At 41.7% G+C, this 101,117-nt stretch overlaps 3 protein-coding genes and 2 pseudogenes across 12 annotated transcripts; 2 read left to right on the forward strand and 3 right to left on the reverse strand.

Moving 5' to 3' along the window:
* Positions 1-21,093: 21,093 nt before the first annotated feature.
* LOC111979202 (armadillo repeat-containing protein 1) lies at positions 21,094-31,329 on the reverse strand. 3 transcript variants are annotated; one of them, XM_070448896.1, is made up of 8 exons: positions 31,265-31,325; positions 27,868-27,945; positions 27,111-27,310; positions 26,515-26,606; positions 23,390-23,576; positions 22,544-22,660; positions 21,977-22,051; positions 21,094-21,701 (listed from the first exon to the last, which is right to left on the reverse strand). In XM_070448896.1, the coding sequence occupies exons 3-8, from the start codon at positions 27,270-27,272 to the stop codon at positions 21,510-21,512; spliced, it is 825 nt and encodes a 274-aa protein (XP_070304997.1). In that variant the 5' UTR covers positions 27,273-27,310; positions 27,868-27,945; positions 31,265-31,325; the 3' UTR covers positions 21,094-21,509. The 3 variants fall into 3 exon arrangements, with proteins under 3 accessions (XP_070304997.1, XP_070304996.1, XP_023865344.1); XM_070448895.1 differs by lacking the exon at positions 31,265-31,325 and adding an exon at positions 30,915-30,998; XM_024009576.2 differs by lacking the exon at positions 27,868-27,945 and having other exon boundaries at positions 30,915-31,329.
* A 3,697-nt stretch (positions 31,330-35,026) lies between these two features.
* On the reverse strand, positions 35,027-68,047 carry LOC111979276 (high affinity 3',5'-cyclic-AMP phosphodiesterase 7A). 8 transcript variants are annotated; one of them, XM_024009701.1, is made up of 13 exons: positions 67,078-68,047; positions 46,541-46,601; positions 44,079-44,165; positions 42,545-42,699; positions 42,374-42,437; positions 41,956-42,051; positions 41,695-41,795; positions 40,358-40,489; positions 39,982-40,073; positions 37,751-37,895; positions 37,383-37,479; positions 37,173-37,253; positions 35,027-36,869 (listed from the first exon to the last, which is right to left on the reverse strand). In XM_024009701.1, exons 1-13 carry the CDS (start codon positions 67,213-67,215, stop codon positions 36,643-36,645), a joined length of 1,476 nt encoding a protein of 491 aa, XP_023865469.1. In that variant the 5' UTR covers positions 67,216-68,047; the 3' UTR covers positions 35,027-36,642. The 8 variants fall into 8 exon arrangements, with proteins under 8 accessions (XP_023865469.1, XP_023865468.1, XP_023865467.1 ...); XM_024009700.1 differs by having other exon boundaries at positions 44,079-44,168; XM_024009699.1 differs by having other exon boundaries at positions 46,532-46,601.
* Positions 68,048-75,456: 7,409 nt separating this feature from the next.
* LOC111979734 (dnaJ homolog subfamily C member 5-like) lies at positions 75,457-81,496 on the forward strand (annotated as a pseudogene).
* Positions 81,497-82,250: 754 nt separating this feature from the next.
* Positions 82,251-88,921, forward strand: LOC111979780 (E3 ubiquitin-protein ligase TRIM63-like; annotated as a pseudogene).
* Positions 88,922-89,005: 84 nt separating this feature from the next.
* Positions 89,006-89,728, reverse strand: LOC111979779 (corticoliberin-like). The gene has a single exon (XM_024010485.2). It carries the CDS (start codon positions 89,630-89,632, stop codon positions 89,120-89,122), a length of 513 nt encoding a protein of 170 aa, XP_023866253.1. The 5' UTR covers positions 89,633-89,728; the 3' UTR covers positions 89,006-89,119.
* Positions 89,729-101,117: the final 11,389 nt, after the last annotated feature.

A 101,117-nucleotide genomic window follows, 5' to 3' on the forward strand; every position in this document is an offset into this window, starting at 1 on the left:
ATTTTAATAGCTTGTTTAGGTTAAATTGAAAGACTAAGTCATTCAAAAATAATAGAGAGGCGATTTCGATGTAATACGTTATGTTGCCTAAATGATCTGATGGAATAATGTATTGAGACTGGAGTCGTATTTAAATGACTGAATCATAGAAGAGACAGTTACCTAAACCTGATGAATTCTGAATAATAGAGAGATACGATAAAGTTGTGTCCATCGAATGTTTTCATTCTTATGGATTGACTGACATACGTTATAAATTTAGCGAAGTACGTGGTACTTTTACATTTTGGAGTAGAGAAAGTTGGAAGGTTTGGTTTTGCTCTTGCGATAGACTTAAAGCGGAGCTCGGTTTGAGTAGGGGGTATGTTTACGTAGAATACACAATAACGTTACTCAAATTGATTTGACAGTTGTTCGGATACAGACTCCCACTCTTTTCTGTACTTCTGGCAGTACAATTTTGATTGAGAGATGTTGATTGATGTTGTAAGTTCTGTTCAAGATCAAACATTCGTGACCAACTATATTCCTTGGGTTTGGGTTGTCGAACCCGTACTACTGCTGCTGCAGTCAGCCAACAATGATTTGCAATTCGCTGAAATGCTGCTGCCTGGGCACCGGCTGAGCGCCTGCTGCTGACGTCGCTCACAATGCACTTTTGCAGCCAGGCAATGATGTTGTGACTGAGAGTGGGACAGAGAAAATTGTTTGTGTCATTCAGAGGGAAAAATGCGTGCATTATAGCTTTGAGTCACTTTTCAAAAGTTGCTAAAAGTTCCAAATACATTTTCAAAAAGTAGCTACATTTGTCAGGGTAGTCTGAAAGGATGCTAAATCTAGCAACAACATTGCTAGGTGGGCATCACTGGTTGGTGAGGCTCACTGGGCTATATTTGGCTGTAAGAGAGGGAGATCTGAATAGTTGAATCGTAAAAGTTTTGTGATAGTTCCCGGTTATTGATTTTTGGTTTGATTGTTTAGGTAACACCAGTGAATTTGAACAGGAAGTTAACGTATTCTAAACATTATAATCTGTTTCCATTACGTGGAACCATGTCCGGTCGGTAAAGGGGATTGCAGGTTAGTTAATTTTATTTTAAAGGGACAGTACACGTTAATCACAGTTGTGGGTATCTAATGGCAGGATATTCCTATTAAGAATTTTGGGAGACTGTCTGCAAACGGACTGAATGGGTTTCACATATGACCATTGAGGAAATTTAAAACTAATGATTGGAAGGAGTACAATGGAATGATTATTCGGTTTTGTTTGTAGTCAACGGTTGGAGTCCGGGTAGTCTGACAAAGTGGTTTTTCTGGGAAAAGGAATGCCTCGTTGTCTTTCTTTGGAAATGTTTTCCCGGGCTGTTATCTTGAAGGGAGCGAGTGAGACAGAGGCATGTTTCTACCAAAATTGCAAAGGCCGGGATATTTTTGTTTTTAGCCTTTGGGTTTGAGGAGATTTCCATTTTCCTAGAGACACGATATCTTAAAGGGGTACACACATGTGGAATATGAMAAGTTTTATTTTCTGAGTTTTAATTAAACACGTGAATTCTTTTGATAAGGGAATGTACTGGGAACCTGGGATACAACATGTAAGAAATTGTTTGATGGTTTTTCTTCAACTTGTCTAATATAGTATGGAAAACAACTGTAAAGGGGTGGTATGACTCTTGACCTCTATCATGGCTTTCCCTTGTGATCTGATCAGCCTCATGGGAGGGCCATTTGGATAATGAATTTGAGGTCATTTGTGATACTGATTTTAAGGTAAATTGAGTAATTGATCATTATGAATTAGTTTATAGTTCTTTGACATAGTTGTAATTTGAACCAATGAGAAGAAAGAAATGGCATAGCCTTGGATTAATGGTAGATTTATGTTAAGTATTTAGATTCTAATCCATACCAACAGGACAGGGATATATGACATCTGTGGTGATTCAGAATTATAGAGAACATCGAATAACCTTAATCAACATATGTAATTACTTTGGAGATGGCCACCATAGATAGGTCATTTTTCCAAAATCTATGAGTTCAGACAGTGAGACACTTAGTCAAGATTTGGCAACAACCCATATTTGATACAGCCTGTTATGAGAAAGTGCGACAGACAGATAGGAGAAAGGGCAGACGGAGGAGCCCTCCCCGCACTGCTGAGGCCTTGAAGGTTTGGGAGCAGAGAGGAGAAGGTGGGGAATGGGGGCCAGGAAATCAGCAAGATAGGAGTGACACAGACTGGGTCACGGTTACTGAGGGGAGACAAAAGGGGGAATGAAAATTTAGTTGGTTTCAGGAACTAAGGTGTTGTCGTGACTTTGGCTATGCCGGATTAAGTGTTATGACATGCTATTCTATAAAATACTTTCTCCGTAATTAATATTACCTGATTGAGCTAATCATGTAAATGTAATTAACTAGAGAGGCGGGGCACCACGAAAGAATATTTATAGAGCTGTTATCTTCCGAATAAACTCTTAAAGACCTAATAATATTTTACATCAATAGCAGTCAATATTAATCGTCACCTTATTTCAGTCTCATCTGAAAGTTGTAAATTCTTGGTTATCTTCACGAACCCTGGCTAACAAGTTGAATCAGCAATACAAAATTGGGTTTAATTATTTATTTACTAAATACCTAACTAAATCACACATACACAGAATAAATCATACCTTGATTACAAATTACGTCATAAAGGAAAACGTCCCTAGCGGGCGGAACAGATATGACAGCTTGTTACACAAAAGAAAAGGGGCTGAGTTTGAGTGAAAGAGCGGGAAGACTGAGGAACAAAGGGCGAAGCTGTGCTATCGTAAATACAATATCTTATGCATTCTAAATTACCGCCCATTTGGAAAAGGAAAATGCAATAAATATTTACTCTGAGCTGCGCTTCGGTAGGTTGGTGGTAGATGGAAGGCCGTGTTGCCCAACCGAGTCCTTTGAAGAATGTCTCTGCTGGTAAATTGGATACGTTGTAGTAACGTCGTTGTGTAGTAGACGGGATACTCTGTCGGTCCTTCCTAACTTCTACTTGGTACTCATCCCGGATCCGGGAGCACCCTCATCAGTAAAAAAGCTGACTAGCATAGCCTAGCATAGCGCCACAAGTAAATACTAGCATCTAAATATCATGAAATCACAAGTCCAAGACACCAGATGAAAGATACACATCTTGTGAATCCAGCCATCATTTCCGATTTTTAAAATGTTTTACAGGGAAAACACAATATGTATTTCTATTAGCTAACCACGATAGCAAAAGACCCAACCGCATATTTTCACAATTTTTTTACTGCATAGGTAGCTATCACAAATTCGACCAAATAAAGATATAAATAGTCACTAACCAAGAAACAACTTCATCAGATGACAGTCTTATAACAGCTAGTGCAGCACGCTACAGGATGATTTTGTGCTGGTCAAGGGCAGTCAAGTTTGGGGTGAACCAAGGGCTCTGTCTGTTCTTAGTTCTAAATTGTTTGAATGGGGCATGCTTATTTAAGATGGTGAGGAAAGCACTTTTAAAGATCAATCAAGGATCCTCTACTGATGGGATGAGGTCAATATCCTTCCAGGGCCAGGTCGATTAGAAAGGCCTGCTCGCTGAAGTGTTTTAGGGAGCGTTTGACAGTGATGAGGGGTGGGCGTTTGAACGCGGACCCATTAAGGACGCAGGCAATAAGGCAGTGATTGCTGAGATCCTGTTTGAAGACAGCAGAGGTGTATTTAGAGGGTAAGTTGGTCAGGATGATATCTAAGAGGGTGCCCATGGTTACAGATTTAGGGTTGTACCTGGTAGTTTCCTTGATAATTTGTGTGAGATTGAGGGCATCTAGTTTAGATTGTAGGACGGCCAGAGTGTTAAGTATATCCCAGTTTAGATCACCTAACAGTACGAACTCTGAAGATAGATAGGGGGAAATCAATTCACATATGGTGTCCAGGGCACACCTGGGGGCTGATGGTGGTCTATAACAAGCGGCAACGGTGAGAGACTTGTTTCTCGAAAGGTGGATTTTTAAAAGTAGAAGCTCGAATTGTTTGGGCACAGACCTAGATAGTATGACAGAACTCTGCAGGCCCTCTCTGCAGTAGATTGCAATTCCGCCCCCCTTGGCAGTTCTATCTTGTTGGAAAATGTTGTAGTTGGGGATGGGAAATTTCAGGATTTTTGGTGGCCTTCCAAAGCCAGGATTCAGACACGGCTAGGACATCAGGGTTGGTGGAGTGTGCTAAAGCAGTGAATAAATTAAACTTAGGGAGGAGGCTTCTAATGTTAACATGCATGAAACCAAGGCTTTTACGGTTACAGAAGTCAACAAATGAGAGCGCCTTGGATGGGGAGTGGTGCTGGGGGCTGTAGGGGGTTAACCTCTACATCACCAGAGGAACAGAGGAGGAGAAGGATAAGGCTAAAGGTATAAGAATGGTTGTCTATTTCGTTCGGAACAGAGAGTAAAAGGAGCAGATTTCTGGCCGAGGAAGAATACATTCAGGGCATAATGTACAGTTGAAGTCGGAAGTTAACATACATTTAGGTTGGAGTCATTAAAACTCGTTTTTCAACCACTCCACAAATTTCTTGTTAACAAACTATAGTTTTGGCAAGTCGTTAGGACATCTACTTTGTGCATGACACAAGGATTTTTTTATTGTTTACAGACAGATTATTTCACTTATAATTCACTGTATAACAATTCCAGTGGGTCAGAAGTTTTACATACACTATGTTGACTGTGCCTTTAAACAGCTTGGAAAATTCCAGAAAAATGATGTCATAGCTTTAGAAGCTTCTGATATGCTAATTGACATCATTTGAGTCAATTGGTGGTGTACCTGTGGATGTATTTCAAGGCCTACTTTCAAACTCAGTGCCTTTTTGCTTGACATCATGGGAAAATCAAAAGAAATCAGCCAAGACCTCAGAAAAAAAATTGGAGACCTCCACAAGTCTGGTTCATCCTTGGGAGCAATTTCCAAACGCCTGAAGGTACCACGTTCATCTGTACAAACAATAGAGTGCAAGTATAAACACCATGGACCACGCAGCCGTCATACCGCTCAGGAAGGAGACGCGTTCTGTCTCCTTGAGATGAACGTATTGTGGTGCGAAAAGTGCAAATCAATCCCAGAAAAACAGCAAAGGACCTTGTGAAGATGCTGGAGGAAAACAGGTACAAAAGTATCTATATCACAGTAAAACGAGTCCTATATCGACATAACCTGAAAGGCCGCTAAGCAAGGAAGAAGCCACTGCTCCAAAACTGCCATAAAAAGCCAGACTACGGTTTGCAACTGCACATGAGGACAAAGATTGTACTTTTTGGAGAAATGTCCTCTGGTCTGATGAAACAAAATAAGAACTGTTTGGCCATAATGACCATCGTTATGTTTGGAGGAAAAAGGGGGAGGCTTGCAAGCCGAAGAACACCATCCCAACCGTGAAGCACGGGGGTGGCAGCATCATGTTGTGCGGGTGCTTTGCTGCAGGAGGAATTGGTGCACCTCACAAAATAGATGGCTCAATGAGGTAGGAAAATTATGTGGATTTATTGAAGCAACATCTCAAGACATAGTTAAAGCTTGGTATCAAATGGGTCTTGCAAATGAACAATGACCCCAAGCATACTTACAAAGTTGTGGCAAATTGGCTTAAAGGACAACAAAGTCAAGGTATTGGAGTGGCCATCACAAAGCCCTGACCTCAATCCTTTAGAACATTTGTGGGCGGAACTGAAAAAGGCGTGTGCGAGCAAAAGAGGCATACAAACCTGCACTCAGTTACACCAGTTCTGTCAGGAGGAATGGGCCAAAATTCACCCAACTTATTGTGGGAAGCTTGTGGAAGGCTACCTGAAATGTTTGACCATAGTTAAACAATTTAAGGCAATGCTACCAAATACTAATTGAGTGTTTGTAAACTTTTGACCCACTGGGAATGTGACGAAATAAATAAAAGCTGAAATACATAATTCTCTCTACTATTATTCTGACATTTCACATTCTTAAAATAAAGTGGTGATCCTAACTGACCTAAGACAGGGAATGTTTACTAGGATTAAATGTCAGGAATTGTGAAAAACAGAGTTTAAATGTATTTGGCTAAGGTGTATGTAACTTCCGACTTCAACTGTATATTCAAACGTATGGTAGGATGTGAGTACAGTGGAGGTAAACCTAGGCATTGAGTGACGATGAGAGAGGCTTTGTCTCTAGAGGCACCAATTAAGCCAGGTGAGGTCACCGCATGTGTGGGGGGTGGAACAAAAGGGCTATCTAAGGCATATTGGGCAGGGATGGGGGATCTACAGTGAAATAAGACAATATTCACTAACCAAAACAGCAATAGACAAGGCATATTGACATTAACGAGAAGCATGTGTAGCCGAGTGATCATAGGGTCCAATGAGTAGCAATAGATGAGTCAGGGAGACATGGCGACACGGCAATTCAGACAGCTAGCAGGCCGGGGCTAGCAGATGGGCCTCCGGCGACGTCGCAACGGAAGAGCCTGTTGAAACCACTTCGGATGATTACGTTGGCAGACCAGTCGTATTGGATCGGTGGGGCTCCGTGTCGGCAGCAAAGGGTTCAGGCCAGTTGGCAAAAGAGGTATTGTAGCCCAAGACTTGGCTGGTGGACCTCTTCGGCTAGCCGGGAGATGGGCCTAGGTCGAGACTAGCTCAAGGCTAACTGGTGCTTGCTTCGGGACAGAGACTTTAGCCAGGAGTAGCAACTCGGATTGCAGCTAGCTAGCTGCAATGATCCGGTGTAAAGGTTCAGAGCTTGCGGTAGGAATCCGGAGATGTGGTAGAGAAAAAGCAGTCCGATATGCTCTGGGTTGATATCGCGAAGAACACTCAACATGTACTGCACTGAAATAATGACTGGTGATTGGTTGAAAGAAATTGAGAAAGGCCTCCCGAGTGGAGCAGCGGTCTAAGGCACTGCATCTTTTCCAACAGTCTTGAAGGAGTTCCCACATATGCGGAGCACTTGTTGGCTGCTTTTCCTTCACTCTGTGGTCCAACTCATCCCAAACCATCTCAAATGGGTTGAGGTCGGGTGATTGTGGAGGCCAGGTCATCTGATGCACCACTCCATCACTCTCCTTCTTGGTCAAATAGTCCTTACAGAGCCTGGAGGTGTGTTGGGTCATTATCCTGTTGAAAAACAAATGATAGTCCCACTAAGCGCAAACCAGATGGGATGGCGTATCGCTGCAGAATGCTGCCGTAGCCTTGCTGGTTAATTGTGCCTTGAATTCTAAATAAATCACAGACAGTGTCACCAGCAAAGCACCCCCCACAACATCACAACTCCTCCTCCATGCTTCATGGTGGGAACTACACATACAGAGATCATCCGTTCACCTACTCTGCATCTTACAAAGACACTGTGGTTGGAACCAAAAATCTGAAATTTGCACTCATCAGACAAAAGGACAGATTTCCACCAGTCTAATGTCCATTGTTCGTGTTTCTTGGCCCAAGTAAGTCTCTTCTTATTGGTGTCCTTTAGTAGTGCTTTCTTTGCATCAATTTGACTATGGAGGCCTGATTCACAGTCTCTTCTGAAGAGTTGATGTTGACATGTGTCTCTTACTTGAATTCTGTGAAGCATTTATTTGCCGCCCCCACTAGGCTACCTGCCGCTACCTGTCGTTTCGTTTTGCTTATTTGAGCTTTTCTTGCCATAATATGGACCCCTACCTTGTCACAACACAACTGATTGGCTCAAACGCATTAAGGAAATCAATTCCACAAATGTACTTTTAACAAGGCACACCTGTTTATTAAAATTCATTCCAGGTGATTACTTCATGAAACTGGTTGAGAGAATGCCAAGAGTCTGCAAAGCTGTCATCAAGGCAAAGGGTAGCTACTTTGAAGAATCTGAAATAAAAATATATTTTGATTTGTTTAACACTTTTTTGGTTACTACATAATTCCATGTGTTATTTCATAGTTTTTATATCTTCACTATTATTGTACAATGTAGAAAATAGTAAAATTAAAGAAAAACCCTTGAATGGGTAGCTGTGTCCAAACTTTTGACTGGTACTTTATATATACATATCAAACACTGTTCATGCTGTTAGTGAGATGGTGGTAAAATGAAAGTAAAAATGGTAGTTTCCAAAGATGACCATAGATTTCAGAACATGCACATCTTTTGTTTGGTACATTCTGTCCTTTTATCCCCCTATGTGTTGTTCACTGGCAGTGGCTTGAAAGACCTGTTCACCAGCCAAATTCACACTATCACAGTAAAAGTGTCGAGAATCACATGAGGCTCCGGGCATCTAATTTTCTACTTCAAAYGTATACCAACATTCAGAGGGGATACCATTGCTTATTTAGTATTACTTTGGGTACCTACCAATGTTTGGATATACAGTGCTTTTGGAAAGTATTCAGACTCCTTGACTTTTTCCACATTTTGTTACGTTACAGCCTTATTCTAAAACTGATTTTCTTTTTAATCCGCAGCAATCAACATGGAATAACCCATAATGACAAAGCGAAAAGGCCCTTCCCATGAACACAGAAGCTCCATCATTCTTAAATGGAAGAAGTTTGGAACCACCAAGACTCTTCCTAGAGCTGGCCGTCCGGCCAAACTGAGCAATCGGGGGAGAAGGGCCTTGATCAGGGAGGTGACCATGAACCCGATGGTCACTCTGACAGAGCTCCAGAGTTCCTCTGTGGAGATGGGAGAACCTTCCAGAAGGACAACCATTCCTGCAGCACTCCACCAACCAGGCCTTTATGGTAGAGTGACCAGATGGAAGCCACTCCTCAGTAAAAGGCACATGACTGCCAACTTGGAGTTTGCCAAAAGGCACCTAAAGACTCTCAGACTATGAGAAACAATATTCTCTGGTCTGACGAAACCAAGATCGAACTCTTTGGCCTGAATGCCAAGTCTCACTTCTGGAGGAAACCTGGCACCATCCCTACGGTGAAGCATGCTGGTGGCAGCATCGTGCTGTTGGGATGTTTTTCAGCGGCAGGGACTGGGAGACTAGTCAGGATCGAGGCAAAGATGGATGGAGCAATGTACAGAGATCCTTGATGAAAACCTACTCCAGAGCGCTCAGGACCTCAGACTGGGGCGAAGGTTCACCTTCCATCAGGACAACGACCCTTAGCACACAGCCAAGACACCGCAGGAGTGGCTTCAGGACAAGTCTCTGAATGTGTGTTCCCCCTGAGGCACGCTCTCTGGGTCACACTGTGTGGCTCTCACACTTTCTGTCACATGCCACTTGTTTCTCCTGGGAGGGATTGGGTGCATTTAGCAGAAAAAGACTAACGTGAAACAAAAGTTAATTCTGACATACAGTTTGTTTTCAAGCCACTCTCTTCCTGCAGCGCACTGACCAGTTTGACTATTATGTTCTTCACACGCAGTCCATACTTACACACTCTCTCACACAGACGTCTGAAACCCTTTAGGGATCTAGGGAATGTGTACAGTTCCCATTTAAGGTGCTGAAGGTGTTTGTCGAGGAATTCTCTACTACACTATGTCCCATAACCACCGACCTACACAGAATATTTAGAGTGCAAATTCATGTAGTGTAAATACATTGGTTATTATTTTTTATCCCCTTCTTTCTCAGAATTTCAATTACGATCTTGTCTCATCGCTGAAACTCCCCAACAGGCTCGGGGTCGCCATGACCCGCCAATACACATTCTTTAACACCAGCTCGTTTAACCCGGAAGCCAGCTGCACCAATGTGTCGGAGGGAACACCGTTCAACTGACGACACAAACCCTCCCCTAACACGGATGACGCTGGGTCAATTTTGAGCCGCCCTATGGGACTCCAGGTCACGGCCGGTTGTGACACAGCCTGGGATCAAACCCGGGTCTGTAGACCGCTACACCACTCAGGAGGCCATTATGTTGGTTATTCTATCCATCTCTCCATTTACTTTATTTTTTATTTTTTATTTAATATAATGGGAATCTTTCTTCTCCAGTAAACCTACTCATTATTTTATTAATTTATTCCCTGTCTCAACTTCGCATATAGTTAGGAAGGCGGAAATTCAGTGCTCAGAAGCCATGATTTTTTAAACAATTTAAAACAAGATACAGTGTCAAAGCATCTTAAACATGATACCTGATGCTGTAGATCAGGGATCATCCACTAGATTCAGCCGCGGGCCGAGTGGATGGTCAGGGGGGCCGGAATATAATTACAAATCATTTGTAGACCGCAASTAGCCRAAACAGATATAATATTTGACTGAAACATAATCATTTCAAACCTTGCTTACATTGTATACAATCACGAAATCTCTCTCTATTATACGTCGGAATACTTTGGAACAGATTCCCAAAATGAAAATCACTTGGAGCTGATTTGATGACATTTTTACAGTCTTTTATGCCCCCGGCCAGATTTGTCCCACGGCACGCCAGTTAGATTAATGTCTTGTTCACTGGTCTTTGCRTGCCATTCTGCAGCCTATAAGATARGATGTCKTWTGAATAATTCATTGAATTCAGAATATGAATGTGCATGAATGTAATCACTGTACACCTTTCTTTCTACTACACAACTGACCAATTAAAATACTAACATCTAAGGATGAGTTAATTCAAGTTAATCAAACATTGAATTTATTTTTAATTAGGTGAGTGGAGGACCCAGCCAGAACCCGGACTCGAACCCGGTCGAACATCTCTGGAGAGACCAGAAAATAGCTGTGCAGCGATACTCCACATCCAATCTGACAGTGCTTGAGAGGATCTGTAGAGAAGAATGGGAGAAACTCCCCAAATACAGGTGTGCCAAGCTTGTAGCGTCATTCCCAAGAAGACTCGAGGCTGTAATCGCTGCCAAAGGTGCTTCAACAAAGTACTGAGTAAAGGGTCTGAATACTTATGTATATGTGATATTTCAGTTTTTATTTTTAATAAAATAGCAAAACTTTCTAAAACCATGTTTTGCTTTGTCATTATGGGATATTGTGTGTAGATTGATCAGGGGAAAAAATTACWCCCTTTTAGAATAAGGCTGTAACCTAACAAAATGTGGAAAAAGTCAAGGGGTCTGAATACCTTCTAAAGGCACTGTACATAAACCAACCAATAAATGAATATGACCTCATCAACAGAATATCTGAAATCAAACATAATTTGCTCCTCAATCTTCGAGCATAATTGAAAGCTACATGAAGATTACAGTTTTATACCAGAAGTCAGATTATTCTGTTTAACCTACAGTCGATTTACCGGTGCGTCAATCTAAATTACATAACAAAAAAATCCCCATCAAAATACATCAGTTTAAACTAGAGATATCATGTTTTTTCCATTTGATGGGTCTCAATCCACCGCATCCGCCAGTGTCGCACTTCCCCAACAAATGTGTTAAATATGTGTAAAAAATATGTATATATAAACAATATATATATATATTTATATCCTAGATTTAGAACAGATACTTCAAAACCTTGTTTCTTTTTTAATGTGTCATCAATGCGTTTCTATGGGATTTAGTAGTAAAGGCCAAAATCAATATTTTATAAAAAAATACCTAAAGGTGTCCTAAAATTCAAAATCAAATAGCTAAATGATCCATAGTATGACCATCTTAAAACAATTCCATATGTCAGCTTAGCACCCTTATTCTCCCAATGTCTTAGACTCTAAAGAATTAAATAATTTCACTCAGTGCTATGTTGATCACACATTGCACCAACAATTCCTTCTACAAGAAAGAAAACCAAGTTGTCTTTTGATGGGGCCTGGTGCCCGTGATTCCAATCAGAGTTTAATGAAGGTGAATTTGGTCTTCTTGGTGGGGCCACGAGCAGCAGCCTAGCCATCTGTCAACGTGATTGCATGGCGGCCGGCATCTCTGGAGAGTCATGATGGTACAGATTGGGCTCTGGCCTCCAGTCGGACCACATGCACAGAGCCAGATGGTGGAAGGCACACCCACACACCCGCACACACACACGCACACACACACCAGCACACCCACGCGCACACACACACACACGCACGCACGCACGCACGCACGCACGCACGCACACACACACACACACACACACACACACACACACACCAGCACACGCACACCCACGCACACACACTTATTACGAGTCTTTATCTCAGTGCAGGAGTGTAACCATTAGGAGTGTACAACCATTCCCCTCAGGAGCCTCACTCCTCCGTACACCCAAGCTGTTCCTCCTCTTCCTACATACACAGACAGATAGGCCCCGTAGCTGGCATGGGTTATGCCAAGAAAGATGATTCACACATCGCTATAAACAACGTTGTTGTTTGGTTTGCATTTCTCTCAAGGCCTAGATGTTCTGAAAATTAATGTGCTGTATATTTAATGTGGTATTCAAACAATTGTAAATGATTGTGACATTTTGTATTATTTTCTGTCCTATCCTGGAATCATGTGTCTGGGAGGGAAAAATACCTAGATTTTCATATTTCAACATCCACCTTCTGCACACAGTTATTTAATGTTTCAAGTTTTATTGTCACATGCACAGGATACAGCATGTGTAAAACAGTACAGTGAAATAAAAACGTACAGTGAAATGCTTAACTTGCGAGCGGTTTTCCAACAATGCACAATAAAGGTAGTAATATAGATAAGAAATAAAACACGTGAAATGCAAGAAAATAAAAAAAGAATCAAGGTTAGTCAGTGCAGTGACATCACCATTATTACAATGTGCAGGGGTACTGCAGGGATTAAGGAAGGAACACACATGTAAATGGGTTAAAGTGGCTGGTAGCAGGATAAATACAAATAAACTCAGCAAAAAAGGAAACATCCTCTCTATTTTCAGCAAACTTAACATGTGTAAATATTTGTACACATAACAAGATTCAACAACTGAGACATAAACTGAACAAGTTCCACAGACATGTGACTAACAGAAATTGAATAATGTGTCCCTGAACAAAGGGAGGGTTAAAATTAAAAGTAACAGTCAGTATCTGGTGACCACCCAGCTGCATTAAGTACTGCAGTGCGTCCTCCTCATGGACTGCACCAGATTTGCCAGTTCTTGCTGTGAGATGTTACCCCACTCTTCCACCAAGGCACCTGCAAATTCCTGGGGGAATGGCCCTAGCCCTCACCCTCCAAAAACAACACCCAGACGTGCTCAATGGGATTGAGATCCGGGCTCTTCGCTGGCCATGGCAGAAAACTGACATTCCTGTCTTACAGGATATCACGCACAGAATGAGCAGTATGGCTGGTGGCATTGTCATGCTGGAGGGTCATGTCAGGATGAGCCTGCAGGAAGGGTACCACATGAGGGAGGAGGATGTCTTCCCTGTAACGCACAGCGTTGAGAGTGCCTGCAATGACAACAAGTTCAGTCCGATGATGCTGTGACACACCGCCCCAGACCATGACGGACCCTCCACCTCCAAATCGATCCCGCTCCAGAGTACAGGCCTTGCTCATTCCTTCGACGATAAACTCGAATCCGACCATCACCCCTGGTGAGACAAAACCACGACTCGTCAGTGAAGACCAGTCCTGTCTGGTCCAGCGACGGTGGGTTTGTGCCCATAGGCGATGTTGTTGCCGGTGATGTCTGGTGAGGACCTGCCTTACAACAGGCCTACAAGCCCTCAGTCCAGTCTCTCTCAGCCTATTGTGGACAGTCTGAGCACTGATGGAGGGATTGTGCGTTCCTGGTGTAACTCGGGCAATTGTTGTTGCCATCCTGTACCTGTCCCGCAGGTCTGATGTTCGGATGTACCGATCCTGTGCAGGCGTTGTTACACGTGGTCTGCCACTGCGGGGGCCATCAGCTGTCCGTCCTGTCTTCCTGTAGCTCTGTCTTAGMCATCTCACAGTATGGACATTGCAATTTATTGCCCTGGCCACACCTGCAGTCCTCATGCCTCCTTGCAGCAAGCCTAAGGCATGTTCACCCAGATGAGCAGGGACCCTGGGCATCTTTCTTTTTGTGTTTTTAAGAGTCAGTAGAAAGGCCTCTTTAGTGTCCTAAGTTTTCATAACTGTGACCTTCATTGCCTACCGTTCTTAAGCTGTTAGTGTCTTAATGACCGTCCCACAGGTGCATGTTCATTAATTGTTTATGGTTCATTGAACAAGCATGGGAAGCAGTGTTTAAACCCTTTATAATGAAGATCTGTGAAGTTATTTTGATTTTTATGAATCATCTTTGATAGACAGGGTACTGAAAAAGGGACGTTTCTTTTTTTGCTGAGTTGAGTAATAATAATCGTAATAAACATTAGAGCAACATCGAATGGTCATATGAATTACTATAATCAATCAATTATGGCGGCAGTGTATGTGGTACTTGCATGGTAATGAGTGAGTGAGTGTGTGTGATGTGTCAGTTGTGAGTGTGCGAGCATAGGTGCATTAGTGTGTGCGTATGTGGGTGCGAATACGTGAATGTGAAGAGTGTCAATGTAGGTGTGTGTGGCTATGGTATTAGAAACCTGAGGATGAGCAGGTAGTCAGTTGTGATAGTCTGTGAGAGAGAGGGAGGGCAGGGGTAGTTATCTATTCAACAATCTTACGGCCTGAGGAAAGAAGAGCTTTCAGAGCCTGTTGGTCCGCAACCCGATGCTCCGATACCGTCTGCTGGATGGGAGCAGAGAGAACAGTCCATGGCTCGGGTAGCTGTAGTCCTTGGCAGTGTTTCAGGCCTTACTCAGACAACACCTGGCATGAATGTCTTGGATGGCTGGGAGCTCGCCCCCAGTGATGCGCTGGGCCGTCCATACCACCTACTGAAGGGCCTTGCGATTGTTGCCGGTGGAGAAATTGCCATACTAGGCGGTTATACAACCAGTCACGATGCTTTCGATGGTACATTTGATTTTGTCAGCCAAACATATTAGTTATTGTTCTGCTATGTGAGTCATGTTGACATTGACCAAGGAAAGATACAGAAATCCTGGAAAAGTGTCAAAAAACCCTTTATTTACTCCTCTATTAGTCTGTCACGGCTGTCAGCAAACAGCTGGCCATCACTGACAAMAACTGCTTTCCAGTGGCTCACACCCAAAAATACATCTTGGCTTGGCTCAGGTCCTATGACAATTATGGCCAAATTGATGAGGTTGAGAGGTATAAAAATTCTGGCCTTCAACGAAATGGTCACAAGGGGTGGCTAGCTCTTGGAACAGCATTTAATTTAATTCAAGCAATACAATGTAATGCAACACTTTACAGACCATCTGCAGATACAGTATTTTGCATTCCATTCCACTCTGGGGATATTCAATCATCGGCTTGACTAAGGCTATTCTAAAAACACCAGTCTGTCGACCGCAAACCGCCTGGCTGATATACAGTATAAACCTTTTCAGCGGCTTTTTGAGGTCTGTAGACAGCTCATACTATTTCCACGGTCTATTGATGACCTGGGTCCTTTGGTTCATACACAGTAATGACTACTGTAAATAATCACGCACACTCCGCAGGGCCAGTATGGTAATCAATCAGGTGCATGTCTGTGTGTGTGTGTGCCTGTTCCATGCATGTTGCAGTGTTTTGACACCACACATAGAGAGCCTGGCTGGGTGTGGGAGGAGCACCATATGGGCTGGGACTTCATGGTCTGATCTGTTATCTCTGCTTCTTCTCCATAGGCTCCCTCCCTTGAATAGGAAACCGAGCATGAATGACCTTCAATGTGCCATGATCCTTTGTTTACAACACTAGCCTCCAACTGACAGAAACAACAAGAAATACCTGTATGTAAATGTAGATTAATCTGACCAACATGATAGAGGCCGGTGTTCAGTAAACAATCCCAACCAGTTCAACCCATTATGTTTTGATATATTTACTTGCTTTGATTCACCTCCAACACTACGTCACTCTTGAAGTTTAGGTGAGATGGTACAGGATCAAATGTTGATCGTATCATTCAGATCTTAATGATTATTATAAAGAATCAATTTCAGATGGAAACAGTGTTGGAAAAAGTACCCAACTGCCATACTTGAGTAAAAGTAAAGATACCATCATAGAAAATAACTCAAGTAAAAGTGAAAGTCGTCCAGTAAAATACTACTTGAGTAAAAGTCTAAAAGTATTTGATTTTAAATGTACTTAAGTATCAAAAGTAATGGTAATTTCAAAATATACTTAAGTATCACAAGTAAAAGTATAAATCATTTCAAATTACTTACATTAGGCAAACCAGACGGCACAATTTTTTCTTTTTTTTCTTTTACGGACATTCAAGGGCACACTCCAACACTCAGAAATAATTTACAAATGAAGCATTTGTGTTTAGTGAATCCGCCAGATCAGAGGCAGTAGGGATGACCAGGAAGGTTCTCTTGATAAGTGTGTGAATTGGACCATTTTCCTGTCCTGTTATAAATTCATAATGTAACAAGTACTTTTGGGTGTCAGGGAAAATGTATGGAGTAAAAAGTACGTAATTTTTCTTTAGGAATGTAGTGGAGTAAAAGTAAAAGTTGTCAAAAATAGAAATAGTAAAGTAAAGTACAGATACCCCCCCAAAAAACTTAAGTAGTAATTTCAAGTATTTTTACACCACTTGATGGAAAGATGTAATAATCTGAAAAACTGTTTATCACAACTCCTAAAAATAGAGAATCTAGAGAGCAGGAGATTCAATATTCAACACAGCTAATGAGCCATTCATTTTGCAAATAGGGATAATTACTTAATTACCTCAACTAATGATAATGACTTTAAGGATTCAGCATTTTGGTTAATTGATCTTGATTGATTGCACAACACCAAACAGGGAAAAGGGATAAACAAGGTAATTTGGATAAATGTTTGTCAGGCCTATTTAGCGTCTTTGATCTTATCTGTATAATAAATAGTGCTATATAAATTAAATTGATTATTATTCATGGGAATGCTAAAACATATATATTTCACATGTGAAGCTACTCCACCGCCCCTCTCATATTTTCATTGCGCTATATTATTTGGACATTCTGAGCTATGCGGTCCCCATACTCTAGTCTAGCCCCTCTTGAAGGACACAATTGCTGTGAAAGCAACTAATCATCTACAACCTCTAATGAAATATCATTAAAGCCATTATCATTTCGTAATCATGAGCTTGTTCCACCCACATCAAAAGCAGTCAGGCTCTGATAAGAGTTAATAAATAATGTATTACCAAGTGGTTCTCATTCAAAACAATGTTGCATGCCCTTACCTTAAGCCCTATTCTATTTAACAAAGCTACAATATATCGACCTCCTGTAGCCTCTATCATGTCACCTCCCTGTAAAAAAAAACCTGGCTGCGGTAGTTTGTGTGCTGCTAAGTAAATATGTCTCAGTAGGTCCTGGCACAGGTCTCTCTCATGCCCCTCTGATGACACTTCTTCCCCTCTCTGAATACAGAGTACTAAGAAGAAGCCTAATACACAACATTCATGCACACAACATGTATTGTATGGGAATAGCTATTGGCAGGGGGTAAATTATCTCATTTTACATAGCTCTGCCCATTTCTTTCTGCTCTTTATATTGTAATATTAGATAAGATKAATTAAAGTATTATGCATGTCTTTTCTTTAGCGCTTTTTCTATGAAAAGTATTAACATTACAAGATCGGAAAGTGTATGTGTAGCGGACATGAGTCAGGCTCGTGGTCGCATAATGAGGTACAGTAGCCCTGCCTGCGACTTCAAAATCATTGTCCCCCCGGTCCATAGGGAATTTCCTCTTGGTCTAAAGGTCAACACTTTGGTATCTTTAGTGAGAGGTCAGGGTTCAGACCCGCTGTGATATATGCCCACTCTACACTGAGTGTACAACACATTAAGAACACTTTCCATGAAATAGACTGACCAGGTGAAAGCTATGATCCCTTTTTAATGTCACTTGTTAAATCCACTTCAATCAATGTAGATGAAGGGGAGGAGACAGGTTAAAGAATGATGTTTAAGCCTTGAGAGAATTGAGACATAGATTGGGTATGTGTGCATTCAGAGGGTGAATGAGCAAGACAAAATATTGAAGTGCCTTTGAATGGGGTATGGTGGTAGGTACCAGGCGCATTGGTTTGAGTGTGTCAAGAACTGCAACGCTGCTGGGTTTTTCACACTAAACAGTTTTCCGTGTATGTCCCTGTGGAACTCTTTCGACACCTTGTGGGGGGGGGGGGGGGGGGGGGAGTTGGAACACGTTCCAACTAAATATTAGGTTCCTAATGTTTGGTATACTCAGTGTATATGATCAAGCATTTCTCAGTTCATATAAATCAAGCAACTTGGTGGATTGACAACTACACAATGATGATGCAATACTGACACCCTATGTCTACTGTATTGTACTGCAACATACCTCAATATTTTACTCTCATTTTATTCATTAAAGAAAACTGCTGACTAAGTCACTCTGGAATGCAAGCAATATTTGGTAGCGTAGAGTTTGACATTCAGACAGAGGTATGCTCCTGAATATAAGGGGGAAAAGTAGAGGCTTCCTTTTTTATTGTTCTTACAGTACGCATGGAGTGTGCTGCTGAATGCAGTTTGCCCATTGTTGCATTGTGAATAAAAGGCAGCGATGTTGATGATAGCGGGCAGATTCCCAAAGGGAATTCCATTGATACTTCTCTGCTGAGGTCACATGGGGCTTTGCTTCCTCTGCATTTTCATTGGGATTGTCCGTCAGTCACACAGTCTGCCATATGACAACGGCAGCACTGCTCTTTTCTGTCTGTATGTCTTGTGGCTGTCCTGTTTTCACCTCTACTTCAATAATATGCCAAACCTGTGGTAATACTAAACCTAGACTTGATGATGTATGGACATAGCTGCCTGGGAGTGCACGTTAACACATTTATCTTCCAGGCAGTTGAGCAGGTCACAAGAGCTGGGATTGCAGCAAAGATAAGTCTGTGGAAAGAACCGTAGCCTAAACCCATAAATGAGGCTCTTAGCATAATTCTCATCCTGTTCTCCTCTACAGGGCCCCACTGGTTTCAAATGTGGGAGGTTGGACATTTTCCAAGCCTATTGGGTCCAAAGTAATAGTGAGACGAGCATGCATTATGGGAAGGAGCTCAAAGACAAGGCCCTTTAGTAATGTCCCAGGGGAACAACATTCTGTTTCTCTTCACTTTTTGGGGAATTCAAACACAAGCAAATCATACAGAGGGAAGTCAAGCCAGTGGGAAACAAAGTGAAAGTCAGACACTTCTCAGTAATGTGTAAAAGACATCAGTTGTCAGTAAAAAGGGAAATTCATTCATTCATTGAAACCAAACCATGTTATATTGTGTACATTTTTAATTGTCATGTTGAACAAACTGTCATGTCCTCCATTCAAGGCAGTACCCTATCCCATCAGCATCCATAAAATGAACAATTGGACATTTCATATAATAACATTGTTTTTTAATATTCTTTTATATAACTTTTAGGAACATACAGCTCACTCACAATGGCCCATAACACTACAGACAAACTGACAGGCAGCAAACATCTCCGTGATGTGCATACATACACACAGAACATTCCTCTGTGATTGGCGTTCATACATTATCGGTGGCAAGAAACAACAAACATAAATAGGTTGTAAATATTTCATCTTTGGGGGTTAAGCGAGTGATTAGACCGTGGATTATATGATAGAAATTTCACCTGAGTCGAATAAAGCCGGCAAACAAAAAGGCTGACCTGATTAATGTTAGTTGATCTAATAAATGGTTTCTGGGGGAAAAAAGCAAGTCAATAACAAGACAAAGATAAACATATTTCTAGTGAATGACTTTGTTGGTAAACAATGCACATTGATTGAGTGTGAACAACTATACAGTATTTGCACATAGGATGCATTCTGCCCTGGCATGACGGTCACAATCTAGTCAGGTGTGATTGTACGAGGTGGGAGAGTCTATAGGACATGTTAATGCAAGCAACACATACAAGGAGAAGACAACAGTACATTTCTATACAATTATTTTCTCCATCCACAGACAGAAAATGACACTTTCAAGAAACACTTGGCAGAAACTGAACTTTTCCTTGAGGCAGTGGGTGAACTTTAAAAAAAGGATTGTCATCTGTACTATAGGTGGTCCAAACTGAAGACTTCTCATGTGGAGATTTACTTTGAACAGTAATAAGCTCAGCAAAAACATTTCCCATTCATACACTGTAAAATGCACTGATAACATAACCATTTCAGAGGCTGGGCAATGGCAAGTGATCCATTATATTGACCGAACAATCCAAAACATTCACTGTTCAACACTTACAGCTGACCCTGACAGAAAGCAGCACCCACATGAGCTCCTTTTAACCACAGGTTTAAGGACACTGCTGGCCAATCCATTTCCAATTAAAATCTAACAATGTGTATTTCCATCTACATATATTTAGAGAGTTAGGTTAGGTTTAGCCTAATCTCAGTATGCCCAGAACTAAAATCTGGCGTAATTTGGTCAAATGCTCAACCATTAATGTTTATGTAGTCAATCTCTCAAAGACAATGTTTAGCCTTGTATTCTTTTTAACTATGCGCTAAATCATTCAAGACATTGGGGAAAGGAATGTTGTTCCCAAAAAATGTCAGAGGCTGTACCTTAAAGAGGAACAATGCTCTTCCTTAGGAAATATATCCTAATATTGTTCTGTAATGAGTAATACTCAACATAAACCAAGCTAATAAAGCATGCCAGCACATTGTTCGAGAATACCACAGTGTTCAGACTGTGCAAAATATTCATGCTTTTACTGTAGATAAAACATATKTTCTCCAACCAGCCACACAGTCCTTTAAACATTGCTCATAATCCTCCACATATATTTCATGAATGATTTAAGTTGGCATTGGAATTTAAAGAGTACCCACACGAGTTGATACAGTGTCTGCATCAGTAACCTTTGGTATATTAAAGTAAGGAGCCTTACAGGCTTCAGAACTAAAGCAGACAGTCAGTCATGCAAGGGTATCCATGTAAACAGAATGAAACGAAAGGCACGATAACTGGACACATGCTGATTACTGCATATTCTACAATACCCATTGAGAAAAGAGGGGAGGAGGTCTGTTATTGTTCAAAGATCGGTCAAAAAGACCCATAATGATTTCAGATCCTTCAAATCATTCTAACTACAGGAACGTCATTTTGTGGCAACGTTTCTGATGGATCAAGTCCTATTAATGTTGCCACAATAAAGCTCCTCACAATAAGACATTTTGGTTTTCAAATACATGGCCCCATTTACATTTGCAGAAAGAATAGTCTAGCTCTCAATCAAAACCCAAAAGATAAGAAATAAGAATCCATTCCGGAAGCCGGTCCTCTCCCTCAATGGCTTGGTGATTCTGTATGGTGCCAGGTGGGAGTGTGTGTAAGATTGTGGGAGCGTGCATGTGTGTACTGCATACCGTTGGAATCATTTGTTGTTACACATTGCCTTTGGCAGTCCAGCTCTTTGGCAGCTGGGAGCCTGATTCTGTCTGAAGAGGTGTAAGTGGTCTGGGAGTCACCAGTAGAAAGAGCGGGACAGAAAGTTAGCAGCAGTGCCTAGCCAGCCTGCTCCGTCCTGCCCTGTGCCCACGCGGGTCACAGCCTTGTCTGGCTCCTGGGATGGGCTCTCCTCCTCTGGAAGATAGTCTGGAAGATCCACATTCTGCTCCACTGCTACAGAACCATCCTCTGGGAATGGGATGATTACCTATACAGCAAAAGGAAGAGCTCAATTCAATGTGCACTACAAGATAGATGATATTCCTGGCATAAAAGGTCAAGGACCATGGTATTTGAATTTAGATTCTGATTAGATACCAAACTTCTTTTCGTAAGCTTTGTCCTTGAGAAAAGATCATTCCTTAATATTTGTAAAGACCTTCTCTGGGAATCAAATTGACAGACTAGAAAATAACAGAGATTCAACCAAGGCTGTTAAGACAACAGAAACATAAAACTGGGAATTAATTCAGAAAGACAAACCTCATTTCCATCCTCTCCCCTGACCACCTGTTGAGCTTTCATTACTTCAGTTGATGCGATGGCAGAACCCAGAGCCTACAGAGGAACCAGATATTTGATTTAACAACGACACACATCATCCATGATTCCCTCCTCAGCGTGTGTTACAGGGCCGCAGGTTGTTTAACTCACCTTAAATCTCTTGTGGACATACGTTTAACATCTGTCCAAGGACTCTGGGATTTGATGAATAATGAGGAACAATTCTTCCAGTGTGCAGATTTTTCAAGGCTGGTTATTTGGATAAATCAAGATTTCTCAGGGTATGCACCTACACCTGGCATCTTTCAACTTTGGGAAGGAGAGGGGACTTTTGCCCCATACACTTGCCCGAGACTTGCAGAGAGAGTTGGGTTGAGCTACCAAAGAGGATCCATCCAGGTTCTGACACTCAGTGTTATATCTCCCCCCACCTAATCAAGCAGCTGCAAGATATTGGTTCTGGGTTGCCGAGATTAGACTCACCTCTGCCCTCCTCCATCTCCTCCCCAGAATATAATGTAATAGGACAGACAGAATGTGACTAACCTCTGCCTTCAGGTCTGAGCGGATTCTGATGATGCACCTCTTAACGGCCATCTGGAATGTGAAGCTGATGACACCTCGAATCTTCAACAGGGCCTCTTCACAAAGGCTCCTCCGGCTCTGGAGGAGATGAATGGGAATAACTGTATAAACTCAGCTTACATCAGGTAGTGGTACCAGAACTGTCACCTTATCTAATAACTATAGCATAATGTATTACAGAACCCATCATTCTTTGTGTAACATATCAGGTTTATCTTAGTAAAGAAGTTACTGGAGCTAGCATGGTGTGCCGTTGATAATGGGATATATTTTAATAAATGATTAGAATATTACACTCTGAAACCATATGATTGTATGAAATTGATTAGAATCATTAGATTATTTTAATCCTGGAGTGTAGTTCTTAGTCAGAATTAATGTTTTTTGGTGACAATATGTCTAGTATCTTGATAACAGACTGTCTGAGCCAGATTCGGTGCCGACCTTGGCTGGGGCACTGAGAACTTCCCAGGTCTCTCCCTATCTTGGGGGAGGGCGGGAAGAACCTATTCTCACGGACTCCCCTAATCTCTGTGAGCTGGGTAGATACCTAATGTTGTGTGTGGAAGTATGTGTGTCACTATAAAATGAAGGTCTTTGTACTGTGCACGCCAGAACGTTCCCGTGAATAAACCTTTTTGACTATTTTAGCTGGGCCTCCGTCTGTTTCATTCGACCAGGATCTTACAAATTCTGGTTTGCAGACTGAGTAATATAATTAAATTGGGTTATGTGCATTGAGAACATAATTCTCATAACAGCCGTCTCCTTATCAATATACTTATTGATCAGTATATGGGCACTCACTGAGTCATCCAGGCCATCTATGTGGAGGACCACTGTTTTGGCCTGCTTGTTGGTGGAGCCCAGGAAGAACTGGGACTTGCGTCTGCAGAAGGGCTCCTCTGGCTTGTCTGCATCCTCACTGTTAGAGGCCTGGAGGAGTTCATAGATTTCTGAGGCCAGCAGTTTGGTCTCTCCCGGGGTGGTTGTCCTAAGGGGGAAAGGGATGGAAGATTTTAGTCATCATCTCAAAATAGTGTTAACGTACTGGCTCTTAAAGGCCCAATGCAGCCGTTTTTATCTCAATATCAACTCATTTCTGTACCTTACTGTGAATGTTTTTATAAAAAAAAAAATAAAGACAAACATATTCAAAATAAATTGCTCTCTGCATAGAAGTGATTTAAGGAACAATTTTCCTAGGACTGTCTGGGAGTGGTCTGAGTGGGGAAAACTAAAAACATAGCTGTTATTGATATAAACATGTTATTCCTGTATTATACTTATGCTAAAATGTTTATTTTATTCTACTGAGCCATTTACTTTGTTGGTATTTTTATCTTTTTTTATTTCTTATTGTTTTTGCATTGTCAGAAGGAACCTGCAAGTTTTAAAATGTTTAAACCTTCAGACAATTGAGACATAGATTGTGCCTTTGAACACGGTATGGTAGTAGGTGCCAGGCGCACCAGTTTGAGTGTGTCAAGAATTGCAACGCTGCTGGGTTTTTCCATGCTCAACAGTTTCCTGTGTGTATCAAGAATGGTCCACCACCAAAAGGACATCCAGCCAACTTGACAACTGTGGGAAGCCTTGGAGTCAACATGGGCCAGCATCCCTGTGGAACGATTTCGACACCTTGTAGAGTCCATGCTCTGACGAATTGAGGCTGTTCTGAGGGCAAAAGGTGGTGCCACTCAATATTAGGAAGGTGTTCCTAATGTTTTGTACACTGAGTGAACATTACAGCAAGTTATGATAGTCAATTGAAACAATTGCAAACTTCAGCGAACTCATTTAACTTCTCTAGGGTAGGGGGCAGCATTTGGAATTTTGGATGAAATGCATGCCCAAATTAAACTGCCTGCTTCTCGGGCCCAGAAGATATGATATGCATATAACTGGTAGATTTGGATAGAAAACACTCTAAAGTTTCCAAAACTGTTAAAATWGTGTCTGAGTGTAACAGAACTGATTTGTCAGGTGAAAACCTGAGAACCTGAGAAAAATCCATTCAGGAAGTATTTTTTGTTGTTGGTTTTGTAGTTTTCTATTCAATGCCATTACAGTATCCATTGACTTAGGACTCAAATTGCAGTGTCTATGCCTTCCACTAGATGTCAACAGTCTTTAGAAATTGTTTCAGGCTTGTATTCTGAAAAATGAGGAAGTAAGAGCAGTCTGAATGAGTGGACCCTAAAGTGTCACAGAGCTTTTTCATGAGCGAGACGGAGAGAGTGCGTTTCTTGTTTACCTTTTAAATTGACGACGTTATTGTCCGGTTGAAATATGATCGATTATTTAGGCTAAAAACAACCTGAGGATTGAATATAAACATTGCTTGACATGTTTCTATGAACTTTACGGATACAATTTTGATTTTTTTTTCTTCCTGTTTTGACTGCGTTTGAGCCTGTGGATTACTGAAGAAAACGCGAACAACGGAGATTTTTGGATATAACGAGACTATCGAACAAAAGGAACATTTATTGAGTAAATGAATGTCTGCTGAGTGCAACCATATGAAGATCATCAAAGGTAAGGGATTAATTGTATCTCTATTTCTGACTTGTGTAACTGTTCTACTTGGCTGGTTACTGTTTGTAATGATTTGTCTAGTGGGCTATGTTCTCAAATAATCGTACGGTATGCTTTCGCCGTAAAGCATTTTTTAAATCTGACACCGTGGTTGGATTCACAAGAAGTTAATCTTTAAACCCATAAAGGCGGTTTATGGTCAAGAAATTAACATTCAATTCTCTGGCAACAGCTCTGTTGGACGTTTCTGCAATCAGCATGCCAATTGCACGCTCCCTCAACTTGAGACGGTTGTGTGACAAAACTGCACATTTTAGAGTGGCCTTTTATTATCCCCATCACAAGGTGCACCTGTGTAATGATCACGCTGTTTAATCAGCTTCTTGATATGCCACACCTCGCAGGTGGCTGGATTACCGGGCAGATGGCTGATGCCGTCGTGTAGGCGAGCGGTTTGCTGATGTTAWCATTGTGAACAGAGTGCCCCATGGTGGCAGTGGGGTTATGGTATGGGCAGGCATAAGCTATGGATAACGAACACAATTGCATTTTATCGATGGCAATTTGATCTGTAAACAATTCCTGAAAGCTGAAAATGTCCCAGTTCTTCCATACTCACCAGACATGTCACCCATTGAGCATGTTTGGGATGCTCTGGATTGATGTGTACGACAGCGGGTTCCAGTTCCCGGCCAATATCCAGCAATTTCTCACAGCCATTGAAGATTGGGACAACATTCCACAATCAACGACCTGATCAACTCTATGTGAAGGAGATGTCTCACACTGCATGAGGCAAATGGTGGTCACACCAGATACTAACTGGTTTTCTGATACACTCCCTTACCTTTTTTTTAAGGTATCTGTGACCAACAGATGCATATCTGTATTCCCAGTCATGTGAAATCCATAGATTAGGGCCTAATTTATTTATTTCAATTGACTGAGTTCCTTATATGATCTGTAACTGTGAAATTTTGCATGTTTCATTCATATTTTTGTTCAGCATATAAAACACAGACTGCACTGGGCCTTTAACTGTGAGACCCAAGCAAAATTGCAAATCCGTTTTTGCAACAAAAATACCTCTAGCTCTTGCTCAGAATGTTTGTTTCTCTATTTATTTTATGCATACTCACTATGAGAAGACAGAACACACACAAAATGCTACTTAGAGAAACATCTGGGTCTAAGGAGATGAACTACGTAATGTTTGACATGAGTTTAGGACCTGTTGCGCTTTGCAACTGTGCGTCTCATACGGAAAAAGAAGGGTTCCAAAGAAACATTTGCAAATAATAAAAAATATTTTCTATTTGATAATGATATCAGAGAAAACGAGTGAGACAAGACCATCATGATTTGGGCTTCCACAAGGGCCATATACTCACTTTTGCATGACATTCTGAAGACTTAATATCATCCCAAGCTCTCCTCTCATTTTCTCCTTGTTTTGATGGCATTCTGCAAGGTAGCGCACAGCCTGAAGGGGACACAATCACAATTTAGGAACATAAGAAATGCATTCATCCCACAGCAAAATTACATTTCCACATCCAAGGTTAAGGAGCATGGTATTTGAATTAAGATTAGAAACAGACAAGTCACTTCAGTAACCAGGTCATTGACCAGCTCGGCCCGACTGTCTGCAGTGCACTACTACTTTTTCAGGCACATTTTTTTCACGAGAAGTACTGCACCAAATAGTTTAGCTAGATGTAAAATTGCACGACTAAGACCTACCTGGCAAAAATGTCAAAGTTAATGATAGATTTCTTGATCTCATATTACTTCAGACTATTTTGAGGAAGTGTTACTTTGTTGTTGCAACGGTGGCTCAAGAGGGACAGTAATATTGCAGCTTTTCTCTTGTTATTCAAGCAAAAGTCTTTAGGGAGTATGCCTAGCCGAGATCTGCTAGTAGCAAACCAAACATATGTATGCAGACACTTTTAGAACGCAATGCAGCCGCTACTTGGGGCCTTACCAGGAGTGCTGAGTAGACAACCTGGGGGTTGGGGTGGTCCAGAAAAAGGATGAGTCCCGGTAAGCAACCTTGGTCCTGAACGATGGCTCTTCTGTTCATGGGATCTGCAGCAAGATCCCTCAGCTGGTTCACCACAGCCAAAGCGTCTGGCTCCCCACTCATGATGATGCCTCTTACAGACCCATACAAGACTGAATCGACTGAGGGAGAGGAGAAGAGATGGAGGGGCTGACATTAGGAAACATGTCATCTGCTGCTGTTAAATGTCTTAGCTAACTCAATAGTAAATTCAATACTCTAGCTACTGTAACCCTAGTATGGAGCTAGATAGCTACATTCCCCAGAACAACAGCGTATGACTTACTGCAATATAAATAATGTGTGTTTAGTAGACATACAGTGTCTTCAGAAAGTACTCTCACCCCTTGACTTTTTTCACATTTTGTTGTGTTACAGCCTGAATTTGAAATGGCTTAATTAACTTGAGATTTAGTGTCACTGATCTACACACAATACCCCATGTCACAGTGGAATTATGTTTTTAGAAATGTTTACAAATTAAAAGCTGACATTTCTTGAGTCAATAAGTATTCAACCCTTCTGTTATGGCAAGCCTAAATAAATTCAGGAGAAAAAATGTGCTTCACAAGTTACATAATATGTTTCATGGACCGACTCTGTATGCAATAACAGTGTTTAACATTATTAWTWTTWTTTWTTTTTTATAAACATTTCTGTACCTAAGACATACAATTACCTGTAAGCCGAGAAGTGAATTTCAAGCACAGATTCAACCAAAGAACAGGGAGATTTTCCAATGATTTGCAAAGGGCACCTATTGGTAGATGGGGGGAAAAAAGCAGACATTCCTTTGAGCATGGTGCAGTTATTAATTACACTTTGGATAGTGTATTAATACACCCAGTCACAAGAAACAAAAAAAATACTGCCGCCCTTCTTAACTCAGTTGATGGAGGAATGAAATCATTCAGGGATTTAAAACAGAGTTTAATGGATGTGATAGGAGATTACTGAGGATGGATCAACAACATTCCACAATACTAACATGAATGACAGAGTGAAAAGAATAAAGCCTGTACATAAAAAAATATTCCAAAACATGCATCCTGTTTGCAATAAGGCACTAAAATAAAACTGCTAATAATGTGACAAAGAAATGTACTTTTTGTTTGGAATACAAAAGCGGGGCAAATCTAGCACAACATATCACTGATTATATCACTAAAATATTTTCAAGCATGGTGGTGGCTGCATCATGTTGGGCATGCTTGTGTAACAGTATAACTTTAGACCGTCCCATCGCCCTGACACGAGCGCGAACCAGGAACCCTCTGCACAGTAACCAGGTCAACAACAGTCACCCACGAAGTGTCGTTACCCATCGCTCCACAAAAGCCGCGGCTATTGCAGAGCAAGGGGAAACCCTACTTCAAGTCTCAGAGCAAGTGACGTAACCGATTGAAACGCTATTAGCGCGTACCCGCTAACTAGCTAGCCATTTCACATCAGTTACACTCACCCCCCTTTCGACCTCCTCCTTTTCCGCAGCAACCAGTGATCCGGGTCAACAGCATCAATGTAACAGTATAACTTTAGACCGTCCCCTCGCCCCGACACGGGCGCGAACCAGGAACCCTCTGCACACATCAACAGTCACCCACGAAGCGTCGTTACCCATCGCTCCACAAAAGCCGCGACTATTGCAGAGCAAGGGGAAACCCTACTTCAAGTCTCAGAGCAAGTGACGTAACCGATTGAAACGCTATTAGCGCGTACCCGCTAACTAGCTAGCCATTTCACATGAGTTACACTTGTCATCAGCAAGGACTAGGGAGTTTTTTAGGATAAAAAGTGACGAACTTGGTTAAGTCTGCTTTCCAACAGAAACTGGGAGACAAATTCACCTTTCAGCAGGACAATTACCTAAAACAATGCCAAATATACACTGGAGTTCCTTACCAAGATGACATTGAATGTTCCTAAGTGGCCTAGTTACAGTTTTGACTTAAATCAGCTTGAAAACCTATGTCAAGACTTAAACATGGGTGTCTATCAATGATGAACAACCAACTTAACAGAGCTTGAAGAATTAAAAAAAAAGAATAATGAGCAAATATTGTACAATCCAGGTCGTGGTCCTAAAGACTTAACGTTACCCAGAAAGACAGTTGTAATCGCTGCCAAAGGTGATTCTAACTCAGGGGGTTGAATAAGATATTAGTGTTTTATTTTCCATTAATAAAAAAGAAAAAATTATCTGAATTTTTCTTCCACTTAGAGTATTTTGTGTAGATCATTGACAAAAAAAATGAAATCAAGTTTATTCCAACTTTGTAATAACAAAATCTGGAAAGAAATCAAGGGGTGTAAATAATTTCTGAAGGCACTATACCTATGTTAACTGTTACTGCCAGGATCAAAGTTAGACAAGAAGAGCTCTTGGTAGCTAGCTATCTACCTAGCCCTCGAAAACTAGGTGGCATTCTACATTCTCCCTACAGCTTTCAGCCATTAGTTCTCCTTCTTCGATGAGGTTTAACGGCTTCCAATAAATGTTGCATTACTGCCACCTACTAGACTGGAGTATAACTCCCTTATATTTTCTTTGCTTAATTTTTTCTCTCAAAAGAAAAAAAGAAAATACAACAAATACCCTACCATCTAACACTACACTCACAAAAAAATATATAAATACCATACTATGCTATTTAAATGTATTTAGTCCTACTTCAGGCCTACAGCCTGAAAGGATGGGACACCACCACTTAACACACCCTGTAACTCTTCTGATTTTAAGTCTCGCATACCCAAATACCTCTCTGCAGCTGCCACCACAACCTCTATTTTCTGCGACTTACGTTCCATCCCTGCTGTGCAGTTGATAACTATTACTATAAATGCCAAAATTCAAATCTTACTGAAATATATCACTTGTTGGTTTATCCCTCTGTACTGGTACAGATCTACTACTCACCACTCCTCTCAGGATCCCTCCACCTTGACCCATCGTCTACTTTCGCAGCATATGACAACTTCTGCACTACTCTAACCCTGGAAACCTCAACCTGCCTCTCGCACGGGTCTGCCATTAGTTTCGCCCCCGACTACCTTATGTGAATTACAATCCCGAAGTTGTTTTAACGTTTAGAAAACGTCAATAATCATTGCTTGGGTACAACATTCTAAACATATGGCCCTTATTTAAAAACAAAAACACTTACGTGGCAGTTTTGCACAGATCCATACAACTAGATGCCTCCACCTGATTAAACTTCCCATCCGCTACACTTGACGAGTTCATTAGCACCCTCTTATATAAACAAGCACTGTAACAGAGATATGGCCGTGTGTGAACACTAACTCATTTGAAAATAATTTCTCGCTGATATGAAAGACCGTTCCTAATAATAAATGTTAAGATTGAGCATCGGTGCTCCTAACAAAATTCCCCCCGTACAGAAGACGCCTTCGTCCAATGAGTCTTGTATAATGGAACTGTATGGTTAAGGGCTAGCTACGTGTTGAGGACAGGCGAGTGTATTTATAACATATTATTGTGGAAAATATAGCTAGCTAACGTTAGTACATTTAGTTACCTAGATACTGTTAACTATTGGCTGAGTGTAACTTAATTGTTACCAAGCTTGCAAGATTATTCACCATTGTTCTGCATGCAATTCCAACAGTATTTAGCGAAACAAGGGCTCAAATCATTGAACACAGCGAACATCTCTAGTTAGCATTGCCAGCTAGCTAACATTTTCTAGCAAAACACCCGCATACCTTCAAATAAATGGCTCTTCCGACCAGCACAATGTGCACACAGCGTCCGAGAAAGACAGCATGAAGCAAATCCGACGGGTGAAATAACACATGTAGCCAAAAGRTTATTTTTTTGTACATGTTATTCCATTACAAAAATCTGGTATTCGGCAAGTCACAAACAGGACCTTTTTTCCTTGGTGAGCAGGGTCGTCAGTAGTTAACGCAACCACACAGTCATAAACCGTGCCTATTCTTAAAATGTATCTTCTTAAAATCTGATTTTAGAGCTAACATTAACCACACTGTTAACTTTAAATGAAGACCAAAAAGTACATTTTTGTTTTCATATTTTGTTTAAAGATATATACATTTTTACGGTATTTTGCCTTTGTTGATGTGTTGTCGAAGCGGCCACTCTCCACTATAAACGTCTCTGATTGGCGGTTGGAAGCGACATGCCATTCAGCTGCATTGTTCTTGAAGTGAAAGAGCCGACGCCCTGTGCTTGATGTCAGATATTGGGCTTGTTGGAAGCGGATAGTGCAGCCGACTTCCGATGGACTAATCTGCGAATCACCTTCCATTATAAATAGCTACTCATTTTTATTTGTAGATCAGTCAGTCACATGATACATCTATATGCTCTCATTCAGTACTGTATGGTGCTGCCTGACAATAATGCATACAGTTACACGTTTTTTAATGTTGTGACTATTGTAATCGGCTCAAGGAAAACAAGTGGGCTCAGACAGCGATTTTTTGGGGGGGGGGTCCAAGGTTCCTTAAAGGATGTTCAAATCAAAGTTTATTTGTCACGTGCGCCGAATACAACAGGTGTACTAGACCTTACAGTGAAATGCTTACTTACAGGCACTAACCAACAGTGCAATTTTTAAGTAAAAAAAACAACAGTGAAAAGACTGATAAATAACAGTAGTGAGGCTATATACAGGCACCGGTTAGTCGGGCTAATTGAGGTAGTATGTACATGTAGGTATGGTTAAAGTGACTATGCATATGTGATAAACAGAGTAGCAGTYTCGTAAAAGAGGGGTTGGTGGGTGGCGGGACACAATGCAGATAGTCTGGGTAGCCAATGTGCGGGGGCACCGGGTAGTCGGGCTAATTAAGGTAGTATGTACATGAATGTATAGTTAAAGTGACTATGCAGATATGATCAAGAGAGAGTAGCAGCAGCGTAAAAGAGGGTTGGGGGGGACACACAATGCAAATAGTCCGGGTAGCCATTTGATTACCTGTTCAGGGGTCTTATGGCTTGGGGGTAAAAGCTGTTGTGAAGCCTTTTGGTCCTAGACTTGGCGCTCCGGTACCGCTTGCCATGCGGAAGTAGAGAGAACAGTCTATAACTGGGGTGGCTGGGGTCTTTGACACATTTTAGGGCCTTCCTCTGACGTAGCCCCAGTGATGTACTGGGCCGTACTGACCCTCTGTAGTGCCTTGCGGTCGGAGGCCGAGCAGTTGCCGTACCAGGCAGTGATGCAACCAGTCAGGATGCTCTCTGTTGCAGCTGTAGAACCTTTTGAGGATCTGAGCCAAATGCCAAATCTTTTTAGTTTCCTGAGGGGGAATAGGCTTTGTCGRGCCCTCTTCTCGACTGTCTTGGTGTGTTTGGACCATTCTAGTTTGTTGGTGATGTGGACACCAAGGTACTTGAAGCTCTCAACCTGCTCCACTACAGCCCTGTCGATGAGAATGGGGGGGTGCTCGGTCCTCCTTTTCCTGTAGTCCACAATCATCTCCTTAGTCTTGGTTACGTTGTGGGATAGGTTGTTATTTTGGTACCACCCGGCCAGGTCTCTGACCTCCTCCCTATASGCTGTCTTGTCGTTGTCGGTGATCAGCCCTACCACTGTTGTGTCGTCTACAAACTTGATGATGGTGTTGGAGTCGTGCCTGGACACGAGGTTGTGAGTGAACAGGGAGTACAGGATGGGACTGAGCACGCACCCCTGAGGGGCTCCAATGTTGAGGATCAGTGTGGCAGATGTGTTGCTACCTACCCTCACCACCTGGGGCGGCCCGTCAGGAAGTCCAGGATCCAGTTGCAGAGGGAGGTGTTTAGTCCCAGGATCCTTAGCTTAGTGATGTATGTTGTATCCTTAGCCCCTAGTCTTGAAATTAAATCAGGGAGGCATCACAGATTATCTTTATATTTTGCCTCAAAACGAATATGGCGTCAAAAGTCCTATATGGGTGCCATAACAACATTTGATGTCGGGTAAACGATCTGTAAGTAGGAATTGTGTACACAAGAGGCATTTTTACAGAATTGTGTACAAAACACTATACACTCTTGGTATATCTAGGACCAGGAATGGCACGGCCATGCCTCCCTTGTTTGAATAACCTAAGCCAACTGGTTTTTCAATGCGTGTTCATATTTTAATCTCATTCACACACTTACAGCATATCAACAATGGGCAATTGCACAAAATATAATAAGCCTGTCATGACACAAGTATCAATCAATCAATCAAATGTAATTTATAAAGCCCTTTTTACATCAGCCTATGTCACAAGTGCTGTACAGAAACCCAGCCTAAAACCCCAAACAGCAAGCAATGCTGATGTAGAAGTACGGTGGCTAGGAAAAACTCCCTAGAAATACAGGAACCTAGGAAGATACCTAGAGAGGAACCAGGCTCTGAGGGGTGGCCAGTCGTCTTCTGGCTGTGCCGGGTGGAGATTATAACAGAACATGGCCAAGATGTTCAAACGTTCATAGATGACCAGCAGGGTCATATAATAATAATCACAGTGGTTGTAGAGGGTGCAACAGGTCAGCACCTCAGGAGTAAATGTCAGTTGGCTTTTCAAAGCTGATCATTCAGAGTTAGAGATAGCAGGTGCGGTAGAGAGAGATTCCAAAACAGCAGGTCCGGGACAAGGTAGCACGTCCAGTGAACAGGTCAGGGTTCCATAGCCACAGGCAGAACCGTTGTAACTGGAGCAGCAGCATGACCAGGTGGACTGGGGGCAGAAAGGAGTCATCAGTACACAGTAGTGTAACCAAGTTACAGGAAAGCAACCGTAATACAACAGTCAGCTACTCTAGTAGTGTATATGTACAGCCCTATTTTAATCAACTAATACTAAGTGTGAAAGGCTGATTTAAAGTCTTTGAGGTGACCAGGACATGACCCACTGGGGAAAAACGGATAAAATCAATGTTGTTTCCAAAGAATTTCAACCCCCAATATTAAATGTGATGACGTTGAATCAACGTGGAAAACTGATTGGATTTTTTAAAAGTAATCAATGTATGGGAATTCCGTCTTTTTTTAACCTACATCCAATGACATGGTGACATATTTTGTTGATTTCACATTGAATTCACAACTTAACCAAATATAATCAAAACTAGATGTTGAACTGACATCTGTGCCCAGTGGGGAGTGTGTCCTATCAGGGTAGCCAGGGGTGGTTGTAGTTCTGGGGTTTGACCAGCTTGCACAGCTAACTGGTCATTCTGGGCAAGCTGCAGCAACAAGGGCAGTATCCTTCCTGTATGACTGGATGGGTATTGGGGCTGTGGGGTGATCAGTTTCCATTTCTATAGTTCGGTATAGGCAGTTAGTAGATGCAGCTTGCATGCCAATGAGACCCATTGACCAACTGGAATGTTATCACAGCCTTAATTATGCTGGGTATACTCCAGTTGTGGAATGGTTGGTTGTCTGTTTGTGAAGGAAATTCTATGAAATGGCTGTCACAAACATACTTGCTTTTAGATCGTTCTTAACTGACTTGCCTAGTTAAATAAAGGTCAAATAAAATTAAATAAAAATAGAGAAGTTAGATATGGGAAAAAGTCAGACAAAAACTAAAGTCCTTTTTGAGGATGGATATCTAGCCTACTAGATCTGTATTAATGGCAGACCTCTACAAAGTGATATGTCGATACAATAAAACCACAGATCAAAGGGAAACCTTTATCAGTATCTTTAATAAAAAAAATCTAAATCGACACTATCAAAACCCAATCATGCCTTTGCACTCTTATTTATCCCTCCTCTATGCAAAACCCCAGAGAGAATAGAACATTCTTTGTAGAACTGTAAAGAATGGCTGGGGCTTTAAACTGTACAGAGGAAAATAAATCAAACGCATAAGTGTGACAAGTTGTTTTATTAATGAAAATGTAACTGCAACTGGCATGTATCAAAATATCAATTTGTCAAAGCTTTTCACAAAATAGTTTGCCACAAAAGTTCCTACCCAAAAATGACTTACATCAAAATGGTAAACAGTTTTATCAAACAGTCTTGCAATAGTAACCAGAAAATACAAATTTTTGCCATAATATGAAAAGCACCGGTTTTCATTCGATATACTGAAAGTCCAACCAGAGACACAATCGTGTCTTGTGTACAGAATCAAAAAACAATACCAAAAATAAATTAAATATGGAATGTTATGTTATGACTGGATCACTGTCCAATCTACTAATGCCAAGTCATTTCCTTTTCACACCAGAGGCAAACAGTTGGACAATGCATTGAGAGAAGACGATCGACCTTATAAAAAAAAATATTTAAAAAATAACTGGTTTGGTCACTTAGTTTTGTGCATAGTTTAAAGGTATCTGTTGCCAGTCTTAATAGTTGTCTGTTTGCATTCTAGAAAGGGCTTCGACTCTCTAAAATAACATTGTAGATCATGGCATAGCCCTACCAGAGGCAGACCACCTAATATCAACTTTAATAAGTAGTCATGCTGTTTATACCCTCAACTCAGGTCATCTGTTACTAGTATGGAAGAGTGGTTATTCAAGTGTTGAAAGAATGTTAATGCCATAAAAATAGAATCTAGATTCTATGGTTAAGGCCACACGCATGCCCTGTTTCCCCATTACAAAACATTGTTATTAGGCTACGGTTAAATCCCCAACACTGTACACCATATCAGTAAAGAAATACATTGATTTCATACCACATCCAATGGCCTTTTTTCACACAAGTAGTCTCTGAGCTGACTGACTATTGGGTCATAAAACCCGTTATAGTTCACAGTGCAAGGAGCAACGAACGGACCATCACAGTCCTTTCAGGGCATTTGTGTTGTTCTGCAATCAGATGTTTGTTCAGTGTGTTGTCAACAGGACAAGTACTTCATGTGAGTGGTTATTCACATACAGTATGAGCTTTTTTTTTTACAGAACCAATGTTTAATATGTGAAATGCAGCACAAAAGACGCTTGTAAACAGTCTTCAGAGGCACCAGTGAAGTGGGCTCGTCACATTTCTTGTACGAGGAAGTATTACTATTAGTCTGAAATGCAGCAACACACAGAAGCTTGTCTCATTCATTCAACATGAACCTCTCTCTTTGAATACAAGGTTTCCCCACTTTAAAAACATTAACAAAATGTTTGCAAATGGCACTTTAATCAGAAGGGTCTTGTTGAAAACATTCCCTTCAGGTCTCTGTTAAAAGGGTGACGTGTCAAATTAGTGATGTCAGAGCAGAACTACAGTACAAAATTAAATAAAAATACATACAGCAGAAGCAACATGAGGTATATATGTATTGCTCTATGTTAAAGTAAAAGGTCCAAATTCAATAAATTAAGTTAAATTACATAAAAAACTAAAACAGTGGTTAACCTAGATGCGGAGCGTGTGGCTGAGTTGCAGGGAGTGCTGGGTAATGTCGTTTCTGTCGGATGCGGAGATTCATTTCACTCTTTCTCACCTCACCGTGGGCGCCAGTCATGCTTGGCATGTCATGACCCTTTGCTTCCCTGAGGTAATACTTTGGAGTTTGAGTCTTTGGTGGGAGGAGTCCTCTGTTCCTCTGAGGCCCTACTAGAGCTAACCTCCTGCTTGTCCCTCCCCTCCTTCCAGCCTTGCTTGTTCATGCTCAGGTGGCTCATCATGGTCTGGGACAGCCGTGTGTTGGAGAAGCGTGACCATTCCACAAACAGAGGCTCTACCACGTACGCCATAAAGCCTACAGGAGAAGACATCTCTCATTCAGAGCAAGTTCTGACAATAAATCACACAATGCTGCTAAGGTCAGAAGCAGAAAAACCCAACCACAAGCAAATGTATAAATATTAAGTAGGAGCACATTTGAAATCATTGTCAGTAGCCTTATCCGAGCCAGAATCGGCCAGAGGCCAGGAGGATGACTGTAGCATGAGGCAGCTTGATGTACAAGTACACCCCTGGACAGGTCACTAAATCATAGTAAAATATAAATTAATTATATACTTAATCATATGCAGACTTAGATTAAGAGGGGTGACCTTACCAATCTGTATATTGGCAACCGAGTTGGATTGCCTGTCACAGAGTGGGGTTACTTCAAGATGATGTTTCCTCTCAATGTCACCTGATGAAAAGAAGGATTGGTTAATACTTAGTATATAAACCGCACTGTCACGCTTGTGTGCACTCTTAATAAACACCTGGATTAAGATCAGAGAGGATTAGCCCAGTACAGAGTTTCGGGGTATAGTACCTTGGTGGAAGAACTCCTCTGTCACTTTCTCGCTCCACTGTTTGCTGAGTTTCCACGGTCGGCAGGGGTTGCAAATGTCCGCACACTTCAGAGCCATCTTACAAGGTCAATGAGGAAAACAGAGTGGAGACTCAGGAAAAGGACAACATATAACTCAGTTTGTCTCGGTCTCTCTCTTTCCTCTCCATCAGCCTCAACCACATGGATGATTCACTTACTGTTTCAAACTGCACATTTTGCAACACTTCAGTCCCTCAGAGATTCACATGATCTCTTAATGCCACAAATCACATCACAACAGTTCAAAAGGGTGATGGATAGTACAGTCATTTATGCTGCTTTTGTTTGGTGGGAAACACCTTGCTCACCTGAAGGATAAAGTGTCGATGTCCTCCGTTAGTGAGGCAGAGGTCTCCCTTGTCCAAGTGTGTCCTGAACTCTGAAAGATAGTCATTCTGCCTGCTGATGTCTGTAGCCAGAATCAGGGATCCAAGCCGCTCCTCCATGTTCAATCTAAATGACAACAACATCCAATCAATATTTATTAGTATATACAGTAATGAAACAGTTATTTTCATAAACAAACAAAAAGGCCTTTTTTACTGCAATGTTGCAATGGGTGATTACACAAGTCTGAAGATACATTTAAATGAGCTAAATCTGGGACCCCATAGTTAGTATTACACTACCGGTCAAAAGTTCCAGAACACCTACTGATTKAAGTGTTTTTCTTTATTTTTTAAACTATTTTCTACATTGTAGAATAATAGTGAAGACATCAAAACTATGAAATAACACATAGTAACCAAAAAAAGTTAAACAAATCAAAAGAGATACTTCAAATAGCCACCCTTTGCCTTGATGACAGCTTTGTACACTCTTGGTATTCTTCTCAACAAGCTTCATGAGGTAGTCACCTGGAATGCATTTCAATTAACAGGTGTGCCTTCTTAAAAGTTAATTTGTGGAATGTCTTTCCTTCTTAATGCGTTTGAGCCAATCAGTTGTGTTGTGACAAGGTAGGGGGTATACAGAAAGCCCTATTTGGTAAAAGACAAAGTCCATATTACAGTAAGAACAGCTCAAATAAGCAAAGAGAAACGACAGTCCATCATTACTTTCAGGTCAGTCAATACAGAACATTTCAAGGAATTTTAAAGTTTCTTCAAGTGCAGTCTCTAAAACCATCAAGCGCTTTGATGAAACTGGCTCTCATGAGGACCGCCACAGGAATGGAAGACCCAGAGTTACCTCTGCTGCAAAGGATAAGTTCATTAGTTACCAGACTCAGAAATTGCAGCACAAATAAATGCTTCACAGAGTTCAAGTAACAGACACATCAACATCAACTGTTCAAAGGAGACTGTGTGAATCAGGACTTCATGGTCAAATTGCTGCAAAGAAACCACTACTAAAAGGACACCAATAATAAGAAGAGACATGCTTGGGCCAAGAAACACAAGCAATGGACATTAGACCGGTGGAAATGTGTCCCTTGGTCTGGAGTCCAAATTGGAGATTTTTGGTTTCAACCGCTGTGTCTTTGTGAGACGTGGTATGGGTGAACGGATGATCTCCGCATGTGTGGTTCCCACTTTGAAGCATGGAGGAGGTGTGATGGTGCTTTTCTGGTGACACTGTCTGTGATTGATTTAGAATTCAAGGCACACTTAACCAGCATGACTACCACAGCATTCTGCAGCGATACGCCATCCCATCTGGATCGGGCTTAGTGGGACTATCATTTGTTTTTCAACAGGACAATGAACTAACATACCTCCAGGCTGTGTAAGGGCTATTTGAACAAGGAGAGTGATGTGTTATTGACTGTACGTTTGTTTATCCCATGTGTAACTCTGTGTTGCTTGTGTCGCACTGCTTTGCTCTATCTTGGCCAAGTCACAGTTGTAAATGAGTGCTGCATCAGATGACCTGGCCTTCAAAATGCCCCGACCTCAACCAAATTGAGATGAGTCGGACCGCAGAGTGAAGGAAAAGCAGACAACAAGTGCTCAGCATATATGTGGGAACTCCTTCAAGACTGTTGGAAAAGCATTCCAGGTGAAGCTGGTTGAGAGAATGCCAAGAGTGTGCAAAGCTGTCATCAAGGCAAAGGGTGGCTATTTGAAGAACCTCAAATATAAATACATTTTGATTTGTTTAACACTTTTTTGGTTACTACATGATTCCATGTGTTATTTCATAGTTTTGATGTCTTCACTATTATTCTACAAAGTAGGAAATAGTACAAATAAAGAAAAACCCATGAATGAGTAGGTGTTCTAAAACTTTTGCCAGTAGTGTACATAAACTAAATGTCTTAGTGGATGTAGATGTAGTTTTAAATAGACTAGATCTGATCACTGGCAGTAATCACATGCATCTCATATATCCAAATCAAGCACATTACATAGCGATCCTAATCCAATCAAACTTTTTTCACGGCACACATCAAAACACCAGATTTGAGGAAACTAAATTCAGAGGATGGCCTCTCATTCTCTGTATCCAGTAACAAAACAAAAATGTCTCTCTCTCTCCCCCTAAGGGGACAAATAAAGTTAGAATTTAATATAGCAGGTGCCCTGTCTGAACTGACCGGTCTTCAGTGGGGAGGTGGGACAGCAGGTCTGATTCGCGGAGCAGGCCCACCGCAGACTTCCAGTGGTGATTCTCCAAAACTGAGCTATTCTACAAAAGGGCAAACAGAACCCAAAAAATACTTGTATTACTCATTACAGAGGTCAATATATTGTACATGGGCTAGTTGATGTCTGATGCCAGCTATTAACATGTACTTCAAAGTCATTCAACATTTGATGGAAAACTACATCAGCATTTTATCCATCAGACTCTCAAATAATAACGAGTAGAGAGATTAGAGTAGTACTTTATTGACCCCAGTTTGGGAAATTGTTTAATCACCACAAGCATCAGCATTGAGCCCCTGTGTTATTTCCAGTATAGGGCCTTACCTTGTACAGTGCTGCTAGGTAATGGTCCGTTTTGATGAGGAAAGGCTGGTTGACACCTGGATGGTCCAGATCATGGGTGGCAGCCGCCAGCAGACCCAGCAGGAGATCACAGGAGGTCAGCGTCTCAGCGAGCTGCAAACACACAGAACCCTCCTCATCAGACTCCTCACGAAGAGTCAGTTGGAACAAACACACAGAACCTTCCTCATCAGACTCCTCACGAAGAGTCAGTTGGAACAAACACACAGAACCCTCATCAGACTCCTCACGAAGATCAGACTCCTCACGAAGAGTCACAGTTGGAACAAACACACAGAATCCTCCTCATCAGACTCCTCACGAAAGGTCACAGTTGGAACAAACACACAGAACCCTCCTCATCAGACTCCTCACGAAGAGTCACAGTTGAACAAAAAACACACAGAACCCTCCTCATCAGACTCCTCACGAAGAGTCACAGTTGGAACAAACACACAGAATCCTCATCAGACTCCTCACGAAGAGTCACAGTTGGAACAAACACACAGAATCCTCCTCATCAGACTCCTCACGAAAGAGTCACAGTTGGAACAAACACACAGAACCCTCCTCATCAGACTCCTCACGAAGAGTCACAGTTGGAACAAACACACAGAACTCCTATCAGACTCCTCACGAAGAGTCACAGTTGGAACAAACACACAGAACCCTCCTCATCAGACTCCTCACGAAGAGTCACAGTTGGAACAAAACACAGACCCTCCTCATCAGACTCCTCACGAAGAGTCACAGTTGGAACAACAACACAGAACCCTCCTCACAGATCACAGGGAGGGAACAAAACCCTCCCTCTCCACGAAGAGTCACAGTTGGAACAAACACACAGAACCTCCTCATCAGACTCCTCACGAAGAGTCACAGTTGGAACAAACACACAGAAACCCTCCTCACAACTCCTCACGAAGAGTCACAGTTGGAACAAACACACAGAACCCTCCTCATCAGACTTCTCACGAAGAGGTCACGAGTTGAACAAACACACAGAACCCTCCTCATCAGACTCCTCACGAAGAGTCACAGTTGGAACAAACACACAGAACCCTCCTCATCAGACTCCTCACGAAGAGTCAGTTGGAACAAACCTCTCCAGGTGTACTTGTAGAGTCATATTAGTTTACTGAAGGATACAAGCTCAAATGTCTTACCAGAATCTACACATCCTTCTACAAAAACAAACAAACAAAAACACATACAGGGTTTCGAGTATCGATATACTTTATGCCCTTATTCTTACAGAGTATATAATTCAGGTGTAGATGAGCAATTTGTTAGTGGTAAACCATATCATTTTTTCTCACCTTGGGCTCCTGCAGGTAACAATACATGGCCTGAGTCACATCTGCAGCGTGGACTGCATTGTGGTAGGGGTTCTGGCAGCGGTAGTCCTCTTGAATCATGACTAATAACAACACAAACACATTGGTTATTCAGTTCATTTGCAGATGGTTTCAACTACGCATCACCACTTCATTCAAGTAGACAATATTGGGTTTAAATAAATCCATGTCCCAATGCAATATGGTGCATTTAATCATTTCAAAATTTATTTATTTCCTTACCTAAAAATCTTCTAAGTTTAACCATGTCCAACTGGAAGAGCTCAATTAACCCATAAGTGTTGAATAAGTGAAAGGTCAGGTTGACGAGGCTGTTCCCTGTCAGAAAGCAGAACAGAAACAATGAATTAACAAATGCACAATAACACTAGTCTGTAATAACAGACAAGGAACACAGTCTTACTCTTCAATCTAAAGTTGAATTTCAACCACATATAATTAGTCTGACTAGCAAAACGCCATCCACAACAAAATCACATTTCATTCTCCAAATTTATACAAACTATTATGTTTCATGACTGAACATTCTCCAAATAGAGAATGGAGAGCAATGTGTCAAGGTGAGCCATAAAGCCAACATGTATTGCATCTGCTATTCTTAAACAGCAGAGGGCAACAATCACCTAGGAAAACACCGTACCGTTCGTAAGTCTGTCAAACAGGAAAATATCAAAGTTCCAGTTTCCAACCTTCTGCAGCATTAACTGAAACATATGAAATATTATACAGTTAGGCCTACTCAGTGATACTACAACACTAACATCTACAGAAAAGATGTACTGTTGCTAGAGAGATTGGCAGTGGCACTGACCTTGGCTTGACCTGTGAAGTCATCGTCAAGGATGTAGCCTAGAGGGTTGGAGGCTGGGATGCCGTGAAAGAACCGTGACGAGTGGAGGTACCTCTGAAAGCTCAGCAGCCTGCGGACATTCCTGGCAGACACAGGCCACGCAGCCTCAGGTCGGGCTATGGAAACATAAGTACAGAACCATTTACATTAGCTATGGTGAAATGCACCGACTCTCTTTTAAAGCTAAGCCAAGTTTATATAGCTAACAACTGAATCCATTTCAAGTAAGAGTAACATCATGCTTTGTTGCATTATCTTTCAAGAAGATTTCAGGAGATGTCCATATTTTCTTTCTTTTCCATAAAGTCTACTTTCAAGTTGCAGTTAGCTAGCTAGGTCACATGTTGTTAAAACAAACACCAGGATTTGTCTGTTGGCTTTTTGAGGTCTTGAACACTAAAAAGTTTTCAAACAAAATTCTATCACAGAATTCCATACTCTTCATCTGCTTGTAAAACAAAGGAATGTACACTCTCTGTATTAAAAGCATAGCACTGCATATCATTCAGGACAACGTAAAATACACACCAATACAATAAGTCAGTAACAAATCGGGCTAATACTGTTAGTTGGTTTATTGTACTAACATCAATATACAACAGATGCATGACAGAGTGTGAATAACCTATGTTTACTGTGAAACTTGATGAAAAGACGAAGGAAGACTACCAAGCCAATTCAAACAGTGTGTAGCCCTAAAATTCCATCTGCACGGACAGAGGACAAACAGAGGATTTGAGCCTGCCATACCGTGGCCACCCCCACCACTGTGACTAGTGCAAAGGGGTGTGAGTGTGCAGACATGCTGCTGACACAGCAGTCCATTCTCTAGCCAGCTGGCAGCCCACCAATCTCAGTCCTGCATTGTCAACGCTCACTCACCAACCATGGCAGACTAGCAAGCCTCAAAAAGCTTTTTGCAGCAAACTAGCATTCTAGAAATTGATTTGAAAGATCAAGGCACCTACAGACAGAGCCAGAACAAATTAATGTCTAATATCTAACAGGCGATGGTCCCCAACAATTCTAAAATGCAATATCGATTGCTGGAAAATGTTGCACAGTCAGCAAACACAATACATAAGATCACATCAATAGGACAGCCAGCTGGATGGCTTCCATTTATCAATTTGTTAGAGACACTTTGAACAATGGTATTTTTAGACCTTTTCAGACAATTCAATTTGACAAGTGACTAATATCAAAAATGCTTTCATTTCATTAATTCAAGCAGATGACAGTTTAAAAGTAGCAAGAATAACACTCAAGTTTCATATCCATTAGATGCACTACCTACATTTACATGAGTGATGTTTAGTGTTTACTTCATACAGTATCTGCCATTTAGTTCATACGTCTATGTATCAGACAAAGGGTTACTTCTATCATAAGAGCAACAAATCATGGATTGCAAAAAGGTTCAGCTTCTTTATTGATAGAAGATATTTCAAGGGATGGTGGCACATTGAAATGGGAGTTTTTGGTTCTTACTTACAGTGCAAAGTTCGGAAATCGACATACAAGTAGGGATGAGACCCTCTTCGCTCTGGTTCAAACCCCACCTGGCTTCTGACTCTCACATCTCCTAGAAGGAATGGGAAAACATAGTCCTCAAGGTACTTGCAATAATGAGGGGTTTTATTTAGTAAATCATTGGGCCTGTTAAGACTGAGGCTCTGTCCCAAATGGCACCCTATTCCCTATGCAGTGCACTACTTCTGACCAGGGCCCCAAAGGCATCTGATCAAAGGTTGTGCACTTTATAGGGTATAGGTTGCCATTTGGGAAGCAAAGGCTGAGGCGACACAGACAAAAGCTAAGCAGGAAGCCTGGCTGTGACACAGTGCCAAAGTGACTATTAGTATTCACACTGGTGTCAGTGTAGAGCTGGAGAAGAGGCAGGCCTCTCTATTCAGACTAGATCAAAACAGACTCTGCAGTTTTACCAGATAAGAGTTATGTAGTTAATAGGTAATACAATATGTTATCTAGTTAGGAGACATCTTATATCTTACATTCTTACATTCTTACATCATCTTACATGATATAACATATATTTAAGTACTGTTATCCATACGGAATAAGAAAGAGTAAGTGTTTAAGAACCTGTATTCATAAGAGACCATGAATAAAGGATCTTAAAACAGAAACACATACCTAGCTATACTGACTGAGAAAGGGTAAGAATACCCACAAATGTCTTTCATTTCCAATCTTTTGTGTACATTGCAGCAGCAGAGAGATTGCTTACAGGGGCTTGCGAAAGTATTTACCCACCTTGGCATTTTTCCTATTTTGTTGCCTTACAGCCTGGAATTAAAATGTATTTTTGGGGGGTTTGTATCATTTGATTTACACAACATGTCTACCACTTTGAAGGTGCAAAATATATATTTTTATTGTGAAACAAACAAGACAAAAAAACTGAAAACTTGAGCGTGCATAACTATTCACCCCCCAAAGTCAATACATTGTAGAGCCACCTGTTGCAGCAATTACAGCTGCAAGTCTCTTGGGGTATGTCTCTATAAGCTTGGCACATCTAGCCACTGGGATATTTTTCCCATTCTTCAAGGCAAAACTGCTCCAGCTCCTTCAAGTTGGATGGGTTCCGCTGACGTACAGCAATCTTTAAGTCATACCACAGATTCTCAATTGGATTGAGTTCTGGGCTTTGACTAGGCCATTCCAAGACATTTAAATGTTTCCCTTTAAACCACTCGAGTGTTGCTTTAGCAGTATGCTCAAATCTCTGGAAGACTGAAACAGGTTTCCCCTCAAGAATTTCCCTGTATTTAGTGCCATCTATCATTCCTTCAATTCTGACTAGTTTCCCAGTCCCTGCCGATGAAAAACATGCTGCCACCACCATGCTTCACTGTGGGGATGGTGTTCTAAGGTGATGAGAGATGTTGGGTTTGCGCCAGACATAGCGTTTTCCTTGATGGCCAAAAAGCTCAATTTTAGTCTCATCTAGCCAGAGTACCTTCTTCCATATGTTTGGGGAGTATCCCACATGCTTTGGGGAGTCTCCCACGTTTGCTTATTTTTTTCTTTAAGCAATGGCTTTTTTCTGGCCACTCTTCCGTAAAGCCCAGCTCTATGGAGTGTACGGCTTAAAGTGGTCCTATGGACAGATACTCCAATCTCCGCCGTGGAGCTTTGCAGCGCCTTCAGGGGTATCTTTGGTCTCTTTGTTTCCTCTCTGGTTAATGTCCTCCTTGCCCGGTCCGTGAGTTTTGGTGGGCGGCCCTCTTTTGGCTGGTTTGTTGTGGTGCCATATTCTTTAAATTTTTTAATAATGGATTTAAATCGTGCTCCATGGGATGTTCAAAGTTTTGGATATTTTTTTATAGCCCAACACTGATCCGTACTCCTCCACAACTTTGTCACTGACCTGTTTGGAGAGCTCTTTGGTCTTCATGGTGTCGCTTGCTTTGTGGTGCCCCTTGCTTAGTGGTGTTGCAGACTCTGGGGCCTTTCAGAACAGGTGTATATATACACACTGAGATCATGTGACACTTAAATAAAGTCCACCTGTGTGCAATCTAACTAATTATGTGACTTCTGAAGGTAATTGGTTGCACCAGATCTTATTTAGGGGCTTCATAGCAAAGGGGTTAATACATATGCACACACCACTTTTCCATTTTTCATTTTTTGAAACAAGTTACTTTTTTCATTCCACTTCACCAATTTGCATTATTTTGTGTATGTCCATTACATTGAAATCCAAATAAAAATCTATTTAAATTACAGGTTGTAATGCAACAAAATAGGAAAAACTCCAAGGGGGATGAATACTTTTGCAAGGCACTGTATCTACTGAATAACAAACACACATCAAACCATTTCTTAAATAATCAATATCCTTATGGATGGTGAAAAGGTAGGTGAAGGTCATACGATATGTTAAAATATTCATGGAGTGCTAAAAAAATATCATACCATACGTACCGAGCATCCGAATGTAGAGAGCCGTTTGATCCTCACTGTCATAGGAGATCGCCCCTCGTCTCTGCAAGAAAAGGATCATTTAGACAAAACTCTTAGAATAAAACAATTGTTGGGGTGTTTTGTTCCCCTCTAGGAAAAGGATGACGCAAACGTTGCAAATTCCCCTGTATTTCAAAAGCTCTCCAAATAAATTTACATAACTTTAATGACGTACATTTTAAACAGAGGGGTGGTGGTAAAATAAGCAGGTTAGCATTTTGTGTCACGAATCTTGTTCTTGCCAGTCACAAGCTGGCACAGCCAAAGTCATAATCAGATTTTAAACCTAACCTTAACCACACTGGGAACCTGCATGTCAATTAAGTCAGCCCCCTGCACCTCTCTGATTCAGAGGGGTTGGGTTAAATGCGGAAGACACATTTCGGTTGAATACATTAAGTTGGACAACTGACTAGGTATCCCCCTTCCCCTTTAACCCTAATYCCTAACCCTAACCTTAAAGACCAAAAAGCATTTTTATTTTTTTTGCCAATTTGGACTTTTTGGCTGTGGAATCTGACTTTGTGGATGTGCTATCTAGTGGAAACCAGCACACCCCAGTCAGTTCCTCTCCGCTCTCCTCTCCCTCTGCAGCAAATGCTGGCTCAGTGCCACATCTGGGTGTCCCCAGATGGCATCAAATTCTAACTATGACGTCAATCTGCGCAACCTATTTGTATAAATGATATTCCTCCATCAGCCCATCCCTAGCCGCAAAAGTGTTGTTGAATACAAAGGCATAAAACATAAATGCCATACGGACTTCTTTGGCCAGTGGCTGTATTTATACAGTCTTGCATGTGACCTTGCATTGAAGTTAGATTACAAGACCTAATATCAAATTAACTGCTGGGCTATACCATACCAGTATACAACTGTAAGCCAAGTCAAAAAAGATCAGAGAGGACTGGCAGTGAACAGGGGTGATTACAGGGTAATATGCTCCAGGGGGTGACCATGGAGGGAGGCCGAGGAAGGTTGACCTACAATATAGGAGCTGGGCCATTCCACACAAGATTGGCCCAAGGATAATTATGATGTTTTGGATCTTCCTGAAATGAAATCCATAGAAAGACCATTTGGGGGAAGGAGGTTTGGCATAACTTTGAAATCTGTATCCAAGATAATTATTGAGAAATAACTAATTCAAGTTGGGAGATGTGACAATTTGGCCTGCTTTCAGACACTACAACAATGAGTCTGTAGTTGCTTTAAAAATATAGTTTTGGTGTCATTTGAAACTTACCGTGTGCTCTGAAATAGGATTAGTGTTTAGATTAAGAATACCATTTCTGTACAAACATTTATGTATAATAAAAACTACATATACAGTCGTGACCAAAGGTTTTGGCATGCTGTCAATTAACTTCTGGGCCACGTCCTGACTGGTGGCAGCCCATTCTTGGATAATCAACACTTGGAGTTTGTCAGAATTTGTGGGTTTTTGTTTGTCCACCCGCCTCTTGAAGATTGACCACAAAATCTRAAATGGGATGGGGTCTGGGGAGTTTCCTGGCCATGGACCCAAAATATCAATGTTTTGTTCCCCGAGCCACTTAGTTATCACTTTTGCCTRATGGCAAGGTGCTCCATCATGCTGGAAAAGGCATTGTTCGTCACCAAACTGTTCCTGGATGGTTGGGAGAAGTTGCTCTCGGAGGATGTGTTGGTACCATTCTTTATTCATGGCTGTGTTCTTAGGCAAAATTGTGAGTGAGCCCACTCCCTTGGCTGAGAAGCAACCCCACACATGAATGGTCTCAGGATGCTTTACTGTTGGCATGACACAGGACTGATGGTAGCGCTCACCTTGTCTTCTCCGGACAAGCTTTTTTCGGAAAGGGGATTCATCAGAGAAAATGACTTTACCCCAGTCCTCAGCAGTCCAATCCCTGTACCTTTTGCAGAATATCAGTCTGTCCCTGATGTTTTTCCTGGAGAGAAGTGGCTTCTTTGCTGCCCTTCTTGACACCAGGCCTGTGTTCTGTTACCCATAGATAGACTGGCGATTAAAAAAAAATCAATTTAAAGGAAGGCCAGCATCCTGGAGTCGCCTCTTCACTGTTGACGTTGAGTGTTTTGGAGGTTACTATTTAATGAAGCTGCCAGTTGAGGACTTGAGGCGTCTGTTTCTCAAACTAGACACTCTAATGTACTTGTCCTCCTGCTCAGTTGTGCACCGGGGCGTCCCACTCCTCTTTCTATTCTGATTAGAGCCAGTTTGCGCTATTCTGTGAAGGGAGTAGTACACAGCGTTGTACAAGATCTTCAGTTTCTTGGCAATTTCTCACATGGAATAGCATTAATTTCTAAGAACAAGAGTAGACTGACGAGTTTCAGAAGGAAGGTCTTTGTTAGCTAACACAACGTGCCATTGGAACACAGGAGTGATGGTTGCTGATAATAGGGCTCTGTACACCTATATAGATATGTATTTTTTTATGGAATAAGAAAATCTGCCGTTTCCAGCTACAATAGTCATTTACAACATTAACAATGTCTACGCTGTATTTCTGATCAATTTGATGTTATTTTAATGGGCAGAAATGTGCTTTTCTTTCAAAAACAAGGACATTTCTAAGTGACACCAAACTTTTTAATGGTAGTGTACATGTAGGTAGAGTTAGTGACTATGCATGGATAATAACAGAGAGTAGCAGCAGCGTAAAAGAGGGGGGCGGCTTATGCCCCCTCCCTGTTGCACACAACAAGCTTCCATTCCCTCTGTTACAAGGGGTCTTATGGCTAATTTAAGATGAACACGTCAACCCTGTTAAGGTCAACTCTATTACTTTATTTGGCAGCAATTACTATAGCAATTTAATGTCGAGATGGGAAAATTCGTTTTTTAATGAAGTTTAATTCTATGACAGAATGTTCAAATTAGTTGAAATTAAAAGTTCTATGTCCAAGTTACACTTCTCAAAAGGCATCGAATTGGTGGAACAACCCGAATACTGGCTGCGACCCCTCTCTGTTTGCAGAGTTGTTTTCCTATTGTGTTTATGGAGCAGCTAATGACAAAGTATATACTGACATGGATTGGACATTGCGCTGCTTCTCTACTATTTTACTGAGTGAGAGTAATCTATTCCATTGTCTGACTCATCCTATCTCTAGTTTATCATCCTCATTTCAAACCACATACTGCCAATTGCACAAGGTCTTAGTTTATGGGCAGACAATACTATAACATTGCATATTGCCTAGGCTATAGTTTAAAAAAAGCTAATCTAATATGAACTAAAACAGACAAAGCAGTATATGAAGCCTTGGTTTGAAGGCAGTATTTGTAGTACCAACAACACCATTGATAACACAAATCAGTTGTTTATGGCAGCCAGAGCCGGGGTATATCAGGCCCTCACACAAGGGCTGTAAGACATCCAAACTTGCTGTGCCCAAATGTGCTTCAGACAAGCTATCCAGACAAGCAACTGGCATCTCCCTTTAAATGGCGCTATGTGGGCTGTGCCGGCTTGCCTCGCTGTACTGCAAACACTGTGGCGTCTGTCAGGCTGGGACGGACATATGCCTCCATTCCTCACGCCACTCGCTCCTGTTAAAATGCTTGACCTTAGATGCTACATTCACAAGTCAACACACAACTGCTGCTCACGACTCTGCTCTCAGCGTAATCTCAATGCAAGTGGACTGGCTTCATCATTCAATAAATCTCAGTACGTCATCGTGATTGATTACTTTTGACAACAATGGAATCAGACACACACACAACATCCTTTCCAACAGAGGGGTACAGTTTCTTCCAAAAACCATCAGGTTTGGTGAATGAACAGAAATGCACTGTTATTCCTTACTACTATTTCTGTTACTACACATACTACCACTGTATTACTACTACTACCAGGGATCTAAAAATAYAAAATAYAAAATAAAAATTGTTGGTAACACTTTWAAAAAGTTAGGAGCACCAGAAAATATATATTTTTTWAACTGATTGAGATACAGCCTATATTAATTCTAGCTACTTTTGAAGCACATGTTGTGCCCTAGAAACTAATATGTAACCCTGTAAAGGCATTTGTTTATTATAAAAGGGTTTATTATTAAGGGTCCATGATTACAAGTTATCAAACCAGTTCACACAGTTGGTTAACTCTTGAGACACCTTTAGTGTCTTCAGAGTTAGGTAAATCAGCCTTTAGTTTTTCTGCTCTATATGTTTGGAATAATCTCCCCAAAACAGTACTCAGAGGCCTTAGTGTCCCTGGGACAGTTTAGAAGGTGGACAGAAGAATTTGAATGAAGAATGTGTGTTAGTCGATTGTGTTTTGTACGAAAAGATTGTGCCGACAGTTTTGGCAGCTCTGCTTCTAAGCAACGTTGCAGTGTTTTCTTGTGTGTGCTATTTCTTAAATCATTAGCCCAGAATGTTTTTGGTGTTATTACATACAGCCGGAATTAACTTTATATTTTACAAGCATTTTGTAACACCCGCAATAACATCTGCTAAATATGTGTATGTGACCAATAAAAGTTGATTTGATTCATTTATGTTTGTCTGTGCAATTTGTGTCGTGCTGTATTTTACATTGTATTCGATTTTTTTGTTATAAAATTGTATATGCAGGACTCTCTTGAAAAAGAGACACTGGTTTCAATGGTGACTCCTTGCTAAAAGAAAAAAGAAAAAGAAAAGCTAAAATGTTGATACAAATACCTGTTCTTGAAATTACGAAGTAATTTGTGGAATATTAGGTTTCTACATTGTGTAAAAAGCACTGTTTCCTATTGAGATGTACTACATTGACATTCTTAAATGGACAGTGTACAATTTTCAAGTTTGTGTGTGATCATTGATCTCCTGAAGAAGCTATCCCTTTTCCATTATTTCTGTGCCCCCAAATGTTTGGATATACTGGTCAATTTACCAGGTTGCTAGCTAGCCTAATGAGGTAATATGATGGAAGAAGGTGTTAAAGGCCTGCGAGTAGTTTTAGAAAGGCTCACAACATGGTTTATAAATGTAAAATGTGGCCCACCAATGGAGATGCAAACAGCTCCAGCGCCAATGCGCAATAGAAGTAAAATAAAATACCTAGCGCCGGAATTATGGGACACAATTTTTTAACGGTTTGGGCTAGAAACAAGCGGTTTCCACACTGTAAACGAACGATATCCTTTAAGTTGAGCGTAATAGTGCGTCCCCTGTCTATCGAAAGTTGATGCTGTTGCTATGCAACTTCTTGCTACCTTGTTAGCATAACAAATTACTAGCTAGACATTTTATGACTTTGAGTGTGTTCTTAAATTCAAAATCTGGAGTGCCAGAGTGTACTCTGGGCGTTCGTAAATTCAGAGTGTTGTCAGATTGTCAGTTTGTAAATTAGTAGGGTTGATTTGAGCATTCTGACCTTACAACGGCAGTCACGCTAACTGGCTAACTTTGGCTAGCTATTGCTCAACATTTTCTTAACATTTGTCATAATTAGTTAAAGCAATGAATTTGTATCCACTCTTGTTGGACTTCAGCTGCATATTTTCCACCATTTTCTTAAAATCTGAAAAAGATGTGAAGCCATGCCCATTTTCTGAAGAATGGCATTATGGGGCCTAAAAGCACAGAAATAGTGTATACTTGTATACTTCGTATTTTGGCGAATGTAGTACAACATCCGGGAACTTATGGCATACTAACTATATCAATACTATGACCAATAAGCATACAGTTCTGGACCTGTTAGTTGTTTAGCACCCCCTAGTGGCAGTTTAGCATTGTGTAGCATTTACCCGTTTGTGTCATGTGACAGGAAGCAGTTTTCAGAAGTGAAGCAAAATCTTTTGTGTTTGTTGCAGTTACAATGTGATTCAAGTAAACTTCCAAAACGGCACCCTGCTTCTCAGAATTATTTGAATGAGTGTTTAGCTAACTGGATAAGGGCTACTGTACATTTAGCGAGTGCAGTATAGTGAAAAGACAAGCACGGCTACCCGTAAGAGAGGAACCTCCAAGTGCAGCAGCAAGGATTAAAGAGTTAACAGGCTGTCATCTCGGCGCAGAGCAAGCCATCACGACAACGCCAGCTTAAGTCTTCACCCTACATGCCACACTTACCTCACATCATCATGGCAGAAAGTAGTAAGGAAAATGCTACGCAGCAACCCGAAAACATTAAAGAGAAACATGGAGCATTCGATGCAGTCTATAAGTTCTCGCTCTTACAAAATCAGTCAGTCCGAGGTCGTCAGCCAGTTCAAGGGCTAGTATAGTGGTCGCCAAAGCGAGAGCCAAAGCAGAAGCAGCCCAAGCAACTTATGTGAAGAGAGAGATAGCCATTAAGGTTAAGAAGGCCCGCCTCGAAGCTACCTTGGATGCCCTGCAGGAAGAGAAAAAGAAAGATGCTGCTCTAGCTGAAGCAGAAATACTGGAGGCAGCTTAACAGGAAGTAGATATTGGTTTGGCCGGCAGGTTCTCACCCCCAGTCCCACGTCAGAAATGCCTCCAGCGCACCTTGGACTATGTGATACACGCTAGCCTTAGTTCAAGTCAGCAGTTCAACAGAGTGAGGGACAAAGAACCATGTGACTCTGCTGGCACAGTTACATCAGGTAACATGCAATGTGCCACCAACCAAACACACACAGATGAACAAACTACAGCAGGTCATACGACCCTCGCCAGCCCGAGTAAGGCCAACAACCAGAGGAATGGGGTGATAAAAGAAGAAAGTCACCAGCAGTTTCCTACTTGTTCCCATGGGAACCCCTGCAGAGCCTCTACTCAAGGTGAACATGGCCTAAGCCCCACCACCTATGACCTTGCCAAGTACCTTGCCCGCAGCCAGTTGGTCCCCACAGGGTTAACCACATTCGATGATGAACCTGAGAACTATTGGGCTTGGAAAGCATCATTCCGTAATACCACATCAGAGCTAGGCCTTTCAGCAGGAGAAGAGCTTGACCTGCTCATCAAATGGCTTGGCGCAGAGTCTTCCGAGCAGGCACGTAGGATAAAGGCAGTCCATGCCAGACATCCGCCAGCTGTGCTGATGATGCTCTGGAAGAGACTTGAGGAAAACTATGGTTCACCCTAAGCCATTGAAAGGGCTCTCTTTGCCAAGTTGGAGAACATCCCCAAGGTGGCAAATAAAGAACCCCAGAGACTCTGACCTTAGAGATCTACCATTGGAGCTCAAAGCTGCAAAGCAAGATGGCTACTTACCTTGCCTATTGTACCTGGACACATCCAGAGGGGTAAGCCCTATTGTAGAGAAGCTCCCATATGGCCTGCAGGAAAAGTGGACATCATACAGGTCAAAATTCAAGCTAGAAAACAACGTCACCTTCCCTCCATTCTGGGTGTTCACCAACTTCATCCGTAGAGAAGCCAAAGTCAGGACAGACCCCAGCTTCAACCTCTTTTCCTCCCATGCGGCACCCGTCAGAAGAGACAAGCAAGACAGACACGGGAAGACATTATCTGTCCACAATACACAAGTATCTTCAACAAAGAACACGGGGGATCAGAAAAAACGAGTGGATTTGAATAAGCACTGCCCGATCCACAACAAGTTTAATCCGTTAAATAAGTGTAGAGGTTTCAGAGAGAAGTCCCTGGAAGACCGCAAACACTTCCTCAAAGAGAACTGTGTGTGTTTTCAGTGCTGAGCTCCAAACGCTTTGAGCATTTCTCCAAATGGAACAGTCTCATAAGGACAGTAGCACGCTTAATCCACATAGCTTAGATCTTCTCTCAGACTGCACAAGAGAGCAGCTGCCATGGATGGCATATCTGTCTGAAGAATCGCACTGAAGAAGAGCTAGAAAGAGCCAAAGTCCTGTGATAGAGTGTCCAAGACGAGTGTTATGCAGAGGAATTTAGGTGCATAGCAGCAGAACGCAGTTTTCCTACCTGACAGCAGTCTACGAAGTCTGCATCCCATCATTGATCGTGACGGACTGCTCAGAGTTGGAGGCCGAATCTAGCAATCTTAATTAGGAACAAACGATGGCAACCACATCATCATTCTAGTTCGTCACCAGCTGGCAACCTTGCTTGTGCGTCACCTCCATGAGGCCGTGAAGCATCAAGGGAGATATTTCACAGAGGGTGCCATACAAGCAGATGGATTCTGGTTGGTTGGAGCTAAGAGATATCAGCGGTGCACTCTTCAAGTGTGTCACGTGCAAGAAGCTCCGCGGGAAGACAGAACACCAGCAGATGGCAGAACTGCCAGCTGAGCGGCTACAGGTAGCACCACCTTTCACCTAAGTAGGCGCGGACGTTTTCGGCCCATGGGAGGTGGTCTCACGCCGCACCAGAGGAGGGCACGCCAATAGCAAAAGGTGGGCGGTGATATTCTCGTGCATGTGCACAAAAGCTGTACACATAGAAGTAATTGAATCACTAAGTGCTTCCAGCTTCATAAACGTCCTGAGAAGATTCTCCTCAATCAGAGGCATAGCAAAGCAGATACGTTCAGATTGTGTTACAAACTTTGTTGGTGCTTGCCGAGACCTGAGGATGGATGGATCAAGCTCCAGTTCAGAAAGCGTGGAGAGGTACAGTTGAGGTCGGAAGTTTAAATACACTTTGGTTGGAGTCATTAAAACTCGTTTTTCAAACACTCCACAAATTTCTTGTTAACAAACTATAGTTTTGGCAAGTCGGTTAGGACATCTACTTTGTGCATTACACAAGTAATTTTTCCAACAATTGTTTATAGACAGATTATTTCACTTATAACTCACTGTATTACAATTCCAGTGGGTCAGAAGTTAACATACACTAAGTTGACTGTGCCTTTAAACAGCTTGGAAAATTCCAGAAAATTATGTCATGGCTTTAGAAGCTTCTGATAGGCTAACTGACAACATTTGAGTCAATTGGAGGTGTACCTGTGGATGTATTTCAAAGCCTACCTTCAAACTCAGTGCCTTTTTGCTTGACATCATGGGAAAATCAAAAGAAATCAGCCAATTTGTAGACCTCCACAAGTCTGGTTTATCCTTGGTAGCAATTTCCAAATGCCTGAAGGTACCACGTTCATCTGTACAAACAATAGTACGCAAGCATAAACACCATGGGACCACGCAGCCGTCATACCCCTCAGGAAGGAGACGCGTTCTGTCTCCTTGAGATGAACGTATTGTGGTGCGAAAAGTGCAAATCAATCCCAGAACAACAGCAAAGGACCTTGTGAAGATGCTGGAGGAAACAGGTACAAAAGTATCTATATCCACAGTAAAACGAGTCCTATATCGACATAACCGGAAAGGCCGCTCAGTGAGTGGTGAGGAAAGTCAATGTGAGAGTCGTCAAGGAGGGAACTATGAAAGTCTTCTCTCGGCCTGCTCCAAAACTGCCATAAATAAAGCCAGACTACGGTTTGCAACTGCACATGGGGACAAAGATCGTACTTTTTGGATAAATGTCCTCTGGTCTGATGAAACAAAAATAGGACTGTTTGGCCATAATGACCATCATTATGTTTGGAGGAAAATGGGGGAGGCTTGCAAGCCGAAGAACATCATCCCAACCGTGAAGCACGGGGGTGGCAGCATCATGTTGTGGGGGTGCTTTGTTGCAGGAGTGACTGGTGCACTTCACAAAATAGATGGCATCATGAGGATGGAAAATTGTGGACATATTGAAGCAACATCTCAAGACATCAGTCAGGAAGTTAAAGCTTGGTCGCAAATGGGTCTTCCAAATGAACAATGACCCCAAGCATACTTCCAAAGTTGTGGCAAAATGGCTTAAGGACAACAAAGTCAAGGTATTGGAGTGGTCATCACAAAGCCCTGWCCTCAATCCTATAGAACTTTGTGTGGGCAGAACTGAAAAAGTGTGTGTGAGCAAGGAGGCCTACAAAGCTGACTCAGTTACACCAGCTCCGTCAGGAGGAATGGGCCAAAATTCACCCAACTTATTGTGGGAAGCTTGTGGAAGGCTACCCAAAACATTTGACCCAAGTTATACAATTTAAAGGCAATGCTACCATGCATGTAAACTTCTGACCCACTGGGAATGTGATGAAAGAAATAAAAGCTCAAATAAATCTCTACTATTATTCTGACATTTCACATTCTTAAAATAAAGTGGTGATCCCAACTGACCTAAGACAGGATTTTTTTACCAGGATTAAATGTAAGGAATTGTGAAAAACTGAGTTTAAATGTATTTGGCTAAGGTGTATGTAAACTTCCAACTTCAACTGTATCTCCAAGAACAGAAATGTATCTGGGTGTTCACCCACCTCACTCATCCCATATGGGTGGTGCATGGAAGCGGATGATTGGCATTGCACGTCGTTTCCTCGACTGCATGCTCCTCCAATGTGGATCTTCCCGCCTTACACATGAAGTCCTGACAACACTGATGGCCGAGGTCACTGCAGTGATGAATGCCAGGCCTCTCATCCCAGTATCTTCAGACCCGGAATCACCCCTCATCCTCACTCTAGCTATGCTCTTGACCCAGAAGACTGGCGTCCCCCCTTCTCCACCAGGCAAGTTCGGGGAAGTTGAACTCTACAAGCAAGAGTGGAAGCAGGTACAAAGTCTAGCGGACACCTTTTGGAACAGGTGGCGGAGGGAGTATCTCTGCACGCTGCAGAGACGACGCAAGTGGCAGGACAAGAGGCCAGATCTTAAAGAAGGAGATGTTGTCTTAATGAAGGACAGTCAGGCTAAAAGAAATTAATGGCCTATGGCCATCGTTGTGAAGACCCTTCCCAGCCGGGATGGGATGGTGAGGAAAGTCAACGTGAGAGTTGTCAAGGAGGGAACTATTAAAGTCTTCTCTCTGCCTATTTCATAAGTGGTTCTCCTTCTTTCTTCGGAAGACCCCAGTGATCAGAGTTAGGTTTATGTGGGATCGTTAAAGACCCCAGGAGGGGAGTGTTCTGGACCTGTTAGATGTTTAGCACCCTTAGTGGCAGTTTAAGTGCAGCAGTGTAGAATTTACRTGTTTGTGTCATGTGACAAGAAGCAGTTCAGAAGTGAAGCAATGTGTAAGATGTGCAAGTTCTCCCTAGGGACACCTAGCTGAGCAATATCAAGCATACAGTTGCATTCTAGTAACTTTATATTTGGCTCTAGATTGAGTACTCTTACTCCTATTTTCATACATTTAGTTCAGTTATTGTGGAAAACATTCTGTGCTCTATTCTACTGTAAGTGAAAACATGTACTTTTGTGTTTGTTGAGGTTTCACAATGTGATTCAAGTAAAAATACAAAACGGCACCCTGCTTCTCACGGAGTTATTTGAATGAGTGTTTAGCTAACTGGATAGCTGGACAAGGGCTACTGTACATTTAATGAGTTCAGTATACAGTACATACTATATACTCAATTTTACATCACAAATAGTATGGTTAGTATGAGTATTCGAACACAGCTATAGTTTGATGCCCTTCCATTGGCTCCGTTCCAGCCATTATTATGAGCCGTCCTCCCCTCAGCAGCCTCCACTGCATGTAATGCACCCTGGACTGAAGAGGTAGACAAATAGGAGAAATGTGTTAGACCATCTATTAAATTACACATTTCTCGACATTGCAAAAATATTATCAAATGGCTCATTTGAGAGGAGACAACCTCCCGCGTTATGACATCGGTCAGTATTGAAATCTGACATGTATGATAGACGTTTTCACGATCTAAAAGTAATTTTCCTATTAACTTCCAGTTTAGTGAGCGTGGCTTTATCGCAATGCTACGTCATACCGGCCAAATTTCTGCCTGCTTGAACGGCAATAGCTGAGAAACACATGAAAACATGAAATTACCCAGGGAAGTGATAGAACATCGCCCAGAGATGCACAAAAACAATACAACATTCAAAATGGGTGAATCGTTACTTTAAGTAGCTAATGGGATTTAAAGGGATCTGTGAAAGATTCCAGTACTGTTGGATAAACCCTTACCCAAGCTCAGTTTCAGCTAATGAAACAAAACACCGCTGGCCTGTGGGAAATTGCTTGCAGAGAGAAAGCTGTCTAATTAGCAGCAACAGGATTGGGTTTCAGGATTGTCCACTGGGAAAATCACACAAACCACATGGAGCAAAGAGAACCACTCAAATGTCACCACTCACTTTCCCACCACCCAAAGAGTCAATGACACCTCAATGATTTTGGACATAGAGCTTTTGTCATTAAAGCCCCCATGCAGTATTTTTTAAATCATCACTGTGTATCTAATAAATCACTGTATGTATTTTTTATTGAAAATAACTCCAAATGTATTTTCAGCATTTATTTCCCTGAGCCTCCCTTTGCCATTGAAATGTTCAGTCTGATCATGTTGGCGAGTTGATACACATTTAAATATATTTACATACACAGCCCTGATTGGCAGATCGGTTCGTCAACACTCTAGAGAGCCTACCCCCTTACCACTTCAAAGTAGGAGGACACATACGCAAATAAAAGATGACTTGTCATTGGTCAGAATAATCAGATCAAATTGTAATGTTATGCTCTGGACCAAAAACTCCATCCCACCTGAACAGGCTGAAATTCCAGACAAAATTCCTTACACTAAAATGGCATTATCATAATTTTCACAATTTCAGAGTATAATTTCGACCTCATAGTGTGGAAATACCAATAAATAAACAGGAAATCACTTCTGACAGCACTGCCCCATTAAATACTTAAATTATGACGGAACCCTAACATGTCCCCACTGGTGTACCTAAAAGATAAACATCAAGCACTACAACATTTGACCATACTACTACGAAAACTATTTCACTAAAATACAATGTGGTATTCTGCTTATACTGTACCATTTGAAAGTCTCAACTGTTCCTGATGAAACAAAATATCAGTCCCTGAGAATAGCAGACGATCACAGTGTGAGCTCATAGTGACACACCCCACCTCCTTTCCCAGTAAGGAAGTAAACAGACACACAGTCCATCTGTCTCCGCTGGAGATATCCTTTTCAAAATCAAATCAGCTCAGTGTTGATAAAGAGGCAGCGATAGTTTACCTAGTAGTCCAAACTGACTGTCTGCTGGTGTCAGAGTCCCTACCGTACCTTGTGGGAAATCCACCTCATTAGAATCAAAACCAAGGACCAGATCAGTACAATTCCCATTGGACCTCGCGGCCGAGGATCATAGTCCCTCTCCCTGGCTGTACATGCGTGTGTTTCTGTGTCGTGGTTTCGGCCCTGATAAATATTAGCAGACACGCAGACGAAGGACAGCTCAAGGCCCAGGCAGGCAGGAGGGGACAGAGGGACAGACAGGGAGTAAGTGGAGCCTTGTGCAGCTGTCTTAGCTCCAGTGCTAGCTATCACCTGACTGACTGCCCACTCCTAACACTCCTGGGACTGCCTGACTGGCTTGCTGTATAGGGGAATGCACCAGGTCACCCAGCTGCCAGCCAAGCGAAGGGCTGGTATGAGCGTCACACACCACGCTCTCTCCCTTCAGCCCTGGAAGGACTGTTCAGCACTTTGGCAATAGCCAAACAACATCATAAACACTGACACAGACAAGGGGTGGGGTAGAGGAGCACGGTGTACATCACTCTTACACCTCTGTCACGTTATTCATGACGTAGGGGTTTGACAAACTAAAAAAGTGCCAAAGAGATGACTGCCTAGCCTGGCTTCTACAGTATGTGTGCCTTTCTGTAAGCATGGCAATTTTGGGAGTTGGCATACAATCATATGAATACTCAATATGAAACATGGAGCACATAATGAGACCTATGCTTTTAGTCAAATCAATCCAGTGTTGATAAAGATAGATTTTACCTAGTAGTCAAAAATCCACCTTGTGGAAAATCCACTTTGTTAGAATCACAACCAAGTACCAGATCAGTACAATTCCCATTGGACCATCTGGCAGAACATCATGAGTGTTCCCAGGCCTTACTGTACATGTACTTCATCTTGCCGCAGCAACATGAGTCCAAAATGATGTGCTGCCAAGGTTAAGACAAAAAGTTTATACTATGAGTATTTAACATGAGGGGAATGAGATCACTGACGTTCCCAAGTCTCTGTTTTACTATGCACTTAACGTCATCAGAACAATGTGGCTCCTTTCGCTACATAAAGAAAGATTCAGTTGTACTGTTAACATGTTACACAATACAAGTCAGTCTGGCAAGCTGTTGAAGAGAGAGAGACAAAAAGAGGGGAAAGTTTCTCTGAGACGCTCTGGAGCTGTAGCCTTGAATAAGTTCAGTCCCAAAAGTGTGGGAGTTAGGTATGCCCTCATACCCAGGCAGTGCACAGCCCGAATTAGACTCCCAACCTACGTTGACATCACAGCTGATAAGTGTGGTGAACGGGGACCAGAATTAGAGCACCATCACAAGGCCTCTTACATAAAGAGCATCAGACCAGGGCTCAGACCCACAGCACTGCACAGGAACAGGAAGTCACACATGTTCATGGCTTGGGAAACTGTCCTCCATGCAGCAGCAGAGTTCCTGCAAGGACAGCTATGCAAACATTCCACTCAAAAATAAAAAAGAGCTAACGGGACACTTGGGATGTTTCCTGATTATTCCCTCGACTTCAGCGTCATGGAGGGGCCACTAACACACGAGGATAGTAACGATTTCTCGACGATAAATGCTTATTCCTCTAAATGATTAATATGACAAACTCCAGACCTTAATGTTGAAAATGTCATATGTCAAAAGGTCAGTTGTTAGAAAAAGAAAAGTATAAAAGATGGCAGGCATTTGAAAGCAGGCCTAAATAGTAACCAAATGTCAGTTGTAACGTTAACTTATTTTTCATATGTTGGGAATGGGAATACAAASACTACTTTTTCATAAGTGTGCTGTGTCCTACAAAAACAAACTGAGCAAACTCTTTCAAAAGATAAAATGGAAATCCATTTAAGAGATAATAATCCACATAACACTTTCCAGGGTAATAATGTGACGACAACAAACAATCTTATACTGGACAGGTCTCTGACTGCGTCCCAAATGGCACACTATTTCCTATATAGTGCTTTACTTTTAAACASGACACATAGTGCTTTGGTCAAAAGTAGTGCACTATATAGGGAATAGGGTGTCATTTGGGATGTAGCATCTGTCCCTATAGTCACGTGCAATGATGATAAAGCCATCCGAGTGCTGGAAACAGCATAACACAGGTTTGTTTGTTTTTCCAGCTCATCATGTTTCTGTCTATATGATGGGGCGGTTGGGGAAAGCTACAATAACAAGATTTTAATACACGTGCTAGGCCATTCCATTCAAAGATTTACAAGGCATTTCATTCTGAAAGCATGTGTGAGCTTTGAATACAAGACTTGTTTTCAAACATGTGAGCTCGTTTTAAAGAAGACTTGTTTGAACTTTAATTCCAGTTTGGCAGGACACAAACATGCAAATGAAACTGGGTAAAAAATAAGGTCATAAGACAAACTTTTCTTTATAGTGCTGGATTTAMTCAAAAGACAGATTATTGTGACGCAACCTGGGCTTGTGTTTAGTCCCCCCTTAAGCTTAAGAAGCTGTCAAATATCATGCAAATTCAGACTTCATGCAAACCAAACTTGACCATATATTCAAATCTGACAGGACACTGGTCCACGAACAGTGTGACAGGTAAATTTACCTGAAGCTTGAACAAGGCTATCCTATCAGCTACAGGCCCGTGGAATACTTAGGTATTGTATATTTGTAACAGACACATCACCATGTAGGGTACTGTCATCTCCCCCCTATTTTGCATAGAAGCTCAGGGTGTAGGCCACAACTGAAATGACCATTGCGCTGAAAGCTGAAATGAATAATAACTTAACTAGAGACAGTACCTGTAGTCCAATAAAATAAAAAAATTGCTGCAGAGAACAGACAATGCAATACATGTGTTCAATGACTGTTTTTCATTCAGATCAGATGCCTTTGACATAGTTCAACTATGGACACATCACACAGTCACAGGGGCTTTGGCTCTAATGTCTCAACAGGCTCCCCAATTCTACACACGCCACTCAGACATCACTGGCCCTTCCCTACCCATTCAACAGCAGTCCCCTTATCTCCATCTGCATCATTCTTTATTATTCAAAGTTCTTAACACCTGAGCAAGGTTTAGTATACGCTTACCTTAGTTACAGACCTATCTGCAACTGTGCCCTTGACCAAGGCACTTAACCCTAATTGCTCCAGGTGCACTGTACAATGCTGAACCAGGCTGTGACCCCAGTCCCTCTGGGTGTCTCAGGGGAAGAAATACAAAAAATAAAAATAAATCCATTACACATGTGTGTGTAACAGGACAAAAAAAAGCAAAATTATATATATATATATATATATATATATATATATATATATATATATATATATACAGTGGGGAGAACAAGTATTTGAGACACTGCCGATTTGCGATTTTCTACTTACAAGCATGTAGAGGTCTGTCATTTTTATCATAGGTACACTTCAACTGTGAGAGACGGAATCTAAAACAAAATCCAGAAAATCACATTGTATGATTTTTAAGTAATTAATTTGCATTTTATTGCATGACATAAGTATTTGATCACCTACCAACCAGTAAGAATTCGGCTCTCACAGACCTGTTAGTTTTTCTTAAGAAGCCCTCCTGTTCTCCACTCATTACCTGTATTAACTGCACCTGTTTGAACTCGTTACCTGTATAAAAGACACCTGTCCACACACTCAATCAAACAGACACCAACTTCTCCATAATGGCCAAGACCAGAGAGCTGTGTAAGGACATCAGGGATAAATATTGTTGACCTGCACAAGGCTGGGATGGACTACAGGACAATAGGCAAGCAGCTTGGTGAGAAGGCAACAACTGTTGGCGCAATTATTAGAAAATGGAAGAAGTTCAAGATGACGGTCAATCACCCTCGGTCTGGGGCTCCATGCAAGATCTCACGATCTCATGATCTCTCAAGATCATAAGAAAGGTGAGGGATCAGCCCAGACTACACGGAGGACCTGGTCAATGACCTGAAGAGAGCTGGGACCACAGTCTCAAAGAAAACCATTAGTTACACACTACGCCGTCATGGATTAAAATCCTGCAGCGCACGCAAGGTCCCCTGCTCAAGCCAGCGCATGTCCAGGCCCGTCTGAAGTTTGCCAATGACCATCTGGGTGATCCAGAGGAGGAATGGGAGAAGGTCATGTGGTCTGATGAGACAAAAATAGAGCTTTTTAGTCTAAACTCCACTCGCCGTGTTTGAAGGATGAGTACAACCCAAGAACACCATCCCAACCGTGAAGCATGGAGGTGGAAACATCATTCTTTGGGGATGCTTTTCTGCAAAGGGGACAGGACGACTGCACCGTATTGAGGGAGGATGGATGGGCCATGTATGCGAGATCTTGGCCACAACCTCTTCCCTCAGTAAGAACATTGAAGATGGGTCGTGGCTGGGTCTTCCAGCATGACAACGACCCGAAACACACAGCCAGGGCAACTAAGGAGTGGCTCCGTAAGAAGCATCTCAAGGTCCTGGAGTGGCCTAGCCAGTCTCCAGACCTGAACCCAATAGAAAATCTTTGGAGGGAGCTGAAAGTCCGTATTGCCCAGCGACAGCCCCGAAACCTGAAGGATCTGGAGAGGTCTGTATGGAGGAGTGGGCCAAAATCCCTGCTGCAGTGTGTGCAAACCTGGTCAAGAACTACAGGAAACATATGATCTCTGTAATTGCAAACAAAGCTTCTGTACCAAATATTAAGTTCTGCTTTTCTGATGTATCAAATACTTATGTCATGCAATAAAATGCAAATGAATTACTTAAAAATCATACAATGTGATTTTCTGGATTTTTGTTTTAGATTCCGTCTCTCACAGTTGAAGTGTACCTATGATAAAAATTACAGACCTATACATGCTTTGTAAGTAGGAAACCTGCAAAATCGGCAGTGTATCAAATACTTGTTCTCCCACTGTATATATATATATATATATATATATTATATATAGTATATATATATATATATATATATATATATATATATGAAATATCAATTCTACTGGGCTGGCCGACTTCAAAGATGTAACCAATAAAGCTGAGTGAGGAGAAGGACAGAATGGATTAACTCTCCCCTAGCCTCTACGTGTCCTGTCCCCAAAACACATGCTGTCTCTAAGCGGTAGAAGGGACAAAAGCTAAAACTGTTCTAAGGTGCTTCACAAATTCAAAGCTTCCCCATGAATTGTGGCACTTCAGTGTGGAAAGCAGTGTGAGAATCTCCATATTCCTCCCAGTGGGTTGCCTGTAGTAAATCACACTTCAGACGGTGTGGACTGGATGGACCCTTCTCTTAATGGAACAGACCCCGGGTCTGGCTCAGGGAGGGCCATAAAAGACAATCAGAGATATAGGGGAAAAGCAAACAGTCTTGATGGTAGCATTCTAAGGGGTTCATAAAGTAATCACACAGCCTTACTGGACTCTCACAGATCCCAGAGTGATGTAGGCCTGTGAAGTCTGTGTGAGGTAAGGGCCATCATGTCATGTCGGCCTCATGAATAGCTTCCATTTGGACTCTGTTATTATGTAAACATAAAACAAGTTAACATTCCTTTGAGTTATTACAATGAGGTCTTGAACAGTACAAAGTTATCTTAAAATGTTAAATAATATATCAGGTATTTCCAATATTCAATGCATTTCAGCAGCTCTGAATTTCAGCAGCAGAAACAGATAGATGTCAATGACCATAGCGGAAGCATTACAAGAGAATATCTAATTAACATCAGAAAACAACCCTATAAAATGTGTTAAACTGAAATATATAAACCCAAAGAAACTCTTGAGACCAGGCACCATACAGAATAATACAGTAGGCCTATGTTGTATTAATTACTGTGTTTAAAAAGTTGCCAAAATAGATTGCATGATGGCATCAAAACAACCCAAATCGCATAACGAGATTGAGTCACTCAACTCGGCCCCTAAGGCTCAGTCATTACCTCCTCTGACCAGAAATGCAAGGGTTAGGCTACACAAGTAAGTTGTGAAACACAAGTCACAAAACTGCACCTCCAGCATTCTTACCACATTGCACATTGATGACAGACTGACTAACTATCACAACCTTATCTAAACTAAAGAAAGATAATCAAACTAGAGTCTAGGGTTCTTTCAAAAGAAGTAAAACAACTGCTTGTTAAAATTATTTATCAACTACATATTACCTAATAATGAAGTCCCTATTAAAGGGATACTTCAGAATTTGGGCAATGAAGACATTTATCTACTTCCCTGGAGACTTGTGGATAGCATTTTTTTTGTCTGTGTCCAGTATGAAGGAAGTTAGAAGTAGTTTTGCGAGCCAATGCTAACTAGCATTAGCACAATGACTAGAAGTCTATGGTAACAGCTAGCATAGCACTATGACAGAGATAGATGTCCAGTCATTGCGCTAASGCTAGTTAGCAACTTCCTTCAAACTGCACGCAGACAAAAATGGTATCCACGAGTTAATTTGACTCTGGGGAAGACAAAGGGCTTCATTGCCAAATCCCAAAGTATCCCTTTAACTACTTACAGACCCTTTACAACCCCCTTAAAAAAGAGTACCTTGAGGTAAAGTGTTACCCAATATTCTTTATCATGGCTACTTAGAACAAGCACCTTTGATTGAAATAATAGCTTTGTGTATACTGTGAGGTTATGCTGTGGTTATTATGTGTTTTTCCTTTTCTCTATGTTTGTTTGTTAAAGTGTCAGCAGGCTTCCACTACGGTATATCTGCCATATGCCTGCAAAGCATCCAGAGACATATGGGGCATAGAAACCTCCAGCGTACACCAGGCCATCCCAGCAAGCCTACCCAAGACATACCCCTTCTGCATGGATGGCTCAGCACCAATGACTGATGATGGATGATGGATGATGGACTTGTTCAGCAGTTTACTGTGTCATCCTTACAAGTTATCTAGAGATGTTTGAGTTATACAGAAACTCTGTTCTCAAAAACTGTCTTGAAGGCATGAAAAACAAGGCCTCTACTATAAAATGTTGTCAACAGCCCAGACCAGACAGTACACTAAATATTGTGTATTTTTGGAGATAGATAAGCTGTTTTGGTTCACTTCAATCAGGTTTAATGGCTCAATCTCTATGCATTACATATTAGGGGGGCTTAAAACATTAGTACAATAATATCACTAATGTTTTTCATTGGTCATATTATTATGGATGAGGGTTTTATCACACAGGTCAAGTCAGCCATCTCACTGATCTAAGAGACTTAATAACAAAGATTGATAAAGAACGTTAAAGAATAATAAATTAGTCCATTGTGAGCATTCCTGTGGAGGGGTCATATAGGTCAATATGAGGCCTAGTTGCTATAACACAATTAATTTGGTGGGCCACTCAAAATGTAAAAGAATAGCTACTTTGTTTCCATCAAAATATATCAATATTAAACTAATTATTGTAGAAATTTCCCAGCATCAAGCACTGCACAACCCCAACATTGATGTGATAGCTGAAAATTAAAACATCAAATTGCTTCCCCCCCAGATTGCTCGATGCCTTGCGCTTACCTTGGACAGCTGTCTTGGGGCAGGTCCACCAAAAAGAGACGAACTGGAGCTGAAGCTAATGGCTCCCCTACGGCTGAGAACATGTTTAGGAACCGGCCTGTCTAGAGGCAAAACTGGTAACTGATAACATACTTCCATTGAACAGTCAAAGCTCGGTCCAGCTCAAATTGCAATAAAAAAGCAACATACAAATCATGTAAAAAAATAAAAGTGCATATATGCTGTTGGCACAACTGCAAATGTGCCAATTACAACAGCACCCCTTCCCTTAATTTGAGTCAAATAGATTTAGTGATTGTGACTACAATGAGCTGTTCTCTTTTTTGATGCTTCAAACTTGCACGAAACGTTATCGAAAGCAATCCCACTCGTCTAATATTATGTTCCAATAAGTCCCATGATATCCAGATTTTATCCATTTGGGTTGTTTACCATTTTCCCCTATTGAACTCAAATCCGGCCTTGAAAACGGAAAGGCCTCTTTCTTTTTGGTATCTCTGTAATAAATAGRTTCCTCATATAAAAAAAATAATTATTTCCCGGAGACAGTGTAACGTCCAAGCAACCAAAAATCAGATGATGAAAACGATTCGGAGACGGAAAAAATATATTCAGAAAATAAGAGCGGTCATCTACAATGCTATATAAAACTTTCATTTACAACTAAACGTGTTTATTCTGTCCCTGCATGGAGCGGTGCCTTGGCGGTAGAGAAAGTAATCAGCTTGCATTCAGTCCATTTCCCCCTCATTGATAGCATAAATTACGGTAGCGCACAGACGGCAATCATTGTTCATATAGCATCACGGGGGAAATATGCGTTCTTCACCTCGAAACAAACAAGTAACCATGGGTCCAAAAATGAAAATTAAAGAAGCAAACGACAACAAAGGCTACAACGCCACCGTAGTCCGTCTATTTCGCTGTTCTACCCTCTTCCCAAACGTAAGTTCCCACCAGAGATGGAGCTGTCGACTATCTGATGAGCCCTGTCTGAAGCATCCAATTGTATTTACTTACGTGATGTTACCCTCTTTAGGATTGGATGAAGATGAACTGCATGTATAATAGATAGAAGTCTATTGGCTGAATGGAAAGCACAGCACACTCCCGTTGCATTATTGGGCTATAGTTCATTGCACATCTGTATTTTATACAATCTTTTGGCATTGACCGACTATAAACCCTTTTGTCACTGTACTGGGCAAAGACGTCAGATCAACGCCCAAAGTTGGTTGATATTTGATTGAGTTGTCAACACGTGTAAATATAGCATATTTGAACTAAACCTTGATTGAACCTTGTATAGGCTATTGGGGTTAAAGCTGTATGAAAGAAAGAAAACTATATAATGTGGACGTTTTGAAGATTCAATCAAAAAGCCACGATGATGCAAGTGAGTGATTACGTCAATATGGTGAAACTGCTTAGAAATAATGTTGACTCAAACATTTTGGTCTATTTACTCCCCAAGACCATATCTGATTGAGMATATCTTGATTGTTTACATAGCCCTAGCAGTAGGGTTTAGATTACCCCGTCACAGATGACCCTGTCACAAATATAATGTATTTGTATACTACATAGGCTTTTTTATGTTAAAATGCCAATTGTACAGTGTAAACTATAGGTAACATGATTGATGGATTATTGCAGAGATAACCTCTGCATCAATGGAGAACAGAATCATGTAATTGTGGCTTACTTTGTCATGATAGTAATAGGAGTACTTTGGAACAAATCCAGATCAGATATGTGTTATTCTGGACACATTTTAGTTGAAAACTATTGTTTTTACTTCATTGTACTGTTGTTCTACATTGTTCAGATTCTAAATGCATCAAGGTGGATGGCCTGAAGGGAGTAGGGCTAGGCAACCTTCCTAAACAAATATGTCATTTGGATGATACACAAAGTAATTTGACTAAAGCACTAAACAGGAAATACGCCTGACTGAGCATTAAAACTTTGCCTCCATTACAAATGGCACCCTATATCCCTTTTATGGGCCCTGAACCTTATCCTCCCTGGTCAAAATTAGTGCACATTTCAGGGTATCATTTGGGATGCAGAATTTGACTTTGAGAGAGAGAAAAAAAGTCCCTCATCCAACCATGAGGTCTTGTGTGTGTGTGTGTGTGTGTGTGTGTGTGGTGTGTGTGTGTGTGTGTGTGTGGTGTGTGTGTGTGTGTGTGTGTGTGTGTGTGTGTGTGTGTGTGTGTGTGTGTGTGTGTGTGTGTGTGTGTGTGTGTGTGTGTGTGTGTGTGTGTGTGTGTGTGTGTGTGTGTGTGTGTGTGTGTAAGAGTGAGTGTGAGAGTGCTCCAGTCCAAAAGTAGGCCATGTATGGGAGCTCCAGGCCAGAAAAAGCAGGATATGGGGCAAGGATTTACATCTGCAGCTACACTAACCCCGTTACAGTGCTGATAAAGTACAGGCCTACAATACGGATGCTGGCATCATGAACTCACTGCATATTCTACAGCCCTATGGCAGCACGCTCGTATTCACATAGAATAAGTAAATATTCAGAGACAAGAGAAAAATAGCACGGTCTTGTAGAATTAATAGAGGTACTCCATTTCACAAGCACAATTTTATGATTTAAAATAGTTTTAACGATTTAATGGATTCAATTTAACGTTTTTTAATGGATACAATGTGTATTTACACATTTGGTTTCCCTGTGATTGTAATTTAAGCTTTACTACACCTGGTAAGGCCTACCACTGTGATGAGGCAAGTCAAGGGCATCCATTTCAATTAATGATTTCCCCACACAATGTCTACCCTGGGACACCACAGACTAGTCCCAGGGAAGACATTCTTATCATTGGCGGGCCCCTGAGGAGCCAGCCAGGAAGCCACTAATACAACACAGGTGAGCCTTTCCACCTGGGTTTTCCTAGGAGACCCATGGCTGTGGTGTGTGTGTGTGTGTGTGTGTGTGTGTGTGTGTGTGTGTGTGTGTGTGTGTGTGTGTGTGTGTGTGTGTGTGTGTGTGTGTGTGTGTGTGTGTGTGTGTGTGTGTGTGTGTGTGTGTGTGTGGTTTGTGTGGTGTGTGTGTGTGTGTGTGTGTGTGTGTGTGTGTGTGTGTGTGTGTGTGTGTGTGTGTGTGTGTGTGCACTGTATGCTCAGTCACCACCACCACGTCATCCCGCAGGGAGGAGTCCAAATAACAATTATGGCTCAGGGATTAGCAGAGGTGCACTGTAAACAGAATCAATGTTGTTGTTTTTTCCCCAAAGGAACATTTGCATTAACGTCAGAGGACATAGTTCATAAAACAGGAGGAACTAACTATTCAKTCCTCCTGCCATATGTTCACTTTATCAGCCATATGCCCTATGTATTTTCATTTAAAATGTAATACTGTTCTAATTTAAAAAGTAATACTATATTTAAGCAATAAGGCCTGAGGAAGTGTGCTATATGGCCAATATACCATGGCTAAGGTCTGTTCTTAGGCACGATGCAACATGGCTATATACCACAATCCCCAGGGTTGTCTTATTGCTATTATAAACTGTTTACCAATGTAATTAGAACAGTAACATATATATTTTTTGTCATACCCATGGTAGATTGTCTGTTATAAACTGGGTGGTTTGAGCCCTGAATGCTGATTGGCTGACAGCCGTAGTAWATCAGACCGTATACCACGGGTTTGACAAAACATTTATTTTTACTGTTCTAATTACATTTGTAACCAGTTTATAATAGAAATAAGGTACCTCGGGGGTTTGTGGTATATGGCCAATATACCACGGCTAAGAGCTGTATCCAGGCACTCCAGGCACTCATGCTTAAGAACAGCCCTTAGCAATGATATATTGGCCATATACCACACCCCCTCGGGCCTTATTGCTTAAATATATATCAGCATTCAGAACCCAAACTACCCAGTTTATAATCTAATTTAAAATGTGATACTGTATATGTAACTGGCATTACGTTATATGTACAACGTTATATTGGCATTACAATTTCATTTTGTCTATGTTATTCAGTCTCCTGACCTACTGTACTCTACTGCACTACAGTGACAGTGCACCAAAACATTCCTGTGTGTTTGTCACCACCCTGTGATGAAAATATGCTATTACATACAGTTCTATTTAAAAAAGTGACAGTAAGTTACAACAAACCTTTGCACACTGGGAAAATGAGTTTTCACAACTATCCTCCACTACCCATGTCCATGTGCTAGGTGGCAGTATTTCCTTTGAAATGGTGAATATTAACCTTACCTAAAAATATTTTAATTTTGTAGTTAAATAATTATACATATATTCCTAATTTCCTCTTTATGCAAGTGCTGGATTTTCACCCACAGCGGTCAATCCACCATTCATTCTGTTCTTAACTCCAACCCTCCGATGTCCACAGATAACCCATCTTTCCCAGTATAATACAATTGAGCTTTTTCATTTATCAAATCAAATCAAACGTTATTTGTCACATGCGCCGAATACAAGTGTAGAGTGTAGACATTACCGTGAAATGCTAACTTAACCAACCCTTAACCAACCCTTAACCAGTTCAAGAAAGAGTTAAGAAAATATTTACCAAATAAACTAAAGTAAAAAATAATAAAAAGTAACACAATAAAATAACAATAACGAGGTTATATACTGGGGGTACCGGTACCGAGTCAATGTGCGAGGATACAGGACATTCGAGGTCATTTGTACATGTAGGTAGGGGTGAAGTGACAATGCATAGATAATAAACAGCGAGTAGCTACAGTGTACAAAACAAATTGGGGGGGGATCAATGTAAATAGTCTGGTGGCCATTTGATTAATTGTTCAGCAGTCTTATGGCTTGGGGGTAGAAGCTGTTAAGGAGCGTTTTGGTCCTAGACTTGTCGCTCCGGTACTGCTTGCCTTGCGGTAGCAGAGAAAACAGTCAATGACTTGGGTGACTGGAGTCTCTGACAATTTTTGGGGCTTTCCTCTGACACRGCCTAGTATATAGGTCCTGGATGGCAGGAAGCTTGGCCCCAGTGATGTACTGGGCCGAACGCATTATAGTGCCTTACGGTCAGATGTCGAGCAGCTGCATACCAGGGGGTGATGCAACCCGGTCAGGATGCTCTCGATGGTGCAGCTGTAGAACTTTTTGAGGATCTGGGGACCCATGCCAAATCTTTTCAGTCTCCTGAGGGGGAAAAGGTGTTGTTGTGCCCTCTTCACAACTGTCTTGGTGTATTTGGACCATGATAGTTCGTTGGTGATGTGGACACCAAGGAACTTGAAACTATATACCCGCTCCATTACAGCCCTGTTGATGTTAATGGGGGCCTATTTGGCCAGCCTTTTCCTGTAGTCCARGATCAGCTCCTTTGTCTTGTTCACATTGACAGAGAGGTTGTTGTCCTGGCACCACAATGCCAGGTCTCTGACCTCCTCCCTATAGGCTGTCTCATCGTTGTCGGTGATCAAGCTTACCATTGTTGTGTCGTCAGCAACCTTAATGATGGTGTTGGAGTCGTGTTTGGCCACAGAGTCGTGGGTGAACAGGGAGTACAGGAGGGGACTAAGTACAGTCGTGGCCAAAAGTTTTGAGAATGACACAAATATTAATTTCCACAAAGTTTTCTGCTTCAGTGTCTTCAGATATTTTTGTCAGATGTTACTATGGAATACTGAAGTATCATTATAAGCATTTCAAAAGTGTCAAAGGCTTTTATTGACAATTACATGAAGTTGATGCAGAGAGTCAATATTTGCAGTGTTGACCCTTCTTTTTCAAGACCTCTGCAATCCGCCCTGGCAGGCTGTCAATTAACTTCTGGGCCACATCCTGACTGATGGCAGCCCATTCTTGCATAATCAATGCTTGGAGTTTGTCAGAATTTGTGGGTTTTTGTTTGTCCACCCGCCTCTTGAGGATTGACCACAAGATCTCAATGGGATTAAGGTCTGGGGAGTTTCCTGCCATGGACCAAAATATCAATGTTTTGTTCCCCAAGCCACTTCTTTATCACTTTTGCCTTATGGCAAGGTGCTCCATCATGCTGGAAAAGGCATTGTTCGTCACCAAACTGTTCCTGGATGGTTGGAGAAGTTGCTCTCGAGGATGTGTTGGTACCATTCTTTATTCTGGCTGTGTTCTTAGGCAAAATTGTGAGTGAAGCCCACTCCCTTGGCTGAGAAGTAACCCCACACATGAATGGTCTCAGGATGTTTTACTGTTGGCATGACACAGGACGGATGTTAGCGCTCACCTTGTCTTCTACGGTCAGCTTTTTTCCGGATGCCCCAAACAATCGGAAAGGGGATTCACCAGAGAAAATGACTTTCCCCCAGTCATCAGCAGTCCAATCCCTGTACCTTTTGCAGAATATCAGTCTGTCCCTGATGTTTTTCCTGGAGAGAAGTGGCTTCTTTGCTGCCCTTCTTGCACAGGCCATCCTTCAAAAGTCTTCGCCTCACTGTGCGTGCAGATGCACTCACACCTGCATGCTGCCATTCTGCAGCAAGCTCTGTACTGGTGGTGCCCCAATCCCGCAGCTGAATCAACTTTAGGAGACGGTCCTGGTGCTTGCTGGACTTTCTTGGGCGCCCTGAAGTCTTCTTCACAACAATTGAACCGCTCTCCTTGAAGTTCTTGATGATCCGATAAATGGTTGATTTAGGTGCAATCTTACTGGCAGCAATATCCTTGCCTGTGAAGCCCTTTTTGTGCAAAGCAATGATGACGGCACGTGTTTCCTTGCAGTTAACCATGATTGGCAGAGGAAGAACAATGATTCCAATCACCACCTTCCTTTTGAAGCTTCCAGTCTGTTATTCGATCTCAATCAGCATGACAGAGTAATCTCCAGCCTTGTCCTCGTCAACACTCACACCGTGTTAACGAGAGAATCACTGACATGATGTCAGCTGGTCCTTTTGTGGCAGGGCTGAAATGCAGTGGAAATGTTTTTGGGGGATTCAGTTCATTTGCATTGCAAAGAGGGACTTTGCAATTAATTTCAATTCATCTGATCACTCTTTATAACATTCTGGAGTATATGCAAATTGCCATCATACAAACTGAGGCAGCAGACTTTGTGAAAATATTTGTGTCATTCTCCAAACTTTTGGCCACGACTGTACACACCTCTGAGGGGCCCCAGTGTTGAGGATCAGCGTGGCAGACGTATTGTTGTCTACTCTTACTACCTGGGGGCAGCCCGGTCAGGATTTCCAGGATCCAGTTGAAGAGGGAGGTGTTTAGTCACAGGGTCCTTAGCTTAGTGATGAGCTTCGTGTGCACTATGGTGTTGAACACTGAGCTGTAGTCAATGAACAGCATTCTCACATAGGTGTTCCTTTAGTCCAGGTGGGAAATGGCAGTGTGGAGTGCGATTGAGATTGCGTCATCTGTGGATCTGTTAGGGCGGTAGAGAATTGGAGTGGGTATTGGGTATCTGGGAGGATGCTGTTGATGTGAGCCATTACCAGCCTTTCAAAGCACTTTATGGTTACCAATGTGAGTGCTACGGGGCGGTAATCATTTAGGCAGGTTACCTTCGCTTCCTTGGGCACAGGGACTATGGTGGTCTGCTTGAAACATGTAGGTATTACAGACTTGGTCAGGGAGAGGTTGAAAATGTCAGTGAAGACACTTGCCAGTTTAGCAATACATCCCTCCCTTTTACTGTGATGTCAAATGAGGGTCTTGAACCTCCCTATTTGTAACATTTATACCAATATTGGCTTAAAAATTAATACTTTACCTAATAGTATAATGTTGATTGACGGATTGTGGTTTTTCAGATCGCTTAACAATACAGTTTGCAGTTCAATCTGAACCCTGATATTATGACATGAAAACCATTCCTGGGCCTGGCTCCAAAAACGAGCCACCGATGGACAGTACCAGAAAAGATGCTCTATTGATTCCGTTTCCTCATGGCAGAGTCTGCACAGGACTGACTGTTCAATGCCTCTTATATATTGAGCATTCTTTTTGTAGCAAGTATTTTATACAACAGCTTCAATCGAAACAAATGGATTGATGTGTCAATTGTTGTTTTATCTACTGTACCAGTTCATAGACCCGATGCCAAGGTATTAGGACATCAAAGACCTGTTCTCAACTCACTGGAATTGTATGCGGCATTGAGGTCAAACCTTTTGAGTTGAAGTGAAACTGATATATTTATACTAATCATTCTCCCAGACCCTTACCAAGGAGTTGTCATGCCTACCTTCAGTCTCACACAATACAAGCAGCAGACCGTCTCAGCTGAAACCTGATCAAGCCTACACAGGTGTGTAGAGTAGACCCATTGGTGGCCTGGGAAACTCAAGACCTCTAGTTTATGAATGTTTCATTTCACCGCACCTCATGTCTGACAAACAGTTGCTAGCAGTCCAGTGCAAGTCCATCGCCACCATACACCTCACCAGGTAGGAAGAGGACTTAAACTGAGGACTTTGATACCATAAAGGAATAAGAAGGATAACTGCTGCATTAAATTAGGGAAGCCAGGTATTTATTTTGTCTCCTTGGATGATCATTTATTTTCTGTCAAAAGAGAGTTTCATGGTTTGACTGAGCGTGTTTTTTAATGGTTGTACTGGTATGAATCTAATTCCCCATTGTCCGCCCTCTTTCTCCAGCAGGTAATGGTGGTAGGATGTCTGAACCAAGGCAGCGCTCTCTGTCCACCTCTGGAGAGTCTCTGTATCAAGTGCTTGGGCTAGAAAAAGGCTGTACCCATGATGACATCAAGAAGTCCTACAGGTGGGAAATAAGGCACAAGCAATTCACATCTATCTATCTATCTATCTATCTATCTATCTATCTATCTATCTATCTATCTATCTATCTATCTATCTATCTATCTATCTATCTATCTATCTATCTTCATCTATTATCTATCTATCTATCTATCTATCTATCTATCTATCTATCTATCTATCTATCTATCTATCTATCTATCTATCTATCTACTCTATCTATCTATCTATCTATCTATCTATCTATCTATCTATCATCTCTCTATCTATCTATCTATATCTATCTATCTATCTATCTTTATCTATCTATCTATCTATCTATCTATAGAGGATTCAGAAAGTTTTCAGACCCTTGACTTTCTCCACATTTTGTTACGCTACAGTTATTCTAAAATCGATTAAATAAGTAAAAAATCCTCATCAATCGACACACAATACCCCATAATGACAAAGTGAAAACAAGTTTTTTTAAATGTTGCACATTTATTAAAATTAAAAAACAGAAATACCTTATTTACATAAGTATTCAGATCCTTTTCTATGAGACTTGAAATTGAGCTCAGATGCATCCTGTTTCCGTTGATCATCCTTGAGATGTTTCTACAACTTGAATGGAGTCCACCTGTGGTAAATTCAATTGATTGGACATGACTTGAAAAGGACACCACCTGTCTATATAAGGTCCCACAGTTGACAATGCATGTCAGAGCAAAAAAAAAGTCTAAGGAATTGTCCGTAGAGCTCCGAGACAGGATTGTGTCGAGGCACAGATCTGGGGAAGGGTACCAAAACATTTCTGCAGCATTGAAGGTCCCCAAGAACACAATGGCCTCCATCATTCTTAAATGGAAGAAGTTTGGAACCACCAAGACTCTTCCTAGAGCTGGCCACCCGGCCAAACTGAGCAATCGGGTGAGAAGGGCATTGGTCAGGGAGGTGACCAAGAACCCGATGGTCACTCTGACAGTTCCTTTGTGGAGATGGGAAAACTTTCCAGAAGGACAACCATCTCTGCAGCACTCCACGAGTCAGGCCTTTATGGTAGAGTGACCAGATGTAAGCCAATCTTCAGTAAAAGGCACATGCCAGCCAGTCTCCCAGTCCCAGGCAGGGACTGGGAGACTAGTCAGGATCGAGGGAAAGATGAATGGAGCAAAGTACAGAGAGATCCTGGGTGGAAACATGCTCCAGAGTGCTCAGGACCTCAGACTGGGGAGAAGATTGGAGAAGGTTCACCTTTCAACAGGACAATGACCCTAAACACACAGCAAAGACAATGCAGGAGTGGCTTCGGGACAAGTCTCTGAATGTCCTTGAGTGGCCCAGCAAGAGCCCAGACTTGAACTCGATTGAACATCTCTGYAGAGACCTGAAAATAGCAGTGCAGTGACTCTCCCCATCCAACCTAACAGAGCTTGAGAGGATCTGCAGAGAAGAATGGGAGAAACTCCCCAAATACAGGTGTGCCAAGCTTGTAGCGTCATACCCAAGAAGACTTGAGGCTGTAATCGCTGCCAGAGGTGCTTCAACAAAGTACTGAGAAAAGGGTCTGAATACTTACATATGTAAATGTGAAATGTACGTTTTTTATCTTTTATAAATTCGCAAAAATTTATACGAACCTGTTTTTGCTTTTGTCATTATGGGGTATTGTCTGTAGATTGATGAGGGGGGAAAAAACGATTCAAACAATTTTAGAATAAGGCTGTAACGTAACAACATTTGGAAAAGGTGAAGGGGTCTGAATACTTTCCTGAATGCACTGTATATCTATCCCATCTACTGTACATCACTATCATATCTATTATCTATCACTATCTACATCATCTATATCTATCACTATCTATATCAACTATATATATCACTATCTATCACATCTATGTCTATCACTATCTATCACATCTATATCTATCACATCTATATCATCACATCTATATCTATCACTATCTATATCTATCACTATCTATCACATCTATATCTATCACATTTATATCTATCACCATCTATCACATCCACGTGTATATCTATCAATCACATCTACATGTATATCTATCACTATCACATACTGTATACACTGACTATACCAAACATTAGGAACACCTTCCTAATATTGAGTTTCATCCCCCCCATTTGCCCTCAAAACAGCCTCAATTCGTCGGGGCATGGACTCTACAAGGTGTCGAAAGCATTCCACAAGGATGCTGACCCATGTTGACTCCATTCTTGGACCATTCTTGAAAAACACGGGTAACTGTTGACCTTGAAAAACCCAGCAGCATTGCCCTTCTTGACACAAACCGATGCGCCCGAACTGGCACCTACTACCATACCCCGTTCAAAGGCACTTCAATCTTTTGTCTTGGCCATTCACCCTTTGAATGGCACACATACAAAATCCATGTCTCAATTGTCTCAAGGCTAGATCCATGGCTAGATCCAGACAAACAAGTGTGTGTCTAGATAAGTCAAATAAATGACCATAATGAAATCCATAGAGAACAGAGCTGTATGGTAAACACTAAACAGACAATACAGCCTTTGTCTTTACACACCATCTCACCCAGTTTCTGAAACCACAAAGGAGAAATCCATATTTTTGTGTGTTCATTTATTTACTTTTGAATTCCTTTCAGAAAATTAGCTCTGAGGTACCACCCGGACAAGAACCCTGACAACCCAGAGACGGCAGAGAAATTCAAGGAGCTCAACAGCGCCAATTCCATTCTGTCAGACATCACCAAGAGAAACATTTATGACAGCTACGGCTCCCTTGGCCTTTATGTGGCCCAGCAGTTTGGAGAGGAGAATGTCAACACCTACTTCATGCTGTCTACCTGGTGGGCTAAGGTGAGCTTTCACAATCATATGGAATCCCTGGATTGTTTTATTGTGCATGGAGGGGAAAGATTGGTGCGAGCTGCTGCGCTTGTGTTTGAGTCTGTCTGCGTGAGTGCGTGCATGTTTTTGTGTTGTGTTAACCTATAGTATATCTCTCTCCTGTCAGGGTCTCTTTGCCTTGTGTGGCGTGATAACGGGGTGCTACTGCTGCTGCTGCCTGTGCTGCTGCTGTAACTGCTGCTGTGGGAAGCTGAAGCCCATGCACCCCGCAGAGGGAACAGACAGCTTTGTCTCCCCTGAAGACCTGGAGGAGGAGATCCGCCATGACAAGGAGGACTGGTGAGGGGACACAGTCAGTGGGTGAAGGACAACATAACAGAGACACATATCTACACACACACACACACACACACACACACACACACACACACACACACACACACACAGTTGAAGTCGGAAGTTTACATAAACTTAGGTTGGAGTCATTAAAACTCGTTTTTCAACCACTCCACAAATTTCTTGTTAACAAACTATAGTTTTGGCAAGTCGGTTAGGACATCTACTTTGTGCATGACACAAGTCATTTTTCCAACAATTGTTTACAGACAAGAGTATTTCACTTACAATTCACTGTATCACAATTCCAGTGGGTCAGAAGTTTACATATACTAAGTTGACTGTGCCTTTAAACAGCTTGAAAAATTCCAGAAGATTATMTCATGGCTTTAGATACTGGAGGAAACAGGTYCAAACGTATCTATAGCCATAGTAAAACGAGTCCTATATCAACATAACCTGAAAGGCCGCTCAGCAAGGAAGATGCCACTGCTCKAAAACCGCAATAAAAAAGCCAGACTACGGTTTGCAACTGCACATGGGGACAAATATCGTACTTTTTGGAGAAATGTCCTCTGGTCTGATGAAACAAAAATAGAACTGTTTGGCCATAATGACCATCGTTATGTTTGAAGGATAAACGGGGAGGCTTGCAAGCCGAAGAACACCATCCCAACCGTGAAGCACGGGGGTGGCAGCATCATGTTGTGGGGGTGCTTTGCTGCAGGAGGGACTGGTGCACTTCACAAAATAGATGTCATCATGAGGGGAAAAAATGATGTGGATATATTGAAGCAACATCTCAAGACATCAGTCAGGAAGTTACAGCTTGGTCCAAATGGACAAAGACCCCAAGCATACTTTCAAAGTTGTGGCAAAATGGCTTAAGGACAACAAAGTCAAGGTATTGGAGTGGCCATCACAAAGCCCTGACCTCAATCGTATAGAACTTTGTGTGGGCAGAACTGAAAAAGCGTGTGCGAGCATGGAGGCCTACAAACCTGACTCAGTCACACCAGCTCTGTCAGGAGGAATGGGACAAAATTTGTGGAAGGCTACCCGAAACGTTTGACCAAAGTTTGGCTACCCGAAACGTTTGGCTACCCGAAACGTTTGACCAAAGTTAAACAATTTAAAGGCAATGCTACCAAATACTAATTGAGTGTATGTAAACTTCTGACCCACTGGGAATGTGATGAAAGAAATAAAAGCTTAAATAAATCATTCTCTCTACTATTATTCTGACATTTCACATTCTTAAAGTAAAGTGGTGATCCTAACTGACCTAAGACAGGTAATTTTTACTAGGATTAAATGTCAAGAATTGTGAAAAACMGAGTTTAAATGTATTTGGCTAAGGTGTATGTAAACTTCCGACTTCAACTGTACTAGCATGTTATCAGATACCCATAGACTTCCACACTTTGCGCTAACGCTAGTTAGCATTGGATCGTGAAACTACCTCTAACTTCCTTCATACTGGGACATACAAATGGTATCCACGAGTTCATCTGACTCTGGGGAAGTAGATAAAGGGCCTCATTTGACAAAATACGAAGTATCCCTTTAAGAAACACATAGGCTACTCTTGCCCTACGATTTCAACAGCACAATATTTATATAACATCCATGTTAGAAAAAAGATCCTTGCTTAAAAATTCACTGTTTTACTTTGAATGGTAGTTAGAGGTTTATTACATGTTTACAAATGTGTGGTAAGCAGTGTAGACAGATAAATAGCTAATTGTTTCTGCCAACGCATCAATTATGAGAAGTTGATGGGCAAATTTGTACAATGAGTTCATGTCTCTGGAGATTCAAGAACAAGTAGTTGTGATGGCTTTGCGTTGATGTGATACATCATCTTTGTGCKATTCAGAAACATTTCTTATAACATCTTGGTAGAATAATAGAAGATCAAATCATTTCTAAACATACCTTTACATCTTCTGCAAACAACAAACAAACTAACTATACCGTTAAGTAGTGAAAGCAAAGTGTAACATCAATGAATGGAACGAGAGAAAATACAACAATAAGATTGACAAAGGTATCTATGTTGATCATTTGATATTGTAGGGAATTTTAGTGTCATTATTCACAATGTTGTTGTGTAATCCTAGATGTGGACACTCCGGTTGTGCACCAGCCAACTAATGCCAGTGAAAAGACACAGTTGATTGGGGATGGCCACCGAAGCTACACCTGAACCTGGACATCTACAAACCGTAGAGAGGCACTAGACTACATAAACACTACACAGTCCATTTCTATGTCAATGGATGTTCCCACACTCTAACGTCATTACATTCTCTGTAAATAAGTGCTTTTGGTTGTTTTTTTGTTTTTTTAAATCTTGATTTCTGTTTTCATTGGAGGTAGTTGATGTCATTGTTCTCCTGCAAACTAAATCCATCATCTCCTTTCACTTACCTAAACACTCTGGAGTGCATTGGCTTCACTTGTCACATAGTACAAATAGCTCAGTGTGTAAATATTAGAGTATGTGTATGTATAAAAATAGAACAAAAGTATTTTGTTGAAAATAAATGTATGATTTGATCTGTCTATACAGTCAACATGAAATGGTATCTGATTTATTGGTATGAGTGTATATATATAGGGTATATTTGTTTTAATGCTGTAGGCTGATGACAGGTTCAGAATCAATGTGTGTCTGGGGCATTGCTTACAGTATCAGCATAGCGTAATGTATTCAAGGTCACATACTGGTATTTGCTTTTAAAATTAGGTGACCAATGTTTCGCAATAGATTATGTTTGTCATTGGGATATGGACTGGCGTCTTTTGACATTGATCGCAATCATTTCACAGATGTAGGCCAACTTGAATGTTTTCTACAAAAGCATTATTGCATTATAGGGCAATTATTGTTTATTGATTAACAACTCTAAACTAAACGGAGTTATAGCCCACTATTGTTCAAGAGTCAGAGCAGTGACTTGCCATCGTGAGTTTGTTTGAAAGGCTCTGTCCGGGGGGAAGTCTAGGTACAGATCTAGGATCAGCTTCCCCTCCCCCAATCCTAACCTTAACTATTAGTGGGGGAAATGCAAAACTGACCCAAGATCACTGTCTAGGGGCAACTTCAGCCCACTCTGTTTGATAGAGGTATGGGCTTACCCCTTCCTGTTTCAGAGGTGGTAACAGCTGGACCCCCTAACCCTTCTCGTGACATTTTCATATATGGGCAAGTAAGCATGGCAACCCTTGACGTGGGGGTTTCTAAAAACAGCCTGTGACACTCAGTGGATTGCCAGCTAGGGAGCAATGCGACCCGGTCGAAGGAACTTTGAGGACAGCAACGAGCGCCTAAGCAGGCCCAGTGACTCTGCATTGTTCTAAAGGAGTAGACATCTTTAATCTTTGCCAAGTCAGTTCTTTAGGGATTGAGGGACCGTTGGGGGACTGTTTGTTGGTATCCCTAAAGACAGCAGTAGTGGTTTTGTTTTTCCACTGTGCAATGAATATATCTCTGGGGTATCCACATTCCACAAAGCAAGACAGCACCATGGACAGCTTGGAGAAACAACTAATTTGCCCCATCTGTTTGGAGATGTTTACCAAACCGGTGGTGATTCTCCCTTGTCAACACAACCTTTGTCGAAAATGTGCCCAAGATATTTTCCAGGTAGGTTGGTTATTTTACAGCTGAACTTTTAACCTTTAACCTTTACTGCTCTCTCTTAAAGGTTTATCCATTCATATACATTACATGTACAGAATTCTGACATTGTAGTGAAGGTATTGCTCATCCTTTAATTGTCAGTATTCAATTACCACTTATTCCATAATTCTGAAAAGAAACAACGTGTTTCCTCTTGACCCATGCCATTCCAGAATCAACTAACACACATTTTAACCAGTAAACAACGCAAATACTACTAACCAATATTAGACAACGGTAGGCCTATATTTAAACATTTCCACTGGCTTTATCGAACGCCATTGATACACTGATGTCCTGTGTAGGCCTCAAACCCTTATTTATCGACCAGAGGAACCACGGTATCTTCAGGGGGACGTTTCCGCTGCCCGTCCTGCCGACATGAGGTGGTCCTGGACAGACATGGAGTCTATGGCCTGCAGAGGAACCTGCTGGTGGAGAATATCATTGACATGTACAAACAAGAACAGGAGTCCTCAAGGTGAGACAATAAATGCCTAAAAGAAGACAGCAGGCCTAAGACAATTGGTCTGAGACAGACAGAATATCATTGATATGTACAAACAGGAGTCCTCAAGGTGAGACACTACAGGCCTATTTAAAAAGATTGGCAGACAATTTAGTCCGAGGCACGCAGCAGCAGTCCTATGTATATCTGGCCAATTAGACAAACAGCAAACCCTCACACCAACAAATCTGGACATCAAGAAGACTACATACTATCCTGAACAACATATAGAATGAATCGGAAAACTACTGATGAGAAATGGAAAATTGAAGCAGAATATATATTTGTTTTTTTCATTGTGAAATTGGGTTTTACTCATGGGTGGCTGGACATATTGCCCATTAGTTAGATTTTGTTTTTATAATGTAGGCCAGTGAGGCAGCAGTGAGTTAAGAGAGTTCTATTTTTATTCCAATTTGAGCCGCACTACATTCTCTAGACATCAATATAGTATTTAGTCTGCTTTTAAGAGAGATAGACAGTACACAAGTAGTTGACAAAAATAGTTGACGTAGGAAAACCCAATGTTTTTAAAATACAACTTCTGTCATTAACTATCCATAGTAGATTATCTGCAACAGCTACATGTAAATTCACTTAACTACATCCTAATAAACCAAAACAGTAGATCTCTGAAAAGACGCCATCTGCTCCTGCCTTTTTAGCATATCATTTTTGCACAATCAATTTAAAGTTCTTGAGTAGATTACCGGGACAAGACAAATACAATTTTCACATGGACCTTTTGCTTGAATCTGGGAGCCAAGTGCAGAATGCGTTTTAGCCACAGTGGTGTGATAGGCTCATCAAGCAACTGTGGATTAGGCCTACGTTACGCAAGTGGACTATTAAAAACAGTTATTCAAAATGTTAGCATACTCTTGGTTGCCAAATAAACATAAATGATGGCTATTCTGAAATGCTAACATTCCATGAGGAGAAAGTATGTTTGTCTGTACTACATTTGTTCACTTACTTTGATCTTATAATATTATGGCTTGAACATTTTAGGCACTGTGGACACAAAGGTGTTTTTGTGACTTGCCAGTGTGACCGACATTACTGTGCTCGATTAACAGTACAGCTTCCTCGCTCACAAACTCTCACTGGTAACTCGATTTTTGAAAAAGGTCACCAGGAAGTCTGTGTCCAATGTGTGGTGTAAACAGGATCCCCAAAGTATAACTGTCACCTGTTCTGTAGCAGCAAGCCTGAGCCTGAGCCTGCCAAGTGTGACCAGCCCATGTGTGAGGAGCATGAGGGTGAGAAGATCAACATCTACTGTGTGACGTGTGGCGTGCCCACCTGCTCTCTCTGCAAGGTGTTCGGAGCCCACAAAGACTGTGATGTGGCCCCACTCAACACTATATTCAATAAGCAAAAGGTTAACTGTTTATTTATTACATTCTATATCTGTATTATTTCCTTTGTCTGAATGATGCTCTTACAGGTATATCAAATCTGAAGTCAAACTGCCCCTTTTTCTAATGACAGAGTCTCAGAGTTGGATGCATAAATGTCATTTAAAAAAAAAAGTATATGCATGGACCTCTCAGTGTGCTGTGTATGGTGTGTGTGAAGTGTGTGTGTGGGTGACGATGTGTGTGTGTAGTGTGGTGTTGTGGTGTGTGTGTGTGGTGTCGATGTGTGGTGATGGTGTAGTGTGTTGTGGGTGTGTGTGGGTGTGTTTGTGGTGTTTTTTTTGTGTGTGATGTGTTGTGTGTGTGTGTGTGTGTGTGTGGGTGTGTGTGTGTGTGTGTGTGTGCTGTGTGTTGTTTTGTTCCAGACTGAGTTGACTGGAACAATACTGACGTGTATAGCCATGTAGTGGGAAACAACGACAGGGATGCAAGGGCGTTGCATGAGTCAACTGGATGAGACCTGTAAGACCGTTGAGGGAAAGCCTTCAACCTTTTGGTCCTTTCTTTATGTGGTCGTCTATAACAGTTATTTTCACATTGATCAAACTTCAACAATATGGATGGTAAAAATGTATGCTTAATTTTTATGCGCCCTCATTTTTGCTACTGACAATACCATATGACCTAGTTATTTGTCAGTTTAACCTTACAGTACAATCATGGCGGTCTAACAGGAGGAATGCAGGAGGCAGAAAATCCCAAAGTGTGTGAAAGGTTCGCATCACCTTTATGGCCCGTCCTGGAGGAGCGGAAAGAGACATGACCCTGGAGATCAAACGCAGAGCAACAGAGAAAACTGGACTATCTAAACGCCTCATGAGGAAGGTTTATAGAGAGCACCTGGAGAACATGGCAAAGATCGTGGAGACAGGGATACAGACAATGGAGGAGTCAGAGATGGCTACTTTCCTGCAGGTGATGAAAAACATACTTTTTGTCCAGAAAGGACAAATTACTACCACATAAAATAGCCATGTAAGCATCTGAAATTCTGTGTCAGTGATAAATCAATATCATAATTGGTTATGTACCATGTTAGAATAAAAAGTGTAACATGTTATTACAAACATGTTGCGCAATGTCTTCCGAGATGTTTTCTCAGAAGACATGTTGTGCAATGTCTACATCAGAGTTTTCTGAGAAGTAATTCCTTTCTCATCTTTGCTCCCACAGACTGCAAAGCCTCTTCTACAAAAGTGAGTACACATACCCTTTTTTCCAGTTTCAGACTATAGTTCTGGTCCTCAGAAACTACAGTGTAACTGTGATCTCTCTCTCGGTCTACCAGCCTCATTGCAGGCACTAACATCTCCCACCTGGACAAAGTGGAGCGTGGCTATGACAACATGGATCACTACACAGCTAACTTTGAGCGGGAGAGGAGGGTACTGCTCACTATAGACTTTGTGAAAGGTGGGGAGTATTGAGTATTGAGTGTGACGTTGGCATTTCAATGTTCTTTCACAATGTCCAAAATCACTTCTTCCAGTCCCACAAAAGAAACTATGCAAATAACAATTTCAAGATCAATGTAAAACTGAAGTAAAATTAAACAATTTACTATTTTTGTATTTTGAATTCTTGGTTGTTGTTCAGATGTTGAAGAAGATGAAGAATTTGAAGATGGAGAAGAGGAAGTAGAATTGAGGCGGATGACAGGGGCGACCCGTACAGATGTCTCCCCCTCTGCTGCAGGACCCTCTGTCGTTAAGGCCAACCCTCCACAGCCCCAGCAGCAGATAGCACCCCCACCCCTTCCTCAGAGACCTATTGAGACCCTAGGTGTCATGGCTACCCTGGCCAACCCACAGGGCCCCGCCCGTGCCACAACCCCAGTACAATTCCCATCCCTAACCCCAACACCAACTGCCACCGCACAGGCCAGCCCAGTCCACTTCCCAACCCCAACCACAACCCCTGTTCAGTTCCCAAACACAAATCTGGTTAACTTCCCATCAGCGGAGCCACCGACACAGGTGAGAGGAGCGTCTATGATACACTACAGCCTAGCCGTGAAATTGACTGAAAATGTCTATAATACATGATAGAATAATAACTCATGATCCCTGGCTAACTCCATCCCAGCAGCTGTCTAGTGCAGTGACAGTCAAGGTCACATTTGAGTTCACAAACCATATGGATATTTTTAAGTATAAAATGAAAATTATTATTGCTTGGCTTTTATCTCCCGCCCTCTGTATGTGGTTATTGAAACCAGTCAATATCCAATCTGTATCAGAATAGTTCAGTCATTGTTTAAAGCAGCTGTGCTCTGCTCAACTCAGAGTGGGCCTGCATGGGACCTGGCCTGTGTTACGGCAGTGGCTTTCACCTCAGCAGGAGGCTTTAATGATGAGACACCTGCCTGCTCTCTGGTTGCCGTAGCCCTGCGTGTGTTAGGGGTGAAGCAGGGAGGGGGACGCTGCTGTTTTCATAGGGATAATTATCAACCACTCTGTTACATGTCATCACCATTGAGTTTCATGTAGCATGTGGAGTGCTAATTTGAATGAGCATAGAGTTTACACCAACATAATCATGTGGATTCAATGGAAAGGGAAAAACCACCTGGAACAGTTTGTATTCATTCCAGAGGGAAAAAATGAATGGCCTACAGATTCATAGAGGCGTTTACCAGAAAGGGTCTTCGTGTGTGTGGTGTGTGTGGTGTGTGTGTGTGTGTGTGTGTGTGTGTGTGTGTGTGTGTGTGTGTGTGTGTGTGTGTGTGTGTGTGTGTGTGTGTGTGTGTGTGTGTGTGTGTGTGTGTGTGTGTGTGTGTGTGTGTGGTGTGTGTGTGGTGTGTGTGTGTGTGTGTGTGTGTGTGTGTGTGTGTGTGTGTGTGTGTGTGTGTGTGTGTGCGTGGCATGTGCATAACCTAAAATCATCACTTGCATAACCTAAAATCATCTTGCTTACAAAAACTCTTATAATCCTGAAGAAATAAAGCTTGGTTGTTTTGTTTCCTCACAGGAAGTGGCTTTCTGTGTCACAGTTGTGGCTTTGTCTATTTTACTGCATCAGCTTTGGAGTCTGATAAAGTCTACCATTAGGATATGTTTATTTCTTCATTTGTGAACTGACTAATACTTAAGCACTCAGTCTATCACACTTAAAAGGTTACCCGCTTTAAATTGAAAACATGAGAAGTTTCAATTTAGTAGATTTTCAGGTCAAATTGCTGACTGATCTTGTATACTCTGAGGTTATTGTATGGATGTGGATATGGTAATTCAGGACATCATATTGATTGATACAGGACATATTGTGGGTGTGAGCAGGTGGGTATTAGTGTGGTGAGATAAATATGGTATACATTTCTTTTTATGTTAGAGTTATTTTGTATTTGGTATCTCAAAGAAGCTCTTTAGACTCTACAAAATATTTGATTTCCTTGTGTTAAATTAGTGCTTTGGAATATGTAAGCAACAATATTTTCTGTTGAGGCATGTCAGAATTCCTCCTTCATTTGACTTCTAATTTTGCATGGACCTTAAGGACATGCTACAGATAACATAAATATTTCTTTATATTCTCTCTAAATTATACTTGACTTATTCAGTATGCATTGCGAGTTTTAATTTGATCCCATTTACAAACCCAATTCTGAACAATTTATACAACGAGTAGCTTTGCAATAGTTTGAGGGGACCTCTAATGTTTTTGCTCTTTGTTTTTCACAGATGACTTCTGATACGGCATCAAGTCAGCAAAACACAGATGACAAAGATGGAACCAAACACGTCTTCTCCTTTTCTTGGCTGAACAACCAGAAGTAGCTGTTAATTTTACCTCAAGACTATGACATTGTTGTAATACTAGGTATTGTTTTGGTTGAGTCAGCATCCCGCTGCAGGCACGGTTTAAATAATTACTATGTTACCGTTATATAACTGTAATTTATCTGTAAATCCTCTCTAGCATTTCTATACTACCGTAAAAACAAATGTCATTGGGCAGATTTCTGGCTTGAGAAAGCCGTGCGTAATTTGGCACACCTTTTGGCAATAGATTTACGCGTGAGTCAGAAAAACGTCTCAATGTATCAAGACACTCAATTTAGTCTACACAGCAATGAAGCAATGAATATAACTTTGGAAACTTTTTTTATTACAAATATAAATATCAGACATTCTCTTGCACAACAAATATGATTGGTTGCTGATAGTCATATGATAGGCCTATTTTATTATCAAACTTGAAGCAGTTGTACAATGAGAGGGAATTCCAGAGAGAGAAGATGAATGTTTGGACAATATATACAAAATACGTTATGCTTGAATACAAGTTAAGAACATTAAAGGATATTTGTGTTCACCATTTCAACTGGCCTTGCCTATTTCTCATCACACAATGTAATAACTACAAAGCGAATTACAACTCGATTTTACAAATCAATACAAAATAATAACTGAAAGAACGAAAGTTAACCAATTCAAGAGTAAAACAAAAATGGAATAGTAACGTAGAGTTTATGTAAGATGTACACAACTTATTTGGTAAATGTATTTCTAACACTTTCATTTCCCGAATATGTCCATCATTTTCCGGTTACTATATGCCTGCTGAACTAATTGCTCGTCTCGAGCCATTTCTAGAACTTCCCTCAGCAGATGGAACGTCAGGTCCAATGAGATCGGTGGCTCTTCGCCCGGCCAGGTCCTCTTTCCTCTCTCCATGGAATCATCCATCTGGTTAGCGTAGCTGTTCAGAAACCGATTGCTGTTACCGACTTTACCTTGCAGAAGACGCTGCGTAAACTGAAGTAAAGCCCTGTTGACCGTTGTTGACCGCGCAGCAGCTCCAGGAGATGTATTCGACAATGAGGACTGGGGCGAATTTTGATTGGAGTTGTCAAGCCGAATGAAGTACTCCTCTCCTAGTCGCAGAAGAATAGGGAGTTGCTGTTGCAGCTCTGCCTGAAGATTGTGGAATGAATCAAGTGCTCCGGGGGTTTCAATAGCTCTACATTCATAGCGGGGTTGGAAGGCACCAAGTAGAGCCACAGCGGAAACGAAGACATTCAACTTCATCTCAGGAGATTAGGATGAATCTGAGAATTAAATATAGCCTCATTTTCTCATGTTCATAATCACAATTAAATTAATTAAAGTGAAGATACATGTTGAGTAGCCTAGGATGTGGGTGACACTTTGACACATTTATTTTATTTTATCTGTATTGTATTTGCATTTATTGCCATTTGAAATCGAAAAACTAAATAAAAGCAGTTGCTTATGTTGTAATTGCTTATTTAATTACAATATTGTATTATTAACCTTTATGTTAACTATTACCACCTCATTGAATAATAGTTAATAGTGTATGAATCAACAGTTAAGTACTACAATTTATAGTAACTAGGATACATTTCTATCAATAATAAAATTATCTGCACACAACACCACAATTACTTCCCTAAAAGAAACAAACAATTCAAGTTTTTGTCAAATACCTGAGTTTAACTGTGACAGAAGATGTTCCTCTGAAGTTGTAACAAAAATTATATCCTATTCTACAGTTATTTTGCCTTCCAATGAGCCTGTAATAGTGCGTTTAAAAAAAAAAAGCATCGAAACAACACTTATATATCATAGACCTGAGGCCATGTCATCATGCTCTGACATGATGGTCTGCGCAAGCAGAGGCATCATGCCCGTAGGGGGCACAGTGGCATGTGCCCACTCATATTTGTCCTGTAAAAAATACAAATACAATATTTTTTTAATGTATTTTTTATTTTTGTTGTTTGTCTGTAATACTACTAGCCACCTAGCAATTTTATGAAGTTGGCTTTAGCTAGCCTAGATAGGTTACCAATCTCCCAACCTCATAACTACTAAGAAGCCATTTCAGGCTATCAATCAAGTTAGAGTAGCTAGCTTGTCTAACTATCTTAGCTATCATGCCTGCTAGCAAGGTTGGTAGTCAGGAGGATATAGACAGCTCAAGACATGCAGAAAAATAAACATATCTTTGTTTAAACATAGAATTAAGCATAATGACCATGGCTCTAGATTGCAGGAAAAAGCTGTTTCAGGTGTTTGAAAWWTMTTCCAATTGATGGCCGGGGCCTAGCCCCCCTGGACCACCCCCCAGCCATCCTCACGTATGTGTCCCCTTCAATTTTTGGGGTGCATGACGCTCCTGTGCCAAAGCGCTAATATAAAGAAGACAAGGCAACACCAGAATATGAATGGGGAGCCTCCCTCAGTCCACAGTGGGGTTAATATCAGATGAGTCAAACAGTAGGTCTAATTGTGATGTGTTGTTTTCCGAAATCTAGAGTGCCATTGTTCAACTAACTATGGATGTGGCCTTGTTCCTGCATTAATTAATAAATTAATGAATTAATGTTATGGACAGTGGTACAGGGTCAATAGTAAAATACAATCTTCATCATCTTCACCACCACCACCACCACCACGCTCTAGTAAGAGTCAACCAAACATCATACATTGGATGTCATGAATGTACATTTTCCCCCACAATAAAGTAAGGAATTTATTTTTAATTGGCTGCAGAGATCGATCAGAAATATTGTCTTTGCCCAATATTGTTTGATTCAAAATGGGTACCAAGTACCACTGTTATATTTAAACAACATGCAGTTTGGAAAGGGTCAACACAACGGCAAACGTCCAGATACACTTACCTGCCTGCCAAACTGGCAAAAGAGGTGGGTGGCCTGCACTTATGGAACACAGGAAAGACACCTGTGACCTTTTCCAACAGAAATTACTTGGATTGAATCACTAACATTTCAGACAGGACGACCTGAAATAGCAGAACAGATTACAAGGGAGAAGTAGCATTTCTGAGGGAGAAAATATGATATATATTTCACAAAATCATATTATTGCCCAGAGTAGGTTATGAATATAGTTCATTCATATACTATATAATGAAAGATATGAACTTGTAAGGCGTGCGTCCTGGCAGAAGAGAAGTCAGGCGCAGGAGAGCAAAGAATGTGTTACAACGGTGCAGTTTAATGATAAAAATCACAGTGAAAAAAAACCATATAAACAATGGGACAAAAACCCCAGACATAACGTGCACAAGCACTTACAATAAACAATACCGGACAAGGACATGTGGGGAACAGAGGGTTAAATACACAACATGTAATTGATGGAATTGAAACCAGGTGTGTGGGAAGACAAGACAAATGGAAAATGAAAGGTGGATCGGCGATGGCTAGAAGACCGGTGACGTCGACCGCCGAACGTCGCCCGAACAAGGAGAGGCACCGACTTCATAGGAAGTCGTGACAGTACCCCCCCCCGCGCCCCCGCTTGACGCGCGGCTCCAGCGGCGCGTCGACACCGGCCTCGGGACGACCCGGAAGGGCAAGGCGCAGGGCGATCCGGACGAAGATGGTGGAACTCCTGCAGCATTAAGGGTCAACACGTCCAAGACCGGAAACCCAGCACCTTTCCTCCCGGCCCCTCGCCCGACACCTCGAATCCAGTATGGAGCGAACAGAGTACGCCGGAGCCCCCTCGATGTCCAGAGGGGGCGGAGGAACTCCCGCACCTCAGCTCCTGGAGCGGGCCAGCCACCACCGGCCTGAGGAGAGACACATGGAACGAGGGTTAATACGGTAATCGGGGGAAGCTGTAACCTATAACAAACCTCGTTCAGTCTCCTCAGGACTTTAAATGGCCCCACAAACCACGGACCCAGCTTCCGGCAGGGCAGGCGGAGGGGCAGGTTTCGGGTCGAGAGCCAGACCCGAACACGGGGCCTCACTGCGAACACCGGGGCCTCACTGCGGTGGCGGGCTGCGTTCTCCTTTTGGCGCAGCGCGGCCCGCTGACGGTGAACACGGACAGCTTCCCATGTCTCCTCCGCCACCTGAACCAGTCGTCCACCGCAGGAGCTTCCGGTCTGACTCTGATGCCAAGGTGCAGAAACGCGCTGGTACCCCAGTACGCACTGGAAGGAGAGAGGTTAGTGGAGGAGTGGCGAAGCGAGTTCTGTGCCATCTCGGCCCAGGGCACGAACGCCGCCCACCCCCGGCCGGTCCTGGCAATAGGACAGCAGAACCTGCCCAAATCCTGGTTTACTCTCTCCACCTACCCATTACTCTCGTGGTGAACCCTGAAGTAAGCCTGATCGAGACCCCCAGACGTTCCATGAACGCCTTCCAGACCCTAGACGTGAATTGGGACCTCGATCAAACACTATATCCTCAGGCACCTGTAGTGCCGGAAGACGTGCGTAAACAAGGCCTAGGCAGTGTGTAGGGCCGTAGAAAGACCGGGCAGAGGGAGGAGACGACAGGACTTCGAGAACCAATCCACAACGAACAGGATCGCGGTGTTACCCTGTGGGGGGGGGGTCGGTTAGAAAATCCACCGACAGGTGCGACCAAGGCCGTTGTGGAACGGATAAGGGGTGTAGCTTCCCTCTGAGCAGGTGCCTAGGAGTCTTACACTGAGCGCACACCGAGCAGGAGGAAACATAAACCCTCACGTCCTTAGCCAAGGTAGGCCACCAGTACCTCCCGCTAAAACAGCGCACTGTCCGACCGATCCCAGGATGACCAGAGAAGGGTGACATGTGGGCCCAATAGATCAACCGGTCATGAACAGCAGACGGGACTTACAGACGCCCAGCGGGACACTGGACGGGAGCGGGCTCTGCATGTAACGCCTGCTCAATGTCCGCGTTCAGCTCACACACTACCAGCGCCACCAGGCAGGAGGCGGGGAGTATGGGAGTAGGATCCATGGGCCGCTCCTCTGTGTCATACAGCCGGGACAATGCGTCTGCCTTCACGTTCTGGGAGCCTGGTCTGTAGGAAAGGGTAAACACAAAACGGGTGAAAAACATGGCACACCTTGCCAGGCGAGGGTTCAATCTCCTGTGTGAGGGTGACATTTGAATGAACTGGTCTGTAAGACCTTTCATGCATCCCTTCAAGAGCAAAGTTTCCTAAAATGTTCTTAGCACTAAGATCCTAATTAGAGCTGTTGAAGGATTCTCTTCCCACAACACATACTGTAAGTCCAGGTTGTGTCCCAAATGGCACCGTATAGTCCACTACTTTCAACTAGGGCCCATGGCGCTCTGGTCAAACATATTGCACTTTAATAGGAAATAGAGTGCTATTTGGGTTGAATTGCAATATTCATATTGTATCAGACTATTGATTCAGCAATTACAGTCATATTGGCTCAATTGGGAACAAGACCAAGACATACAAACAGCTGTTTAAACAAAATGTTCCACTAGATCCAGGAAAATAAATAGACAGGAATACCATTAAGGTAATACATGAATATGAGTGTTTCCAATTCATCATCTCTGCTTTCTCCACTCAGCTTTTCAAGACACAATGTTTCCCTCCCTACAACTTTCCACTCCCCTATCAGAATCGTAATCAMCTCCTTAGTTGCTGGACCGCCACTGGGCACAGATGGGGGAATGGATTTGTACGCTGTCCAATATTTATGTGTAACTATTTATGATAACAAGATAGATACAACATGTATTTTTGGTATCTCTTATCCTCGTACTACATTCACAAACAGCTTTTCAAACACCTGCTTCATAGTGTGAGATTGAACAATATAAGGGGATGTGTTCTTTTGCTTTGTGCTGATGTGGGATTACACATAGATTTTATGCTAAATTTAAGGGCATGGTCAGAATAGAGAAAATGTTCTGGTTAAAATCAATTAGTCTTTTGTATGTGCCTCATTCATTTTGAAGTTCCCTTTTGAAGGGTAAAATTTGGATGTCTCAGGAAGGTGTGTAAACCTACTTTGACCTTTTAGTCGGGAGTCTGATTCACATGCACAAACCACAGGTTCCTGATGTTGGTAAATTGATGCAGTGGTTTCCTAAGGTTCCTTATCCAAAAAACCCAATGAACAAGACATGTCAACCAGCACCACAACATGGTGGGTAAAAACAAACACACTCTGGGAAATAATTTCTCTGGTATATTCTTTAATATTAGCTACGCCAAATGACGTCTCTCAAAATGTAAGATAATTGCTGTCTTAAAAAGTCTTAAAAAGTCCAGATGATTACGGCTCATATTTTTTTCTATGTCTTTTTTATTTATTTGAGCTTAATAATTGCATTCCAAGGGTGGCCGTGGCAGTCACGGGAAAACACAGGGTGTATCCCAAATGGCACCCTAGTGTGCTACTTTTGACCAAGGCCCATGAGTAGTGCACTATATATATGGAATAGGGTACCATATGGGACTAAACCATAAACGTACATTTACGTCATCACCAGGGGTTGGTGCCCTCTGGGCCGAATCCTAAGAGTGGAACCAGCTAACGATGTAGCCAGGAGGCACCCTGACAGTTAAGGTTATTGGTGAGAGAAGACTGCTCATTTCTCTGTCATTGCCCTCCTGATAATGCTCTGGTATACACACACACACACACGCACGCACGCACGCACGCACGCACACCACACACACACACACACACACACACACACTGAGTGACACGGAAGGTCACATTTGTTGTGTCATTCTATTGACCAGTAGGAATCCTTATGTTGACTACCTCACTGACATTGTCACTCTGTCTGTGGGGTCATGTCCAAGAGACTCAGGATGCGTCCCAAATGGCACCCTATTCCCTATATAGTGCACTACTTTTGACCAGAGCCACCCTATGGGACATTTTTAGTATTATGTACTGTACATCGGATGGAATATTCAATTTAAATACAAGATTTGAATTACCTGGTGGGTGAAGAACTGGTAGAAGACTCTTCTAGTGTCCATTTGTCCATCAGACAGAGGTGGGATCAAGTCCCTATTATTTGAGTAAGTCTCAAGTCACAAGGTTCGAGTCTCAAGTCGAGTCCTAAGTAGAACAGGTCAAGACTGGAGTCAAGTCCAAGTCATGCATTCTGAAAGCAAACAAAAACTAAATCTATAAATGCAATGACTTGTTCAGCTACAAATCTTTGTCTATTTATTGAGTCTACCAGACAGCCCTTTTCATTATTTTGTCTATTTGAATCTATTAGACAGCCCTTTTCATTATTTTGTGTAAATGTAAAATAGGGACCTTGTATCAGTCATAAGGTCATGAAATCAGCAGAAGGCAAGCAAGGCAAGATGACGTGCTCAGAGTGTACATTTATTTATAGATCTTGGTGATCCAGTGGTGAAAGCACCATATCATATAAAAAATACAAGTAGCTTTACAAAATATACACAAGAATTGCCCAAAAGAAATAGCCTCTGTATCATGCTTAACATGTCCTATCTGAACAGACACAGGTAGAGGGAAAGACTGTACAGCCTCCTCTTGAGAAATTAAATTGAATCTGTCTAACAGGAGCTCAAACAGGTAGGCCTACATAATACACTAAACAAAAATATAAACGCAACACGTAAAGTGTTGGTCCCATGTTTCATGAGCTGAAATAATAGATCCCAGAAATGTTCCATACGCACAAAAAGCTTATTTATCTTGAATGTTGTGCACAAATGTGTTTACATCACTGTTAGTGAGAATTTCTCCTTTGCCAGTATAATTCATCCACCTGACAGGTGTGGCATATCAAGAAGCTGATTAAACAGCATGATCATTACACAGGTGCACCTTGTGCTGGGCCACTCTAAAATGTGCAGTTTTGTCACACAACGCAATGCTACAGATGTCTCAAGTTTTGAGGGAGCATGCAAATGGCATGCTGACTGCAGGAATGTCCACCAGAACTGTTGCCAGTGAATTGAATGTTAATTTCTTTACCAACGTTTTAAGGAATTTGGTAGTACGTCAAACCGGCCTCAAAACCGCAGACCACATGTAACCACACCAGCCCAGGACCTCCACATCTGACTTCATCACCTCCGGGATCGTCTGACACCAGCCACTCGGACAGCTGATGAAACTGTGGGTTTGCACAACCAAAGAATTTCTCAGGGAAGCTCGTTTGCGTACTTGTAGTCCTGACCTGGGTCTTGACCTGACTGCAGTTCAGCATCGTAAGCAACTTCAGTGGGCAAATACTCACCTTCGATGGCCACTGGCACGCTGGAGAAGTGTGCTCTTCAAGTATGAATCTCGGTTTCAACTGTACCGGGCAGATGGCAGATACAGTATATGTATGGCGTTATGTGAGAAAGTGGTTTGCTGATGTCAACATTGTGAACAGAGTGCCCCATTGTGGTGGTGGGGTTATGTATGGGCAGGCATAAGTTACAGACAACAAACACAATTGCATTTTATTGATGGCAATTTGAATGCACAGAGAAACCGTGACGAGATCCTGAGGCCCATTGTCGTGTCATTCATCCGCCGCCATCACCTCATGTTTCAGCATGATAATGGACAGCACCATATCGCAAGTATCTGTACACAATGCCTGGAAGCTGAAATTGTCCCAGTTCTTCCATGGCCTGCATACTCACCAGACATGTCACCCATTGAGCATGTTTGGGATGCTCTGGGTCGAATTGTACGACAGCGTGTTCTAGTTCTCGCCAATATCCACTAACTTTGCACAGCCTTTGAAGAGGAGTGGGACAACATTCCACAGGCCACAATCAACAGCCTGATCAACTCTATGCAAAGAAGATGTGTCACGTTGCATGATGCAAATGGTGGTCACACCAGATACTGATTGGTTTTCGGATCCACACCCCTACCTTTTTTTAAAGATATCTGTGACCAACAGATGCATATCTGTTCTCAGTCATGTGAAATCCATAGATTAGGGCCTAATGAATTTATTCCAATTGCCTGATTTCCTTATATGAACTGTAACTCAGTAAAATCTTAAAAATTGCTGCATGTTGATTATATATTTTTGTTCAGGGTACTTTGATCACTCTTTTGTTGCTGAGAATTTTCCTGCACTGCAGGAAATGCAGATTTATATCAATTCTGTCAGGTTTTGGCCAAGACTGTTCGGGTTTTGGTCACTAGATGTCCCCATTGCACCTTTTTTGTACCTTTTGTTTTTCTTGCTCTAATTATTGTTTGCACCTGTAGGTCATTCCCTTGTTAGTATTTAAACCCTGTGTGTTCCTCAGTTCCTTGCTCAGTGTTTGTAAGTTAGCACCCAGCCCCAGCCCCAGCCCCAGCCCAAGCCTTGTTTTATTCAGATAGTTCTCTTGTTGGATTTTCCAGAGGTTCTCTGGTTTAGTTCTTGTGTATTATTTGAGTAGTCTTTTGAGGTTTGTTTTTCCCTGCTGTTTTTTACCACTTTGTGGAGTTTCTTTTGTATTTTGGAGGATTTCCATTTTGTGCCTTTTGGCTTTATTTTTGGACATTGTGGATTTAGTTTCTTTGCCTGAAGATTTTGTTCTTTAATTAAACCACCATCTCTAGTACTGCTGTGTCTGCCTCATCTTCTGGGTTCTGACGATTATTAGTGACTGTTTCTCGCACCGGGTCCTGACAAATTCTTTGTGATTTATATAAATTCACTGAAAACTAGTGATGGGGGAAATAGATATAGTTACATTTTAATGATACATCGTATTGTTTTGACAATATAGCAATATTATTTTTGCGCTAGTTGGCTGTACCTGTACCAAAACCCCAGTATTTTCCTTCATAGCGTGTTCTCCAGCCTCTTTTCCTACATCTGTATTTCTAGGTAGCGATTCATCCACTACATCCACCCCTCAACCTCCTCCTCACGAGACAATTGCRACATTTGTGCATAATGACATTACAGAGTTCCAAATGGCACCCTATTCCCTACATAGTGCACTACTTTTAACCAGAGCCCTAGTAGTGCACTATATAGGGAATAGGGTGCCAAGAGGCAACGGTCATTCAGTCTTGATGGGGTCCTAGCTGAAAACCTTTATTATAGGCTAGAATGCGTATGCGGCTACCTTGGACAGAATAATTGCTGAATTGTTGCCAAATCCCCATGACTGTTTGTGAAGAATTGCTAACCACCAATATTATCCTGATACACGTGACAAGCATGACAAAGTTATGTTATAGTAATATAAAGTCACAAAAATAATCAAATGTCAATGGAAAAGAAAGGCATGGGGGATTTCTAAGGAAAGGTGCTGTTATCAATTCGGAAAAAAACGAATCCAAAGATTCAGATGGCAGATTTCTAGTCCAAACTTATTTATTGGCTTGCTTGATGCAACTAAGATTTTACTTTTCTCAAAATTGCTCATACCTCATTGGCCTGTGACACACAATATAATTAATCTATTATCAAGCATAACCCAAAATTGTTCATATGACAAAGTGATAATTATCTTTATGGCCCAGAAACTATTAAGTGATAATTAAGATGTTTTGTGATGATGATATTTTAAATTAATGGTAAAAGTAAAAACACATGTTTGAATCATCGCTGACATTCTTTGAAAAGAATGCTGCCATGAAATTGAGCAGATCTGAGTTTGTAAAAGCTAACAAAAAATAATTACTTTTATATCTCTCATCAACCCTCAGACATTTTACGCCCTTCTTACTAAAAACTATTGGGCGCAACAATCCATTCACTGTCAGCAGCATAGAGGTGCTTCCCTCTTTCTATTGCTCATTGACAGACCACTTTAGACAGTGACTGTGAGTGTGATCCTACTGTAATGCTTTTGCGTTGTCACACTCCTCATGTAGGATTTTTATTTGAGCCAGTTTGGTACAGCAGGAAGATAATCCTAAAGCAACAGAAAAATGTGAATTATTATGTGGATTATAATTAAATTGACATTTTTGTAGTGGTTGACACATTTTTRGTAAGGGAAAATCAAGTCAAAAATTTCAGGGTGGAAATTACAAACTTTAGAAGCCTTTTTAAACCTCAAATACACTGCAAGTTTTACATTTCCTGTACTGCAGTAAAATTCTCCTGCAACAGGTTGATCAAATTAAGATCCTACATCTGTAATTGATTACTCATAGTCACCTGGGGAGGGAGATACAGTGATAGGATCACTAAGAGAAGTAGTAGCCRAGCTCAATACAAAGGACAAAGCTATGGTTGCATCCCAAAAGGCACCCTATTCCCAAAATAGCACCCTATTCTCTAACAGCAAAAGTTGTGCACTATGGTGGTACTTGGGATACACAATGCTACTAACTCTTGAGTCTAAGCACATGAAGACAGCGGGCCAAAATAAACTGTGTATGGTGGTGGTCATGCCCCTGAAGCAACCAACACATTTCTTCAAAATAGGTCAGTGATCTGACTATTTTTATAATACAAGTAATTTATATCATTCTAGGACAGCGTGTTGACAGGAGTGTTTCTACAAGGTCCCTTGTCTTTTACCCTCTCTCCACATATCTCTCTCCATATCCCTGTCTCCCAATCCCTCTGAGGGGTCCATGGGATATACAGTGGGGAGAACAAGTATTTGATACACTGCCGATTTTGCAGGTTTTCCTACTTACAAAGCATGTAGAGGTCTGTCATTTTTATCATAGGTACACTTCAACTGTGAGAGACGGAATCTAAAACAAAAATCCAGAAAATCACATTGTATGATTTTTAAGTAATTAATTTGCATTTTATTGCATGACATAAGTATTTGATCACCTACCAACCAGTAAGAATTCCGGCTCTCACAGATCGGTCTGGGCCGGGCTCCATGCAAGATCTCACCTCGTGGGGCATCAATGATCATGAGGTGTGAGATTACAGGGATCAGCCAGAACTACACGGCAGGACCTGGTCAATGACCTGAAGAGAGCTGGGACCACAGTCTCAAAGAAAACCATTAGTAACACACTAACGCCGTCATGGATTAAAATCCCTAAAGCAAGTCCTGACGCAGCGCACGCAGTCCCCCTGCTCAAGCCCCCAGGCCCGCTCCCTCGCGACAGGTGTTTGCGCCAGATGACATCTGGAAAGATCCAGGGGAGGAATGGGAGAAGTCATGTGGTCTTGATGAGACAAAAATAGAGCTTTTGCTCTAAACTCCACCTCGCCGTGTTTGCCAGGAATAGAAGGATGAGTACAACCCAAGAACACCATCCCAAACCGTGAAGCATGGAGGTGGAAACATCATTCTTTGGGGATGCTTTTCTGCAAAGGGACAGGACGACTGCACCGTATTTGAGGGGAGGATGGATGGGCCATGTATACGCGAGATCTTGACCAACCAACCTCCTTCCCTCAGTAAGAGCATTGAAGATGGGTCGTGGCTGGGTCTTCCGCGCATGACACGACCCGAAACACACAAGCCAGGCAATAGGAGTGGCTCCGTAAGAAGCATCTCAAGGTCCTGGAGTGGCCTAGCCAGTCTCCAGACCTGAACCCAATAGAAAATCTTTGGAGGGAGCCGAAAGTCCGTATTGCCCAGCGACAGCCCCGAACCTGAAGGATCTGGAGAAGGTCTGTATGAGGAGTGGGCAAAATCCCTGCTGCAGTGTGTGCAAACCTGGTCAAGAACTACAGAAAACGTATGATCTCTGTAATTGCAAACTAAGGTTTCTGTACCAAATATTCAGTTCTGCTTTTCTGATGTATCAAATACTATGTCATGCAATAAAATTGCAAATTAATTACTTAAAAATCTAACAATGGTGATTTCTGGAG

Source organism: Salvelinus sp. IW2-2015, linkage group LG19 (genome assembly GCF_002910315.2).
Source record: "Salvelinus sp. IW2-2015 linkage group LG19, ASM291031v2, whole genome shotgun sequence".
Taxonomy (NCBI): Eukaryota; Metazoa; Chordata; class Actinopteri; order Salmoniformes; family Salmonidae; genus Salvelinus; species Salvelinus sp. IW2-2015.

Excerpts from the sequence above, each read along its gene's own strand:
- LOC111979202 (XM_024009576.2), bottom strand. The coding sequence starts at position 27,272 with ATGAGTGGGGAGCCAGACGCTTTGGCTGTGGTGAACCAGCTGAGGGAT. Across the intron at positions 26,607-27,110 it reads TTGTCTACTCAGCACTCCTG|GCTGTGCGCTACCTTGCAGA; the intron begins GTAAGGCCCCAA and ends TGTCCCCTTCAG. Across the intron at positions 21,702-21,976 it reads GGGGAGAGGATGGAAATGAG|GTAATCATCCCATTCCCAGA; the intron begins GTTTGTCTTTCT and ends TTTGCTGTATAG.
- LOC111979276 (XM_024009698.1), bottom strand. The coding sequence starts at position 67,215 with ATGGAAGTATGTTATCAGTTACCAGTTTTGCCTCTAGACAGGCCGGTT. Across the intron at positions 41,796-41,955 it reads TAAACTTAGAAGATTTTTAG|TCATGATTCAAGAGGACTAC; the intron begins GTAAGGAAATAA and ends TGTTGTTATTAG. Across the intron at positions 36,870-37,172 it reads GGTTGCCAATATACAGATTG|GCTTTATGGCGTACGTGGTA; the intron begins GTAAGGTCACCC and ends CTTCTCCTGTAG.
- LOC111979779 (XM_024010485.2), bottom strand. The coding sequence starts at position 89,632 with ATGAAGTTGAATGTCTTCGTTTCCGCTGTGGCTCTACTTGGTGCCTTC.